The sequence below is a fragment of the Quercus lobata genome, chromosome 12, assembly GCF_001633185.2.
Source record: "Quercus lobata isolate SW786 chromosome 12, ValleyOak3.0 Primary Assembly, whole genome shotgun sequence".
NCBI lineage: Eukaryota > Viridiplantae > Streptophyta > Magnoliopsida > Fagales > Fagaceae > Quercus > Quercus lobata.
Genome location: NC_044915.1, coordinates 16,653,491 through 16,797,669, shown reverse-complemented (window position 1 = coordinate 16,797,669; position 144,179 = coordinate 16,653,491). Strand labels below are relative to the sequence as shown.

The following is a 144,179-nucleotide window of genomic DNA, read 5'->3' as shown; positions in this document are numbered from 1 at the left end:
TTTTTCAATTTTTTAAATTTTTCTTCAAATTTTTTTAATTAAAAAAATTCAATTAATGATTAAAAAATATTTTCCATTTTTTTTTCAAAAATTTTTTACAAAAATTAATAGAAAGGCCTTAATTGAATAAATCTGAAACTTAGAGGACTGAAATGAACAAAAGCAAAGTTAAAGAACTGAAATGAAATCTAAAAAAAGTTAAAGGGTCAGTTTTGAATTTTAGCCAAATATATAAAGTAAATTTTTTATGTGTCAAAATAACATTTTTAGAATATGTGATGTTATTGCTCTTATACTTTGAAAATTAAATACGAAAATGCTAAAAGTATTATAAATTTTAGAGTTTAACGTTACTTGGAGAAGCACGTGGTGATATGTTTATAAGGAGCGATCTCCTTTTAATGTAACAGCGCATTTTCCCTACTAATGTGTGTTTTGGAGAAAAATAAATCCTCGTGATCTAATGAAGTCAAAGATAACTATATTTACACACATTTCTACCACTTACAACTCACTATATGGGCGAGTTGTGACACAAATTGTGTCATTTTATATGTCCCAAATTATAAGCTTGCTACATGCCGACTTGACTCGTCGTTGTCATTTTTTGTTTCTTGGAAGATCTGTCGTTGCCATTCTGATAGATGTGTTTAGTTATAATGCCCTATCAAAAAAATGAGATCTAGTGTGCATTTGGATTTGAATGAAAATTATAAATTATTTTACTATTCAGCTTATTTTTGCTACTATTTATGTGTTTCACTACACTTTTTGGTACTATTTATGGGTTATATTGTACTATTTCAACTAACTTTTATCTTTATCTATAGTACTTTCAGTAATAAGTTTTTAGTTTCAGCAAAATAAGTGGTATCCAAACAAATTCCTACTATCTGTTAGTCATGATGGCTGTCAACATTTTTTTTTCTCAATCTCATTGCCACCATTTAATATTGATTTTTTTTTTTTTTGAGAATCCATTTAACATTGATATGGTATATTTGTCCTTATATATATAGACTATAGTCATTCGTGAGTCATGACACCACCAAACTTGAAATTAGTCGATTATTAATAAAAATGTTTAATTTTTTTTTAGAAGAATAAAAATGTTTAAATTTATATCTATATAACATAATTATTTGTGAGATTTGTTTTTTGGAATTTTGATTAATATGGGAATAATATAAAGTGAAGTTTTGGCTTTAAAAGGTAATGTGTATTTTGAATCAAACAAAAGAGAAAATGTTTTTTTTTTTCCTTAAAAAAAATATAATAAGTCAAGCCTGGTAACCCCGTATGAGTTCAGAGACACTACCCCACAAAGTAGACCCTGATGAGGAAGTTGGAGATTTAAGTGGAGGAGATTGTGATGTCCCATATTGATTGGATATTGATTGAGTTTGTGATAAGTCCCACAATTGGCAAATACTTGGTCAATATGGACTTTGTTAATAACTATAAGGAGTCTTAATTGTAACTAGATTAGTTCTTTTAAGGTATAACGTATATGTGACTAGCGTTTTTTTCTTGGGCCATTACACTTAGGGGTGTTCATGAGTCGGGTTGGGCAGATGGAGGAAAATGTTATTAACCAATTCACTAGTGGCGGATTGAGAAAATTCCAATCCGCCACCAACCCATCAATCTATAAATACAACGGCTTGGTTGAAAATCTTAACAGTTTCAACTCAACAGGTTGAGCAGGTTAGGCGAGTTCCCAAATTCCATTGACTAAATGAATTTATTTCAATTAAATTGGATAATTGTTTTCTCTCTAAAATAAAATAAGAAAATAAATAATTGCAATTTTCATTAAAAAAAATAATTACAAATACTACATAATTTTTTTAGAATGACTGAAATTTTATCACAATGAAAAAAAAAATCTCAAAATCTAAAATTAAATGTGCATACAGAGTAAGAATAGTAACAAAATTTTAGAGAGAACAACTGTAGTTATTTATTTATTTATTGAGCAGAAACGATAGTAGACTTTATTTATGAAAGATCACGTTGTACAATCGGGAGGAGAAAAGATGGGCATTCTTCTAGTCAAACAATGGCCTCTTCTTCCTCTTTTGCAGCACTAGCCAAAGCTAAGGCAACACTCAGTTTATTAGGGAAGAGAAATGTGAAAATTAAAAATTAAAAAGAAAGAGAAAGAGATAAGAGAAATAAAGTGGGTGGGTCTGGTTGTGGCGGGTTAGAAATATTTTAATCCCTTATTCATCCCGATCTGCTAAATTATCCATCCAACCTGCCCAACCTGACCTGCATCACTTAATGGACCCGCATAAGTTAGGTTGGGTTAGACAGATTGGTGGGTTAAGCAGTTTTTTTTTTTTTTTTTTTTGCACAGCCCTAATTACACTCTCCACTAATTGGAACATTTTATTTGTCAAACAAAACAAAAGAATGACCCATTTGGAAGCAAAAATTGGTCTTAGTTGCTACCTCACTTCTTTCTCTCATCATTTCTCATAAAGTGGGGGAAAAAACCCTAGCTTTCTATATTGGGTTAGTGTGATGTTGTTATACCAATTTTTATTTTATTTTTTTTATTTTTGGCTTATTGTTGTTTGAATTAGAAGATAATGGACATGATTCCCATCGTTGGGCAATGGTAGATCTTTATCTTCCTGTAGCATCGTTCATTCTTCTTCCCCTTGTTATCATTTTTTTTTCTTTTGTAGATAATGAATGAATTGATCTACCAAAATCTACCATATTTTTGGATGCCCCTTTTTGTTCCCAATTGCTTAATCAATTACTTAGGGTTGTAAATGATTATGTTGTTTATGAACAACCAAGTTCAGTTTGGGAAAAAAAAAAAAAACTTGTTGTGTTTGTTTGTTTATGAAACAAACCAAGCTTAAGTCCAAATTTAGACTTGACTATCAAACAAGTCAAGCTCAAACATGATAGCATGTTTGTGAATAAACTCATGAACATAATGCTCGATTTAACCATATATGATATTATGTTTTTATATGTATACTTGTATAAAAATATACTTATATAGACTTAAGATTTGATTGTATAGGTTTGTAAATAAGTTCATATGATATCAAATTATTATTTGTAGTTTATCGATAATATAAACAATTCATTTGTAAAAAAAATTGATAAATTTGTGAAGAAGTAACAAAATTTAGCCATTGTATTATATATGGGAAAAGAATAAGTTTATCTAGTAGCTTGAGCTTGTTCAACAAGAAAATAAACCAAACTTGAATATGTAATTTTTTTTGATGATGAATAAACTCGACTCATATTTGAAATAGAATTAATTAAATAAGCTTGAACTTTTAATACTTGGTTTGACTTGGCTTGTTTATGGTCATACAATCACTAAACATCTTTTTGTGTCTATGAGAATTTGGGTATTTTTTTCCCCTTTTGTTTTCCTTTTTTTTTTTCTTTTTTTTTTTCTTGTGTTCATATAACATCCTCTCTCTCGTTAACGCTTTACCATCATTAGATTTGGTGAGATGACACATTCTAAACATTTTAAACCAGGTGGCATATCATAAGCCATATATTTATTTGGGTAGATCCTAGCCCTGAAATGGACCCTCTCTATTGCACAAAAAATAAATAAATATATATATATATATATATATGAGAATCCAAATTTTCCAATTTCCACATAAGGCTTAAACTCCAAAAATCATATGCAACCAAGCATAATTTTTTTTTTTTTTGAAGGAATAAAGAGTAAATACTAGCATCTCCAAACGAAAGGCATTAAAGATTCATTAGTCTACCTAGCAATAAAATTATATTCTCATTTTTTTCAACAAGCACTTTGGTTAGAATTTTAAGACCAAAAAATGCCCTGCTTTACCTGACTCGTCTTGCCCCGCATAATCTCGAAGAGGTGAGATAGGGTTTTGCTCTCCCCCATCCTGAATTTATATATAAATAATATATTTAAATTATTTATACATATAATTTAATTTGCAAAAAAAAACCTAGTAATAATTTGGTTGCTTTTTCCCTTTGTTGTTTTATCTTAATCTCATTAATGATCCAACCCTACCCCGTTGTCATCCATGCCTTTAATGAATTTAGTTAAAAAGGATTAAAAAAAAAGGGCAATTGTATAATAATAATTGTACGGACCCGATTTGCAGTCCAAGCCCAAGATGTATGATCTTGGCCCAATGTGTCCAGTACAATGAATTTGTAAAGAGTGAGTCAAAGAACTAGGCCTTAGTGAGTTGGACAACAGCTAGTACTGAATTAAATGACAATCAAACACAAATAAGAGATTCTGATATCAATGGATTTATGGTCCAAAGAGGTCTGGCTTTTATATATTGATCACAATTGGGTACAAATACAATTTAGATTACTATAGTATTCTCTCTTTATTTTTCCAATCCCTTCCTCATGCAAGGTCTCTTACATTATATAGATCATCTTGAGCCATCTTGATCCTACACTTGTTGATCATTTGAGTCCTTACTTGAGTACCTGTTCCATTAGACACCCTCTCTGACTTTCTGTGAGTTGTAGTAGCCAAGGTAGCACTATTCAGGGGTATTCTCAAAATAAATGCGGCCAGAAAAGAAGTTGCAATGCATTCAATGTGTTGGTAGCAGCTTTCCCTTAAATATTTTTGAGTTCCCATCTCCTTTGTATGCTTACGATGCACGTCCTTATCACTGGAGCTTCCTGGAAGGTCACCCTAATTAGTGAAATGCATATTTGAACCGGATTTATCATGTTTGAGGAGAAAATTCCTCCTCAGACCATCTTCAACTCATTTTTTGCCTACAATATTCTAAATTTGTATCACCCATAGTTATTTATTCTTCCTCGGACAATTCATGTCCTCGGTCAAAGCCAAAGGCCCAATGGATGATTTAGGCCTTCAACCCCACAATAATGATAATAAAATCCAACCTACACACCCAACTTAGTGAGAATACAGGTTCTAAACCAATCTTTGCCAGCAACCCCAAACCCATCACCACTAACAACCCTTTACCCATACTTACCATCCACATCACTCATTGCCTGAAACCCATTACAGACCCACAAACCAAGACTTACCACAGATGAAGCCACCGTTTGTGTGAGAGAGATTTTCAAGAGAGTGATCGAATAAAAAAACAAAAAATAACTTAGGGTCTATTTGGTGAGAGGATTTTTATTTTTATTTTCAAAATAGTATGAAAACAATTTTCAAAAATTGAAATTGAAATTGAAACTAGTTTTTAGATAATATTTTTTACATTATAAGTGTTTGGCTAAAAGAACAATTTTCAAAATACTGAAAATAAAAGATAAATTTTTGGAAGATCATTTTTACTTTTGAGATTTTTTTTTTTAATAAAATTTTTACAAAAGGTAATGTAGATTACTTTTTAATTTTTTTTTAATAATGATTAGGGAATAGAGCTCATGCACCTTCTTTTATTATTATTATTATTATATTATTTGATGATAATAAGCTTCAAATTCGAAACATCATAATTTTTTTTGTGATAATGTTAAGCTCCTTAATTTAAGAGATAAAACCATTGCGCACCCTTAGTACGGTGGTCACTCCACAAGTATAAATGCTTATTAGGTGTAGGGGGTAAGGGCAGGGAGTTCAAATCTCTAAGAGAGAGTTTTACACACATATACACTTAAATTAAGTTAGAGTAGAAATTTTATCTTGGATTAGAAAAATAAAAAATAAAAAATTTTGGACAAATATGTGGGGCTTACTATTTTTAGTTTACTTACAACTATGCCATTAAAAACATTTTTTATATATTGAAAACATCTTATTAGCTTATTTGAATAGGAACTTATTTGAATAGGAAAAATAGAAATCTATTTTTTGACAGCTGTATTTAGAGAATATGAGGCAAGCAATATATTTAAGTCAGAGACCCAGGTTTTCAAAAAAATAAATTGAGTTTAAATCCTCTAACCAAACATAGTATCATTTTGGGAAAAAATTGAATTAATAATAAAGAACGATTTTTGTGTATTTGGTAAATTTGGTTCTCTATTTTGGATTTTTGTGTATTTTGAATAACCGGTGGCTCCACGCTCTAACACATGACAGCACAAAGTCAAGTTTCAGAATTATTGTTATTACTCACTACTTTCCATTATTCAATTTGTTGCCAACAAACAACCGATTGTTAGTTTTTGAAATCAAAAGCATCCGTTACAAACAATGACGACAACCGGTTGTCGTTTTAGCTACACCTACAAACACCCACAAAAAAAAAAAAAAAAAAAACGGGTGGATTCCCAATTTCAAACCCATATGAAATGTAATGGCACCCTCTGTAAATAAACGGAACACAGAGGTGAAAAAAGGAGTTTGAGCAAAGAGAGTCGTATGTTTCAAACCCATAATTTTTCACTCGTGGCGTGGGCTGTGAGTCTGAGAGAGAGAGAGAGAGAGAGAGAGGCAGAGAGTTCCTATATAAACCCAGAGCAGCTTCATGTTAGCCTCACCCTCCCATTTTCTCTGCGATTTAAAAGCTCTTCCTTTTTCTCTCTCTTCTAACCTCTTCCTCTTCCTCTTCCCTTTTGTAACGAATCTAGCGAGAGAAGAGAGAGGCGAATTTGTTGTTCGGATCTTCTTTTTTTTTTTTTTTTGAGAAGTCAAATCGTTTCAAAGTTTGCTTCTGTGAAGTGAAAGGCAAATATGGCAAAGAATGTTGGAATTCTCGCCATGGATATCTACTTCCCTCTTACCTGTATTCAGCAGGTGACTCACTCTCTCTCTCTTTCTATAATTTCTGTGTTTGGATGCTGAGAAAATGTCGCTGATTTTCTGATCCTCAAGTTTGGTAAAAATCACATAAATTGACCTCAGCTAATCGAATAGTTCAATAATAAGTTCGGCTTTCTTTATTAATTTTTTTTAGGTATTATTATTACTACTTTACTTTCCCGAGAATCAAACAGAATCTTGTTTTCCTCTATGTGAAGCTTTTATTTCAGATATATGCTGTCATTTTTGTGTATATTGCTTTCAAAGTTGGCTCAAGATGCGTGATATTATTATTATTATTATTATATATATTTATATACATAAGCATGTGATTTATTATTGTGATTTAAAATTAGTGGTCTAAATTTTAATCTTGCTTCCTTTTATGGTGTTCTGATTTCTGAAGTGTGTGTAAATTCACAATAAGGTTTGGTGATTTGGTCAAAATTGTGTCTTATTAGAATTAAAAAAAAGTTGGTCAAAATTGTGATCTAATGGTGGCGGTCAACCACAGCCACAGCATGCTTAGGAAGATAGTGTTGACTGTCAAATCTCAATTCTTTTGAGAGTGGCTATTTGTCATGGATTACATGGCCGATAATTTGAACCTGGGATGTCTCTGTTCGAAACACCAGGAAGTGTTGGGTGAGCTAAAAGCGTCTTTGGCTACATGGCCTATTATGGGGTGTCATGATTTTGGAACTTTTTGCTAATTGTAGAATGGTAATAGTTATAGTAATGGTAGTTTTTTTTTTTTTTTTTTTTTGAAATGGATTTAGAGATTGACTGGTACCCATTAGTAGATAATCTGGAAATCTTTTTCAAGGGGGCTGAGGATTCCAGAATTGTTAGGTTTTTTGATCTATTTCTCCTTCTTTGACACACTCTCTCAATGAAAACTAATAGCTTGTTAATTCATATTATTACTTAAAAATATTAATACCTTTTGGCATTTGTTTTTTAAAATATTTTTAATCTAAAAATGAGCATAACATGTACTTAAAAAATATTTATTTAAATATTAATGAATTAAAGTCTCCATGTCATATTTTATAGTATAATTTCAAGAAATTTCCCATCACTCCTTATCATATTGATAAATATATCCTGTGTGTGTATTAGTGCTTCCTAGCCTATCTTAATTTTTTTTCTTTCCCTTTTTATAATTTATAGTTGATTTTCAAAATCAATGATAGAAATGGGGATTGTGAATACAAAGTTTAAAAAATTAATATAAATTTTAATGCAAGATATATATGATTGCAAATTCTGCATATTATTAATATTAATTAATAGAGAATTTCAGAAGTAAAATATAACTGAGAAACTCTAATTAACTTAAAATAGAGCTTTAATATAAAAAGGGCAATCTTTGAATTATAAAGAGCTAATAAACAATTAGTTGAGATAAGGATGAAAATAGAGCTTTAATATAAAAAGGGCAATCTTTGAATTATAAAGAGCTAATAAACAATTAGTTGAGATAAGGATGACAAACTATCCAATAACAATGAAGAATTTTATACATGGCTGTACTGGGTACCATAATTTGAGATGGGATTTGAGGCAGGTAGAATTCTTATGTAAACAGGTAGAATTCATGATTTTTTAATGATTTTTTTTTCAAGATGAAAGGAATAACCAACAATAAAATAATTAAAAGTGCCCTGGGAATAACCAAGAAAGTACTAGGCTACTAGCATAGCATGCCCATTGAAATCAGTAATTACATGGTTCCTAAAAAAATATTGATTTTTCAGGTAATAAGGGTGGTCCCATGGTTTTTTTCTGGAATAAGTTATGTAGTCGAGTTAGCATTTTTCAAGTGAACACAATTCTTGCTGGCATTTTATTAACCTGTATGTGTGTTATTGTAAAAAAACTATTAGAATTGTATCACCTGCTGAATGTATCTTTTCTTTCTATATGGGAAATAGGAAGTATTGGAGGCTCATGATGGTGCAAGTAAAGGGAAATACACTATCGGACTCGGGCAAGATTGCATGGCATTTTGTACTGAGGTGGAAGATGTCATCTCAATGAGGTTGCGACTCTACATTCAACCATCACAGTTTTTCTGCACCTAATGTTACTTTTCATGTTGTCATTGCTTTGAGTCAGAATTAAGTTAAAACACAATCATGATCTAGTGGTGTTCTAGGAAGTTTAAAGAACACCATGACAATTGAAAGGGAGCCTCATACAAATATAGGAAAGTTCTTAGTCCAAAATGAAAGCCTACATTGAGAACTGAATCCTGTTAGTTCAATTTCAATTGAGGAATGAAAAGACTATTAAATTGGTGAGGAATCATACCAAGTGGATCTTCTATTGGATTGCTATTGACAACCCTTCAGAGGGGAAAAAAAGAATAGAAAAAGAAATCGAATGAATTGCAGTATGGCATGATGTACTGTCCTTTTCATTAAAAAAAAAAAAATCATTTATCTATTTACATGTGTGTTAGCCCTGTATTAGTTTATGTTTAATACTTATCCTGGTAGACGTGACCATTAGGAGGGCCCATATTGATTTCTTCTTTTTACATTGACTGTTACTTTGGTATGTCCATGCTTTAAACACTCCGTTGAGCTTCAACTTTAAATTTAATAACAATAATAATCATTCTGATAGCATCTTCAGGAAGTTTTACATTTGTTGGCTCTTCGATTTTCAGCTTGACAGTGGTTACCTCCCTCCTTGAGAAATATGGAGTTGATCCCAAACAAATTGGTCGTCTGGAAGTAGGCAGTGAGACTGTAATAGACAAGAGCAAGTCCATTAAGACCTTCCTGATGGGAATCTTTGAGGTAGACCTCTGAACCATTTAAATACAACATGCTCTTCTGATTTGAATTGATTGCTTATTTATGGTGATGAAATATGTGACCATATGTTGGTTCTTTGGAATCTAATCCAATTAGAGTAAATGTAGTGAATATACCTATCAAAAAAAGAAGAGTAAATATTGTGGATGCTAAAACCTCAGTTGAGGTAGAACCATAGAAGTTATACAAGTGATTCATACAATTAATATGGGCTCAGAATTATGTTGCATTGGTTCTGGAATTGCTTATTTGTTTGTAAATAGTTTGAACAAAGCCTGGTTCCAACCCACTTACTAATTGGCTAATCAAGTGGATTGAAGTAGAATCACACTTACCTTGTTGCAACCCTCTTCAAATTTTTAAAAGCCTAGATTTTACTTGTTGACTCACTACTGGTTTTCATGTAGAGCAACAGGTTAAAGTTGCCTCTAGCTAGACTGGGTTCTTTTGTATTTGGTTTGGATTCCAAATCATGATTCTTATCTTCTTCCTTTTTAAGCAATGAATTTTTTTTGGGTTTTTCTTTCTATTTAGATCCCTGATATTGCTCTGCTGTGATTGTTCTTATGATAGGATTCATTTAGTTAGTATTTCAAATCCTATCAATTCTTATGAAACCTTTCTTCAAAGAATATAATTGACTGCTCTCCTTGGAATGAACAGAAATGTGGAAATACCGACATTGAAGGCGTTGACTCAACTAATGCATGCTATGGGGGAACTGCAGCTTTATTCAACTGTGTCAATTGGGTTGAGAGCAGTTCATGGGATGGACGCTATGGACTTGTTGTGTGCACTGACAGTGCGGTATGACAATTTCCTTTGGATATTATATTATGCCTTTGAGTATGGTCCAGGCCTCCAGGGACAGATTTGCTTTATTTCTCACATGAAATAAATTATGTATTATGAATACACAAAATTGAAGAATTTCTGAATTTGGAGATGTATTCCTGTTCTTTATTTCACTACTTGAAATCAGTCTAATTCACATAAAATGATTTTTTTGGGGGGATAAATTAGGAATTATCATTTTATGAAGTCTATCATACACCATTTACTGATTGTAGTTTCCTCTATCAGGTCTATGCAGAAGGACCAGCCCGACCTACTGGAGGAGCAGCAGCTATCGCCATCCTAATAGGACCTGATGCTCCTATTTCTTTTGAAAGCAAAGTTAGGGGGTCTCATATGGCTCATGTCTATGATTTTTACAAGCCAAACCTTGCTAGTGAATATCCGGTACTTTTTCCCAAATTCCATTTTCTTGATTGAACTGTTTCTTTAGCTTTTGGTTGTGAATTTGTCCTGTCATTTGCATGGTATTCAATCAAGAAAATTCATTATCTGTTGAATCAAGTTTCTTGTGGAATGACTCCCATTGATTAATATTATTGCAGGTTGTTGATGGCAAGCTTTCTCAAACATGCTATCTCATGGCTCTTGATTCTTGCTACAAACAAATGTGTAACAAGTAAGATTCTATGGAAGTCTTGAAAGCTTTTAACTATGTTCTAATAGAGTTCTAGAGAAAAATAACTATGTTCTAATAGAGCTTTTGGTGATAAATGTGTGCCATGTAAATGTCTTACCATTTTGCATTCTGTAGGTATGAGAAACTGGAAGGGAAACAATTTTCTCTTTCTGATGCTGACTATTTTGTTTTTCACTCTCCATATAACAAGGTATATTATGTTGTCGATTATAATTCTGCAGCCAATTTAGTTTTTGGAATCATAATTGAAATTCTAAAATGATTAAAGCAATAGCTTATTTATTTAATTCAATTTTTTGCTTTGAACAACTGCAGCTTGTACAAAAAAGTTTTGCTCGTTTGTTGTATGATGACTTCTTGAGAAATGCCAGGTTATTGTTTGTTTTCTTCATCCCTCTAGGAATTATGACATCTAGTTTTCAGAAGTTTTATCTACATTGTGCATGTACTTGGGGATTAATAATATCTGCTTCTATTTGCAGCTCCATTGATGAGGCTGCCAAAGAAAAGTTGGGACCATTTTCGACCTTATCTGGTGACGAAAGCTACAAGAGCCGGGATCTTGAAAAGGTACTCTAGAATTTTGAGAGTGATTATTATTAAGAGTGTTTTCTATTCATTTACTTCCTTAAGATAATTTTGGATTATATTGTTCTTAAGATTGGACACTCTTCCTAATGATCATGTTGATCTACAGGTAACCCAGCAACTTGCGAAGTCCCTATACGATGCAAAGGTGCAGCCAACCACTTTGCTACCAAAGCAAGTTGGCAACATGTACACTGCATCTCTCTATGCAGCTTTTGCATCCCTTATTCACAATAAGAATAGTGCATTGGTAATTTTCTAACTGCTTACTAAACTAACAAATTGGTTTCTTCCCTTCAAATGTTCATACTTCATGGTTATTATTAATGTTATATTATCTCATGGCTTGCAGGCGGGCAAGCGAGTGATACTGTTCTCATATGGGAGTGGCTCAAGTGCTACAATGTTTTCATTGCAACTCCGTGAAGGTCAACATCCCTTTAGCTTGTCAAACATTGCCAATGTGATGGATGTTGCAAGGAAGTTGAAGTCAAGGCACGAGGTATTTCTCGTATTCTTCTTTTCTGATGCTATTAATTTCCAGGTGTCTTTGTTTGATGTTTTGTTATTTTAGAGATTTATATTTAAGTGTGCTAAACGTTTGACTTGCTTTATTCATTTGCCTATGATTAAAAGGCCATACAGTTTAATACTAAAATTTCATGTCTCTACAGGGGAAATAATTTTGTGCAAAGAATAATTGGTGGATAGTTAGCCCATAACAGGGGGAAAAAAAAAAAAAAAAAAAAAACCTAGGAATTCTTTAGTAATGAATAATTCCTTTTCCTTTCTAAATTAGTTGGGATTGGTGGTTTTTGTGTATTTTAACGTTGGTGTGGTTTTCATGCAGTTCCCACCAGACAAATTTGTCGAAACAATGCACCTCATGGAGCACAGGTACGGAGCTAAGGACTTTGTGACAAGCAAGGACATTAGCCTTTTATCTCCAGGCACATACTATCTTACTGAAGTTGACTCCATGTATCGGAGATTCTATGCAAAGAAGGACGGGGATAGTACAACTGGCACCCCCTGTGAGAATGGTTCTCTTGTTAATGGTCAGTGAGATGAACATAATACAGCATGTAGCCAAGAAGTTGGCTTTTGTGTTCTTAATTCTTAGTTGTTACGTGTTCTTTACTTCTTAGTTGTTAGAAGTAAGAACATCGTTCCGTAAGTTTGTATTCTAAAGAAATTAGTGTGTTGAGTAGCAAGTGTTGTAAGGTTAATTTATTTTTCCTCTTCCTTTTCCCCATTTTCATTGAAGGTTATCTCAATAATCATTACCTTCATTCAAACCAAAATGTCTACTCCCTGGATAATGAAAATGTAACAAATGCTGAAGATGATAATCATCTTTTCACCTTCTCAAATTGGTGTACCTATATGTGCTGCTTGCTTGTGTTGTTTTCACGACTCTTATGAAGAGAAAATGTTGCAAGTGCAATCAATTATAACAGGTTTATGCAAAATAGGGGAAAAGGGAAGCTGTTAAAGCAGGTCTTAACAGTGCATCTCACAATCTGCCAATCTGGTCCACTGGGCTTTCTTTTACAACAAGTTGGGTCCTATTCCCTTTTTTGACCTCCCGAACTTGGTTTGTCTCGCAAATGGTAGAAAAGATAAAGGCCCATCCCTATTTTGCTTCCTTTTTGTGTGAAATAAAATAATTATTTAGCCAAGAAAAAAGGGGAGCACAATTACGATGGTCAGGTGGTACAAAAGTTCAATAATATTTATATTCAAAAGAGTCTTTTATCATATATACTATATAAAACAAAAAAAGAAAAAAAGCACAAAACATGGAATATGGAGATTTTTCCCTTCCACCTTTCTTTTCTTCTGGTGTTTGAAAACTAGATCATACATATTTTAGGAGCAGATTACCTAAAAATAATTGGCTAATACTTCCAACTCCAAACAAAGGTGGATTACTCTTCTACTTTTTTGAATAAAGGTTAATAATTTGTATTTATTATAATTTAGAAATATATATATTTTTATTTTTCAAACAAATAAAAATGATAAACTTTAGAGGTAAGCAGTTGTAATTTCTCTTTTCAACGTGAAGGGAAAAAAATCCTAAATTTTAGGAATTTTCTTTTTGAATTCAAAATGAAATTTGTTATTTGACATTTATGACTCTATTTCTAAATAAAGTTACATTTCATTAATGATGATATTTTTGAACCACATAAAAACCCAGTTGAAAGAGGAGAATTCTCTTTATATATATATAATTCATTCATCATATATTCATATTGTACCTAGACACTTATAAAAGAATAGAATCATAAAAGCACTTTAGGTAGATTCTTAATCAATCGGTGTCAAATTGTTTACAAGATTTAAATCCTTATCTCTCTGTGGCTTCAATTGGGCCCCCACCCATGACCCATTATTGAATTCCTTTTGAATCGCCCATCATTGAATTTGAATTCTAGTAGTAGCATTAAGGAATTTGCCAAATTACCGAGTTTCTTTGTTAATTGATAATAAAGGTTTTGGATTTGGAAACCCTAATTATGCTTTTTAACATTTAAGACTCTAAACCCTTTATTGTTGGTCCACTTTGGTTTGACGTAGGAATCTTGTCCTCGTGTGTTGCAGGAATGTAGGGCTATAAACGAATCAATCCGTTTATGAATAACTCGAGCTTGACTCGATAAAAAGCTCGTTTATGTTTGTTTGTTTACAAATAAGCCAAGTTTAAGCTTTAGTTTTAGGCTTGTTTGATAAATAAGCTGAGCTCAAGCAAAAAAAAAATGTTCATGAACAAGCTCGTGAACAATAGGACTCGATATAAAACATGCCGAGCTTAAGCTCGTTTATAGCTTGATATATGTTTACTAAATAAACTCATTATTATGACATTACACATGTTTTGGAATATTAATTTATAGCTTGTTTATTCATATATGTTTTGGAATGTTAATTTATTTAGATTTGTGAAGATTATAGTTGCACGAATGACAAATGTAGAAGTAAAAATTGTATTTTGAACAATTACTCAAGCTGTAGACAATGAATGATGATGGATGGATTTAATTATGTAAAGTTGTAATTTAAACAATTTCTAATCACGAGTGTTAGAAGCATGATAAAATGAGTATATTATATATATATATATATATATATATTTATATATATTTTGTTTACTTGATTTTTGGTGGTATAAGCATTTAATGGTGCAATTTTTTTGGATCCTAAGTTAAAAAGCTTGACTTGAGCTCGAGTTTGAGCTTGATATTAAACTCGAGCTTGGCTTGACTAATTAATCAAGCCAAGCCAAGTTGAGCTCAAGTTTTTTGGTACTCTCATGAGCTCGAGTTCAAATATTGTTTTTAGGCTTGTTTCAAGCTCAAGCCAAGCTTGAGCATTTGATTTTTATTAACGAGTCAAGCTCAAACACACACTACTCAATAAAGCTTGGCTCATTTACGGCCCTAGTTAAGTTGGAGAAAGCTTGCATATGCCAAATTGATCCAAATTCTGCATGAATTATTAGTACTGGATTTAAATCCAGTTTGTGGATCAGTATCATGGTCAAATATCACTCTCTCCAAATATCCCAACACTAGTTTTAGGATTTTAACTTTAAGCTAATTGGAACTTTTAAAAAAAAATTATTATTATTATTACTATTTATAAATGAAAAGTTTCTTAAGAATTTCATTGAATAAAATCAGGGCATCACATCACGTTGGATAACGGCCGATAAAGCAACAGGAGCCTCTCTAACCAAACAGTTTACATGCTCAAAATTATATGCCATCTTGGCTAACATATGAACTTTTGGGCTTTACATTCTAAGCCTTTCATTAACTTCTCCATCTCAATTAATTAATTAAATAGCACAAAAAGGTATAGGATTTAACTGTTCATCTTTATCCAGTTTTATTTTTTATTTATTTTTTGTTTGAGAAAGAACTGTTCATCCAAGTTAAGCAGTAATACGTAAATTATTCCACCAACCTTTAAACATTTCAGCATTTTCTTTTTGCTAAATAACATACCTACATAGAGTTGAGTTGATGGTAATTCTATCTTACAACTTACGGGTCTTGAAGTCTTTGCCATTTAGGCCATGTGTCATACTATCCTTACCCTAAATTGTTGATCTTGTTCAGAAAATCCAATTTTTTAAGAGAGCATCATTTATTGTCTCATCTTTTAATTAAATAAAAAATAGAAGTTTTCAAAGTTACTCAACAACGTTCTCAAAAATTTTTATCGTTTAAAGTATTTGTATTTGGTAAGGCATAATAGGAAGCTCAATAAGTTAATGATTTTTAATTTTAGAAATTGGACAAAATTTTGGGACATTTCAAAATAGAATACAGGACCAATAATTTGGGACGAAGGGAGTAAGATCTAAAATAACTAAGATTTATTATTACTTTCTAGTTTTTTCTTTTTAATTAAATTAAAGGAGGAGAATTTGAATTCTAGACTCCTTCATTGAAATATGAGTTGAGTTATAAAAAAAAAGTAGTTTGGCATTGAAGGAATTTTACATATTTATTATAGGTAAGTTTTCTAGCTGTGGGTTTTAGTTAACTCAACTGGTAAAGATGGTTGTATAAGAGATTTGGGGTTCAATTTCTATTTACACTAAAAACTGATTGGTGTCTTGGTCTGATGATAAAAAATTATCATCACGAGTGGACGCTATATGTTAAAACTCTCTTAAAAAAATAAAAAGGTAAGTCTTCTAGCTAATGCATAGTGTAAGAAGATCATTTTAGTCAAAAGTCTAGGCAACATTTTATTATATATATATATATATTAAAAATTTTTGGCTATTCATTTTTCAAATATTTCTACTACTTTCCTATTCTATTAAAATATATTTTTAAATAAGTTGTTGTTGTTATTTTAACTACAGAAGTATCAAAAGGTTAAATTATTCCTAAGATGATTTCGAAGATGAATTTTGTTGATTTAGCTATCCATCAAATTAATTGGAGATTCAAATAAGAATTCAATCAATACAAATGTGAGAGGAAACATCATAGATAAATTCTTTTTTGAAAGAGTTCCAGTGAAATTTGTAGGGGAAAAATGCCCATACACCCCCTAAACTTTGGATCAGTGGCTAAAACACCCCTTAAACTTTTTTATTAGCCGATTTACTCCTTAAACTATACGCACTTGCCAAATTAATTCTTCAGTTAGTTCCACGTTAAAACACTAACGGAATAGGATGTGAAGTTTAAAAACTAATTAATTCACACGATGGAAATAAGAGAGGAAAGACCTTGGTCTGACCGGCAAAGAAGAGAGAGAAAGAGGCGGTAGAACTAGAGCCACCGTGGAGTGGCGCTGAGTTCTTCATCCGGCGGTTGTCTCGCTCCCTGTAGGCCGTATCTTCAGGCCCTGGTACGTGCAAGTTTCTATCGGGGTTGAGTCCAGGATCCAAATAATCACAAATCCTTTCAAGCAATGAATAGGGTGAGTCCAGGTTTTTCTTTATTTTTATCTTTGAAAATGAAATTTTTAGATGTTTTGGCCCATGGAATTTTTGGCTGTGTAAAATTCTTTCCACTTTTTTTGGTTTTTTTTTTTTTTTAGTTCCTTTGATACTCGTGGATTTTTGTGATGATTATGGTTAGATATTGATCACATGATGTAGATTTAATGAATTTTGTGTTGGGTCTTTAGGATTCCATGGTTGATTGAGTTCTCAACTTAGGTTCATTATTTGTGCATTCCAATTGTTTGGTAAATTGTCCCAATGATTATGTGATATGTGCTTTCTGTTCAATCTGGTGGGGTTGTTGCTGGTAGATGCCGGAGTCTATGCTAATCCTTTTTTTTTAAATCCAATTTGGCTTTAAATGACTTGGTTTTGTATTATTAGTCTTGCTGTTATGTAAGCTAGCAATATTTGTTTCAGGTGAGAAATAAAAGGCATAAACATCGAACTCAACTTGTACCTTGTTTTAATGACCTTCATTTTAATTAAGTCTAGGATTATTGTGAGCTTCACTGGGCTGAGGAAATATTCAAAACATAGTTTATAGATTGAACATTTTATACACATATTTAGATTTTTTATTATGAACAAGAATAGGCAAATAAAAATAGTTTAATTATTGGGCTCTCCTTTTTTTTAGGATCAAAATGTTAGACCTGATGAAAAATTGAGTGAAATCTAGATGCTTGCTAATGACTTCTCTCATTGTATTTCTAATGACTTTATGGCCTTCACATGAATCACATCTAGTTTTATCTAATTTCTTTTTTAATTTTCTCAAACAGATGTAAGGGATCAAAAATGTGTTACAAGTTGTAAGTTGCAACCTTGACATCCGATTGGAAATGTAAGACTTCAATATACTCTAAAATAATTGGAGTTGCAAAGAAAGATGGAAAAGACCTGGGACTTGAGGAGAAATGCCAACCAATGTGTACTCAAAATTGTATCTTGCTTAGTTAAGTGTTCAATGTCAATGATGTAACAATTATGTGATGATAATTAAGTGTTAAAATGTATTATGAGAGGTGCAAGGATATGTAATAGCTTTCATATATGTAATGACTAGTTGTTTGTAATATAATTATGTTTATATATATATATAACTAACTCAAATTTGCATATGAATTGAAGGATACGCAATGCGGACCTTGTTTGTGATCATTTGTCCACAAACTATTTCGTTTTTCTTTTTTTGAGAAGCTATTTACTGTGTACAATTTTTGTTTTTTTTTTTTTTTTTTTTTTTTTCATTGATGTTAACAAAACACAAATTTACAAAAATAAATTACACATAGGTGCACATGTTTCTTTAATGATAAAACGAGAATTATAATTTGTATAAATTGCACATAGGTGCAGAATTTTTTTTTTTATTAATAACAAAATGAGGATCATAATCTGCTCATGAATACATCTCACACAAGTCACTAGTACATTATTGCCAAACTAATTGGCATATGAACAATCATTAGAGCACTTAGCCAAAGTTTCAAAAACATGATTCTAAACTAAAAAAATTGCTTGATGTTGTGGACCACCCATTCTCTCCACTTGCAACACTTCTTTGAGTTGAGGATCTCTTGCACCATCAATTTTTGTGGCGGGAGCTTGCAATACTTGATCTCCTCTCTTGAGGAGATGATAATGCAACACTTGCAAATGATCCTTCCTGACCTAATGCATTACTTGTACAGGACATCTACCAGAAAGCAATTACACATAACACAAATGTAAAAAAACAAATGTAATGTTTGAAAGAAATAATCAATGAATCATTTCTAATATTTTTGAAAGAAATAATCAAGGAAAAAAAAATGTAAAACATCAATAAATCATATAGCAAGCTTAGTATTAGATGTACTAAATTATCCTATTGTGCATTTAAATTATGGCTAAAACCTCTAGTGTATTTCTGCCAAACCTGAAAAGTTTTACATAATCAAATAAGATTTTTTAATCAAATCTCAATTCATCATTAGTCAAAGGCGTAAAAAATACCAAGGTTAACTTCATAGTCTCTACTCACATATCTTCATTCCACCTTACATAACTAATGTTTTACTGAGTGTGTGCGTATATATGGGAAGCCAGTATGCTGGTGTATTAAGTGGTTTTCACAGTTTTAACATTCTATTCCTTTAGCCATACACATAGGCAAGGTTCTTCATTTGGACAAATTAAGTCTTTTGGTAACATATTATCAGAAATTTCACTTGACAAGGTTCTTCTACTGCCTATTACCACTTTCTATCTAGAAATTTTTGTGTATAATTCATCCAAATGGCACAAAAGAGTATGTTTACAAGAATTGTTTTGGTTATTCAGATATTTTACTGATGAAAAAACATATTACATCTAGCAGAGTAAAGCTACTTTGAAACTCACAGTCCTTCAAGGATAACCTAACAAAGATTGCTAGCTTACTTAACAACAAGACTAATAATACAAAACAAAGTCATTTAAAGCCAAACTGGGTCAGAGACAAGGATTAGCATAGACTCCGGCATCTACTAGCAACAACCCCACCAGATTGAATAGAAAGCACATATCACACAATCATTAGGACAATTTATCAAACAATTGGAATGCACAAATAATGAACCTAAGTTGAGAACTCAATCGACCACGGAATCCTAAAGACCCAACACAAAATTCATTAAATCTACATCATTTGATCAATATCTAACCATAATCATCACAAAAATCCACGAGTATCAAAGAAACTAAAAAACAAACCAAAAAAAAAAAAAAGTGGAAACTGGAAAGAATTTTACACAGCCAAAAATTCCATGGGACAAAACATCTTAAAATTTCATCTTCAAAGATTAAAATAAAGAAAAAAGTGGACTCACCCTATTCATTGCTTGAAAGGATTTGTGATTATTTGGATCTTAGAGTAAATAAACCCCAACCTCGACAGAAACTCGCACATACCAGGGCTTGAAGATACAGCCTACGGACGGCGAGATAGCCGTTGGATGAAGAACTTAGCCACGCTTTACGGTGGCTCTGGTTCTACTGCCTCTTTCTCTCTCCTCTTTGCCGGTCAAAACTAGGTCTCTCCTCTCTCTTTTCTTTCTTTTGTGTAAATTAGTCAATTTTTAAATTTCACGTGATTCTCACATGCTATTCCGTGAGTTTTTTAACAGGAAGCTAACTGAAGTATTAATTTGGCAGGAGTGTATAGTTTGGGGAGTAAATTGGCCAATAAAAAAGTTTAGGGGGTGTTTTGGCCACTAGTCCAAAGTTTAGGGGGGTGTATGAACATTTTTCCCAATTTGTAGATGTAAAAGTTTTATAGTCAGTTTTTGATGGTTTAGTCATTTATTTATTAGGAAATTGAAATGAGAAATGTCACCAAAAAGATGTGAGATTCTGCACCTTGAAAGTCCTTCACAAACTCATGATTGCTAAACTTTCTCTCACACATGAAAAATCTTTTCATTTACCATGAGCTCCAGCTCATTTACTCCTCCTAATAATTGAGGGAATGTCAGTCAACATGAAGAAATTTGGAGTTCATGTGTTCGGTAAGAGGAATCAAATTCTTTACTTCCTCATGTCCACAAATTCCTAGAGTTAAAAAAGAAACATTAAAGCAAATTTATGTTAAAAAAAAAAAAGCAAGCAATAAGGAGAAGAAGAAGTAGAAGGAGAAGAAGAAGAATAGGAAGGTATTCCTTTTGGGTTAGTGGGTGGACCACCATAGATAGGTGGTGGGAACCAATGAAATCCATTTATTAAGCCAGAAAGACAAACCCTTTTCCAGCCTAATTCTGACACTACACTGTCACCCTATTGGTTGAGACTTGATCCCCACCTGTGGTCCACACTGATTGGGACCGATCACAATCCCTATGGGTCATCAAGTAGGTCCCAACACGTGGCACCCCCATTACTTCTCTGATCTTCAAATCTCCACCGTCCAAATATTTCTCCCAAAGTTCATATCATAATAAATAAATTAAATTATTCAACCAAGTCTTCATAGTTTTTGTAACTCATTCATTCTTATCGTTCTTCAATTTTGTTTCCCTTCTGTTATATCTTACCGTTTCAATAAACACTCACTCACTCAAAGGCTTCTGAATTCTCAAAATGACGTCGTATCAAGAACACGACGACGACGACGGAGGAGGAGGCACTTCCGATCTCAGCTCCGGCAGCGGGCCCCACCAGGAAAACAACCCTAACATCTACGAAACGCCGGCGTTGAAAGAGGAGCCTTTCGACTCGGACCCACCGTCCGACCCGGACCAAAATTCCCTCCCGGTCTCTTCTCAACCACTCGGGATGGTCCCCATGGCTATGCCGATTCCGCTTTCCACGGCGGCTAGACGTTCTTCTACCAAAGACCGTCACACGAAGGTTGAGGGACGTGGCCGGAGGATCCGAATACCCGCCACATGCGCCGCTCGGATCTTCCAACTAACCCGAGAACTCGGCCATAAATCCGACGGCGAAACCGTCCGGTGGCTCTTAGAACACGCCGAGAACGCAATCATCGAAGCGACCGGCACCGGAACAGTCCCCGCCATCGCCGTCTCCGTCGGAGGGACCCTGAAAATCCCAACAACCTCTCGCGCCTCCTCCACGACGGCCACGGCCACCGCCACCGCCACCACAACAACCACGGCCGCGAAGAAACGTAAACGACCGTCGAATAGCGAATTCGTGGACGTAGTAAACGACGGCGTGGTTTCGAATCTTTCAACTCTCGCACCAGTTCAACCCGCCACACCAACGGTCCCACCACAAGGCTTAGTCCCAGTTTGGGCCGTTGGAAATACCGGTATGATGGTCCCCGCCAATGCTTTCTGGATGATCCCACAACCCGGACCCGTACCCGGAACCAGCTCCACCTCCAATCCGAACCCGCAAATATGGACCTTTTCACCCACCGTGACGCCAGTATTCAACGTGTCCACCGCAAGGCCAATTTCGTCATTTATAGCAAATAATTGTAGTCAGAATCAGAACAATAATGTGAACGTGAATATGAATATGAATATTGCAAGTGGGGTTGAGATTCGAGCTCCGTCTCCTGCGGTTTGTAACAGCACAGTGAGTACAAGTATGGTCGGGGCTAAGGTGGCGAAAAAGTCGTCGTCGACTATGGCGGCGAGTGTGACCAGTAAAGCTCAGATGCTTAGGGATTTTTCGTTGGAGATTTATGATAAGCAAGAGTTACAGTTGTTGGGTCGACCTGGGAATCACCAAACTCAAGCTTCTGCTTCTTCTTCAAAGCCATGAAAAAAGAGTCAAAATTTTGGGTGCTATTCCCACTGCAACATATTAATAAAAGAATCAATGAATGAAACAGATTTTTAGCGTTTATGATTTCCTGTGATTTTCGTCCAATTTTTACACTTTCGCCATCACCAACTTTTCTTTCAGCTTTCTATTTTTGTTTTAGGTTAGAGAACATGTACTAACAACCACGTCGTACAAGTTGTACCGTGGTTATTGTTCAACGTTTGATATAAAAGTCCACGTTTATGGTTTTTCTTTGTGTTCGCCAACCTTGAACATTTTTTTTCCAATTCAAAATAATAAAAGTAGTAAAAAAAATTTGTGGCTCTGACATTGTTGGAAATTTTTATTGTTAACCATTGGTTCTGGAATGTGAACTCGAAGTTGGGCTTCTCATGTTAATGAAAGTTGCATCGTGAGGGGTGGGTAGTTTTACAACTTAGTGGGTGTTTTATACTAGGAAAAATCATAAATTTTTTGGTGAACGGAAAAATCATAAATTTACTACTAATTTATCGTAGACACTTACACAGTGAAGGCTTGGTTTGAATTAAAATTTTTTTTTAGAGTGGCTTTCATCTTATGGTATTCGTTCTTTATTATAACTCTTTATCATCAGACTAAGACAGTAATCGATTTTTAATGTAAGCAAAGATTGATCTTCAGGTTTCTTATTCAACTATCAGAGACTCTACTATTTGAATTTGATTAGTACGTCTTCAACAACATAAATAAATAATTGTCTAATTTTTTGTCTTTTGTTCTGTTTTATTTATTTTTAGTTGTTGGCACACTAGTTTATAAGGTTTAAATCATGAGATTTGTCTTATCCATGTATATTAGTTTTCTTTTATGGTTTCATCATCGGAAGTATAGTACTAAGAAGCCCTACTACGTTTGATTGTTTTTGTTTTTATTTTCATAAGTTTTTTCAGAGAAGAATCCTCTCAACTAACATATGATTTGGAGGGGAAAAAGAATGATCATAATGAAATTAATTTAAATGGAATTTTATGATTTTAAATGGGATGGCTCAAAAAATAATGATAATGTTTATCCTATTTCATTTCTTCTATCTTCCTAAAAATGGGAGTAGCATGCATTCCTTATCTAGAAAAGAGAATAGCACAAATTTTCCCATTCCATTACTTATTTTACAAACTCCAAAAAACACACTTAAAAAAGTCCATCATATTCTTTTGAAAACATGGTGTAGGGGTGTTTTACTCATGACAAATTTTAATACATGAATGGCATAATAAATTTAGTTGCTCACCAAGTAAGCCTTGTGGCGCACAAGGGGATTATTGAATGGCTAGAGGAATTCACAAGTCTACCACTAGGTTTTTTTTTTTTTAAAAAAAAAAAAAAAAATTTTAAAAACCCTCTGTTTTTCTAAAAAATATAAGTACTAATGTACTATATCTTAAAAAAAAAAAAAAATTTAAACAGAATAAACCTAAAAAAATGCTACCTTTCTAATATATAAAAAACCCAAAAAAAAAAAAAAAAAAGCTATGAATATCCCATCCCAAAGGCGTAGTGATTTACTTAACTATAAGTGAAGTCAAGCACTCACGTTGTTAGTGGAGATGGGGACCGTACAGAAAGGCTTGGCCGTACGCACGTGTGATAAAAGGTACACGTAGGAGTTCGTTGGGGGTTGGGACTGGGGAGGGTCCACCTCCAAATGGTGGGTCAACAAGAACCCCAATGGAAGTTGCGACGATCGGGTAGACTCACCTTCCCTACGCACTTTGATAGGATCTGAGCAACCCACGTCCTCTGTCACTGTCACCCTACAAAACCCTCTCAGCTTTTCGAAGAACAAATTTTACTTCAAAGCTATTTCTAGGGTCCTCTGTCTATATGATATTGATGGGAATGAATGCACCGGTGACGGTGAGTTAGAGCGCGTGGCTAGGCAAGAGGTGGGGTCCATGATCCGTGGAGTGTGGGGGCCACAGTCGAAGCTGTCATGGATGATAGGTAACGCGTGCACCGAGGGGTTCGTGGGGGGTGGGGTCCAATCTAATCAAATTCAATCCTAATCCAAACCAGTTGCGTTTGTTTGGGGGGCTCGATATTTGTGTGGACCCAGACTTGCACTGCTTGTTTGGTTTTAAATGGTGGGTCCACCGCCTTGGGTTTTGGTTTTGGTTTTGGACGATTGAGATGAAAAGCACAAGAATTGGGGCTCCACCATACCACACCACACCCCATACCCCCACACCCCCTGATCGTGAACTACATTTTTAGACGGCCCCTCCTCGCGTCATATCATTTATTATTGAAGAAATTATTCCATTTTATGATAAACTATGTTATTTGTTCACTATTTTATTAAAAAATTTATATTTATTTAAAATTATTGAGTCAGTAATCAATTAGAGCACACACGACTGTTCTTTAATGTGGTCCATCTGTTGGGGTCACTGTAGTCCACCTCATTGTATCGGGGTATGGGACCATGTTTTCTCATACAAAAATCACAATTCTCTTCCTCAATCCTAACCGTTCATCCTTTTTTTTTTGAAAGTATTTAAGTTAAGATAAAAAGGAAAAGACTAAAGGAAGATTAAAAATAATATTATTATAATTAGTAAAAAAAAGAGTCATTTAAGAAAGTGATATAAAAGCACCAGATAGAATAGAATAACAAAAAAAAGAAAAAAGAAAGTGATTCATTGATTTCATTCCAAAATTTAGGATTAAGACTTAGTTGTTATTGTTATCTCCTTCATCATTGATTGTGTAACCCTTTTGTAACTGAAGCTTTATAATCTTTTGTTATTGACTTAGATTTAGGATTTAATTTTCAGGATATGTCTTGTAAAATATGAATGCTTGAAATATGATACTGTAGTGAAAGTTCTTTTATTTTTATTTTTATTTATTTTTTTTAATGTTAATTGAATAGAGGATTTAATGATGAATTTTTATTTTTTTTAAAGATGAAAGATCCCTTTCCAATTTTTTGTAATTGGCCCTAGATTGGTTGAGTTTCAATTAATGATTGAACAATTAAGAAAATGGATTCAGAAAAAAAGAAAGAAAAAGAAATTGGGTAAATTGTAATTTTAATTCCTAAAATATGTATAAGACTATAACACTGTTTGGTAAAACAAAGGGGGAGGGATGGGAAGGGAAAGAGGGGAAGAGAGGGGAGAGGAGAAGGAAGAGAAAGGACAAATTTTTTCATTTCCTTTGTTTGGTTTGTAAGGGAAAAATGGAGGGAAACACATGTTACTGGTGGGTCCCATCATAAGTATTTTCTCTTATCTCTCATTTTCCTCCCAATTTAGGAGGAAAGAATATGATGGGCCATAGAGGAATTTGTTTCCTTTATTTTCCTTTCCTTCACACCAATCCCTCCTAACCAAACAAAGGAATTTATTTCTTTTCCTTCCCTTTCTCTTCTTTTCTTTCCAAATCCCTCTTAACTAAACAAAGGGTAAGAGTTCAATTCTGTCCCTAAAATATCAATTACGTTAGTTTACAACAAAAATAAAGCTTTAGTAAGATTGATTTGATCAATTTAATTCTTTAAATTTTGAAAATGGTTCAATATTATCCTCATTTCCACTCCCCTTCCCAAAATCAAAGAATTATTGTGAAATTGCTTTATATCGTTTAGGTTTAGCTTGCGGTTGTTTTAAAAAAAAAAAAAAAAAAGTTTAGCTTGTCGTTAATATTTTTTTTGGATGGAGAATAAGAGTACAATTAAATGTTTTCAAAATTTTAGGGACTAAACAAAATAGACATAATCGATTGTTTATAAATGAAATTTAAGTCTTACATATAGTTCATGGATCATAATTACTATTCCATGATCAATTCTTGACCTTTTCATCGCGATGAAATGGTTCTAGACGTTGTCCAATCAACATGAGGCATAGGTGGCTCACCTTAGTTAAATTTGATAGGTTTTACTATTTAAAAGGTGATTTATTATTTCATGTAATAGTTGCTTGTAACAGCTCTCTCGCATAGAGATGAAGAGCGAATAACTTATCACCACACAAAGAATATGTTGCATGTAACAATTGCACATAATAGCACCTCAATACGAAGTTATAATAAGAAAATACAATTAGAAAGTTGTCCTAATAACTTTTTTTTTTTTTTTTTTTTTGAGAGAGTTTTAGTCTATGGTGTCTGCTTCTGATGATAGTTTTTTATAATCAGACCAAGACACCAATCAGATTTTGGTGTATGTGGAGATTGAACTCCAGATCTCTTATTCAACCATCAGAGACTTTACCAGTTGAGTTAACTGGAACCCACAACTAATTATTCAGGGACGGACGTATCATTGGACTAGGGGGCAATGGCCCCCCAATTTTTTTTTAAAAAATATTATTATATATATGTGTACTAATTTTAGCAATTTTGTTCTATAAAATTATATTTTGTTTTCCTTAAACAATATCATTGATTCTTTTAAGCGTAATGTTATACTCACAAGTTTTTTTACAATATCTTTATAAACTATTTTATAGCAAAATTTTATTGGTTTGCATAATGGGCCTATCACTCACATCATTTTTTTACCTACCAGTAACCACTTATTATATTAGTAATTTATAAAAATGCTTGTAAAACTAAAAATAGCTCAACAACAAAAATTACCAATAGTAAAACTAAAAAATATTAAGCTCAACTAACCAATTTTATCCAAAATAAATAATCTTGCCTTTAAAAAATTCTAAACAAAAATAATTTTGTTCTTACCCACAAAAAAAAAAAAAAAAAAAAAAAAAATCTCAACAACTAAGCCTAAGTAGAAGAAAAGTCAAAAGTTGAAATTGCCGCACACAGTCAACAATAAAACCGCTTCTCTAATTCAAAGTTCTGGCTCCATCCCTGTATTTATTTATTTTTATATATACCCACACTCCAACATTTAACTTGTCACCGCATGAATCCCTTTGGTTACATACTTTTTGTCTACCTTGAAAAGCAAATAAAATTGTTGCATTTAAATGAAGGCGACAAATTTTGATTGGAGGGCATTAGGTTGATATGGACATGCATATCTTTAGTGTAAATGCCACTTAGTGTTGTTGAACTTTTAACAAGTTGATGTGCTCTTCAGAAAGTTGGAACGGAAACTTGGGATTAAATTTCACTTTCACTCTGTCGGGGAAGGTTATATCTACTATCTACTCTCTAGTATTCAATTGTGAAGCCTAAGCGTTTGACAAATAAAAGACAAGAACGGACCACATTCATTAATTAAGAAAATTTCCAAAGCTTCATCCATGGGTTGGGAATAAGCTATACGTTAAAAAAGGCAAATTTGGATAGGGACGGGTTTGCATAAGTATTATTGGGTATATATACAACTTATTGTTGATAAATGGAAGAGAGGGGAAAGTCATTTTGGTCTCTTGTGACTAAAAAATTTTTACATATTACCACCGTGCACCTTTGGTGCGGTGGTCACTCCACAAATATAAGTATTTTGTGGGGTGTGAGGGGCAAGACTAGGATTCAAGTCTCCATGAGGGAACTTTACACACATATACACTTAGATTAAGATAGAGTAGAATTTCTATATTGTAAAAAAAAAAAAAAAAAAAAAAAAAAAAACTTACATATTGCACAAAGTGAACAAACAGTCTTACCACTAATTTTCAAAGAGACTAATTCTACACTCAAATTCTTAACAAACCGCTTGGATGGAGAGCAATGACTTTGAGTAATCTAGTTTTTCTATCAAATTTCACTTTTGTATTTCATAACTCCACTATATATATATATATATATATATATATATATATATGGGAAGGTAAACTATGATGTGTGATAGCGTCTTTTAGGAACATAGGCATGTAAATGCCCAAGGACGGAGTTAGGACTTGAAGTTAGGGGGTAGTTTTGCTGTTGGGTTGCGTGCGACAGTTTTAACTTTCGGCTCGGTTGCTTAATAGCTAATGGGTTTTTTTTTTTTTTTTTTTGTGTTTTTTATGTTTGTATTATGTTTGTATCCAGGTATGGACAAAATTATTTTGTTTAAAATTTTTTAAAGGATCAAGTTGTTTGTTTTGAGTAAAATTGGTTGATTGAGTTTAATTGTTTTTAGCTTTACTATTGGTAATTTTTGTTATTGAATAATTTTTTTTGGGCTTGTTTGTTTTGCTTTAGATTTTAGATCTGACCTTTAAAAGGAGAAAAATGCTAGAATTACAATTTTTTTTTTTTACAAATTATTAATGTGGTGAGTGGTTATTAGTAAGTGAAAATGTGATGTAAGTGATGGACCTAGATGCAAACCAATAAAATTTTACTATCAAAACGGTTTGTAAAATATATTATAGAAAAGTTTGTGGCTAGAGTAGTACTCTTAAAAGAATCAATGATAATATTAGGTAGGGCAAAGTGTAATTTTATAGAACAAAATAACTAAAATTGGTGCATATATATATTAATTAAAATTAAATAAATTAGGGGGGCAATGTAAATGCCTGAAGAACATCCTTAGTTGATATATAAAATGACTTAATAACCACGTGGAATTGTCATTCTTAAGGAAATGAGAAAGGCGAAAACTACATTTTCATCCTTACATTTTCATGCGATTCCACTTTAGTCCCAAACTTTTATTTCCATCGCTTTTAGTCCTTATCCTGAAAAACGTATCTTGTTTTTGTCCCTGTCGTTACATTAGAAACGGAAAATGCACACGTGGCAAACAAAGTGTATTGTTGGCACACTAAAAGCTGACGTAGCCATTAAAATAATAATAAAAAATGTTATTTGCCATTAAAAAATGCCACGTCAGCATCTAAATTAAAAAAAAAAATTTAATTTATTAATTTTAACTAAAAAAAAATCAAAACAAAAATAAAAATAAAAATTCGCATGAATTAAGATCTAAAAGTATCTTGAACAAGAACACCAAGAGCACTAACCCCAGACTTAAGATCTCAAAATTGAAAACCAAAAATCATAGATTGCACAAAAACCACTGCCACTGCCACTGCCACTACCACAAAATCTCTGCCAAACATCCACCAAAACTTCTGCCAAACTCCACAGATTGCACAATTTCTCCGACCCACTCAAATTCTTCACACGAATTCAACCCTCATCAAAATCAAATTCTAGAAATCCATTAAACCACATTCAGTGAGAAACCCATAAATTCATTACAAAAAAAGAAAAAGAAAAAAGGAACCCATAGACCAAAATCAAACCCCAAAAATCCATCAAAGTAATCAAACCCTCATCAAAATCAAATCTTAAAAACCAGTAAGCCCCATTCGATCAGCGAGAGTGAATTTTTTTTTTTTTTTTTTGGGGTGTATTTATGAAATGGCGAGTGGCGGAGGAGACGAAGAAGTCGATGTGGTACTTAGTGACGTGGAGAAGGGAGATGAGTCGGTGCCGATTTCAATAGAGCTCGAGCACGGAGGATGTATCGGTGGAGAGGTTTCGGGAGCTTCTTGCCGAGCTCAATCGGGAGTAAGTGCGTGAGGCAGCGGAGAGTACGAAATCAGAGTTGCAGGTTTCGTTCAACAGGCTGAAGGGCTGGCTCATGAGGCGATCAAGAAGCGCGACGAGTGGGGGAGGCAGAGGGACAAGGCTCTACGCAAGAAGGACGAGGGTCGGATTTGGGTTTGTGTAGGATTTAGGTTTTTTGGGTTTTCCGAAAATGGATTGCAGGTATTCTGAAGATGGATTGTTGGGTTTGTGTTTGTTGTTTTTGTATTTGGTTGACAAGAAAAATTAGTTGTTGGGTTTATGTTTGTTGCTTTTGTGTTTGGTTTGGTTGATTTGTTGTTAGGTTTGTGTTTGTGTTTCTGGGTTTGTGATTTTTGGATTTTAATTTTTTGTTCTTAAATCTAGGTTTGTGTTCTTGTTGTTCTTGTTCAGGACACACTTAGATCTCAATTAATGTAATTTTTGGTTTTTATTTTTGTTTTTAATTTTTTTTATTTAGTTAAAATTAATAATAATTTTTTTTTTAAATTTAGATGTTGATGTGGCATTTTTTAATGCCAAATAACATTTTTTATTATTATTTTAATGGTCATGTCAACTTTTAGTGTGCCAACAGTGCACTCCATTTGCTATGTGTGCATTTTTCGTCTCTGATGTAATGACAGGGACAAAAACGAGACACGTTTTTCAGGATAGGAACTAAAAGCAGTGGAAATAAAAGTTAGGGACCAAAGTGGGAATTGCGTGAAAATGTAGGGACGAAAACGTGGTTTTTGCCAATTAGAAATTCATACATAAACCCATTTGTGTTTTCTTTCGTTTTTTCGTGAATAAATTTCTTCATTAACTGACAATGGGTAGAATTAAAAAAAAGGCAAAAATGCGAAACTGACCTTCTAACTTTATCTTTTTTTCATTTCAGTCTTTTAACTTTCATTTTTTTTAATTCAGTCTTCTAATTTTCAATTTTTATCAATGCAAGATTTTGTTACAACTCAGTTAGTGGCTGCCGTAAATGTCACTGAAATGACACTGTTTTGCATGTTTTTTAATTTTTTAATTCAGAATTAAAAGCAAATAAGAAAAATCTGAAAAAAAGAAAAAGAAAAAGAAAAAGAAAACATTAAGGAGGAACGACGTTGTCGTTTCCCTTACTTGAAATCAAAATTGAGGAATCAAGAACTCGATACTCAAAATAACACATTTCCGTTCAAAATTACAGCAATTGAACACAATGCACATAGTAAAGCAATGAAATCACACAAAACCTAAGAAGCTGGCGATGACGGGCAAGAGCATAGCCTTGTTGAGGAAGTTAGGATTATTAAGCAACCTACAGATCCTAGGGTAGAGATTAATGCAAAGACGAGCGGCTCGACGACACACTCCACCATCTTCGCCATACACATTGTCGCACCGGACTGCACCACCTTGTTCTGCTCCCCTATTGCCTCAAACAGCGGCCTCATGAGCAGCCCCACCATGCTCTCATTATTATCGTTACCGCTACTGGCAGGGGGCTTGAGGTAGAGGTTGGAGAGCGTGGCAATGGCGTCGCGACAAGCGTCGTGGATGGCGAAGTCGGAGTCGTTGTGGCGCTTGATGACGTGGCCAATGATTTTGGTGAGGTGGGCGAAGGAGCAGTCGGGGTGGGCGGCCCAAGTGAAGGCGAGGAAGCAGAGGGAGTCCTTGCGAGCAGAGGGTTTTGGGTCAAAGGAAACGGCGTTGTAGAGGGAGTTGAGGAGCATTAGGAGAGTTGCAGGGCAGAGGTTTTGGATTGTGGTTTGGAGATCTTCGATGGTGATTTGGTGATTCCTCGGAATTTTGAACTGAAATGTGTTATTTTGAGTATTGAGTTCGTTCCCCTTAATGGTTTTTATTTTTATTTTTATTATTTTATTATTATTTTTTCCAGATTTTTCTTATTTTCTTTTAATTTCGAATTAAAAATAAAAATGCAAAATGGCGTCGTTTTAGTGACATTAATGGCAGCCACTACTTGAGTTGTAACGGAGTCCTGCATTGACAAAAATTGAGAGTTAGAGAACTGAAATGAAAAAAATGGGAAAGTTAGAGGGTCAGTTTTGCATTTTTGCCTAAAAAAAAAAACAAAATCAAAATCAAAATTCTAACCTATATTTTTTGAATCCAAACATTATAATTCTAAGCACCAAACAATAAAATAAATAAATTCTAGAGGCTTAAAAGTTAAAAGCATGATTTTCAAACCCGGACCATTTAAAGAATCGGGAAAGGAAGAGGTTCAAGATTTTTAAGGTCGGACCAAGGTTCAACTGAGGTCGAATCGTGATAGTATTAAAATGGTAATCATTAACAAAATTTTACTAAAAATATTTCTAAACAAAAAAAAAAAAATTAAACATTTGTATAAGGTTGTACAGTAGACACATTAGTGAATATAAGCACAAGGATTCATCAACTGAAGATAGCATCCTGGCCCTCCACGTGGATGTCATTGAGCTACAACAGAAAAAACTTTAGTAAAGGAAGCCATGCCTTTGGCTTGTGCCAACAGCGTGAGTGCCATTGGAGGAGAAAGGGTATGTAGTCTGGCATGGACACCAAGAGGAGAACGTTGTTGAGCATAGAGAGATCAGAAAATCTGGGTAGGAAAGTAGGGTAGAAAAAGGGTATTAGTGAGAAAAAGTGAGGTTGTGCAAGAACACTTTGTAACATCTTGTTTTTCCTCAGAAATATTACATAATTTCTTAGGGATAAGGACACCAAGTCCTTCGTCCTGCAATAGTTTTTCACCTTTAGGGTTTTCGACGTACATGCTTTGTCTCTCTTTGCTCACTTTATCTTGTTGGGTTTTTTTTTTTATTTTTTTATTTTTTTTTTATTTTATTTTAATTTTTTTATCTTTGTTATAAAAATGTCATCTACATTCTACAAGAATGACATTTTTGTCATATTTTTTAACTCATCATAAGAATGACATCCAAATTTATAGTTAGGGAGATCACAAACATCTACATTCTTCTTAGACTTAACTTGCACGTGCAAAGGTTAATAGAAAATAATAAATCATAAATAAGTGTAAAAAAAATTGTGTTTAGTAATCTTTCAACTTAAAAAAAAAAAAATCTAAAATAAAATCATTTTAACATAAATTTATAAATTGTATATTCACATGTGAAAAGCATAATTCTTGAACCACTAATAAAATTATCAAATAATAATAGATTAAGAGGGAGGTAATATGATAAATTGAAAAACTATAATCTAAACTCGAAATAAATAAAATATGGAATCCAACATGGACACATCAAAAGAGCTTAGCATAGTGGTTAGCGTGTAAGTACAGTCTCCTTAAAAGGAGGGGATCCCGACATGATAGTATGAATTGTAATTTTTAGTTAAAAACTCAGATTTTTACTTGGTTCAAGGTTAACCTGGTTGGACCTGTTGGTCACATTGGTATCTTTTTGTGGTGGGCCTTTTTTTTTACAACTGTGGGCTGGACTGTCTTCTGCCACGTTATGGCCCAATGATTCTGGGTAGGAGAGTCAGAATTTGCTTGATTGAAACACACCCCAAGTCAGCTTGTGCACAAGCTAGAACCCCTTTGCTAAGACCTAGGACACGTGCTCACGGCGGAGGAAATTGTTACAAAAAAGTTATAGTAGGTAGGTGTAATATTACAATAATGAGAAGAATATGTTTACTGTCAGCTAGAAGAAAATAGAAAAGCTGAATCATTAGTAAAGGAGGAGATAATGTAGTGATATAAATGCAGCAAAAATGAGTTGATAATAATGATAAAAAGAAAAGGAAATAATATTAATGCTTGATCAATAAAATAAAAGGGAAGATGGTTATTCTACTGTGCTTGATTTCTCAACGGAGTCAAGTCTAGGAAGGGAAACACCCTTCAATGTGGGCAATCTCACTAGGACGTCCTGTCACAGAAATTGCCCATTTTTAGAGAATGGGCCTAGATGGCTTTTCCTCTAATTCCTTAATTCTCTTTAGAGAGTAGGCTTTTAGAGGGAGAGAAAGGGACAGCCTATTGGTGCATGCCTACTATCACACTCTTGCTCACTCTCTGTTCTCCCTCTTTGGTTCCTTTTTTTCTTTCCAAGTTTTCTCTCTCTCTCTCTCTCTCTCTCTTTTAAATTTATTTATCTCTTGTGCTTTTCTTCCCTTTTTTCTCTGTTCTCCTTTGTTCTCTCTTGTTCTTCCTCTGTTTTGCCTCTACTATGCACAATTAAGACCTTCTTTTATAGCGCCTGCTGTGATGGGTTTCTATTGTTTTGCCCCTTAACCGCTTTTGTCCTGGTATAGGTGTCCTTCCCAGACCACCCATTGGTTTTTCGGTTGTCCAGCCATCACCACTTACCTGTACTAGCCATGCCATATCCCATTCCCAAACAAAAGAGTTTTATTTTATTTTCTTACTTACTGTGGCATTCCCATCTAGATAAGGGTGGACATTCTCTTTTACTATCCCCTATGACATGCACCTTGTGATTCTAGCTCATGTTCCCTATTTTGGGTGGTATGTCATCCTAACAGGACATTTCCCCCCAAAATAGCTAAAGCGGGAACCCCAGAATAAGCTTTCCCTTTCTCCCCACCGCCAGATCATACTCTCTCTTATCTCTGACCCGTGACCCACCACTCTTGTATTGGCTAGGTACAAGTGGGTGGTGCCTGAGCCTTGTGCATGCTCCACTTCCATGTGTGTCCGTGGCTTGTCTGCTGTTCATGTGTTTGCTTTGACCTGAGGGCTTATCTGCACGTTTTGCTACTTGTTCTTGACCTTTTGTGGCATGGATGATTTTCTGGACTTTCATTCTTTATGTCTTACTTCTTTCCTGGGCTGGGTCTTTCTTGGTCGTGGGCCTTTCCTTCTTCAATCCAACCCTTAAGCTCTTTGCGGGCTGATTGACACTCCTGCCATGTTATTATTTGACTTGTGCTTGCTGGGCCCCTTTTGGGCCTGCTGTATGCTTTCCTTTTGCTCAATTCCAATAGCCTAGTACTATCATTGGGCTTGTACTCATGCTGTTTTGGGCTTCCTTAGCCCATTTCATTGCTTTCGGGCTCCCTTGGCCCATTTTATTCTTTTGGGCATTCTTAGCCCATTTCATTCCTTGGGCATCCCCGGCCCATTTCAATCCTTCATTCCCATGGGCTTTTTCTAAGTCTTTTGGGCTTCCCCGGATCAAGTTAACATATTCTTTACTTTTGGGGTTTATAGGCTTTTCCACCAACCCCTATTTACTTAATTCCTTCATTTGGGCTCTTTCGGCCCATTCTTGCTTGCTTTCCATTTCTCATAATGCCTATGAGTTTACTACTTCTTTCTTCGGGCTTCTTTGGGCCTGCTTGCTTTCTTTGAGGCCCTTTTGCTATTTTATAGGCCTATGGTCCATTATTCCTGCCATTTGGGTTTAATAGTTTTCTTCTCAATTTGCTAATTCTTCTTCTTTATTCTCTCCCATATTGTTGGGCTTCTTCCTATTATTGGGCCTCCTTGCCAAAGTGGGCATCAACACTTTTCTAATGGCAAAGAGAAATTATCATATAATAGACACCATTAAATTCAAATTTTATCTATATATTTATCTAGTAGTGAAGCCAATTATGAGTGATGGAGAAAATGTAATGGTTCATTTGAAAGTGAATTTTTAGTTGTTTATTATTCATAATTGAACACTTCATTACTTTTTTTTTTTTTTGAGAAGAAAAGGAACCACTTTATTAATGTATGGAAAAATTATGAAGTTACATCAACATAAACTAGATAGGTAATGTCGGCTGGAACAGATTCCATCCAAACAGATAAAGGAAATGACATTCTAGCTCTCCTAGCTAATGCATGTGCAACACCGTTGCCCTGCCGCCTAACATGAGAGAAAGAACAAGTTTGAAACACACCCCTTAAAGACTTACAATCTTTTATAAGATGACCAATACTAGACTAGTCTGGGTAGAGGCCTACTAGTGCTTTTACCACAATCTCGGAGTCTCCCTCAAATACTGCATGTCTCAAGCCCAACTCTTCCATGAATATCATTGCTCTCCTCGCTGCCATTGCCTCAAGGACTTCCACAGTCGGCGGCATTTCAATTTTCTCTGCTAAAGATCCCATAACTTGACCCCGATCGTTCCGCACCACAACACCAATACCTGCTTTCTCTTCATCCACAAAACAAGCCCCGTCATAATTCACCTTGTACATTCCTGCAGCTGGTGGTACCCAACGTTGTGTCTGGGTCAATTTTCTCTCAGACCTGCCAACAGAATTTTCGTGGAACTTAGTTAGCAGTGCAGTTTCCGCTTCAAGGATCTTCTCCGGGGGTAGCTGCTGCTCGTTGAAGTGCCTCTTGTTACGCCTAGTCCATATCATCCATGCGACCACCATAAACAACTCCATGTTTTTGTCCTGCTGCCTTGCTGAGAACACCAAGTCTGCAAATGAGCCCATACTCTGTTCTGGGCTTCTAAGTTTCTTGAACCTGTGCCCCCAGCAACCTAGCACATGATCACATTCCCAAAGAGCATGATGGACCGTTTCCCTTGCTTTGTTACAATTGCTGCATAACGGTGACTGCAACACTTTCCGCCGATGCAAATTTGCCATCGTTGGGAGTGATTCGGTGCATGCTCGCCAGCCAAAGTGTTTTATCTTGTTTGGGATTTGCAAACTCCACATCCCCTTCCAAAATTTCCTTGAATCATCAGTGTTTGACCCCGACGCAACCTCCCTATTTTCCAGCTCACCTAATAGTTGATATCCTGTCTTTACCGAATAATTTCCATCCCGGCTTCGTCGCCAAACGGTGCAATCTTCCTGTGGCGTTCTGTAAAGTGGGATAGCCTTAATTCTTTGAGCCAGATATGGAGAAATCTTCTGGTCAATCAACTAGCCATTCCATTCCATTGTTGTCAGGTCTATTAGTGAGCTAACCGTGGAGTCATCCTTACATTCTAGCGTGCGTGGTACTGCTTTGGTTGGAAGGTAGCCCGGAATCCAGCTATCCTCGAACACCCTAATCTGTGATCCATCACCAACCCTCCATAACATCCCCTTCTCAATGACATGCCTTGCTTTAAGGATACTTTGCCAAGCATAGGAGCCTTTCTTGCTTTTTGCCTCCAATACCGAACCCGTGGGAAAGTATTTTGTGCTGAAAACCTTAAACAGAAGTGAATTTCTATTTGTTTGTAGTCTCCATATCTGTTTAGCAAGCATAGCCTCATTGAATCTCAACAAATCTTTGAACCCCATACCTCCCTCCTCTTTCGGTTTACATAAAACCTCCTAGCTCTTCCAATGAATTTTTCTTTGACTACCACGTTCACCCCACCAAAATTTTCTGATTTGCATTTCAATCTCCTTGCACAAACCCACCGGCAACTTGAAACAACTCATTGCAAATGTGGGGATAGCTTGCACCACCGCCTTGAGCAAGATCTCTCTCCCCACTTGAGATAGGAGCTTTTCCTTCCAACCTTGAAGCTTTGCCCACACCCTTTCTTTGATATAAGCGAGACTTGTCCTTTTATTTCTACCAACTACAGTGGGCAAACCAAGGTATTTTTCATATTCCTTGATTTCTGGAATTCCTAGGAAACTTATAATGTCTCTCTTCGTTTCTTCAGGCACTGCTTTGCTAAAGAAAAGGGTTGTCTTCTCCCGATTTATTTGTTGACCGGATGCCCCTTCATATAGCGATAGGATGTGTTGAATGGCTTGCAACTCCTCCATCCTTGCTTGGCAAAACAACAAAGTATCATCTGCAAAAAATAGGTTAGTAATTTTTAGGCCATTTTTACATAAGGAGAAACCCCGAATAACATTATCCCTTGCAGCATGTTGGATCAATCTATTCAACCCCTCCGAGCACAACAAAAAAAGGTATGGTGATAATGGGTCCCCCTGACGAATTCCCCTAGTTGGAGAGATTTCGCCTTTGGGTTCCCCATTAACTAAGATTGAATAAGACACCGTGATACATTCATAAATGAGATTCACCCAAGCATCACAAAAACCCATTTTTTTCATAATTTCAATCAAAAATCTCCACTCCACTCTATCATATGCTTTACTCATGTCTAACTTTAAGGTCATGAAATCTACTTTCTTTGACTTCTGTGTCTTCATATGATGTAACACTTCATTACTTCGTAAAAAGAAAAAAAATTGTATCAAAAGTTATGGTAGTAAAAGAACTATTGAAACATGTACATAGATCTCAAAATGCGGTTTCCCATCACATCAAATAATAGATAATTGGCATCCACATTGGGTTTTCAACCATAATGTAAGAAGGAACAATCTTATTAATCTAGTAAACGCTAGCTGGTTCTTACTCTAGCAATATTGCCAAACATAGGCACACCTAGGGTTGATACAACTATACATCCATTTAATTGGGCAGGAATCACCACCGATGGCACAAGGAATTTTGGGACCTAGGGCGATGTTTAAATTAAGGTCTTCTATATATTCAAATTTAATTAAATAATGTTTATTTTACTCTAAATCTATTATTCTAATTTGTTTAGATGCAAAAAATTTTAGTTTTTAAAAAAAAAAAAAAAAACTTATTTCTTGTTCATATGTGAGTTGTTCATCTAAATTTTTTTATAATTTTTTTAATTCGTTTCTAAGATTTTCACATTTTTTATTAAATTATTATATTGTATTCATTGCTAGTAATAAATTATTTGGGGAATCCTTTTGAGAATTGATTAATTTTTCACAAAACATTTTTTGTGTGTGTGTGTGTGTGTGTGTTAACAACTAGTGTCTGTATGTATATAAAGCTACAAAGAACATGCGAATTGGCATGTTAATTTAAGAATATTATGAAATTATTATAACATTTTGTTTTGTTTATTTCTTTACTATTTTTTTATTGGCTAATATTTAGGGCCTAATTAATACTCTTGCAGGTATAGAAATATCACTATTGATTAAAATTTGGGAGTCTTGTTCTACGTGGGGGCCTTAGGTGATTGCCTAATTGGCCTAAAGGTAGGGCCAGAACCACATCTATTTATTTAAAACTACATAACTTTTGATCACAACAACAGCAACAACAATAATACTAAGGTGCATAACATGTGCTTTTCATTAGATCATGGCAAACAATTAACCAGTTCTTCGAAAATGATTCGTTTTGATTAAGGAGTAATTGTCTGAAAGCTGTTTTATCAGCCTTACAAATATGGCAGGCAGAGTATTCAGCACCACTTTGATAATGACAATAATCGTGTTACAATGTTTGGTAATGACAATCTAGCGGTGTTACAATATTCTAGAGTACTCTCTGCAGCAAAAGAAGGGAAAAAAGAGTTCATAAACCAAAAAATTGTAAAATTTGCATGACAAGCTAGTGTGTCTTCGGAGAAACACGATTCACTTCTCTTTAGTTACCTATCATCCCAACTATAATTGTGAAGGGCCATTAGTCCAAAAGGTAAAAGCTATTACACACTGTTGGTACACAATTAATTTTAAACTGAAATCGGGAGTTGGAGATACAGTTTCAAGTAGAGATGTGTGTGTAATCATAACTACACTTAGGCTGCGTTTGAATCGACTTCAAAGTGATTCTGGAAATGATTTTCCGGAAAATGCATGCGTTTGGCTGTCACGGAAAACATTATTTTCCGGAAAATGATTTCCGGTTGACCACGAATTTTCCCTTTGACCACGGAAATCCATTTCTGCCTTCATTTTCACTTCAATTCACTTCCGGAGAGAGAGAGAGAGAGAGAGAGAGAGAGAGAGAGAGAGAAGAGAGAGCCCAGATCAGAGAGAGAGAGAGAAGAGAGAGCCCAGATCAGAGAGAGAGAGGGACGATCGCGCCGCTCGTCCGACGATCGCACCGCGCGGACGAGCGGCGCGGTGCACGATCGCGATCGTCGATCGAGTGGCGCGATCGACGATCGCGATTGATGAGCGCCCTCGTCTCTCGTCGATCGACGAGCGTCGCTCGTCGGACGAGCGTTTCGCCGGATTTGATGCATTTTCTGGTAAAATGATTAAATGAACCAAACACCAAAATTAATTTTCCGTAAAATGAATTTTGTGACAGCCAAACACATGAAAACGTTTTCCTTTCCGGAAAATAGCATTTCCGAAAAATAGAATATTTTCCGGAAATGATTTTACGCGAACCAAACACAGCCTTACATGCACTTAATTTTGAACTGAAATCGGAAATTAGAGACACAATTTCAAGTAGGAATATGTGTGTAATAATAACTACACTTAGTACCAAATTATGGCAACATGTTTGTGGATAATGCTCATACTAGTATTGAGTAGTGACCAGATCCAAGGAATGTCATAATTAGCAGACTAAGCAAAATCATCCCAGTAGTTGCGAGTTCATCACGAGAATATCTATTTTTTTTGTGTGCTTTTGTTTTTTCCAGGCAATTTGTGAAGATAAGTGGAACATCACTTGTATATTATCTACCAAAAATATCACATTTATTGTATACCAATTGCAACATATCATTGCTATCTTCTCAAGGCACCAAAAAAAAAAAAAAAAAAAAAAAAAATTCATTGCTACTAAGTTGTGAAAAATGCATGTCACAATATTTATATTGAAAAACACTAGATTTACAAACTATTTTATAACATTTTTTACTAATTGTCGGTGTGGTGAGTAGTAATTGATAAGTAAAAAGTAATGGTAGTGATAGGTTCAGATGATTTGTAAATTGTAAAGATGTTGCAAAATAGTTTGTATAGGTAGGATTACTCATTTATACTATTTATTAAACGATAAAAGGTGAAAAAAAATGTAAAAATTGGGTTACACCAATTAAGAAAATAACAATTCTCATTTAGCTATTCTATCCTTTTTTAAAAATATATATATATATATATATATTTTAAAAAAGGTAAATTATTATTATTTTTTTAAATTCTTGGAGTTTTGGATATGTTTCATTTAAATATTAAAATTTCAAAATATTTATTTTTAACCTCAAAGTTTCAAAAAACATTTCGTTTAAACCTTCTTAGAGTTTTGGATAAATTAAATGTAAATCTCAAAATTTGAAGTGAATTTCATTTAAACCAACAAATCATGTGATGTTTAAGGGCATTAACATAATAAATGTGATACAATCATACAAGGGTTAAATGAAACCTTTTTAAAATTTTTGAGAGTTGAACGAAATATTTTGAAAGTTCAAGGTTTTTAAAAGAGACATTTCCAAAAACCGTAAGATTTAAAAAGTAATTTATCCTAAAAAATCTCAATTAGCCTAGTGTTTTCTTAAATTTGATTAGATTTACAGGGACGCTTTTTATGCTTTCACCACAAACTATTTCAATTTTTTTTTTTTTTTTTTGGTTACAACTTTGACATATCCGATTGTGATTGATTGCTAATAATTTATCAATAGATTCACAATTTTTTCTCCACTATTTACACTCGGTCACATTTCAATTATGACAAAGAAATTGCTAAATAGTTCGTGGTCATAAATTTTTACATAACAAACCAAGTAGGAAAATCAGTTGTAATTTGCTTAAATACGTTTACTCAGAATCTTCTCTTTTTGAACCAATACTTAACTGCAAAAACTCTCCAGCCACTATAAATAGCTGATAGTCCCTTTTAACACACAGCAAGACAGTTACGAATATTTGTTTTAAAGAGAAAAGAGTAAAAGAAAAACAATGGAGGTTGATCTATCTCCAAAGTTGGCAAAGAAGGTGTACGGAGACAATGGAGGGTCATACCATGCTTGGTCTCCATCTGAGCTTCCCATGCTTCGTGAAGGGAATATTGGTGCTGCTAAGTTGGCCCTTGAGAAGAATGGTTTTGCTCTTCCTTGTTATTCTGATTCTTCCAAGGTTGCTTTTGTACTCCAAGGTTGCTTATATATATATAATCGTTTTCTGTTTTTATAATTTTTTGCTTCTTTGCTTGTCTACATTTGTGGGTTTTAAGTTCTATTGTTTGATCAATTTTACGTTGCATACTTGCATGTTCTATTGTTGTTACGGTTAGATACATAGGTTTATTGATGTGCTGAATTAAATTTATTTAATAAATGGGTTCTTTGTTGGGTATAGAATTTGTAGAATAAAATTTGAATGTAATTTATTTATTTATTTTTTAAGTTTTCTTTATTTTTTCTTAATTGAGAAGGTTTTGATTTGTGGATTTTCTAGGTATCTTTTAGCGCATCATGAGAAATTTTGGATTGTGTTAAATGAATCGATTAAACTAAAATTTGGGGTATTTATTTTGATAGTAGAAAGCCCAAAATTGTTCTGGTATTAACGTATTGTGTTAAGTTACAACTCACTACCATCATGGGCTAGGTGGACTCAAATCATATCATGGCAATTTTGGTCAGTCTTTTGATGGAAGATTGCTTGTTTTTATTTTATTATGATTTTCTGTTTTCATTATGCTCTTGATTGCTCCATTTTTTGTCATGTTCTGAATTTTTATTCTAAACTTTCACCCAACTTTTTGGGTGCTTTTACTTGAGATTGGTTTTATAATTGGGTTAAAAGGAAAACAAAATATCTAAGTAATCCAGTTGTTTGAATTATTATGGAAGAATAAATTTTTAGGCATTTAAATGTTGGTAAGAACAATGACTTTTGGATAGGAATGATTTGATGGCCTGACCTTTTAAAAGAGTAGTATTGTGCTATTGTCCATATGCAACAGAAGAGTAAGCATTAAACATATTGTCTACAATTTGTTTTACAGAGTAATGATAGAGTATGATCCAAATTCTGTCAACCATTCATTGTGTAGTATGTGTAATATGTTAACTTAGTCCTCATTGGTTTTCTGTAGGAAATGGTGTAGCTGGAATTGTGCTTCCTGAATCAGAAGAGAAAGTTCTTGCAATTAAGAAGGGTGATGCCATTGCCCTTCCTTTTGGTGCGGTTACATGGTGGTACAACAAAGAGGACACTGAGTTAGTCGTTCTTTTCTTGGGAGACACTTCAAAAGCACACAGAGCTGGTGAGTTTACTGATTTTTTCCTGACGGGTTCCAATGGGATCTTCACTGGGTTCTCTACTGAAGTTGTGAGCCGAGCGTGTGACTTAGATGAGAATGCTGTGAAGGCCTTTGTTGGAAACCAATCAGGCAATGGAATTGTCAAGCTTGATGAGAACTTTGAAATGCCTGAGCCAAAGAAGGAACATCGATTTGGTATGGCATTCAATTGTGAGGAGGCTCCATTAGACGTGGACATTAAGAAAGGTGGAAGGGTTGTGCTATTGAACACTAATGTTCTTCCTATGCTTGGTGAAGCTGGGCTTGGGGGTGACCTTATTAGGTTGGATGGAAGTGCCATGTGCTCTCCTGGATATTCTTGTGACTCGGCATTGCAGGTGACTTATATTGTTAGGGGTAGTGGCCGTGTTCAGGTTGTCGGCGTTGATGGCCGTAGGGTCTTGGAATCAACTCTTAAGGCGGGTAATTTGTTCATCGTGCCAAGGTTTTTTGTTGTATCAAAGATTGCCTCTCCTGAGGGTATGGATTGGTTCACTGTCATCACCAGCCCCAAGTAAGACTATTTCCACACTCTTAGGCACATTGTCACATTTGTGTTAAGCTACTGCTTGTTTTTATCCTTAGACCTCCTGGTTGTTTAATTTGCTAGTGTTGGAGTCAATCAATTCTGTGTAAAGAACTCAGCACAGGTCCGGGTCTATAGCTCAATAGTATAGGCAAATGGGACGGTCGTCTAAGGCCTCAAGTAAAAAACAAAGGGGACGGTCACCTAAGGCCTAAGTAAAAAAAAAAGGCCCAAAATTTTAACTAATAGGGTTTTATTTATTTATTTTAATAGTATTAATTATACCCAAATACTAGCTAATAAATAAAATATTATTTTTATCAAAGAAAAAACAAGAAAAAGATAGAGAAATAAATGTTATGTCTACAGTATTTTTCATAACACTTTCACAACAAATTTTAAGTGATAGGTTATTACTGGTTGTTATTTGTGTGTAAAAAAGTAACTTCAGTGGTGAGTTTAAATTAGAATCAGTAATAAATTAACATCTAGGATTTGTAGTGAAAGTATTGTAAATATAACACTTCTAAAAAAAGAAAAAAAAGAGAGCAATACACAAAAAATTTCACAATAGGTAAGTTGTTAAACTTTTACTAGTTTTCATCTAGATCCACTACTAACAGAATTTTTTTTTTTACCATTATCAATCTACCATATTAACTGGTATGAAAAATTTTATCAAATTTTTTGTGTTGATAGACTTTCTAAATTTTTTTTTTTATATGGTTCATGTTAATTAGTAATTTTGCATATAAAAATAGAGAAAAAGACCTCAATTCAATTTTTGCCGTAGGCCCCAAATACATCAGGTCGCATTCTGCTAAGCAGTAGAAGAAATTTAATATTAAATCGTGTATAATTATTTCTAGTGAAAGTTTTTATGACTCATGACTTTGTTTCTCTGTAGGAGTCCGACATTCACCCAATTAGCTGGAAGGACTTCTGTATGGAAGGCTCTATCTCCTTCGGTGCTCCAGGTTTCATTCGATGTGGATGCCGATACAGAGAAGCTTTTCCGCTCAAAGAGGACTTCTGAGGCCATTTTCTTCCCTCCACCGAATTGATAAAAAAACTAGATTTGTCTTGCTATTTTCTTAGTCATCTCAATAAAAAAGCTTAGTTAGATTGTAATTTTTTATTATATTCTTCATGCTTGCAGAATTTTTTAAAAATTAAAGATCAATAATTATATCATTAGTCAAGTGTTTAAATTTCAAGTTTTTGTAGTTTTAAATTATGCATAAAAAATATGTTTATGAATCAAATAATTATTAATATCCAATTTAAATAAAATTTGACATGTATGTTAAGAATATAAAAAAAATATGCAATCTAATGTTTAGATTTTCAAAATATATCTTAATTTTTTAATGGAAGTATGAAGGGATTCTCTAATTTGTCCTTTCATTTCACTCTAGTCACCAAATAATTTTCGCATATAGCGTTGAGCTACCAAATTTTTAATTGTGAATTAAGCTTTCCCATTTGACTTGAAATGAATTGATGAATATACTTTTGAGGGTGTGAAAGTCATCATGTGAGTGATAATTTTATTTATTTATTTATTTATTATTATTATCATTATTTTGTCTTGAATAAACCAAAAGAGGATCAACCACCATCTCTGATTCTCTATGTTATTGAGCTAAAACAGTCTCAAGTACAAAGGAGGTGCGGATTTTCTAGATAGACTACAACTAAACACCCATGAAGCCAACTCATGGGCAAAGGAGTTAGATTCTCTAGTGATAACTGAGAAGTACTCCAAAAGGAGAATGGTCACAAAAGAGACAACAGTTCATCACAAATTACTAGTGAAGCTTGGTCAAAGAGGAGAGAAGATGATTTATAACATGCAGGGCATCTCATTCAAGAATAACTTTGGTGAAACCTTCATCTAACAAGCCATGGAGGGGTCAATAACAAGCAATGCTATTTGGTTAGTAATTACTGTAATTTTTAAATATGCATTATTAAAGCCAAAAAGCCCAACATTGGACACATCATTACATCTTTTTTAGATTTGTAGCAAAACCATGAAAGGAATCCATTTCAATTATGGATATTCTCCACATCTGCTACATGGAGTGGTTCACAATCACCTTAATCTTCTATATATTTAGGGGACTAATGTTAAAGATTATTAGCGTGCATTTTCAACCTCTTTTTTTAAAACCTACCTACTTGTCTGTTTAATACAATTTAAGTCAGATAATTTTTGTTGCTAAATTATATATTAATTTAAATTTGTTCTTTAAAAATTATAATGATATATTTCCATTACACAAAAGATTTTTTTTGTTTTTGTTTTTGTTTAAATAACTACATCTCCTTTTCATATTAGGTGAATCTCACAAGTGAGGAACCCAAAGGTCACAACCCATGTGAGATATCCATATTACACCAAATACCACCTCTTAGACTAGCGGGATTTGATGAGGCCGTTGTCTCTCTCTTTAGAAAATAAAAAATATAATATATACATATATATATATTTAAAAGTTGAAGCGTAGTATTTATTGTTGCTATACTTTTGTTGAGCCATATTAACGGTTATGTCATTATTTTCTTTCCATTAATAAACAAAATTCTTTTATTTCCATTATTTTTCAATTATTTTTTTTAATGATTTCATTGTTTTCACTTCAGCTTCCATAACACCCATGACTCCTTCTATCCACTGTTTTCAACTTTCCATGTAAGCTCTTTAATGTGTCAAACTCTCCCTCTCCTCATTTCTTGCCTCTTCATCTCCTCATTGAACCCAACCAATTCATACCTGTTTAGTTGTCACTATTCCTAAAAAATCAAAGGGATGATATATGAACTGCTAGACGTCCTTTGTCACTCTTAACCAGAGGAGGAATGGTACCGTTAGACATCCTCTGCCGCTCTTAACTAGAAGAGGAATGGTTTTGGATTTAGCTCCTGCCTAAAAAAAGAGCTTATTTCAAAGCATCAAGTTTATCTTCTTCAATGGGGATATTGCTCTGTTCCATAAAACCATATGGTATGTCAAGTGTGTTTTATACATTGGAGTATTGTATGTTTTTATTTTAGGGCAAAGTTTAGTTATAAAATCGGTTGTAACTTAAGGCTACAATTTCCTTTTAAAAAAATTAACATTACTATATATTTTGAAAATCTAATCGTTGAATTGCATGTTCTTTATGCTCTTAATACACATGTCAAATTTTATGCCCATCGGATATTATTTGCTATATGATTTATAAGTTTATATTTTATGCATAATTTTAAACTACAAAAACTTGTAATTTAAACAATTTATTGATGACATAGCTATTGATATTTAATTTTCTAGAAATCTTGTGAGCTTGGAGGATATAAGAAAAAAAAAAAATGTAATCCATTGGTGGATTTGTCACAATTCACATTCAATAAAAAGATATTGAGTTGTAGCCTTAGTCTACAACCAATTTTGTTACTAAATTTCGTCCATTAATTTATATTTTTGACTCTTTTACAATGAATTTTTACCAAGCAAAATGATTTGCTCTCTATTTTGATGCTAAAGATAATCCCAATATTTACAGTTCTATATTTTTACTCAAGTGTTTGATAAAATGACTACAAGAAGGATTAAAAAAATAAATAAAACAAAGATTTTCATGTTCATTTAGAAGAAAAAATGTTGAAGAATACTATTTTATTAGTAAACTTCATTCATAAATGGCTTTTAAACACTCAAAAAAATTCCTAAGGTGTGTTTCATTGGATTTATTGCAATAATGAAGATAGTAAAAAGAATATTAGGTAACAATAATTTTGATTTACTATCCTCTTCTCTTTTAACATGTTCTAGCAGTTGTAGGTTTATTTATTTTTATTTTTTTACCACCCAAATTTCAAAATTTGAAATAAAGAACAAAGATTTGCTTCACATATACTTCTTCTTGAGATGCATCGCACAAAAAATGATAAGACATGTAATATACTTATATTTTGAATATATAATCTTTATTTCATTATCCACATCATTTTTGCCAAAATAGAATAAAATATCTATAAATTTTGTGACTCTAATGAATAATAATTAATAATTAAATAAAGTCATTTCTAAAACAGTTCACCAAATATAAAAATCATCAGAGACTATAAGAATGACTCTTTGTTTACCTAGGTAATACAAACATATGACTATATGAGTATGTTTTATATTATTTTAATTACTTTTAATGACAGTCAATTGCCTTCTCCTCCATTATATTAGAAAAAAAACATTTTAGGTTTTAATTATTATTTTTATTAATTATTATCAATAAATCACAATAATCATTCAAATAATAGTTGCATCCTTACTCATATATATATATATATATATATATATATATACCATAACAGGGAGTCCACAAGCATAAGAGTAATATTCAACCGTACAAAAATTTACAAGAAGATTTTCCTCTTATCATTTTTCTTTTTCTTTTTCTTTTTTTATTCTTAGTATGTCAATTTAAATCTATTATTTTGTAAAAGCCATGTTTACTCAACACTATATTTAATTGTGAAGTTTCTAGGGTATGCCATATATTTGATGGTTGATTTAAATGATTTCTTGACAAAATTTTGTTTGAATAATTTAATAAGTTTTTTTTTTTTTTTTAGTTTATATTAACTTATGTAGTAAGAATTTTATTTTGGCGATTCACAAAATGATCCTTTATGTAATAATTTATATTCTCCCACATAAAAATGTGTGTAAAAACTATAATATAGGCAATATAATTTTGGGGATAATTACCAAATAATATAAATTTATGTAAGTTATACATGATGTCCATCTAACTATTAAAAATCATTTCAATTATAAGTGTGATTTTTAATTATTTAACAATAGAATTTATAAACAAAATTTTGGACTTTGAAAAAAATAAAAAAGAAGTAAAAACGGCTTATTCATGTAAAAAAAAAAAAAAAAATCACATAAACAAAATATAATAGATAGTTTAGAAATTGAATTGGAATCTAATACATAGTTAGGGATAACGATTGTGTTTTGACATACAATATACTCATGTTTTCTGCAACTCGTTAAGTTTGCAATTGAATCATAGTTGGGGGTATTTGCAGTGCGGTGTGGTATGGTTTAGTCAAAGTCGTAACCGCACCGCACCTAAATTTTGCGGTTACATGTGCGGTGCAGTACAGTGTAATGCGGTTTAGAGTTTAACTAAAATCATAACCGCATTGCACCTCATTTTGCAGTCACATGTATGGTACGGTGTATAAGATCCGATTTGAATCCGGTATATTTTTCAAATTTTAAGTTTTTCCTACCTTGCCAAAAACTGATTTTTTCTTTATTTTGAGCCAAATTTAAAACTATTGAGTTAGTTTTTCTTTATTTTAGACAGACTTTTCTAATCAACACTTACGAGGGTTATTAAACTATTTTAATATTAAAAAATAAATATATTAATATGTAGAGAGGGTGTGGTGTGATGTGGTGCAGTGCAGTACGGTACGGTGCGATTATGTCATTTTACGAGTGGTTTTGATGCGGTTTTTGGTGTTTGGTAAACACCCATAATCACAGTACATGGGGAGAGGACAACATACACTAACACAGAGTTGCCGTATCTTATTCTGCTTGACACATGCAAGTCTTTGATTCCATTTAAAAGAAAAAAATTTAAGTTAAACAAAGCGAAACATTTCCATTACTTGACGGAACCCACAAAGAAAAGTGTGCCGGATTTCCCAGATGATAATCAGGTTATTATTATACCCCAAAAAAAAAAAAAAAAAAAAAAAAAAACTAGTGATTATTGGACAATAATCTTGACCGACTTGACGGCACGCCTAAATAATAAGTGTGCATAGTTTCTGAGCTAGTGACGACTAAAACAATAATATAACCTGTTTATTTATTTGGTCATTTTTAAATCGGAAATAATAAGCTCTTCATATAATGTTTTTTTAAACATAATTTGGTGATAAAAACAACAAAAGAGCGTGACAAATGATGGTAGAAACAGCAAGCGGATATTTCAAGTTTTCATTTCTTGTATAAATACCTTAGAGTTTTATCTCGTAATTAAGGCATCAACTTAACACTGTTACAGTTGAACCAAGTTCAATCCCAATGGCCACGGCAGTGCTACATATTCTTTTGCACACATTATTGCTTGCAGCTCTTCTATTGAGTTGCCATGGCCAGGAAAGGAAGGTACATTGGTTTTCATAGTTTAAATTTAGTCTTTTTAATGTCCAAAGTAATTCAACATGGTTTCTTTATTAAGAAGTTTGTGCTGCATATAGGTTCACATTGTATACATGGGAGACAAGATTCAAGGAGATTTTTCTGCCGCATCATCGCACCATTCCATGCTAGAGAGTGTACTTGGAAGGTGTTACAACTTTTAGCCTGTCACTACTTATATAATGTCATAGTTTTGCACTAGTCTTCTAGTTAACACCCTATAATTAGTGTTAGGAGTTCTAATAGTTCAGAACTATGGCAATTAAAAGCAATGTACAGTTAATGTAATAACTAAAAACCATGCTAGGGTCTCTAGAAGCTGATATGTGGTAATGCAAAGGCAACTTATATCTATCAAGGTATTATGGTGCATGCTAACGTTATGTAGAGTGAACGAGTAGTTATTTTGAGATGTGTCAACAGGAACCAAATAGTGATCTTGGACATGTTTGGAGAAAATTTTAGATTGGGCTGCAAAGTGTGACCAATGTGACATTTTTAGCTTGTATAATAATCAAGAGAGTTCCAGTCTACACTCCAAAACAGAATCACACTTCAATGTCATCACTTTTATAACTGGAAACCACCTGAAGGCTTTACTATATTCATAGTGTAGTGTGTCATTCCAAATATAAATCCCTTCCCATAACAGCTTTAACTTTTGAATTATCTCAAGCATATTCCTTTTTTTTTTTTTTTCAATTGCAGTGCTTCGACAGCAAAAGAGTCACTACTCTATAGTTATGGGAAGAGTTTTAATGGATTTGCAGCTAAATTAACTGATGAAGAAGTTGAAAAATTCTCAGGTGAGTGTCAAACTAGTGGCAAGGAATGAAATTTTACTACCGTTTGTGTGTTAAAAGCAGTTGAAATGTATTGCAGAAATGGAAGGTGTGATTTCAGTACTTCCAAACCACAGACTAAATCTTCACACTACAAGGTCATGGGACTTCATGGGTTTCCCATCCAAAGGCAAAGTTGGAAGCCCTCAAGAAGGAGATGTCATTATTGGGCTTCTTGACACAGGTTATTATATTAAGCACACAATTGTCACCATTTTGCTTTGAGTAAATAACGAAGCAAATGCTCAAATTTGAAGTTTTTCCACATCTGTTGTGTTGCAGGAATCTGGCCAGAATCTGATAGCTTCAACGATGAAGGGCTCGGCTCTCCACCTAGTAAATGGAAGGGTAAATGCCAAGGAGCCAACTTCACCTGCAACAAGTGAGCTCTCCTTTTGCCTTGTACTTATGTGTGCATTGCCATGGGTACAAACATATTACTCATTAGATGAATAAGAACTAATGTGATTGAGAAAATTTCAAAGAAAAAATAAATTGGACATGCTGGTGTTTGTATGAAGGCAATGATTATTAGGCAGAGATACTATTGTGGAGTTTGTTTTCTTAATGGAAGATAACCAACAACTAAAAAAAGGTTTCAATCCTAATTGACAGAAATAAAGATGAGTCACTACATTTTGAAGATTTTCTATACTAGGGACACAAAATCCTAAGTGATTGTCTTAGAAACTTTTTGGACAGGGGGCACATGTAACTATTACATAACTTGAGGCACAAACTAAAGACATAATAAATTAACATTCATCTTTTAGGCATTCATCTCAGATAGCTACTTACAGAAATTTTAAAATCACAGCAAAATCATTGGAGCCCGTTACTACAACAGTGAAGGAGACTATGACATAATAGACATCAAATCCCCAAGGAATTCCGAGGATCATGGAACCCATACATCCTCAACAGCTGCAGGGAGGGAGGTAGCTGGAGCCAGCTACTTTGGGCTAGCTGAAGGAACTGCAAGAGGTGGAGTTCCTGGTGCAAGGACTGCAATGTACAAAGTCTGCTGGTCATCTGGATGTTACTCAGCAGACGTCCTAGCAGCATTTGACGATGCAATAGCAGATGGAGTTGACATTATTTCCGTTTCCATTGGTTTTGGCGGGTTTTCACCATACTTTGAAGACCCATTGGCTATTGGGTCTTTCCATGCCATGAAAAATGGCATCTTGACCTCAGCTTCTGCTGGAAACTCAGGACCTTTCCCATTATCCATTGCTAATCATGCACCTTGGATATTAACTGTTGCTGCAAGCACCATTGACAGAAAATTTGTTGCTCAAGTTGTGCTTGGCAGTGGACAAGCCTTTACTGTGAGTTTTTGGTTGAAGTTAATGTATTCAAAAGATAGCATTCCCATAGAGTAATCTTTACCAATTCTTTGAATGATCTAATGAAGGGTCTCTCCATTAATAGCTTCAACCTCAATGGAACATCATTTCCCTTGATTAGTGTTGAAGATGGCCTTAAAATTTTAAACTACATCAGATCAACAAAGTAAATAAATTGCTATACTAATTATCTTTAAATAAATCATTGATGGCATAAATTGCTTACTTTCTTCAACACCCTAATGAAATACTTTGAACCCTTGATAGATTTCCGATTGCCACTATTCTGGTTGGTGAGACATGGAAGGATGTCATGGCACCTTATGTTGTATCATTTTCATCTAGGGGACCCAACCCTATCGCCCCAGACATTCTCAAGGTGATTAGAAAATGAGTACATAGTTTACAAAATTGTTTTCATCTATAATTTTAGTTTTAGTTTTAGAACATGGCTTAATATGTTAAAATTATGTTTGGATGATATATATGCAGCCTGATCTCACAGCCCCTGGAGTAGATATTCTTGCTGCTTGGTCTCCTGTGGCTCCACCTTCCGTGGACCAGGACGACACTAGGAGTGTCAAATTCAACATAATTTCTGGGACATCAATGTCTTGCCCTCACACAAGTGGTGCAGCTAACTATGTTAAGGCTGCCCATCCGAACTGGTCACCTGCTGCCATTAAATCTGCCCTTATGACCACAGGTGAAATAACAAACTTGACTTCTAGAACATGATTATGTTCAAGACTATTGCCTTATAGAAAATGTTAAATTCCCCTAATTTTACTATAAAAGGTTTATAAACTGACATGACAAAACTCAAGAAAATGGCAGAAAGATTAAACATGCCTTGCTATCTGTTGGAAGCATAGAACCTTATATAGACTATGAAAGAAATTAACCACACTGATAAGGAAAAACATTATAAATCATCGTTTACTCTCTCTCAATGACCTAACTTTTGTAATGAATAGTTTATATTGTGGACCCCAAGAAGCATGAAGACCTTGAATTTGCTTATGGATCCGGTCACATCAACCCATTGCAAGCAGTAGACCCTGGGCTCGTCTATGATGCATATGAGGCAGACTACATAAACTTTCTGTGCATGCAAGGCTACAATACCACCACGTTAAGACTCGTCAACGGAGACAAGAGCAGCTTTTGCAATACCTCAAAGCCTGGAAGAGCATGGAACCTTCGCATTGTTGATCTATAACTATGTCTATCTCACACAAAACAGAAAATGTGAAAAACCTAAATATCGTTCTAGCTAGGACTATATAATCTACTATAAATAAAAATTTCATTTTTATTGAAAGCGAATTGTTGTTTTTGTTTTGCATATTACAAGCCTATTTAAAGGATCCATAAACCTTATCTTTCAAATGAATGTATTCTTAAACGTATCCTAAATAATACGCTTAATTTTTATTTAAAAAAAAAAACCTAAAAATACATTTATATTCAAATTAATAAAACTGAACTCCTAGAAACATTCTTGCGAAAATAACCCCATATTTGGATGGAGGTACATTCAACATAATATCTGGCACATGTTGTCCAAACAGGTGAAGAAACAAACTTCTAGAACAAGACTACATCATATCAACAGAGTATATACATTTCTAAACTAATTATACGTAATTCAATCATTGATGGCATAAATTGCTTACTTTCTTCAATATCCTATTAACCTAATGAAATACTTCAAATTCTCCCTATAAAACCGATTGCCACTGTTCTGGTTAGTGAGACATGGAAGGATGTCATGGCACCTTAAGTTGTATCATTTTTTTTTCTAGGGGATCCAACTCTATCGCCCTAGACATTCTCAAGGTGATCTAGAAATTGAATAATTAGTATACAGATTGCTTTCAACTATAAATTTTGTTTTAGAACATGGCTTGATATGTTAAAATCATGTTTGGATGATATATATTGTTTTAGAACCCACTGTTGATAAAGGGAAGAGAAAGGGGAAAGCCATTTTGGTCTCTTGTGACTAAAAAAGCTCACATAGTGCACAAAGTGATTAATAGGCTTACCCCTAATTTTCAAAGAGACTAATTCAATACTCAAATTCTCAACAAATCGCTTGGATGGAGAGCAATGACTTTAGTAATCTAGTTTTTCTCTCAAATTTCACTTTTGTATTTAATAACTCCACTATATACTTAAGACAAGTTAAACTATGATGTGTGATAAAGCTCGTTTGTTTTGAATTCAAATATTTTCAAACCTAAAATATTTTACAGGGGTTTGATATAACAAGTAAAATTTTTCAAGTAAACCACCAAAATTGGTAGCTCAAGTGACTGTTGCCAAAGCAGTGTCTCTAGTGATCAGACCGCCATCACTGCTAAAGTAGTGTCTCCAGTGATCGGACCGCCATCACTAGAAGCCAAAACGGTGTCTCCTATCATTGGAATTACAACTTTGGTTATTGAATCTCCAACATTGATCGCAAAACGGTGTCTCTGGTGATTGAAATGCAAGCACCCATCGTTAGAGTGGCTACTTCAGTGGTTGAACCCTCAATACTGATCACTAAAGTGATGGCTTTGGTGATCATCAAAGTAGTTGCTCTAGTCACTAGCCCACTAGACTAGTGACTTAACCCCCAGATGCAGTGAGGCAAGTCACTATGTATTTTTGTAAAAACTTTTACCAATTTTTTAATGCTAAAAATATTTTACAACTTTTTATAAAGGATTTTACGTTCAATGGAAAATCTTTTATAAATTTGACTACATTTTACTTGCAAATTTATATATATCCAAAAGCTATGCATAGCATTTATTGCTGCTAAGCTTCTGTTGCACCATCTTATTGCCACATCATTAACCACATAATTATTATTTTTCTTATTTATTTTTTAGTCCTATTTTTTTTTACAAAAAAATATAAATAGATTATTGACTTTACACATTCATCTTGAGCGGTTTTACATTACATATAATTTTTCCTTTTCATATTTATCTACTTTAATTTAGAATTTACTTTTATTTTTTATTTTTAACAAAAAAAAAAAAAAGATTATTGATTTTATACATTCATCTTGGGTGGTTTTAACATTATATAAATAGATTATTGACTTTACACATCCATCTTGGGTGGTTTTAACATTATATATAATTTTGCCTTTACATATTTATCTATTTTAATTTAGATGTTTATAACTAAATAATGAAATCAATGAAGAATAAAAAAACAAAAATAATGTCTACACATATCTATACTATATATAATAATGAAAGTGTTGTAATAAATTTTATAAAGTTCTTTATGCACTACATCTTAAGCATCTTTCTTAATTTTCTTTTTATTATTATTATTATTATTATTATTATTATTTTTTTTTTTGCAATTCTTATTTTGTTCAACTTTTCATTTGTTTCAACCATTGTCTTTTTAGTTCAATCTTTCATCCCTCCAATAATTTTTTTTTTTTTTTTGCAATTATCATTTGATTTTCTTTAGATTTTAAATTGTTTTTCCTTTATATCTTCTGAAATTCTATTATTTCACTTTGTCCAGCCTTTCATCTACTTCCACCCTTCCTCTTCCATCTTAATTTTCATATAAATTTCTTTTTCATTTCCACCTCTCTTCCCTATTCCTTCTAAATTATCCATGACAAAAAGGTCAGTACTCTCTCTCTTTCTCCAATTTTGTTTTTGTTTTGGTGGAGTTTTTTAAAATTGTTTCAACCACTTTTTTTTTTCCCACTAATGGTTCTTTTTGTTATTGTTGATTTAATTGTCACATCACATTTGTTTATCTTTTTGGTAAATTTGTATAAACTTTTATACATATTTAGATAGTTTGGTATTCCAATTTCCGATCCTAAGTTCTTTTTTCTTTAATTATCCCATTGGTTTGATTTGATTTGGTTAATAAGTAATTGTTTTACAAGTTAGAATTTGATTTTTATCTTTTTTTATTTCTTTTATAGTTATCAATTTAGATATTAAATTATGAGACTTTACTAATTTTTATTTATTTTTTAATCCTTTGGGGGTGGACAAAGTATTCTTAAAAGTTGTATTAGAAGTACTCTATATTGCCATTTATTCAGAGAAAAGCAAAGCTTAATCAAACGAAAATAATCGGATGGGCGACATATTTTAGCTTTTGCAATTGTATTTTAATCACTATTATTATTATTATTATTATTATTTTATAACAATGTGCGCGTGCACACACACACACACAGACACACACACACAGATATATATATATATATATATGTATATATAGAACTTTAATTCTTAGATTTTGCTAATAATTTTTTATTTCATAATATGTTTTGGGTGGACAAAATTGCAATTTCTATAAAGAAAATAACATTAATAGATTATTAACAACAAATTATTTTCTTAATTGGTCCAATTAATCATTGTTATTTTTTTAGTTACGTTTTTTAGTGTTTTGGATAGTTGGGTAGAAAAAACAAGGTTTGAGAAAATTTATTTAAAACTTAAAGAATAATTTCCAAATTTTATATGCTTTTTAATGATTCACAAAATGTTATTAGTAACTTTTATTAAAAAATGAATATTTTCATTAACTTGCCTTTTGAATTTCTAAGAAAAATTATATTGTTTTGATTTTGGTACGACAAAATTTATATTTATGATTTATGATTTATGATTTTTCTTATAATAAATAAAAATATGAATTTTCAAATTAATATTTATGATTTATGATTGTTCTTATATTATATTTATGATTATGAAATACATTACTCTTTATTAAATTAGTCCAAATTGTAAAAATTAAATTTAATGAGACCACTCTAAAAAATTATCACGTGCAAAGTGCGGATTCGCGGCTAATAAACCCCTAAAAATGAGAAAATATATTTTTTAAAAATATTTTACTTCAAAACAAAGGAATCAATTAGGAATATAGGCATATAAATGACTTATAAATGTAGGTTCCAGTTAGCTCAACTGGTAAAGTCTCTGATGGTTGTATAAGAGATTTGGGGTTCAATTCCCGCCTACACCAAAAACTGATTGGTGTCTTGGTCTGATGATAAAGAACAATCATTAGGAGCGGACGCCATAGGTTGAAACTCTCTTGAAACTCTCTCAAAAAAAAAAAAAAAAAGACTTATAAATATTGAAGAGCATCCTTAGTTGATATATACAATGCCTTATAACCACATGGAATTAGTCATTGTTAAGGCAATGGCTGAAATTCATACATTAACTTATGAGTTGTCTTTCTTTTTTCGTGAATAAATTTCTTCACTAACTGACAATGGGTAGAATAAAAAAAAAAAATCAAAATTCTAACCTGTACTTTTTTAATCCAAACATTTATAATTCTAATCATCAAATAATAAATTAAATAAATTCTAGAGGGTTAAAAGTTTTTTTTTTTTTTTGGAGAAACTAGTGGCTTAAAAGTTAAATGTTCATGTTATTTTGAATATTTTCTCCATTGTACTTTTAATTTTAAGGAAGAAAAAACACTTGAATTCTTATTCAACAATATGCAAATTTGGGTGACATGCACATTAGATAAAATATTGGTATCATGTAGTAGACACCATTAATTCAAAATTTATCTATATATTTATCCAGTAGGTAATTAATAGTGAGCAGTGAGAAAATATGATGAGTCTATCTGAAATTGAATGTCTACCGTTCAAAGTTAACCACTTCATTACTTTTTTTTATTTTATATTTTTTTATTTATTGAGAGGAACCACTTCATTACTTTATAACAAAAATTGTGTTAAAAGTTATGGTAGTATAGAAGAACTATAGAAACATACTATATGCACACTAAACTCATCGCACGCGCTTTACGCGTGCAATAATTCTCTTATTTATTTATTTGTTTTTTTAGTTTAATGATGCATTTTTCTTAGCTCAATTGGTATTTACAAATGAAACATTTGGCGTTCTAATCTCCCACTTTTAACTATCAAATTATTAAGAAATAAAATAAAATGAAGAAGTCATTATTTTGTGTGGTTGGTCTATTTTTTTATTTTATTTTTTTATGTTAGGTTGCGTCACAAATCGATGAGTAACAAAGCATAAATATAATCAAATAAATACTTAAATATTGAATTAGGGTGAATGAAAATTTTTCCATTTAAAAAAAGGCCTATTGACATTTAATCTATCATTTCAACCTGTTAAGAAATCAAAAAGTGGGCCAGTTAACACTAATTGATTATTAATTAAAATAATAATTATTCCCGAAACCATTTACCCAAACTATTTCAATTTTTCCATATATTTTTCATGATTCTTAAGAACCATGAATAGCATAAAATAAAATAAAAACAAAAAGTGAATGAAAAAAAGTGAATATGAAATTATGAAGAAAAAATGGTAAAGCAATGAGGTGAGCAATTGAACAAAAGTGAAATGATAGGATAAAAAATGAAATGTAAAAAGTGGGGAGAAAATGACCATACCTTTATTCAGCGCCTGTTTGAATCAAATTTTGCTTTGGATTTTTTTCCTACTACAAATTATATATCCAGTGTGCGTTTGGGATGAGCTAAATTTTTCAGTTTATCTCTACTTTCAGTTTATTTTTGCTACTATTTATAAGTCCTACTACACTTTTTGTTACTATTCATAGGTCTTATTATACTATTCAGCTTATTTTTTGCTTTGGATTTTTTTCCTACTTCAAATTATATATCCAGTGTGCATTTGAGATGAGCTAAATTTTTCAGCTTATCTCCACTTTCAGTTTATTTTTACTATTATTCATGAGTCTCACTGCACTTTTTGTTACTATTCATAGGTCTCATTGTACTATTCAGCTTATTTTTTTTAACTATTTTTTTTTTTTTTTACACTTTCAACAAAAAGTTTTCAGTTTCAGCTAAATAAGCTGTTCCAAATAGACACCCAATATAAAATAAATTTGTATTCTAGAACCTGAAACTACGAAAAAAAGGGTAAAGGAAGGAGATGAACAATATTCAAAATTAAATGATAGAATTACAATAAATTAAAAAAAAAAAAAAACCATACCTTAATCCCACAAATGTAAAGGCATACTAATTCCATCGTATACTATTCCAAAATCTTTTTTTTTTTTTTTTTTTTTTGGAGATTCAAATACTATTCCAAAATCAGAATAGCTAAGCACATAAAAAAAAAAGGGTCAAATATGCTCATTCTTTTTTTCAAATAAAAAATCAAATACTTATGCACTTTCAAAAGGTAAATATGAATGAAAATTTGGACTGATAAGAGACATCTAATAAAGTAAGAAACCATTATCAACCAACATGAAAAATATAGAAAAACCCACTGAGCATCAAGATCATAGGCACAAAATGAAGGAATTGGAGATACAGTGCAATGAAGAGGGAAAATATTGTGTGCTGGGTATGGTAGTTTTCTTATTTTAAAAGTGATCATATCTTATCCAATTGTGATGGTAATAGTTTTAAATGTGAAGTTTATTTTATTTTATTTTATTTTATTTATATAAATAAAGTTTTAAATGTGATTTTAACTTTTAAATTTGGCATGAGAAAAGAAAAGTTGGAGGGATGGAGATTAGTGATTGTAGGGGTAAGGGCCCAAGATCGCATATTGGGCCTTGGGCTTTGTCCGAGGGGATGGACAGATCCGAAGAGAAACTACTAATGATGAGACATTCTCAGACCGAGACCTATAAGTGGAGAGCAAATGAGTGATATATAACCCAACAATTAAAGTGGCCTGCCGAGAAGGTTCAATGATAGAGACATGTTTCATGGGCATGAGAGAAGGAAGAGAACCTAAAAATATCTAAGAGAAGGCTAACACCACCGCATTAAATGCACAACAACTACTTTACTGGCCGCATTTATGAGGAGAAGACCTTTGAACAATACCACATTGGCTACCGCAACTCACAGAGTGCCAGGGAAGGTGGCTGATGGGACAAGCACTCAAATGGGGGTTCAGATAATCAACAAGTGGAGGGTAAAGATGACACCAAAGAAGATATATAAGGTAGAAGACTCTTTATGGAGAAGGGATCGAAAAAGGGAAATTGAGAGAGAACATTGTAGCAATCTAAACTGCCTTAGTATCCAACGGTGATCAATATACTATAATTTAGCCTTCTCGAATTGAAAGTCCATTGACATCAACATCTTTTATTTATGTTTGATTGTCGTTTAGCTCAATACTAGCCATTGTCCAATTCACTGGGACCTAGTTCTTTGACTTCATCTCTATAAATTCATTGTTTTGGGCTCATTGGACCAAGACTCCATACTTTTTGGGCTTGGGCCCTAAATCGTGTCCCTACAATTGGCGTCGTCTGTGGGAAGAACTTGTGCCTCAGCAGGTGCAACGGCTAAACATGGTGGGATCAGGTCCACACCAGACAGGTCCACATTGAACAAAGCTACCAGGTTCTGAATGACAGGACAACTTTCTTAACCTTGAATGGGAGAGAGATCAAGAAAGAGGGTAGTGTACATACTACCCATACAAGCAAAGGCCACTCTAAGGGGAGAAGTCACGTATCCCAAAAGCAGGATGGTAACTAGGCCCTACAATAGGAGATCGACAACTTGAAAAGGAAACTACGTCGTGCACAACGGAAGCGTCCCCTTTCCAGCTCAGACACAAGCGACGAAGAAGACCACAATTATTGGCAAAGGTTAAGAACTCCACCAAGTGAGACCTTCTCCTATGAGGATGAACACCATCATAAACGCAGTCACAGAAGTTCGTCCCATAAAGGCCTAGTGAATGACGCCATGAGTAAGGCCCTGGATTGAATCTCCAAGTCACCCTTCACACGCAAGATAGAAGGGGTTGAGCTTCCTCGACGATTCCATCAACCTACTTTCACTATGTACAACGGACGAACAGACCCCGTGGAGCACGTGAGCCAGTTTAACCAAATGATGGCCGTCTATTCCAAAGATGAGGCTTTGATGTGCAAAGTGTTCCTGTCGAGCCTAGGACTGGTGGCAATGAGGTGGTTTGATGGCCTCAGGCCAAACTCCATAGACTCCTTTAAGCAATTGACCCAAGCCTTTGGCTTTCATTTCATCACGAGCAACAGGGTTCCTCGACCTTTGGATTCCCTCCTGTCTTTGTCCATGCGAGAAGGGGAGACCCTAAAGGCCAACTCGGATAGGTATTGGGAGATGTACAATGAGATAAAAGGAAACTATGATGATGTCGCCATTAGTACCTTCAAAAGCAGCCTCCCAACTAAGCACGGTTTAAGAAAATCCCTAACAGGGAAGCCTATCACCAGCCAACGCCAACTCATGGACCGAATCGACAAATATAAAAGGGTTGAAGAGGACTAACAATTGGGTAAGGGTAAAGCGAAGGTTGTCCTTTAGGAGAGGAGGGACTTTAGGTCGGATTGATTTAACAACAACAACCGACCGAGGAGAGACTATACAGAGCAATCCGGATCTGCCGACGCGCAAGCAGTTCACGCTGTGTTCCAAGATCCGATACATCAAGTTATGGAGAAAATCAAGAATGAGTTGTTCATCAAACGGCCAAATAAAATGGCAGGAGATCCCATGAAGCGCAACCAAAACCTATATTGCCAATACCATCAAGAACCAGGGCATACAACCGAGGATTGCCGAAACTTGAAGAACCACTTGGACCAGCTAGTCTGAGAGGGAAAATTAAGTCACCTCCTACATCACTCCAGTGGCCGACAAGGACAGGCGAACATTGAGACACGGAGGGACATCTCCTTGAAACCGCCTATAGGCACGATAAATATCATTCTTGCCGCCCTGGGAAGGACCGGCTATTGTCCTTCCAGAGTAATGTTTGTATCTTGGCCTCCCACCGAGCATGGCGATCGGGAGTTTAAAAAGGCCAAGAAGATAGCATCACCCATGCTGGGTTTCTCGGATGAAGATAAGGTCAGAACCATCCAACCCCACGATGATGCTCTGGTCGTCACGCTTAGGATTGAAGGATATGATGTGAGAAGAGTGCTAGTAGATCAAGGCAGTGCTGTGGAAGTAATGTACCCCAACCTATACAAGGGGCTGAACTTAAAATCCGAGGACTTAACGGCGTACGATTCCCCTCTGGTAAGCTTTGAAGGGAAGATGGTTACTCTAAGGGGCCAGATCAGACTACCCATACAAACAGGTTCGGACGTGGTGGATGTGAACTTTATCATAGTTGATGCTTATTCACCCTACACGGCCATCGTAGCCAGGCCTTGGCTTCATGCCCTAGGGGCTGTCTCTTCTACCCTGTACCAAAAAGTGAAGTACTCATCGGAGGGCCAAGTCAAGGAGATTATAGAGGACCAGACCATGGCCAGGCAGTACATGGTGTCCGCCATTTCACGCCAACACAACGTTGAGCCCTCGGCCTTTACTGAAAGTGGTTTATAGCAATCAACAACCCCGACATTGCCCGGTGATAGATCAGCCGAGGAGGCAAAATGCGAGGATCTAGAAAAGGTTTCTGTGGGCATTGATCCGGAAAAATTCTTTCAGGTCAACTTGGAACTACCCCCCCGAGAGAAAGAAGAATTAATTGATTTTCTTAGAGAAAAAGAAGACGTGTTTGCATGGGATGCCTATGAGGCCCCAGAGGTTGATCCGGACTTCATTTGCCACCACCTAAACGTTAATCCATCCGTTACCCCCAAGAAGCAACTCCCTCGGTGTCCGTCGAAGGAGCATGCTAACGCTGTTAGGGACGAGATGTTAAAGCTTAATAAAGTAGGGGCTATCAAAGAAGTTTTTTACCCTGAGTGGCTAGCCAATACTGTAGTGGTAAAGAAGAAAAGCGGAAAATGGCGAGTATGTGTAGACTTCACGGATCTGAATAAAGCTTGCCTAAAAGATCCATTCTCTATGTCCCGGATAGATCGGTTGGTAGACGCGACCGCTGGTCACCCTCGAATGAGCTTCTTAGATGCCTTTCAAGGATACCATCAAATACCCCTGGCCGTAGACGGCCAAGAAAAGACAGCTTTTGTCACCCCCATTGGAAACTACCATTACAAGGTTATGCCTTTTGGTTTGAAGAACGCAGGGTCCACCTACCAGAGAATGATGACCAGAATGTTTGAGCCACAGCTGGGTAAAAGTATTGAGGTCTATATAGATGACATGGTGGTAAATAGCAAAGTAGTGTCCGAACACGTGAGGGACCTTAGTGGCACCTTTGAAATTCTGAGGAGACACAAGCTGTGTCTCAATGCGTCCAAATGTTCATTTGGGATAGGATTGGGAAAATTCTTGGGCTATATGGTGACTCACAGGGGCATCGAGGTCAGTCCCGATCAAATCAGGGCTATCCACAGCATGCATCTTCCTTGGAACCCCAAGGAGGTCTAAAAGCTTACGGGCATGATTGCTGTTTTAAACCGTTTTATTTCTCGGTCGACGGATAGGTGTAGGCCTTTTTTCCTCTTGCTAAATAAGTGAAAGGGATTTGAATGGACTGAAGAATGTGCTTCAACCTTCCAACAAATTAAGGAGTATCTGTTTTAGCCACCAATTATGTCAAGTCCCGAGGTTGACAAGGTCTTGTTCGCCTACATTACTGTGGCCCCTCATGCAGTAAGCCTAGTGCTGATACGAACGGACAACGGCGTACAACGCCCAATCTATTACGTAAGCAAATCATTGCATGAAGCTGAGACTTGCTACCTTCCACTAGAAAAAGTCATCTTGGCGGTGGTTCAGGCTACATGAAAGCTTCCCTATTACATCCAGGCACACACAGTCATTGTTCTAACTCAACTCCCGCTCAAGTCCATACTCCGGAGTGCTAATTATACGGGGCGAATTGCTAAGTGGGGCACGATTTTAGGGGCCTTTGACATTATGTACATGCCTCGCACCTCCGTGAAAGGTCAGGTCCTTGTGAATTTGGTGGCTGAGTTTGCTGAACCCTCGTTAGAAGAAGAAGTATGGGCGCAAGGCATGGATGAAAAATCAGTTGGCGCAATCTCTTTACTAGGGCCTTTTTGTTGGAAGGTATATGTTGATGGTGTGGCGAACCAAAGGGGCTTTGGTGTAGGGCTAGTCCTGATTTCCTCTGAAAGGATTACCATTGAAAAATCACTAAGACTGGGCTTCTCAGTCAAGAATAATGAGGCTGAATATGAAGCCTTGCTGGAAGGAATGTCCATGGTCCAAAAACTGGGCGGAAAAGCTATAAACATGTTCTCGAACTCAAGACTTGTTGTAGGCCAAGTGAATGAGGAGTTAGAAGCAAGAGATGAAAGAATGCAAGAATACCTAGACCAAGCTAAACTCCTGAGATCACATTTCGATTCTTTTAGCTTACGGCACATCCCCAGAAGTGGAAACACACATGCTGACTCTCTGGCCACACGAGACACCTCCTCGGCTCAATGTTTACCTTGAGTCATCCTTGTGGAAGATTTATACAAACCCTCGGTGACAAAAAGAGAAATGATCTATGTCCACAACGTCAGAGTGGGACCTAGCTGGATGGACCCTTTGGTACTATTTCTGAAAGATGACATCTTACCCGAAGAAAAGAACGAAGCCAACAAGATACGAAGAAAAGCTTCTTGGTTTTGGCTATCCGAGGACTAGAAGCTATATAAGCGCTATTTTTTTGGACCATACTTGCTCTGCATACACCCTGAGGCCTCGGAACTCATCCTAGAGGAATTGCATGAAGGAATTTGCGGAAACCATACAGGAGGCAGGTCCTTATCCCATAGGGCCATCACCCAAGGCTACTGGTGGCCAAACATGCAGAAAGAAGCGCATGAATACGTGAAGAAGTGCGACCAGTGTTAGAGGTTCGTACCAAACATACATCAGCCAAGAGGGATCCTCGATCCTCAATCCACTGTCCAACCTGTGGCCATTCGCTCAGTGGGGCTTGGATATCGTCGGGCCATTTCCCAGGGCAGTAGGGAACAAAAGATATCTGCTCGTCGGCACTGACTACTTTACCAAATGGGTTAAAGTTGAACCTCTAGCAAATAACAGAGATGTGGACGTTAAAAAGTTTGTCCGGAAAAACATTGTCACCCGGTTTGGGGTCCCTCACTCCCTCATCTCGGACAATGGTCTTCAGTTTGATAGTAAGGCCTTCAGGAGGTACTATTGCGAATTGGAGATCACGAATAGATATTCTACCCCAACCTACCCCTAGGGGAATGGGCAGGCCGAGGCTGTTAACAAGGTCATAGTGAATGGACTTAAGAAGAGGTTGGATGACAAGAAGGGAAGGTGGGTGGAAGAGCTGCCACATGTCTTGTGGACATATCGGACCACGCCCCGCAGGTCAATTGGAGAAACCCCCTTCTCGATGACTTACGGAGCCGAGGCCGTTATTCCTCTAGAAACGAGTTTTCCAACACTAAAAACCAGCTTATTCTGTCCGAGCAACAATGATGGGTTGATAGAAAAAAGCTTAGACCTTATTGAAGAAAGAAGGGAAAAAGTGATGGTCCAACTAGCGTACTATTAGCACAAGCTCAAGTAAGGTTATGATGCCAAAGTAAAGCTGAGGCCATTAGTGCCTGGGGACTTAGTATTGAGGAAAGTACTGGGCAATGCTAAAAATCCCGCATGGAGAAAGCTCGGGCCAAATTGGGAAGGACTGTATCGTATCACTTCAGTGGCTGGCATTGGGGCATATTTTCTAGAAGATTTAGATGAGCATGTAGTACCACGCCCTTGGAATGTAAACAACCTGAAAATGAACTATTATTAATGAGAGTATCCATTGTCGGTAAATCTTTCTATTGCACAAAGCCCTTGCGCTTCTTATTTCTCATTTATCAATTCAAGTATTAAATAGAACTTTAAGTCCTGGATGGCCCCTCGGACCACAGGCTTAAGGGAAGTTAACTACTTCGAACATTCTTTCATATATTTAAACAGAACCTAAGTCCTGGATGGCTCCTCGAACCAAAGGTTTAGGGGAAATTAACTACTCTGTCCTCATTACAAGTTTTTAAACAGAACCTAAGTCATGGATGACCCCTCGGACCACAGGTTTAGGAGAAATTAATTACTTCGGACATCCTTTCATGTATTTAAACAGAACCTAAGTCCTGGATGGCTCCTCAGATAATAGGTTTAGGGAAAATTAACTACTCTATCCTCATTACAAGTTTTTAAACAAAACCTAAGTCATGGATGGCCCCTCGAACCACAGACTTAGGAGAAATTAACTACTTCGAACATCCTTTCATGTATTTAAACAGAACCTAAGTCCTGGATGGCTCCTCGAACCACAGGTTTAGGGGAAATTAACTACTTTGTCCTCATTACAAGTTTTTAAACAGAACCTAAGTCCTGGATGGCCCCTCGGACCACAGGTTTAGGGGAAATTAACTACTTCGGACATCCTTTCATGTATTTAAACAAAACCTAAGTCTTGGATGGCTCCTCGGACCACAGGTTTAGGGTAAATTAACTACTTTGTCCTCATTACAAGTTTTTAAACAGAACTTAAGTCCTAGATGGCTCCTCGGACTATAGGCTTAGGGGAAATCAACTACTTTTGACACACGAAAGCACTCCCATAAGTGATAAACAGAACTCAAAACACGAGGTACGTCCCTCGTAAATGAAGTGCTCATTGTATGTGGGTTAGTCCTTGATATAAGCAGATAGCAACTCTTTATTGCTAGATATATCATCAAGCTCATCTACAACAATAACAACGAATTCTAAGAAAAAAGAGTAATAACGAAAAATACAGATTCGGAGAATAAAAGGAAAGGTTCATGCATTAACTTCAAAGTTATATTACACGCTACAAAATCACCCAAAAAAAAGGGAAAAAAAAAAAAAGAAAGAAAGGAAAAGTAAAACCCTACAACTACTTTTTCTTTGGATGGGGATCCTCCTTGGTAGTTGTAGTCTTGGATCGGGCATCCCCACTTTTAGGCTTCTCAGCTTCCTTAGCCTGAGAGATCACGTCCTCAATGGTTAGGGTATCCTCGAATGAAGCGCCACTGGTTGAAGGAAGGCCCTCTTTACCCATACCCGATCCAGTAGAAGTCCCGACGTCAGCGGTAAGATCTTGAGCGTTGGGAACATGCTCAGGAGGAGGTAAGGGTAAAGCGGCTGAGGAAGGATCGGTTGGGATCTCTCTAATGGGCTCTGGAAAATACACCCTATTCGCCCTCCTCAGCTCAGAGTCTACTGGAACCCTTGCACTGTTAAGAGCTTCATTTCAGGTCATGGTGCAGTAGTCCTGGCATACTTCGGCTACCTCTTCAGCCAGCCTCTGCACTGTCTCGAGCATTCCCCATTCATAGGCTGCTGTCTACGTGGCTTGAGCAGCGTCCTTAACCGCCTGGGCCTCTGCCTTAGCCTTTTCCAGCTCGGCCTTCAAGCTTAGAATTGTAGCCTTCTCCGTGTCTAAGTTTAGCTCCGTGGTGAAGAGAAGCTAGCGTTGGTCCTCGGCCTGAGACTCGGTGTTCTTAAGCCGTGCCGAGGCTCTTTGATGTTCATGCTCAGATGTTTTGAGCTTCTTGGCCAGCTGATTCTTCTCCTCCTTGGCAAACCCAAGCGCCCTCTCCACCTTGCGCCAGAAGTTCGACTCGGCCTCGAATTTATTGTGGGCGCTCCTAATGCATTCTTTGGCCACGAAGACTTGCTGAGTGACTTACACAAAACAACAAGAGGATTACACCTAAAGAGTCATGTAAATGAAAAAAAGGGAATGAGTTGAGACGCAAATGAAACTGCATTCACCATCGCGAGGTCTCTTTTTAGAAACATAAAAAGATCGAGCTGCCTCATCTGCCGAAGGGCATCCATGTCCTTTGGTAGGAGGAGGGGCTGCTCTAAGGCTTGGGCCAGGTACATGGAGTGCCCTTTGCTAGACTCCGTTATCGTGGACTTATAAGGGATAAAGGCCCCGTCCATCTCTATCACTGGAGCCCACGTGCGTTGCTGACGACGTGTCTCAAGATCGTCTCTGCTCTTCATAGACTTTAACCTCTTGTCTCTAGGGTCTTTTGTTTTTTGTTGTTACGTGCCCTTCTGTGGAGGCATCTCCTCCTCTTCCAACTCCTGAAGAGGCCTTTTTTTCTTCGGGTTCGGATTAGCGCGCGGACCTTGGTCAACGGGAGGAAGAGAAGGAGGAGGAGGAAGGTTGGCAGAAGCTTCGGTCTTAGGAGCTTCAAGAGGAGTCGCTTCCTTACCCCTGTTAGCCATCAGACCCCTTAAGCTCGGCCTCTTTTTAAGGTCCATAACCTTAGCTTCCTCGGAGCTTGTTTTAAAGAAAGTAGCGGCCTACCTTGGCCGATGAGCTGTAGAAAGCCTGTCAGATTCTATCTCGGAGCCCAAAATCTCCACAAGCATCTCGGGAGTTCTCTCCTTCTCAGCAAACTGAAATTTGTCTATCTCCTCCTCAAGTGACAAATGTGAGGAGGAGGCTATCCCTTCCGCTACTTGTACGGCTATAGGTGGAACTTGTTGCAGCGGTATTGCAAATGGCGAAGGGTTCGGTTGGGCAGGCAATACCACAGGAAGTAGATCCCGCCTTGCAAGGAACCCTGGCTTTGAAACGTTTATCCGAGCAAGACGGGGTTACCTGTTCTCAGCGCTTGGCCTGCGCCTAGGTAGATGTGCGACAAAGGCTCGTAACCTAAGATATGGTGAGCGGCCCGCAGCTGATTGTCCTCACTCACGAATATCTTCGATCTCAACAGAAAGTTGAGCCCGGGAATGTTGATTAAGCTGAGCTTTGGAGAAACGTGCCCTTTATCTGCAAAACATCCGAGGAGGTAAACATGGTTAAACCAATGATAAATATTATCCGAGGAGGCGAACTATTAAAAGTAAATAGATAAAGCTTAGAAAACTAAGGTCTCGGCCGAGAGACCTGGTCCTAGGGCACCCCACCTGGTGTTCCTGCCCTAACTGGGTAGTGAAGACCGTCATGCCATTCCTTGGAGACAACTAGGTAATCGTTCTTCATGCCTTTGTTGGACTTTGGAAGGGAGGATATTAGTCTCACCTTATCAGACTGAGATTTGAGGTAATATCCTCTTGAAAGGGCATGACACTCGTACAGATGGGCAACATCGTGCCATGTGAGACCGAGGTTCATTTGGTCGTTTAGTACATCCACACAACCTAAGACCCTAAACATATTGGGGGCACATTAATGTGGACACAATCTATGATTAAGTAGATAGTCCCTAGTTATTCTGCCCATAAGAAGTATCATTCCTCCTTCTATAAAGGCAATCATTGGAATGACAACCTCACTCTCGTTTCTATCCAAAAGTACACCTTCTGGGGGACAGTACTGTAGACCTACTCCTGGGGGGATGTAGTGCCTAGCCCTAAAGCTCTCTATGCTAGCCAGAGAATCTACCAAATACTTAAATCTACCCATTTGAATGATCGAAAATACCTCAGAAAGAAGTTTCTAAAAGAAAAGAAGGCCGAGAAGGATGGCTGAGATTAAAAGGGAGAATATAAAAGAATAAGAACTTACGGGAATAAGTGTGTTTATCTCTTTTGTTTTTAAAGAAGACCTACGGAGAAATCTTGAAGAAAAGGTTTCAAAAGTTTTGTAGTTTAGAAAATTCTGCAAGTTAGAGCCCTGGAGATCACTAGGAAGCTTGAAGATTGGTAAAGTAAAAGAGAATGCATATCCTCAAGGCTTTATATAGGAGAGGGAAATGAGAGGGATTTATCCTGCTCAAATTTCCAGGAAGAGTCCTAGCCGTTGGATTTGAGTTTTGCCACTAGATCTGGGAGACAACATGCCACCTGGAGTAATTAATGATGCTTCGTGGGCAGCGAAACGTTAAAGGTAAACCATGACGCATAGAAAACTGAATTTCCACACGTGTGGGCAACAAAATCAAATGTCACTAATTCTTAAAAGTCAAAACCTCGCTCTTCTTCTCGGATAAAAGAAATCCGAGGTTTTGAGGGGCTATTGTAGGGATAAAGGCCCAAGATTGCATATTGGGCCTTAGGCTTTGTCCGAGGGGATGGATAGGTCCGAAGAGAAACTACTAATGATGAGACATTCTCAAACTGAGACCTATAAGTGGAGAGCAAACGAGTGTTGTCCGAGGAGTACATACTCCTCGGACTTGTGAATATGGTTCAAAATATATAACCCAACAATTAAAGTGGCCTGTCGAGAAGGTTCAATGATAGAGACGTGTTTCTTGGGCATGAGAGAAGGAAGAGAATCTAAAAATATCTAAGAGAAAGCTGACACCACCGCATTAAATGCACAATAGCTACTTTACTAGCCGCATTTATGAGGAGAAGACATTTGAACAGTGCCACATTGGCTATCGCAACTCACAGAGCACCAGGGAAGGTGGCTGATGGGATAAGCACTCAAGTGGGGATTCAGATAATCAACAAGTGGAGGGTAAAGATGACACCAAAGAAGATATATAAGGTAGAAGACTCTTCATGGAGAGGGGGTCAAAAAAGGGAAATTGAGAGAGAACATTGTAGCAATCTAAACTGCCTTAGTATCCAACGGTGATCAATATACTATAATTTAGCCTCCTTGGACTGAAAGTCCATTGACATCAACATCTTTTATTTGTATTTGATTGTCGTTTAGCTCAATACTAGCCGTTGTCCAATTCACTGGGACCTAATTCTTTGACTTCATCTCTATAAATTCATTGTTTTGGGCTCATTGGACCAAGACTCCATACTTTTTGGGCTTGGGCCCCAAATCGTGTCCCTACAGTGATAATTGTTAAATAGATGAGAAACTTAATTAAAACTCAAATAGATGAGAAGTTTCAAACGGTTTTAATTTTTGAAGTAGATATACCCAAAATTTTAGTTGTGATAGACTTAAAAGAGATTTGAATTTTTGTAGTGGGAGGTTAGAGGTTTATCTAAACTCAAGGATTTTAAAAATCGGTAATATGACTTATTTTCCCTTAATAATTACAATTTGTTAACTTTTTAACTCTTACGTTTGTTTGTAAGGGTAATTTAGTTTGTAAGTAGTAAAGATTAGTAGTATAGATTTGTTTGAAATTAAAATTAAAAAAGAAAAAAAAAACGTGCTTGATTATTATTATTTTGGATAGAACCATTTTTTTTTTCCTTCTTTAAAGTAACCAAGAGTTTTTTTTAAAGGATAATTCAGAGTATTTGAATTCAAATAGGAAACAAACTTATCAAATAGAAAATAGATGGATTTGAATTCTAATATGTAGTTAGATGAACGTGATTATACGGTCTTGGATGGTTTGAATAATGTCAAATTACACTTTTAACATTTTTGTTGTCTTTATAGCAAATGAATTTAAACTAAAGGATATGTTATTTTATAATTTGTATGAGAATATTTGGTACGTCAAAAATTAAAAGACAAAATAGGATAATCCTCTTATTAGTAGTATAGAAAGATGATAAAGATGAGTTTCCTAATTAAATTGAGGTTTTGTGCAGAACAAATGTGAATAGTAATTCAAAATAGTAAGTTAGGAATGGTTTGAAGGATTTAAGAAAAGTAACATCTCGAGTTTTAGAAACTCGAGATCCATATTAGAACTCGAGTCCAAAAGACTCGTTCTGCGAGTGTGAAAATACTACATAGATCTCGAGTCTTTAAGACTCGAGTTTTATGCAAAAAAAATTTCATCTATAGTGGCGTTTTTAAGCCTTACAGTGACGTTTTAAATCCCTATAGCGGCATTTTCCTGCAAATTTTTTTTTATAAGTACCAAGTTTAGTGAGCCCTATAGTGGCGTTTTTAAGCCCTATAGTGACGTTTTAAAACCCTATAGCGGCGTTTTTCGTAATTTATGGAAATCAAGTCTTTAAGACTCGATTTTCACGTCGATTTTTTTCTCACTTTAAACTAATCCTCTTACAAATCGAGACTTAAAAACTTGAGTTTTATCTTAGAACTCGAGTTTTAGACACTCGAGATGCTAGTTTTCAACATTATTTTGAAACATGACAACTAACTAAATTTTTTAATATTTATTGTTATTTAGAAAAAAAATTCTAATTAAATTAGCCTAATGTTTTCCTAATTAAAATTCAAAAACGTCCCTACCTACTATTTTGTTTTAGATTTTATAAATAAATAAAAAAAGAAAATTTATCTGTAATCCAATAAATGTAAAAATCAGAATGGATAAAATCTGTAATCCACTGGTCAGGTAGCGTTCCCTATGCGTCGAATTCAGAAACTGATTGTACTCACAGTCACAGTCACAGCCACAACGAGGTTTTCCATGCTTTTTCAACTTTTGTAACAGCTTGCCTGCGTGGCATGCTGTTTGTTTAAATCCGTATACTCTCCCTCTCCGTCTTTATCTCAGAATCTTTCTCTTTTTGAAGCAATACTTATCTACAACAATAATTACTCTCCCGCTGGCTGCTACTATAAATATCTAATACTCTCTTTTCAGTTTTCACGCACAGCATAGACTGTTGGGTATTCTATTCTTTTTTGGGTTTCAAAGAGTAAAAGAGTAAAAGAAAATCGATGGAGCTTGATCTCTCTCCAAAGTTGGCTAAGAAGGTGTACGGTGGCAATGGAGGGTCGTACCATGCTTGGTCTCCATCTGAGCTTCCCATGCTTCGTGAAGGGAATATTGGTGCTGCCAAGTTGGCCCTTGACAAGAATGGTTTTGCTCTTCCTCGTTACTCTGATTCTGCCAAGGTTGCTTATGTACTCCAAGGTATATAGATATATCTAATCGGTTTCTGTTTTTATAATTTTTTCGCTTGTTTGCTTGTCTATGTTTGTGGGTTTAAGTTTTATTGTCTGATCAATATTATGTTGTATGTTCTATTGCTGTTGTGGTTATATACTTAGATTTATTGATGTACTGGTATGCTCTTTTTTTTTTTTTTTTAATAATATAATTTTTATTCGATGATTAATTTGTTTAATAGATGGGTTCTTTGTTGGGTAAACAATTTGTAGAATAAAATTTGAATGGAATTTACTTTTTAGTTTTTTCTTAATTGGGCTGGTTTTTGATTTGTGGATTTTCTAGGTATCTTTTAGTGCATCGTGTGAAATTTTGTTCTGGTATTGTGTTTAGTTACAACTCACTACCATCGGGCTAGGTGGACTCAAATCATATCCTGGCAATTTTTATTATGCTCTTGATTGCTCCATCTTTTGTCATGTTCTGAATTTTTATTCTAAACTTCACCAAACTTTTTAGGTGATTGATTTTTTAATTGAATTAAAAGGAAAACAAACAATCAAAGTAATCTGGTTGTTTGAATTATTATGTAGGAATAAATAAATGTTGGAAAGAACAAAGACTTTTGGATAGGAATGATTTGATGACTTGATCTTTGAAAAATTGAAAAAGAGTAGTAATGTAGTACTCTGCTATTGTCCATACGTAGCAGAAGAGTAAGCAATCATTAATTTTCTTTAATGATGTAATTAGTAATTTTGCTGAACATATTGTCTACAAAACTTTTTACAGTGTAATGATAAAAGTATGATCCAAACTCTTTCAGCCATTCATTGTGTAGTACTATGCAATATGTTAACTTACTCATCATTGATATTTTTTTTTTCCCATAGGAAATGGTGTATCTGGAATTGTGCTTCCTGAATCAGAAGAGAAGGTCCTCGCAATTAAGAAGGGTGATGCCATTGCCCTTCCTTTTGGCGTGGTTACATGGTGGTACAACAAAGAGGACACTGAGTTAATTGTTCTTTTCTTGGGAGATACTTCAAAAGCTCACAAAGCTGGTGAGTTTACTGAGTTTTTCCTGACAGGTTCCAATCGGATCTTCAGTGGGTTCTCTACTGAGTTTGTGAGCCGAGCATGGGACTTGGATGAGAATGTTGTGAAAACCCTTGTTGGAAAGCAATCAGGCAATGGAATTGTCAAGATTGATGGGAACTTTAAAATGCCTGAGCCAAAGAAGGAACATCGATTGGGTATGGCATTGAATTGTGAGGAGGCTCCATTAGACGTGGACATTAAGAAAGGTGGAAGGGTTGTGGTCTTGAACACTAATAACCTTCCTTTGGTTGGTGAAGTTGGGCTTGGGGCTGACCTTGTTAGATTGGATGGAAGTGCCATGTGCTCTCCTGGATTTTCTTGTGACTCGGCATTGCAGGTGACTTATATTGTTAGGGGTAGTGGCCGTGTTCAGGTTGTCGGTGTTGATGGCCGTAGGGTCTTGGAAACAACTCTTAAGGCAGGAAATTTGTTCATCGTGCCAAGGTTTTTTGTTGTTTCAAAGATTGCCTCTCCTGAGGGTATGGAGTGGTTCTCTATCATCACCACCCCCAAGTAAGACTTTTTCCACAACACATTGTCACATTTGTGCTAAGCTACTGCTTTTTTTTAGTACTTAGGCGTTCTGGTTATTTAATATGCTAGTGTGGGAGACGATTTTTCATAAATAACTCAGCAGGATAGGCAATTTAATATTAAATTGTGTATGATTGTTTCTTGTGAAGTTTTTATGAATCATATGACTTTGTTTTTTCTGTGGCAGTCCAATATTCACTCATTTAGCTGGAAGGACTTCTGTTTGGAAGGCTCTATCTCCTTCGGTTCTCCAGGCTTCATTCGATGTGGATGCTGATACTGAGAAGCTTTTCTCCTCAAAGAGGACTTCTGATGCCATTTTCTTCCCTCCACCAAATTGATCAAAAAACTAGCTTAGTCTTGCTAGTTTCTTAGTCACCTCAATAAAAAAGCTTAGAGTGCTCTAGCCCTGTATGGCCTTCTATATATTTTATGTTTGGGTTTGTGATTGTAGACCTGTTGACATGGTCTTATGATAGATGTTCATTTGGTGTTTTGGTGTTAGTAGGAGTTGGTCCTCATGTGTACGATAATGGTGGCTTTTTTTTTTTTTTTGGTCCTGAATAAGAAATTTTATTAATAAACCAAAAGGGAATCAACCAACATCTGAGAAGCAGTCCAAAAGGAGAAGGTTTGCAAAAGAAACAACAGGTTCAGGTCATCAGAAATTACCAGTGAAGCTTGGTCAAGGAGGAGAGAAGAGGAAGAGAATCAATAACAAACAGGACATCTCCTTCAAGAATAACTCGGGCAGTTCTATTTGGTTAAATAATTTTTAAAATATGTATTATTAAGTAAAATACCCAACACTGGATTAGATCATTAGTTTGAACTTTGAAGTACGAAAGGAATACATTTCAATTATGGATATTCTTCACATTTGCTACATGAAGTGGTCCACTGATGTTAAAGATATTATTGGTTTGTAGAACAATTTACAATTTTGGATAATAACTGTTACCTTTGAACAGGTAATATATATATATGAGATGAATTTAAGTTACACTTGGTGTAACTTCTTAAGAGTTACACCTGGTGTAACTCTTTTATACCATAGATTTTTAATAGATCCAATGGTTGAAAAAGTAGCATTAAATGATTAAGGATTTCCACCTTATTTACTTAATTAATAATAGATTTTCTCTATCTTCATTTATTATTTTCCATAGACCTGCTTAAGTGTTGTTTAACTGTGCCCCTTTCTTCCTTAAAAATAAAAAATAAAAAACATTGTACCATTGAGTCACACCAACTTCTTTCTTCTTTTTCCCGCTCAGGATGGAATTAGGCCAAATCTATTTCAATTAGCAGAATATTGTAGACATTATACATGATAAATATTTCATTTATAATTAGAAGGTGTTGTAATGAAAATATCCCTTGCCTGTAACTCTTGTATCAAGGAGTATATATATGGTTCAAATATTTCTTAACCACAAAAACGAATTCAACATGGTGACAGTAAAACAGGCCAAATTTATCATGTTAGATGTTAACTACTTGAATCAAGCAAGCCCATTCATTACCAATCTGATTATTACAAGCTTTTCATAATTGTATGAACATCGATCTGCCAATTTTTTCAATTAACCAAATGGATACTTCTTTGTAGATTCTGGTCATCATTTATTTTCAACATTATAATAATAATAATAATATATATATATATATATGTTCACTTCTTTATTTTATTTTGTGATCTCATATCCGCCCTATCTTCAATAGATTTGAGTTTTGTCATGTGTTTTTGGTATAATGTGTTGAAACTGGAAACCACAAGGCTCTTGCTCATTTTGTGAATTGTTTAGGGGTAGTTCTGGCAGACTAAGTGTACTTATAAAATCACAAATTATAGTATATCTTTAGATCTTACTCACCGGCACCTAAGGATTTGAGAGAAGAAAAATTTGAACTTTTTTAGTCCTTGTTTTTTGCCTAGATTCATATATATCCAGCAATTTTAGGAAGAAAGAGACACAATTAAAGACCCAATGAAGTTTATGGAAAGTAATAAATGAGGATAGAGAAAATCTGTTATTAATTAAGTAAGTAAGGTGAAAATCCTTAATAATTTAATGCTACTTTTTCAACCGTTGGATCTATTAGAAATCTACGGTACAAAAAAGATGTAACTCTTAAGGAGTTACACTTGGCATAACTTGAACCTATATATATATATATATATATATCTTAATATATAAAAAGCGGCTATGTGCTATAGTGCTTCGATACTGTGCACCTAACGTATTTTACTGTGCAGCACTATAGTTGCAACAGTGTTTTGGTTTCGTGATTCTTTTTATTTTTATTTTTTTTAACCCTTTTGTTTAAGTTTTGCACAGTAGCTACAGTAGTTGCATTTTTTTAGTCTTTTATATATATTGTTATCCTAATACAACAAATTTCACAATATTTTCACAATTATTGAGGTGTTAATTTCTTATAAGTCAAAATAAAATAATAAAATATGAAACTATGACCAACCACAACTGAAAATAAATGTTTTGTGAAAATGTTATGACACTTGCTAGTACAATATTTTTGCACTGTAGTTACAGTACCAAGCGACACTGTAGCTACAGTGCCTAATTTTTTTTAGTAATCTGTTTGTGTTTTTTTTTTTTTTTTTTTTTTTTTTTTTTTTTTTTTTTTTTTTTCCTTTTAAATATTGATGTAAGTTGGTATATATATTGTTATACTGACACAATAAATTTTACAATATTTTCACAATTATTGACATGTCAATTTCTTACAAATCAAAATAAAATAATAAAATATGAAACTATGATCAATGACAACTAAAAATAAATGTTTATAATAAAAGTGCGAATGCGCACACAGTATCTTGGCACTGTACATCCGGTGTTTTTGCACTGTGCAGCACTGTAGCTACGACAGTGCTTTGGTTTATTTTATTTTTTTTTTTCTTTTAAATATTGATGTAAGCTGACATTTATATTGTTATACTGATATAACAAATTTCACAATATTTTCACAATTATTGACATGTCAATTTCTTACAAGTCGAAATAAAATAATAAAATATGAGGCTATAGCCAATCACAACTGAAAATAAATATTTAAAAAAAATGTTACAACACTTATTGTTATCACAATATTTTCACAATTGTTGAAATCTCAGTTTCTTATATATCAAATAAAAATATGATAAATCCACAACATTTTAACATTAATTTCACAACAAATCATAGGTTATTATTAATGGATAGCATTGGAGCTACAGTGCTTTTGGTTTATTCAACTGGCACTGTAATTATAATGCCTAAAGTTTTCTGTGACCAACCACAACTGAAAATAAATGTTTTGAAAATAACAATAACAATTGTAGGGGCGGTTTTTGGGGCCCAGACCCAGCAAGTAAGTGGTTCTGGCCCTAAAGTCCTCAGACAATGAATTTGTAGAGAGCGGGTTACAGAACTAAGGCTAGACGAAGTAAAAGTCAGTTAAATGTATGCCATGCAGCATATTGAACGTGAGAATATTCCATTTTAGTTCACAGGGTATCGATCCGAGAAGACGTATAAGTGCACCTCTTGCTCTTTGTTACAGACTACAGAATCCCTTCAGTTTTCTCTCTCTATCTCTCTTTCTTTTTCCTCAATTCTCCGATCCCCTCTTCATGGGGATCTCCTTCTCTTATATTGCACCCTCAAATTGATAAGAGCCTTACACTTGTTAACCATCTGGACTTTCATTTGAGTGTCGTCCCATCGGACATCCACCTTATCTTTCTGTGAGTTGCACTGGCCAAGATAACACTATTCACCTGTCTTCTCTACATTAATGCGGCTGGAAAAGTAGCTTCTTTGCATTTAATGCGGCAACTGTGGTTGCCTCCTGGACATCTAACATTTTCCTCTTGCTTGAGATGGTTTCTCACTGTGTGCAGGGTATACGTTGGACTCCCATTTGGTGTGTCCGAGGAGGCACTCCTCCTCGGACGCCCCTTAAATAATTCCGGCCCAACAGGATTGGGCTGGGAATCTTCTGGCCCTATTTCCCTTCTTGTCAAGGCTAGACTTCGCGCGGGGCCCAAACCCCACCGTTGACTTGTAAATTTCACCCCTACAAAAATGTTATTAGTTTAAAACCAATAATAACTTGTCATTTATAATTTGTTCTAAAAATGTTCCGAATGTAGCATTTCTCTCAAATAAAATAAAAAAAATATCTATTTAGATCCTAAAAATGAAGATATTGTGAAAATATTGTGATATTTTGTTGTATTTTTAAACTTCTTTTTTAATATAATCAAATTAGGTGAGCCAAAATTCACGATTTCACATACAAAATTTATATTAATTTTCTCACTACTGGGACAGCACGTGCAGCCAATGCTAGTGTATATATATATATATAAACTATTAGGCCTCACATCCTTTATATGTAATAATTAATTCATCTTCTTTCATAAAAATTTGTGTGTAACTATAGTCAATGAAATTTTAATATAAATTTATGTAAGTCATACGTACATGATATCTATCTAACCATTAAAAACCATTTTTTTTTTTTGAAGTCCTAGGCTCCATGTCGAGTTTGTGTAATCTGTTCTGCTTCTCCTGTAGCTGGTTGGTAATCTCCCCCAAAATCTCTTACTCCACTCCTCTTGATGCATGGAGTGGCTGAATTTGTTAACTCTGCAATACTTGTGCTTTGACATACAATATACTCATGTTTTCTACTACTCTTTAAGTTTGCAATAGAATCATAACTCATGGGTGAGGACTGCAACTATTTAAGTTTGCGATAGAATCGTAGCTCATGGGTGAGGAAAACATAGACCAACATAGAGTGGCCGTATATTATTCTGCTCGAAAAATATAAGTCTTTGATTCAATTTAAAATATAAAATAAAAATGAATTAGTAGTTTACTGTACTATATATTTTCCCGTTAAACAAAGCTAAACATTTCCAATACTCAAGACAGAATCATCAAAGAGAAGTGTACCGAATTTCCCATATGCAGGCGAGGGCCAGCCATTGCCTCCAGGACACATACGTGTAAAAAATAAGACAAAGATGATAATAAATTGTTATTACAAAAAGAAATGGTAAAACTCTAACTAGGGAGACTCGGACAATTATCATGACGGCATGCCTAAATAATTGTACATATTTTTTGAGCTAGTGGCAAAAGAAAATTGAAGTGCAAAGCCGACCAAAACAATAATATAATCAGCTTATTAATTTGGTCAATTGAAATTGGCAATAGCAATCTCTTCATATATATAATGTTTTTTTAACATATTTTGGTGACAATAATTTGGGGATTATAACAAAACAGAAATAAGTGAAGCTTGATAAATGATGGTAGAAACAGCAAGCGGATATTTCAAGTTTTCATTTCTTGTATAAATACCATAGAGTTTTATCTCGTAAGGCATCGACTTAAGACTCTTACAGTTGAACCAAGTTCAATACCAATGGCCAAGGCAGTGCTACATATTCTTTTGCACACATTATTACTTGCAGCTCTTCTGATGAGTTGCCATGGCCAGGAAAGGGAGGTACATTGGTTTTCATAGTTTAAATTTAGTCTATTTAATGTCCAAAAGTAATTCAACATGGTTTCTTTATTAAGGAGCTTGTGTTACGTACAGGTTCACATTGTATACATGGGAGAGAAGCCTCAACGAGATTTTTCTGTCGAATCAACGCATCATTCCATGCTAGAGAGAGTACTTGGAAGGTGTTATAACTTTTAGCCTGTCACTACATAATGTCATAATTTATCACAAGTCTTCTAGTTAAGTTAGCACCCTATAATTAGTGTTAGGAGTTCAAAACTACGGCAATTAAAAGCTATGTACAGTTACTGTAATTACTAATAACCATGCTATAGCCTCGAAGCTGATATGTGATAATGCAGATGGAACTCATATCTATCAAGGTATTATGGTGCATGCTAACGTTATGTAGAGCGAATGAGTAGTTATTTTCGGATGTGTCAACAGGAACCAAATAGTGATCTTGGACATGATAGAGATAGACACATGAAAACAGTGACAGACAACCTAAACAATTGCTGGGAGAAAATTTTAGATTGAGCTGCGAAGTGTGAGCAATGTGACATTTTTAGATTATATAATAATCAAGAGACTTCTAGTTTACACTCCAAAACAGAATTACACTTCAAGGTCATCACTTTTATAACTGGAAACCACCCAAAAGGCTTAACTTGTTCATAGTGTAACATGCTTCATTCCTAATATAATTCCTTCCCATAGCAGCTTTAACTTTTGAATTATCTCAAGCATATACCCTGTGGGGACCAGAGATGAGGCTGTTGGGCTTGAACTCACTTGGGCTCACAATTTATTTGTAGAGTGGGCTTCACGATTTCCTACTCTGGGTCGTTCTCGACAGAGAGACTCAAAGCAATATTCGTTCTTTCTTCCTCCTTGACTGTTTCTCCTTTTTTTTTTTTTTTTTTTTTTTTTTTTTTTTTTTTTTTTTTTTTTTTTTCTGAACCCCTTCCTCTTCCCAAACTTCTGCTATTTATAGTCAAGGTTAGTGGGAAGATTATGATTACAGCCACCGCTAGTGCTATTGAAGGTCCAATATTATCTGCTTTAAGTGGGTGTTTAGGTGAGAGTGAGATGCAACAATTATGGCCTTAGAACTTGGTTCCAGCTTAGTCAATTGTGCTCGGTAATGCAGTTTCCCGAGCATTTCATGATTTTCCCGGATACGGTTCATATGCTTGTTCGGGAAAGCTTATGCCGAACACTTCTCAGGATTCAAGGCCCAAAACTTGTTTTTACATGAAGGCAGTTTCAAGAAGGGCTTAGGGCAATGGGGCCGTTCCATTGGACCTAGGCCCAGGGCCCATATGGGTTTTGGGATCTCGGTGCCGTACATACCCTTTTTTTCCCAATTGCAGTACTTCAACCGCCAAAGAGTCACTAATCTATAGTTATGGGAAGAGTTTTAATGGATTTGCAGCTAAATTAACTGATGAAGAAGCTGCAAAATTCTCACGTGAGTGTCAAACTAGTGGCAAGGAATGAAATTTTACTACCGTTTGTGTGCTAAAAGCAGTTGAAATGTGTTGCAGAAATGGAAGGTGTAATTTCAGTGCTTCCAAACCAAATACTAGAGCTTCACACTACGAGGTCATGGGACTTCATGGGTTTCCCCTCCAAAGGCAAAGTTGGAAGCCCTCATGAAGGAGATGTCATTATTGGGCTTCTTGACACAGGTCATTATATTAAGCACACAATTGTCATCATCTTGCTTCGCAAAAATACAAAGCAAATGCTAAAATTTGCAGTTTTTTTGCATCTGTTGAGTTGCAGGAATATGGCCAGATCCGATAGCTTCAATGATGAAGGACTCAGCTCTCCACCTAGTAGATGGAAGGGTAAATGCCAAGGTGCCAACCTCACCTGTAACAAGTGAGCTCTCTTTCTGCCTTATAATTATGTGAGGATTGCCATGGGTATAAACACCATTAGTCATTACTCATTACTCATTAGATGAATAAGAATTAATGAAACTGAGAAAATTTCAAAGAAAAAATAAACTGGCCATGTTTGTGACTCTGAAGACATTGACTATTAAGAGAGATACCATTGTGGAGTTTTTGGTATTAATGGAAAATAACCACCAACTTAAAAAAGGTTGCAATCCTAATTGAAACAAATAAAGATGAGTCACTACATTTTGAAGATTTTTCCATACTTGGGACTCAAATCATAAGTGATTGTCAAAGATCCTTTTGGGACAGGGGACACAGGTTACTATTACATAACTTGAGGCACAAACTTAAGACATAATAAATTACATTAATCTTTTAGGCATTCATCTCAGATAACTACTTACATAAATTTTAAAATCACAGCAAGATCATTGGAGCCCGTTACTACAACAGTGAAGGCTTCTATGACATAACAGACATCAAATCCCCAAGGGACTCCGAGGGTCATGGAACCCATACATCTTCAACAGCTGCAGGAAGGGAGGTAGTTGGAGCAAGCTACTTTGGGCTAGCAGAAGGAATTGCAAGAGGTGGAGTTCCTGGTGCAAGGATTGCAATGTACAAAGTTTGCTGGTCATCTGGATGCTACTCAGCAGTCGTCCTAGTGGCATTTGACTATGCAAGAGTAGATGGAGTTGACATTATTTCAGTGTCCCTTTGTTGGGCTTTGTAAAGTCTAGTTTTGTTTGATCCGGTTCGATGACCTGACCCGACCCGAATAATATTGCGTGGTTTTTAATGGAAGATTTACTAAGGCTTAGTTCATGGAGCGAACGTAGGCAAATCGCCGAACCACATAAATATTGTCTTGTGCGTGTAATTGTTTTCTTTGGCATATGTTTTTCTTTATTGTTGGTTCTCACAGGTTGGGAATTTTGGTTAAATTCCCTATACCCTTGGTTTCATTGGGTTTAGTCCATATATACTTCAAAGACCCAATTTCTTTCCATGCCATGAAAAAAGGCATCTTGACCTCATGTTCTGCTGGAAACTCTGGGCCTTACCCACAAAGCCTGGCCAATCATGCACCTTGGATATTACTGTTGCTGCGAGAACCATTGACCGAAAATTTGTTGCTCAAGTTGTGCTTGGCAATGGACAAGTCTATACTGTGAGTTTTCGATTGAACCGATTCTATTCAAAAGATAGCATTTCAATAGAGTAATCTTCACTAATACCACACTAATTCTTTGAATGATCTAATGAAGGGTATCGCCATTAATAGCTTCAACCTCAATGGAACATCACTTCCCTTGATTTGGGGTGGAGATGCTGCAAACTACTCTGCAGGTGCTTACCCGGATATTTCAAAATATTGCTATAATGGTGACCTGAGTTCGTACAAAGTACAAGGAAAGATTGTTTTCTGCGAAGGAGCCGTCGTGGCCGACTCGTCCATTACTGATGTTGGTTACAGCTTACCTTTGCCAGCAACAATAATTAGTGTAGAAGATGGTCTCACAATTTTAAACTACATCAGATCAAAAGAGTAAATAAATTTCTCTACCGATTATCTTTAAATTAATCATTATGGATTGCTTACTTTCTTCAATATCCTAATGAAATACTTTGAACCCTTGCTAGAACTCCGATTGCCACTGAAGATAGTAAAATTTAGTCTGATGGGCTTATCTTAATGGGCCTGACGGATGGGCACTGTTTGGACCTTTGTAAAGATGGGCCCACGCGCTCTGAAGGCCCATCGCACAGACATGGTAAGGGCCCATGATCCGAAATCTCTATTTGCCTAGAAAAGCCCTAAGATCCAATAAGGGAAATTGTATCAAAGTCCCACATTGGAAAGATCTGGAGGTTAAGAAGAAAAGCAACTCTCTACCACTATAAAAAGGAGTAATATTCACGCAAATCAAGGTAAGATTAATTGACCCTCTCTAACGCCTTTAAAAAATAACTCAAGGGACAAATTCTGACTTGACCTTCGGAGAACTTTTGGCCGGCACCACACCGGTGCTCTCTAAGGGTTTTTCTCCCGTTCGTTCTTGTTATGCAGGTTCGTTGACTCGCGAGTACAGTGCGACTCATTGGTGACAATTCTCAACGTCATCAGTTGGCGCCGTCTGTGGGAAAGAACGAGAGACGTATAGTACTTCGTAGATTCCCAGACAAAAGAGTTACATGGTACTCACTCGCTCAATGGCAACCACGAATGACGTTCAGGAAGAAGCCCCTACGACGGCCCTTGAGAGACAGGTCAGGACGCTCGCCGCAGCCGTAGAGCGCCTCACCAAGCAAAACCACGACCTACAAGAGCAGCTGAACCAAAAGAACGCCGTGGTCAGTAACCAAGGAGCGGATCAAGAGGGGAACAGCGCCGAAAGGAGAAATCAGGACGGACCACAGGGGAGTAACGCCCCGAGCAAACCAGTAAGACGGGACATAAGCATCCCTTCCCCGACGGACACTGCTCCACAATCCATCATCGCGGAGATGCAGGCGATGAAGGAGCAGATGGATGTGATGATGAGCGCTCTCAAGGGGCGAGTGTCAAGTGATCTTGACGACCTTGTCAACCGGACTGACTCACCATTCACAGCAGCTGTTAACTCCTTCCCCCTGCCAAATAAGTTCCGTATGCCAAGTATGGATAGTTACGACGGAGTCAAGGACCCTCTAGATCACCTAGAGACCTTCAAGACCCTGATGCACCTTCAGGGAGTGGCAGACGCGATTATGTGCAGGGCCTTTCCTACAACCCTGAAGGGCGCAGCAAGGATTTGGTTCAGCCGGATAGCGCCCAACTCCATCAGCACCTTCAAGGAGCTAAGCGCTCAATTTACTACGCATTTCATCGGAGGACATCGGTACAAGAAATCCACGGCTTGTTTGATGAATATCAAGCAACGGGAAGAGGAGACGTTAAGGGCCTACATATCACGCTTCAACAAAGAAGCACTCTCGATCGACGAAGCCGACGACAAGATATTGGTAGCAGCATTCACAAACGGACTAAAGGGGGGTAAGTTTTTGTTCTCCCTATACAAAAACGACCCCAAGACCATGTCGGAGGTCCTTTACAGGGCCACCAAATATATGAACGCTGAAGACGCACTATTATCGCTAGAAGATAGGCCCAAGAAAAGAGACCGACAGGAGGATTCTCGACAAGACCAGGGGCGGAAGAAAGGAAGGATGGGAGACCGAAGGGAGGACAGACGTCCAAAACCCATGGGCGGAAGGTTCGCGAGTTTCACCCCTCTAAACGCGCCGATTGACCAAGTCCTAATGCAGATTAAGGACGAAGGGTCCCTGACGTTCCCAGGAAAGCTGAAGAGTGACCCCAGCAAAGGGCCTAGAGACAAATATTGCCGCTTTCATCGTGACCACGGCCACGACACGGCCGATTGCTACGACTTGAAGCAGCAAATCGAAGCACTTATCCGACAAGGGAAGCTGCAGAAGTTCGTCAACAAGGGGAGAACGGATCAACCCCCACAGGAACAACACCTCCGCCGAGAAAACGAGCGACCAAGACCCCCAATTGGAGACATAAGAATGATAGTCGGAGGGACTGCTGCGGCCGGATCGTCAAAGAAGGCTCGCAAAACATACCTTCGGACGGTACAGAATGTCCAGTTGACGAGCAGAATGCCAAGGATAGCAAACGGAGAAGAACCTATTGTTGGGTTCACGGAAGAGGATGCACGGCGCCTACACCATCCACACGACGATGCCCTCGTCGTCAGCGTGCGGACCGGAGACTACAACGTCCACCGAGTGTTGATCGACAACGGCAGTTCGGCCGACATATTGTACTATCCGGCATTCCAGCAGATGAGGATTGACAGGTACCTGCTAATACCGACAGACGCCCCACTCGTTGGTTTTGGAGGGAGTAAGGTATTCCCTCTGGGCTCAGTAACGTTACGGGTGACAGTAGGAGATTACCCCCAACAAATCACCAGGAACGTGACATTCTTGGTGGTCGATTGCTCGTCCGCCTACAATGCCATTCTTGGACGACCTACGCTCAACACGTGGAAGGCGTCAACATCAACTTACGCCCTAATGGTCAGGTTCCCAACGGAGTATGGGGTAGGAGAGCTACGCGGAAGCCAAGTTGCCGCACGAGAATGCTACGTCGCTATGATGGAGATGCAAGACCAAATCCAGGCCTTGAACATAGAAGAGCACCGAACGGTGGCGGAACCGACAGAGAAGCTGGAGGAGATAACTCTTGACAGTTCCAATCCGGACAGAACAACCAAGATCGGAACGCTTGCCAAACCCGGAATCCGTCAAGAGCTAGTAGCTTTCCTGAGGAGCAATAAGGATGTGTTCGCCTGGAGCCATGACGATATGCCGGGAATCGATCCCTCCGTCATGGTACACAAATTGAATGTATTACCCTCGTTTCCACCCGTCCGACAAAAGAAGAGAGTGTTCGCAACGGAACGGGACCAAGCAATAGCGGAGGAGGTCCGCAAACTCCAAGAGGCAAGCCTCATCAGGGAAGTCTACTATCCCGATTGGCTGGCGAATGTGGTAATGGTAAAGAAAGCGAGCGGCAAGTGGCGCATGTGCGTGGATTTCACCGATCTTAACAAAGCGTGCCCTAAAGATAGCTATCCCCTTCCAAGAGTCGACGTCCTAGTAGACTCGACGGCTCAACACCAGTTACTAAGCTTCATGGACGCTTTCTCGGGTTACAATCAGATCCGCATGCACGAGGCCGATCAGGAAAAGACTTCGTTCGTAACCAGCCAAGGACTATTCTGCTACAAAGTAATGCCATTCGGCCTGAAGAATGCGGGGGCAACATACCAAAGGCTAATGAACAAGATGTTCGCGCAGCAGATCGGGAGGAATGTTCAAGTCTATGTCGACGACATGCTTGTGAAGAGCCGGAAGGAGGAAGACCACCTCGAAGATCTTAAGGAAACGTTCGGTACGCTACGATCCTACAACATGAAACTCAATCCGGGAAAATGCGCATTCGGCGTAACGGCAGGCAAATTCCTAGGCTTCATGGTATCCCAGAGAGGGATTGAGGCTAACCCGGACAAAATCCGAGCCATATTAGAAATGGCACCCCCGCGAAATGTGAAGGAGATACAAAGCCTTAACGGCAAGATAGCGGCGTTAAATAGATTCGTGTCGAGAGCCACGGACAAGTGCCTGCCCTTTTTTCGCACATTAAAGAAATCCTTCGAGTGGACGGATGAGTGTCAGCGAGCGTTCGAGGAGTTAAAGGCATACCTATCTTCACCACCCCTATTGAGTCCCTCGCAACCTGGCGAAGAACTTTTCCTCTACTTGGCAGTCTCATCTGTCGCCGTCAGCGCTGCTTTAATTAGAGAAGAGGATAATGCACAGAAGCCTGTATACTACGCCAGCCGGGTGCTCCGCGGCGCCGAAGATAGTAAAATTTAGTCTGATGGGCTTATCTTAATGGGCCTGACGGATGGGCACTGTTTGGACCTTTGTAAAGATGGGCCCACGCGCTCTGAAGGCCCATCGCACAGACATGGTAAGGGCCCATGATCCGAAATCTCTATTTGCCTAGAAAAGCCCTAAGATCCAATAAGGGAAATTGTATCAAAGTCCCACATTGGAAAGATCTGGAGGTTAAGAAGAAAAGCAACTCTCTACCACTATAAAAAGGAGTAATATTCACGCAAATCAAGGTAAGATGATTTGACCCTCTCAAACGCCTCAAAATAACTCAAGGGACGAATTCTGACTTGACCTTCGGAGGGCTTTTGGCCGGCGCCACACCGGTGCTCTCTAAGGGTTTTTCTTCCGTTTGTTCTTGTTGTGCAGGTTCGTTGACTCGCGAGTACGGTGTGACTTATTGGTGACAATTCTCAACGTCATCAGTTGGCGCCGTCTGTGGGAAACAGAGACGTATAGTACTCCCTAGATTCCCAGACAAAAGAGTTACATGGTACTCACTCGCTCAATGGCAACCACGAATGACGTTCAGGAAGAAGCCCCTACGACGGCCCTTGAGAGACAGGTCAGGACGCTCGCCGCAGCCGTGGAGCGCCTCACCAAGCAAAACCACGACCTACAAGAGCAGCTGAACCAAAAGAATGCCGCGGTCAATAACCAAGGAGCGGATCAAGAGGGGAACAGCGCCGAAAGGAGAAATCAGGACGGACCACAGGGGAGTAACGCCCCGAGCAAACCAGTACGACGGGACGTAAGCATCCCTTCCCCGACGGACACTGCTCCACAATCCATCATCGCGGAGATGCAGGCGATGAAGGAGCAGATGGATGTGATGATGAGCGCTCTCAAGGGGCGAGTGTCAAGTGATCTTGACGACCTTGTCAACCGGACTGACTCGCCATTCACGGCAGCCGTCAACTCCTTCCCCCTGCCAAGTAAGTTCCGTATGCCAAGTATGGATAGCTACGACGGAGTCAAGGACCCTCTAGATCACTTAGAGACCTTCAAGACCCTGATGCACCTTCAGGGAGTGGCAGACGCGATCATGTGCAGGGCCTTTCCTACAACCCTGAAGGGCGCAGCAAGGATTTGGTTCAGCCGGATAGCACCCAACTCCATCAGCACCTTCAAGGAGCTAAGCGCTCAATTTACTACGCATTTCATCGGAGGACATCGGTATAAGAAATCCACGGCTTGTTTAATGAATATCAAGCAACGGGAAGAGGAGACGTTAAGGGCCTACATATCACGCTTCAACAAAGAAGCACTCTCGATCGACGAAGCCGACGACAAGATATTGGTAGCAGCATTCACAAACGGGCTGAAGGGGGGTAAGTTTTTGTTCTCACTATACAAAAACGACCCCAAGACCATGTCGGAGGTCCTTTACAGGGCCACCAAATATATGAACGCTGAAGACGCACTGCTATCGCGAGAAGATAGACCCAAGAAAAGAGACAGACCGGAGGATTCCCGACAGGACCAGGGGCGGAAGAAAGGAAGGATGGGAGACCGAAGGGAGGACAGACGTCCAAAACCAATGAGCGGAAGGTTCGCAAATTTCACCCCGCTCAACGCACCAATTGATCAAGTCCTAATGCAGATTAAGGACGAAGGGTCCCTGACGTTCCCAGGAAAGCTGAAGAGTGACCCCAGCAAAAGGTCCAGAGACAAATATTGCCACTTTCATCGTGACCACGGCCACGATACGGCCGATTGCTACGACTTGAAGCAGCAAATCGAAGCACTTATCCGACAAGGGAAGCTGCAGAAGTTCGTCAACAAGGGGAGAACGGATCAACCCCCACAAGAACAACACCTCCGCCGAGAAAACGAGCGACCAAGACCCCCAATTGGAGACATAAGAATGATAGTCGGAGGGACTACTGCGGCCGGATCGTCAAAGAAGGCTCGCAAAACATACCTTCGGATGGTACAGAATGTCCAGTTGACGAGCAGAGTGCCAAGGATAGCAAACGGAGAAGAACCTATTGTTGGGTTCACGGAAGAGGATGCACGGCGCCTACACCATCCACACGACGATGCCCTCGTTGTCAGCGTGCGGACGGGAGACTACAACGTGCACCGAGTGTTGATCGACAACGGCAGCTCGGCCGACATATTGTACTATCCGGCATTCCAGCAGATGAGGATTGACAGGGATCTGCTAATACCGACAGACGCCCCGCTCGTTGGTTTCGGGGGGAGTAAGGTATTCCCTCTGGGTTCGGTAACGTTACGGGTGACAGTAGGAGATTACCCCCAACAAATCACCAGGAACGTGACATTCTTGGTGGTCGATTGCTCGTCCGCCTACAATGCTATTCTTGGACGACCTACGCTCAACTCGTGGAAGGCGTCAACATCAACTTACGCCCTAATGGTCAGGTTCCCAACGGAGTATGGGATAGGAGAGCTACGCGGAAGCCAAGTTGCCGCACGAGAATGCTATGTCGCTATGATGGAGATGCAAGACCAAATCCAGGCCTTGAACATAGAAGAGCACCGAACGGTGGCGGAACCAACAGAGAAGCTGGAGGAGATAACTCTTGACAGTTCCAATCCGGACAGAACTACCAAGATCGGAACGCTTGCCAAACCAGAAATCCGTCAAGAGCTCGTAGCTTTTCTGAGGAGCAATAAGGATGTGTTCGCCTGGAGCCATGACGATATGCCGGGAATCGATCCCTCCGTCATGGTACACAAATTGAACGTATTACCCTCATTTCCACCCGTCCGACAAAAGAAGAGAGTGTTCGCAACGGAACGAGACCAAGCGATAGCGGAGGAAGTCCGCAAACTCCAAGAGGCAAGCTTTATCAGGGAAGTCTACTATCCCGATTGGCTGGCGAATGTGGTAATGGTAAAGAAAGCGAGCGGCAAGTGGCGCATGTGCGTGGATTTCACCGATCTTAACAAAGCGTGCCCTAAAGATAGCTATCCCCTTCCAAGAGTCGACGTCCTAGTAGACTCGACGGCTCACCACCAGTTATTAAGCTTCATGGACGCTTTCTCGGGTTACAATCAGATCCGCATGCACGAGGCCGATCAGGAAAAGACTTCGTTCGTAACCAGCCAAGGACTATTCTGCTACAAAGTAATGCCATTCGGCCTGAAGAATGCGGGGGCAACATACCAAAGGCTAATGAACAAGATGTTCGCGCAGCAGATCGGGAGGAATGTTCAAGTCTATGTCGACGACATGCTGGTGAAGAGCCAGAAGGAGGAAGACCACCTCGAAGATCTTAAGGAGACGTTCGGTACGCTACGATCCTACAACATGAAACTCAATCCGGGAAAATGCGCATTCGGCGTAACGGCAGGCAAATTCCTAGGCTTCATGGTATCCCAGAGAGGGATTGAGGCTAACCCGGACAAAATCCGAGCCATACTAGAAATGGCACCCCCGCGAAATGTGAAGGAGATACAAAGCCTTAACGGCAAGATAGCGGCGTTAAATAGATTCGTGTCGAGAGCCACGGACAAGTGCCTGCCCTTTTTCCGCACATTAAAGAAATCATTCGAGTGGACGGACGAGTGTCAGCGAGCGTTCGAGGAACTAAAGGCATACCTATCCTCACCACCCCTATTGAGTCCCTCGCAACCTGGCGAAGAACTTTTCCTCTACTTGGCTGTCTCCTCTGTCGCCGTCAGCGCTGCTTTAATTAGAGAAGAGGATAATGCACAGAAGCCTGTATACTACGCCAGCCGGGTGCTCCGCGGCGCCGAAGATAGTAAAATTTAGTCTGATGGGCTTATCTTAATGGGCCTGACGGATGGGCACTGTTTGGACCTTTGTAAAGATGGGCCCACGCGCTCTGAAGGCCCATCGCACAGACATGGTAAGGGCCCATGATCCGAAATCTCTATTTGCCTAGAAAAGCCCTAAGATCCAATAAGGGAAATTGTATCAAAGTCCCACATTGGAAAGATCTGGAGGTTAAGAAGAAAAGCAACTCTCTACCACTATAAAAAGGAGTAATATTCACGCAAATCAAGGTAAGATGATTTGACCCTCTCAAACGCCTCAAAATAACTCAAGGGACGAATTCTGACTTGACCTTCGGAGGGCTTTTGGCCGGCGCCACACCGGTGCTCTCTAAGGGTTTTTCTTCCGTTTGTTCTTGTTGTGCAGGTTCGTTGACTCGCGAGTACGGTGTGACTTATTGGTGACAATTCTCAACGTCATCAGTTGGCGCCGTCTGTGGGAAACAGAGACGTATAGTACTCCCTAGATTCCCAGACAAAAGAGTTACATGGTACTCACTCGCTCAATGGCAACCACGAATGACGTTCAGGAAGAAGCCCCTACGACGGCCCTTGAGAGACAGGTCAGGACGCTCGCCGCAGCCGTGGAGCGCCTCACCAAGCAAAACCACGACCTACAAGAGCAGCTGAACCAAAAGAATGCCGCGGTCAATAACCAAGGAGCGGATCAAGAGGGGAACAGCGCCGAAAGGAGAAATCAGGACGGACCACAGGGGAGTAACGCCCCGAGCAAACCAGTACGACGGGACGTAAGCATCCCTTCCCCGACGGACACTGCTCCACAATCCATCATCGCGGAGATGCAGGCGATGAAGGAGCAGATGGATGTGATGATGAGCGCTCTCAAGGGGCGAGTGTCAAGTGATCTCGACGACCTTGTCAACCGGACTGACTCGCCATTCACGGCAGCCGTCAACTCCTTCCCCCTGCCAAGTAAGTTCCGTATGCCAAGTATGGATAGCTACGACGGAGTCAAGGACCCTCTAGATCACTTAGAGACCTTCAAGACCCTGATGCACCTTCAGGGAGTGGCAGACGCGATCATGTGCAGGGCCTTTCCTACAACCCTGAAGGGCGCAGCAAGGATTTGGTTCAGCCGGATAGCACCCAACTCCATCAGCACCTTCAAGGAGCTAAGCGCTCAATTTACTACGCATTTCATCGGAGGACATCGGTATAAGAAATCCACGGCTTGTTTAATGAATATCAAGCAACGGGAAGAGGAGACGTTAAGGGCCTACATATCACGCTTCAACAAAGAAGCACTCTCGATCGACGAAGCCGACGACAAGATATTGGTAGCAGCATTCACAAACGGGCTGAAGGGGGGTAAGTTTTTGTTCTCACTATACAAAAACGACCCCAAGACCATGTCGGAGGTCCTTTACAGGGCCACCAAATATATGAACGCTGAAGACGCACTGCTATCGCGAGAAGATAGACCCAAGAAAAGAGACAGACCGGAGGATTCCCGACAGGACCAGGGGCGGAAGAAAGGAAGGATGGGAGACCGAAGGGAGGACAGACGTCCAAAACCAATGAGCGGAAGGTTCGCAAATTTCACCCCGCTCAACGCACCAATTGATCAAGTCCTAATGCAGATTAAGGACGAAGGGTCCCTGACGTTCCCAGGAAAGCTGAAGAGTGACCCCAGCAAAAGGTCCAGAGACAAATATTGCCGCTTTCATCGTGACCACGGCCACGATACGGCCGATTGCTACGACTTGAAGCAGCAAATCGAAGCACTTATCCGACAAGGGAAGCTGCAGAAGTTCGTCAACAAGGGGAGAACGGATCAACCCCCACAAGAACAACACCTCCGCCGAGAAAACGAGCGACCAAGACCCCCAATTGGAGACATAAGAATGATAGTCGGAGGGACTACTGCGGCCGGATCGTCAAAGAAGGCTCGCAAAACATACCTTCGGATGGTACAGAATGTCCAGTTGACGAGCAGAGTGCCAAGGATAGCAAACGGAGAAGAACCTATTGTTGGGTTCACGGAAGAGGATGCACGGCGCCTACACCATCCACACGACGATGCCCTCGTTGTCAGCGTGCGGACGGGAGACTACAACGTGCACCGAGTGTTGATCGACAACGGCAGCTCGGCCGACATATTGTACTATCCGGCATTCCAGCAGATGAGGATTGACAGGGATCTGCTAATACCGACAGACGCCCCGCTCGTTGGTTTCGGGGGGAGTAAGGTATTCCCTCTGGGTTCGGTAACGTTACGGGTGACAGTAGGAGATTACCCCCAACAAATCACCAGGAACGTGACATTCTTGGTGGTCGATTGCTCGTCCGCCTACAATGCTATTCTTGGACGACCTACGCTCAACTCGTGGAAGGCGTCAACATCAACTTACGCCCTAATGGTCAGGTTCCCAACGGAGTATGGGATAGGAGAGCTACGCGGAAGCCAAGTTGCCGCACGAGAATGCTATGTCGCTATGATGGAGATGCAAGACCAAATCCAGGCCTTGAACATAGAAGAGCACCGAACGGTGGCGGAACCAACAGAGAAGCTGGAGGAGATAACTCTTGACAGTTCCAATCCGGACAGAACTACCAAGATCGGAACGCTTGCCAAACCAGAAATCCGTCAAGAGCTCGTAGCTTTTCTGAGGAGCAATAAGGATGTGTTCGCCTGGAGCCATGACGATATGCCGGGAATCGATCCCTCCGTCATGGTACACAAATTGAACGTATTACCCTCATTTCCACCCGTCCGACAAAAGAAGAGAGTGTTCGCAACGGAACGAGACCAAGCGATAGCGGAGGAAGTCCGCAAACTCCAAGAGGCAAGCTTTATCAGGGAAGTCTACTATCCCGATTGGCTGGCGAATGTGGTAATGGTAAAGAAAGCGAGCGGCAAGTGGCGCATGTGCGTGGATTTCACCGATCTTAACAAAGCGTGCCCTAAAGATAGCTATCCCCTTCCAAGAGTCGACGTCCTAGTAGACTCGACGGCTCACCACCAGTTATTAAGCTTCATGGACGCTTTCTCGGGTTACAATCAGATCCGCATGCACGAGGCCGATCAGGAAAAGACTTCGTTCGTAACCAGCCAAGGACTATTCTGCTACAAAGTAATGCCATTCGGCCTGAAGAATGCGGGGGCAACATACCAAAGGCTAATGAACAAGATGTTCGCGCAGCAGATCGGGAGGAATGTTCAAGTCTATGTCGACGACATGCTGGTGAAGAGCCAGAAGGAGGAAGACCACCTCGAAGATCTTAAGGAGACGTTCGGTACGCTACGATCCTACAACATGAAACTCAATCCGGGAAAATGCGCATTCGGCGTAACGGCAGGCAAATTCCTAGGCTTCATGGTATCCCAGAGAGGGATTGAGGCTAACCCGGACAAAATCCGAGCCATACTAGAAATGGCACCCCCGCGAAATGTGAAGGAGATACAAAGCCTTAACGGCAAGATAGCGGCGTTAAATAGATTCGTGTCGAGAGCCACGGACAAGTGCCTGCCCTTTTTTCGCACATTAAAGAAATCCTTCGAGTGGACGGATGAGTGTCAGCGAGCGTTCGAGGAGTTAAAGGCATACCTATCTTCACCACCCCTATTGAGTCCCTCGCAACCTGGCGAAGAACTTTTCCTCTACTTGGCAGTCTCATCTGTCGCCGTCAGCGCTGCTTTAATTAGAGAAGAGGATAATGCACAGAAGCCTGTATACTACGCCAGCCGGGTGCTCCGCGGCGCCGAAGATAGTAAAATTTAGTCTGATGGGCTTATCTTAATGGGCCTGACGGATGGGCACTGTTTGGACCTTTGTAAAGATGGGCCCACGCGCTCTGAAGGCCCATCGCACAGACATGGTAAGGGCCCATGATCCGAAATCTCTATTTGCCTAGAAAAGCCCTAAGATCCAATAAGGGAAATTGTATCAAAGTCCCACATTGGAAAGATCTGGAGGTTAAGAAGAAAAGCAACTCTCTACCACTATAAAAAGGAGTAATATTCACGCAAATCAAGGTAAGATGATTTGACCCTCTCAAACGCCTCAAAATAACTCAAGGGACGAATTCTGACTTGACCTTCGGAGGGCTTTTGGCCGGCGCCACACCGGTGCTCTCTAAGGGTTTTTCTTCCGTTTGTTCTTGTTGTGCAGGTTCGTTGACTCGCGAGTACGGTGTGACTTATTGGTGACAATTCTCAACGTCATCAGTTGGCGCCGTCTGTGGGAAACAGAGACGTATAGTACTCCCTAGATTCCCAGACAAAAGAGTTACATGGTACTCACTCGCTCAATGGCAACCACGAATGACGTTCAGGAAGAAGCCCCTACGACGGCCCTTGAGAGACAGGTCAGGACGCTCGCCGCAGCCGTGGAGCGCCTCACCAAGCAAAACCACGACCTGCAAGAGCAGCTGAACCAAAAGAATGCCGCGGTCAATAACCAAGGAGCGGATCAAGAGGGGAACAGCGCCGAAAGGAGAAATCAGGACGGACCACAGGAGAGTAACGCCCCGAGCAAACCAGTACGACGGGACGTAAGCATCCCTTCCCCGACGGACACTGCTCCACAATCCATCATCGCGGAGATGCAGGCGATGAAGGAGCAGATGGATGTGATGATGAGCGCTCTCAAGGGGAGAGTGTCAAGTGATCTCGACGACCTTGTCAACCGGACTGACTCGCCATTCACGGCAGCCGTCAACTCCTTCCCCCTGCCAAGTAAGTTCCGTATGCCAAGTATGGATAGCTACGACAGAGTCAAGGACCCTCTAGATCACTTAGAGACCTTCAAGACCCTGATGCACCTTCAGGGAGTGGCAGACGCGATCATGTGCAGGGCCTTTCCTACAACCCTGAAGGGCGCAGCAAGGATTTGGTTCAGCCGGATAGCACCCAACTCCATCAGCACCTTCAAGGAGCTAAGCGCTCAATTTACTACGCATTTCATCGGAGGACATCGGTATAAGAAATCCACGGCTTGTTTAATGAATATCAAGCAACGGGAAGAGGAGACGTTAAGGGCCTACATATCACGCTTCAACAAAGAAGCACTCTCGATCGACGAAGCCGACGACAAGATATTGGTAGCAGCATTCACAAACGGGCTGAAGGGGGGTAAGTTTTTGTTCTCACTATACAAAAACGACCCCAAGACCATGTCGGAGGTCCTTTACAGGGCCACCAAATATATGAACGCTGAAGACGCACTGCTATCGCGAGAAGATAGACCCAAGAAAAGAGACAGACCGGAGGATTCCCGACAGGACCAGGGGCGGAAGAAAGGAAGGATGGGAGACCGAAGGGAGGACAGACGTCCAAAACCAATGAGCGGAAGGTTCGCAAATTTCACCCCGCTCAACGCACCAATTGATCAAGTCCTAATGCAGATTAAGGACGAAGGGTCCCTGACGTTCCCAGGAAAGCTGAAGAGTGACCCCAGCAAAAGGTCCAGAGACAAATATTGCCACTTTCATCGTGACCACGGCCACGATACGGCCGATTGCTACGACTTGAAGCAGCAAATCGAAGCACTTATCCGACAAGGGAAGCTGCAGAAGTTCGTCAACAAGGGGAGAACGGATCAACCCCCACAAGAACAACACCTCCGCCGAGAAAACGAGCGACCAAGACCCCCAATTGGAGACATAAGAATGATAGTCGGAGGGACTACTGCGGCCGGATCGTCAAAGAAGGCTCGCAAAACATACCTTCGGATGGTACAGAATGTCCAGTTGACGAGCAGAGTGCCAAGGATAGCAAACGGAGAAGAACCTATTGTTGGGTTCACGGAAGAGGATGCACGGCGCCTACACCATCCACACGACGATGCCCTCGTTGTCAGCGTGCGGACGGGAGACTACAACGTGCACCGAGTGTTGATCGACAACGGCAGCTCGGCCGACATATTGTACTATCCGGCATTCCAGCAGATGAGGATTGACAGGGATCTGCTAATACCGACAGACGCCCCGCTCGTTGGTTTCGGGGGGAGTAAGGTATTCCCTCTGGGTTCGGTAACGTTACGGGTGACAGTAGGAGATTACCCCCAACAAATCACCAGGAACGTGACATTCTTGGTGGTCGATTGCTCGTCCGCCTACAATGCTATTCTTGGACGACCTACGCTCAACTCGTGGAAGGCGTCAACATCAACTTACGCCCTAATGGTCAGGTTCCCAACGGAGTATGGGATAGGAGAGCTACGCGGAAGCCAAGTTGCCGCACGAGAATGCTATGTCGCTATGATGGAGATGCAAGACCAAATCCAGGCCTTGAACATAGAAGAGCACCGAACGGTGGCGGAACCAACAGAGAAGCTGGAGGAGATAACTCTTGACAGTTCCAATCCGGACAGAACTACCAAGATCGGAACGCTTGCCAAACCAGAAATCCGTCAAGAGCTCGTAGCTTTTCTGAGGAGCAATAAGGATGTGTTCGCCTGGAGCCATGACGATATGCCGGGAATCGATCCCTCCGTCATGGTACACAAATTGAACGTATTACCCTCATTTCCACCCGTCCGACAAAAGAAGAGAGTGTTCGCAACGGAACGAGACCAAGCGATAGCGGAGGAAGTCCGCAAACTCCAAGAGGCAAGCTTTATCAGGGAAGTCTACTATCCCGATTGGCTGGCGAATGTGGTAATGGTAAAGAAAGCGAGCGGTAAATGGCGTATGTGCGTGGATTTCACGGATCTTAACAAAGCGTGCCCTAAAGATAGCTATCCCCTTCCAAGAGTCGACGTCCTAGTAGACTCGACGGCTCAACACCAATTATTAAGCTTCATGGACGCTTTCTCGGGTTATAATCAGATCCGCATGCTCAAGGCCGATCAGGAAAAGACTTCGTTCGTAACCAGCCAAGGACTATTCTGCTACAAAGTAATGCCATTCGGCCTGAAGAATGCGGGGGCAACATACCAAAGGCTAATGAACAAGATGTTCGCGAAGCAGATCGGGAGGAATGTTCAAGTTTATGTCGACGACATGCTGGTGAAGAGCCAGAAGGAGGAAGACCACCTCGAAGATCTTAAGGAGACGTTCGGTACGCTACGATCCTACAACATGAAACTTAATCCGGGAAAATGCGCATTCGGCGTAACGGCAGGCAAATTCCTAGGCTTCATGGTATCCCAGAGAGGGATTGAGGCTAACCCGGACAAAATCCGAGCCATACTAGAAATGGCACCCCCCGCGAAATGTGAAGGAGATACAAAGCCTTAACGGCAAGGTAGCGGCGTTAAATAGATTCGTGTCGAGAGCCACGGACAAGTGCCTGCCCTTTTTCCGCACATTAAAGAAATCATTCGAGTGGACGGACGAGTGTCAGCGAGCGTTCGAGGAACTAAAGGCATACCTATCCTTACCACCCCTATTGAGTCCCTCGCAACCTGGCGAAGAACTTTTCCTCTACTTGGCTGTCTCCTCTGTCGCCGTCAGCGCTGCTTTGATTAGAGAAGAAGATAATGCACAGAAACCTGTATACTACACCAGCCGGGCGCTCCGCGGCGCCGAAGAAAGATACCAACCTATGGAGAAACTCGCTTTCGCATTGATAACGGCTGCTCGCAAGCTCAAACATTACTTTCAAGCCCACACCGTGAACGTAATGACCGACAAGCCCTTGCGAAGGGCACTGAGTAATCCTGAAGCCGCAGGTCGGCTGACACTGTGGGCAATAGAATTGAGTGAGTTTGATATCAAGTACCGTCCGCGTGTGGCCATTAAAGGACAAGCCGTAGCCGACTTCATAGCGGAGTTTACGCGTGACGAGGACAAGGGGGCAGAAGAACCACTCAAGTGGAGCATCTTCACCGACGGGTCATCCAATCGGCTAATTGGAGGAGCCGGCATAGTGTTGCTGTCGCCCGAAGGGGACAAGATCGAATGTATGGTCCGTCTCGACTTTCCCATTACCAACAATGAAGCAGAGTACGAAGCAGTGGCGGCAGGACTCGACCTGGCCAAAGCCGCCGGAGCGGAAAGTGTAGCCGTTCATTGCGACTCTCAGGTCGTGACCAATCAAGTAAACGGAGAGTATGAATGTAAGGGGGAAAGGCTGAAGAGATATCTTGATCAAGTGAAAGCGAGAATCAACGGGCTAAAAGCAACGGTCGTACAAATCCCCAGAGGAGAGAATGAGCTCGCCGATCGCCTAGCCAAAGCCGCTTCAGCAGAACATGTGACGACACCGGGTAATGTACTTTCCTTTGTTCAAGTCTTCCCACTAATAGACCCCGACAATATGCAGGAGATACGCTCCGAAAGAAACTGGACTACGCAGATAACTTCATACTTGAAGGACGGGTTACTGCCACAAGAGAAGGAGGCAGCGAGGAAGCTGAAAGTCCAAGCGGCGAGATTCGTCCTGATAAAAGACGTTCTTTACAAGAGAGGATTCTCCCGCCCTTATCTAAGATGCCTCGGGGTTGAAGAGGCAGACTACGTAATGAGGGAAGTGCACGAAGGGATATGCGGGAATCACTCTGGGTCGCGGTCGTTGGTGCACAAACTGGTACGAGCTGGGTATTACTGGCCAACCATGCAGAAGGATGCCGAGTCGTACGTTAAGAGCTGCGACAAATGCCAGAGGTTCAGCAATGTTATCGGACAGCCAGCTGAGGAACTGACCCCTATGACGGCTCCATGGCCGTTCGCACAATGGGGACTGGATATCATGGGACCCTTCCCAACTGCGGTAAGGCAGCTCAAGTTCTTGGTAGTGGGTATTGACTACTTCACAAAATGGGTAGAAGCGGAAGCCTTGGCCACCATTACAGAAAAGAACGTTAGAAGTTTTGTTTGGCGGTCCATCGTTTGCAGGTTTGGTATTCCTAGAGTCCTTGTCTCGGATAACGGGAGGCAGTTCGACAACAGCCACTTCCGGGATTTTTGCACACAGCTGGGAATAAAAAACCACTACTCATCACCCGCCCATCCTCAGGCCAATGGCCAGGTTGAAGTCACGAACCGATCCCTGCTAAAGATTATCAAGACTCGGCTCGAGGGGGCAAAGGGAATATGGCCCGAAGAATTACTGAGCATACTGTGGGCGTACAGGACAACGGCGAGGACTCCGACAGGTGAGACGCCATTTCGACTGACATACGGGAATGAGGCGGTCATCCCCGCAGAAGTTGGCCTCACAAGTTACAGGGTTCACAACCATGACGAAGGCAGGAACGACGAATCAATGAGGCTACAGCTGGACCTGATAGATGAGGTAAGGTCGGCAGCGGAGCAAAGGATCGCAAGATACCAGGAACGCATGGCCAGACATTACAACTCCCGAGTCCGACACAGAGACTTCCAAGTAGGAGACCTCGTACTCAGGAGGGTCATAGGTGCAGCTAGAGACCCTACACAGGGAAAGCTCGGCCCCAACTGGGAAGGACCTTACCGAGTCACGGCATGGAAAAGGAAAGGAACATACCACTTGGAGACTACGGAGGGGGAGAAGCTACCGCATCCATGGAATGCGGAGCATTTGAGGAAATACTACCAGTGATAGTAACACGGCGAACGGCAACCAATTTTCCATTTGGCTTTTTATTAACTATTTAAGTTTTTTCTTTAACATGTGTTTCTCTTGCTACAATCCCGTCGTGCCTTTTTTAAGCCCAAGGGGGCAGGCACTTTTCCTTTACGCAATTAGATACCATTATAATCTTCTTCTACTTTGATGTCACTACAATTGTCCCCGAACTTAACGAATGCTAGTTTAAAGTCCAAAAATTGGACGGATCACCAAAACGGTGAGAGTAATACAAGTCCAAAAGTGGACGGATCACCAAAACGGTGAGAATTCTACATGTCCACAAAGTCACCAAAACGGTGAGAACAGTACAAGTCCAAAAGTGGACGGATCACCAAAACGGTGAGAAATTCTAAAAGTCCAAAAGTGGACGGATCACCAAAACGGTGAGAGTAATACAAGTCCAAAAGTGGACAGATCACCAAAACGGTGAGAATTCTACATGTCCACAAAGTCACCAAAACGGTGAGAACAGTACAAGTCCAAAAGTGGACGGATCACCCAAAACGGTGAGTAAATTCTACAAGTCCGTAAAGTGGACGGTATATGCGCCATAATGTGGACGGGTAACCAAAACGGCGAATAAAATTATCCATAAAGTGGACGGATCACCAAAACGGTGAGTAGTTATGCAAGTCCACAAATTGGACGGTGTTGAGTCCACAGAGTGGACGGATCACCTAAAGCGGTGAATAATTCCTCGTCCATAAAGTGGACGGACCACCAAAACGGTGAGTAGTTACACAATTCCACAAATTGGACGGTGAACTCCTCAAAGTGGACGGATCACCCAAAACGGTGAATAATTCTACATGTCTGAAAAGCGGACGGACCAACAAAACGTTTAGTAATACTACGTGTTTGTAAAATGAACGGCATAGCAAAAACGGTGAATAAATTACGAACATACACAAAGCAGACGGCTCTAAAACGCCCACAAGGTGGACGGACAACATGACGATATAAGTTAGCTTCAATAGTTTAGCTTATATGTGGACGGATCAACATAAAAATTAAAATTCAAAATAAAAATAGACGGAGAAGATCCTTAACGGATACAGATCACGAAAAGACAATTAATGAAAAGCATTGTTCAGTACAAATGAAACTTCAACGAAACCGTCTGCAAGTTATTAACAATACATAAAAAGGAAGACGGATCCTCATCAACAATTATATGGTTCACTCTGCTTTATTGGGGTCGACAACAGCGACCTCATTCGGCATAGCGGACTCTCCGTCACCCTGAGCTGCCTCTTCTCCAAAGAGATCCTCCGTATTTTCGGAGGCGGCGGGTAGAGCAGACGTCTGACCTTGATCAGTTAGTGTTATCATGGACAAGTCCAGATCTGGGTAGGCCTTCTTCACCTGACGGAGCGAATCGTCGAAGCCTTGAAGGAACGATCCTGCCAGCTCCTTCAACAAAGACTCGGAGTTGCGATATTCGCTGACGGCGTCATCCCTCGCATGACGGAGTTTTTTCTTCAGATCCTTCACCTCGTCTGCTCTAACCTTCAAGGCCTTCCCAGCCTCCTCCGTCCTCTGTTCAAGCTCTTCTCTCGTCTTCTCAGAGAGTGCAAACTTCTGCTCCATCGTGGCCTTCCACTTGTGCAGCTGGCCAAGCTCCTCTTCCGTCTGCCCAAGTTTTGACCGTACCCGTTCCAGAGCCGCTTCACGGTTGAGGCAGCGGTCCATCAAGCCCTTCATCATAACCAAGGACTGAAATAGACAAAATTAGAAGTGTCAAAAATGAAACTAGGGAGTGGACGGACATAAACTGAAGGATAAGGAAAGTTACCTGTCCATCGTGGCCTTCCACTTGTGCAGCTGGCCAAGCTCCTCTTCCGTCTGCCCAAGTTTTGACCGTACCCGTTCCAGAGCCGCTTCACGGTTGAGGCAGCGGTCCATCAAGCCCTTCATCATAACCAAGGACTGAAATAGACAAAATTAGAAGTGTCAAAAATGAAACTAGGGAGTGGACGGACATAAACTGAAGGATAAGGAAAGTTACCTGTCCGACGGCAAATAACCCCGTCTCCCCCATCACCTCCGTCGAGTGATTCCCAAGATCCTCATAGTCCTCTGCAGAAAGTATGGACGTGAGTTTCTCCAAAGCGAACTTCGAGTCCTCACGGAGAAGGGGAGGGGGCTTCTCCTCGCTGACGGGTGGAGCATGCATTAGGCCCTTACCGGCCCCTTGTTTAACTTGGGTGACGGCCTTAGGGCCCTCAGCCATCAAGCCCACCACGGGCTCCATTGACACCTTTGGCTGCTTGAGTGGACGGTCGGACTTGGGTGGCTGCTTCCTCTTACCCGATGACCCCGGCACACTGGGAACAACGATCTCACCCGTCTTCTTTTGCTCGACGGCTAGAGATTTTATCATTGCCCTTCTCTTGGCGTCGTCCATTTCTGCAATACAGGACGGATGATGATATTTTCTCAAAAATAAAATTTAAATTTCAAGGGTAAAAGTAGACGGACTCACGTTTGTGTATTCTTTCGTCGTATGCAATGGCCTCACGGGTGGGTTCTGGACCGTCACAATACCAGTGTATTGTCTTTGGATTCACTAACTTAGCCCAGGTCCTTTCCTCCGGCCTAGTTTTTCTGCAAATCTCTTCAAGGAAACTAAATTCCTCGAGGCTAATCTGCGGACGCTGTCTACCTGCAAAGACAGACGGTCAAAATACGCACATAAAAGTGTACGGATATGTAAAAAAGGACAAGTAAGACGGGTGTATACGTATTTGGTTTATTATTCCCCAAGTTGTATCGACGGGCATGTACTCCGTCTCTCCTGGACGGTTCATCCATCTGTCACCCTCCAGGAAGAAGTAGCGACTCTTCCAGTCTCTATTTGAGTCTGGGGTCTCAAAGATAATCTTCAACAGGGGACTTCGACTAGCAAAACGGTACAACCCCCTTGATCTGTCAATCTCATCTGGACGGTAACAGTGAAGAAATTCACGGACCGTCAATCTCCTTTCTCCGTCTGACCATGCACCATAAAGAATCTCCATTGCTATGAAGACCCTCCAGGCGTTCGGAGAGATCTGGGTGACGGACAGTCCCAGGTAATGTAAGAGTTCTCTATGGAGTGTAGAGAGCGGGAACCGAAGTCTAGCCTTCAACACCTGCTCGTACACTCCAACGCCCTCTACCCCGTCATAATAACATTTCTCCGACACGTAGGGGAGACGGATTGGAATGTAATCTGGTATCTGAAAATTGGTTCTAAAGGTACTGAAGTGTCTCTCCCGGATGACGGACGTGAACCTATGCACTGTCCACTCTGGTAACATGATGAACTGCCTTAGTCCATCAGCACCCACAACGGACTCCGGTGCTTTATTCCCGTCGTCAGCAGGACCCCCTATTCCAATTATCTCCACATCCTCACTTGTTGAGGACGAAGAGGATGCAGACGGACTCCTATCTTCGCCTGGACTATCTTGGTCTTTATGACCGGACGGGTATACACTCTCGTATTCCGTCACGTCACGAACCACCGATTGGTTACTTGACGCACTAGACATTTCCTACAATTAATGATGAAACCTAAGACTTGACGGGTTTAAAAACATTGACGGGTATAGTAAGCCTAACAACAATGCTTGGACGAAAATGTAACTTTAAGAAATTGAAGTAAATACTTACCACACCTGGCGCAGAACGGGTGACGGTTGTGGTAATTGGTGGTTACCGGTACTCGACGGATTGCTCTGACAAGGTTGACGGTTCTCTCCGACAGACGTTTTCTGTTTGGAAATGCGAAAATGAGAGATTGAGACGCCTCATATATATAGGAGATGCACGGAAGACGAAGCGACGCTTCGATCCTATACAACGGCCATTCAGAGATTGACACGTGGCATGCTAATAAATGCTGACAACCTGTCTGCTCGCATCAGCAGTTTGTAACCGTCGACTCGATTAAACCGTCTGAAATAGCAAGATACCCGTCATCATGTCTGACGGTTAAATCCATATGAAACCGTCGTCCTATCTGACGGTTGGATCCGTCAAACATTTTCAACCTTCTGTTTCGCGAATCCCACTCCGTCATCAAAATACCCGTCACGCCCATACATTAGAATCGTCACCCCATTGGTCCTTTGACCTAAAAGCAGACGGACCATTGGGGTGAAGGGGGCAACTGAAGATAGTAAAATTTAGTCTGATGGGCTTATCTTAATGGGCCTGACGGATGGGCACTGTTTGGACCTTTGTAAAGATGGGCCCACGCGCTCTGAAGGCCCATCGCACAGACATGGTAAGGGCCCATGATCCGAAATCTCTATTTGCCTAGAAAAGCCCTAAGATCCAATAAGGGAAATTGTATCAAAGTCCCACATTGGAAAGATCTGGAGGTTAAGAAGAAAAGCAACTCTCTACCACTATAAAAAGGAGTAATATTCACGCAAATCAAGGTAAGATTAATTGACCCTCTCTAACGCCTTTAAAAAATAACTCAAGGGACGAATTCTGACTTGACCTTCGGAGAACTTTTGGCCGGCACCACACCGGTGCTCTCTAAGGGTTTTTCTCCCGTTCGTTCTTGTTGTGCAGGTTCGTTGACTCGCGAGTACAGTGCGACTCATTGGTGACAATTCTCAACGTCATCAGCCACTATTCTGGTTGGTGAGACATGGAAGGATGTCATGGCACCTAATGTTGTATCATTTTCATCTAGGGGACCCAACCCTATCGCCCCAGACATTCTCAAGGTGATATAGAAAATGAGTACTTTGTTTACAAAATTGTTTTCTTCTATAATTTTAGTTTTAGTTTTAGTTTTAGAACATGGCTTAACATGTTAAAATTATGTTTGGATGATATATATGCAGCCTGGTCTCACAGCCCCTGGAGTAGATATTCTTGCTGCTTGGTCTACTGTGGCCCCACCTTCCGTGGACCCGGCCGGACGACACTAGGAGTGTCAAATTCAACATAATTTCTGGGACATCTATGTCTTGCCCTCACACTAGTGGTGCAGCTGCCTATGTTAAGGCTGCCCATCCGAATTGGTCACCTGCTGCCATTAAATCTGCCCTTATGACCACAGGTGAAGTAACAAACTTGACTTCTAGAACATGATTACGTTCATGACTATTGCCTTATAGAAAATGTTAAATTCCCCTCATTTTACTATAAATGGTTTATAAACTGACATGACAAAACCCAAGAAAATGGAAGAAAGATTAAACATGCCTTTCTATCTACTGTTTTGTTGGAAGAATTGAACCTTATAGATTATGAAATAAATTAGCCACACTGATATGGAAAAACATTATAAACCATCGTTTACTCTCTCTCAATGACCTATCTTTTGTCATGAATAGCTTATATTGTGGACCCAAAGAAACATGAAGACCTTGAATTTGCTTATGGATCCGGTCACATCAACCCATTGCAAGCAGTAGACCCTGGGCTCGTCTATGATGCATATGAGGCAGACTACATAAACTTCCTGTGCATGCAAGGATACAATACCACCACGTTAAGACTCATCACCGGAGACAACAGCAGCTTTTGCAATACCTCAAAGCCTGGAAGAGCATGGAACCTTAACTATCCTTCATTCTCTGTTGCCGTGGAAGATGGCTATGGCTGTATTCACTAGGACAGTCACCAATGTTGGCCCACCAAACTCAACCAACACTCTTAGTACATACATACCAGCCTCTATTGATGTTACTCTGGAACCGTCTGGGTTGTCATTCTCTGCCATTGGAGAGAAAAAATCGTTTACAATGCAGGTCTATGGTCCAAAGATTGCACAACAGCCAATCATATCTGGAGCTATCATTTGGAAATATGGGCATTATACGGTCAGAAGCCCGCTTGTAGTATACACAAGTCTCCCTGGTACTATAGACCCTTCTGCCTCAATGTCAGAAGAAAGCAAATTTCAAAGGTTCTTCCATGTATCACAAGAATGGGATCCTTAAACACAAATATTGACTAAGTCTGGGGGCCCAAATTTTCATACAAATTTTTTTTTTTTTCACAACTGCTTGAGGTCATAAAATTACATGGCCAAATTGTGACCCGTTAGCCTATAAGTACTGTGACGAAGCAGCTCTTGCTCACCCAACACGATCGTGGTTGTGTAAGTGGTGGACTTAAGAAATAACAACTTTTCAATGCGACAATTGTGAAATATGTTGCGAAAGAAATTGTTTTAACATCACTAGTATTGAGATTTGTATGTGCATTTGGGATGGCATGTCAAATTTGTATTGTCTTTACAAGTTGAACTAGAATTGAAATTAATAATAAAACTTAATGTCAGGCACCTCTCTTAGTCTCTATGCCCTTCTCTTGTCCCTATCATTGGCATTGTTGATCTATATATCTCTAAATATTTATATCTATCTCACACAAAATGGAAAACATGAAAAGTTTAAATATCATTCTAGCATAACTTTACAATCTACTAAAAATAAAGAAAATTTCAATTTTATTAAAAGTGAAATGTTGTTTTCGACACAGATTACAAATTACAAGCCAATTTTGTTGACATGATCATGTTTGTTGCTACCCAATGTTCAAAGGTCACCTAGGCCTAGAGTAAATGATAAGCCCAATAGATATGGGTCACTTGAACAAGTGCAAGAACCCAAAAGCGTGCAAAGAAACCCACAAAAGAGTACAAAAGGGCCCATGAATGGATACAAAAGCCCAGTAGTGGGTGAAAAAGGCTATAAATGAAAAGGCCCACAAAGGAGCTCAAGAATGGATCCAAAAGGAACCCATGAGTAGGTATTAAAAAGATGCATTGGACAAAGACCTCTTCTTCTCTCCAAGAGGGAATTTCAATACCAGAGAAGAGGGGCATGAATGTGATATACACATCCCCACCAAAGGTACAATAAAAGGAGGAAACCATGCAAAGCAAAGGCAAGGATCCAACACCCAAAAGCTAATTATCAATATCTCATTCTCTTAGCATAAGAAAAGCATCTTGCCACAGAATAGGCGTCACCCATACACTATACTCATTCGTAAATCCCACATTTTATAGGCATCAAGGTAAAAATTATAAGATTGTGGATGCTTAGGCCTAAGACTTTGTGACCCATCCCTTGCAGATAATCTGTAATTATTTTGGCTAAATATAACTAAGTATTATTGTTGTTTCTCTTGGTGGTTCTTTTGGATTTTTTGTTGTGTACATGTTAGTTCAGTAAAATAAAACAGACTCATTTTTGGTGGAGGAACCAAACCTAACTCCCCTCAAAACCCTCTAGGCTTTGAAAGCTCAAGATTTTTAGAGGGCCTATATCTAGCCATTGGAATTGGTGCTGACAAGTCACAAAAAAAAGGCCCCACAATGTTTTAGGGCTTATTTGGTACAAAGATTTTTATTTTTGTTTTCAAATCAGTATAAAACAATTTTCAAAAATTGAAATTGAAACTAGTTTTCATATAATAATTTTTCTATTATGCGTGTTTGGCTCCTACTTTTAAGAACAACTAGTAAGATATCCGTGCGATGCATGGATAATATTGTGATATTTTATGTAAGACAATTTTAGATAATGTTGTATATATATTATAAAGGAAAAGTACACTAAATTAGAGTAAAGAAGCATATACATTTTGAGATATTAAAAATTAGTTTAGTAGTTTCACATATTTGTAGCATTCTTAAGGTAAGATTATTATTATTTTTTTTTTAAATCATGAAACCAAAAATAAATGCAAAAAAGGAACGGGACAATGAAAATCAACTAATTTGTGTTATAGTCACATATTTCGTACCATGAAATGAAATTATGTCCAACTTTCTATCGTCTTCTACTCATCGATAGTGCGACATTAAGACATGGTGTGGGCAAATGTGTATGCATGTGTCTTATAGATGATTTAAAATTAAACTATGGTAGAATATGACTTTACATTGTGTACTAAATATTCTCTCTATATATATACCCAAAACAAAAACTATCCAAAAAAAATTACTTAATCGTAAATAATATTTAAGCCCCTAATTTAAAAATAAAAAAAGAAGAAAAAAAAATACCCGTAGGGGTTTCGGCGTCATGATGGTGGTGGGAGGCCAGTATAATGGAGGTCGTGATTCTTCAGATTCCTTTTTTTTTCTCTTTCAAATGTTTTATTAGTCTCAAGTCTTTTATTTTGGTAATATATAGTGAAATAATGTGTTTTATTTAATAATTCACAACATTTTTGTGTCTCTCTATCTCTCTCCAGGGCCTTATTCGATTAGTTACTACTATTAGTCCTTATTTATTTTATTTTATTTTTGCTTTTTAAAAAATACTTAAACAGTGGATATGCTAAAAGACATAAAGAGAAATGTGTGATGTAAGTTTAGGCAATTATAATGAGATATTAATGAGATAACAATAAAATAAGTTAATGTAAACTTTTGGATAACAATAAAAAATACTTAATGAAAGAGGTAAAAAAAAACTAAATGTAAAATTATAGCGCCAGTTGATAGGATCTAATGCACTCTCATATGAGGTCTATGTTTATATATATATATATATATATATAATTTTTTTTTCCAAAATACTTTAAAAAAAAAATTTGTTAGGTAGACCATTTCTATTTTTGAGATTTTTTTAATAAAAAAATTTACAAAAAGTAACCTTTAGAATATGTAGATTACTTTTCTTTTTTTTTTGGTAGATAATGATAAAAGAATGGAGTTCATGTTACTTTCTTTTTTATAATAATAATTTTCAAATTTGAAATGTGAGAATTCTTTTTGTGACAGGGATAAACTCCTTAATTTAAGATATTGAAGAGTTTGAACAAATATGTGGGATCCACTGATTTCAATTTATTTACAATTATGCCATTAAAAACATTTTTTTTAACTTGAAAACATCCTCTTAACCGTATTCAAAATTCTATTTTGAATAAGGAAAATAGGACACAATTTTCTGAAAACTGTATTTAGAAAATATCAATCAAACAATAGATTTAAGTGTTAGGACCCACCATTTTATGGATTGCAAAACAAAAAAAACTATATTTAAATATTCTTACCAAACAAGCTCTTAAAATCTTTAAGCATAAAATAAAAATAATCGATAGTCTAGAAATGGAATTGGAATCTAATACATAGATTAGGGATAAAAAATTTAAAATTTTGTTTTGACTGACCGTTTACTCATGTTTAGTGCATCTCCCCGTAAAGTTTGCAATGAAATCAAATCAAAGGAAAGTGTTCCGGTCCCATATGCAGGCGAGGGATATTCATTGATTCCAAGACACATACGTGCAAAAAATAAGACAGATAATAATATATTGTTATTACAAAAAGAAATAGTAAGGTTCTAACCAGTGAGAATCGGACAATTATCTTGATGGCACGCCTGAATAATTTTACATAATTTTTGAGCCAGTGACAAAATAAATTTGAAGTGATTAGACGACTAAACCAATAATATAACCAGCTTATTTATTTGGTCATTTTGAAATTGGCAATAGCATGCTCTTCATATAATGTTTTTTTTAAAACATAACTTGGTGACAATAATTTTGTGACAATTACAAAACAGAAACAACAAAAGATGCCATTTTGCCGGTGAAGATTGACAAATCATGGTGCAAACAGTGATTATTTCAAGTTTTAATTTCTTGTATAAATGCCTTACACTTTTATCTCATAAGACATTAACTTATGACCTGTTTGGATGGAAGAGAGAATGAGAGAAAGTAGAGGAAAGTAGAGTAAAATTGGTTAAAAATAAACTAATTTTATGCTAAATCTACTCTACTCTACTCTACTCTACTCTACACTTTTTTTTTTTTTTTTTAAGTCCAGCGCCTCTTGCACTGTTCATGGGACATGAACAGTGCAAACAGGCAAATGCACAGTGATTTCATTAATGAATAGTAATCGAAATATATATATATATATATATATTTTTTTTTTCAGTTTTCAGCAAAATAAGCAGTATCTAAATGCACACTAAAGTTTAATACTAACGGCCAAGGCAGTGCTACATATTCTTTTGCACGCATTATTGCTTGCAGATTTTTCTGCCGCATCAATGCATCATTCCATGCTAGAGAGAGCACTTGGAAGCTGTCATAACTTTTAGCCTGTCACTACTTAATGTCATAATTTATCATGTTAACGTGTATTAGGGTATGTGTGTTTTAGGTCCACCTTGTTTATTTGTATAACACACTTACTTGTATTGCACACTCTGCCTCCTATATAAAGGCACTCATGTATATTCTATTACTTGAAAAATACAATACACTTATTCAGTATTTCTAACATGGTATCAGAGCCATTGCTCTAATTTTCTTGTGTCTTGCAGTTTTGTCTTTGTCGGTATTTTCAACTGCCTCAACTTCTGCGGTCAGTAAGCCCTTTCAGTGCTTTCTCTCGACTGCTCTGCCGTTATCAGAGGTCCTCAGGGTTGAATCTCCACTGCCAGAAGCTTCTTCTCTGCCACCAAGACCATTGCCAATGTCGGATTTGTCACCTCTAACCTTCGATTACAACACAGGATATAGCATCGTGTAGACCGTCAACTGATCTACTCAATGCCGCTAGAAACTTCCACATCGAAGCCTCCACACACTCTCATGCACTGCTCAAAGTTTTCTGCGAGACGATCCACATGCCCCATGCGCCTCCACACACCGGCTATCTTCTTCATCACTGCCACATCATCAGCTGACGTCATCCTGAAGTTAGCTGCTTACGTCATCTTTCACCTAACACCGTTGACCTTGACCATCGTTGACTTTGACCTGCATTGGTCGTTGACTTTTTGCAGTCCAAGTGTTTCTTACCCAGTTTTTTGCGTAGATTTCATTTTTGCATATGTTGCTTCTAAATGAAGAATAAGGACAGGTCTTCTTTTTATTGCAATAATCGTCACCGACATTCCAGCAAACGTTTTTGTAATTTTTGCAAACATTTTGGCCACAATATTGAGACTTGCTATCATCACAACAAATCAGCTGTCTTAATTTCCGCTGCTACTGTTGTTAACATTGAGAGTGTCCAATCAATGGCTCTCATCTCTGCACAGTCTAAATCTTCAGGACGCACTTTCACCATTTCCACAGATGACCTTAAAAACATCATCGTTAATGGCATTTGTATGGTTGGTAATACATCTTATTCCTCTTCTCTCTCAACTTTATCTAGTATGTCTCCTTTCTCTTGGCTTATGGATTCTGCTTGTTGCAATCACATGACACCTCACTTATCTTTATTTTCTAACCTTAAACCTGCACCACACCCTCTTAATATTCGCACAACAAATGATTCCATAATGTCTGGTAATAATATAGGTTCTGTTTCGACCTCTAACCTCTCGGTTCCTGAGGTCTTTAATGTTCCTGACCTTTCTTACAATTTATTTTCTGTGGGACAATTAGCTAAGTTGGGTTATCGCATTATCTTTAATTATTCTGGGTGTATTGTGTAGGATTCGAGGACGAGACAGGAGCTTGGGACTGGTACCAAAGTTGGGCATATGTTTCTCGTGGATAACCTTTGTCTTCCACTTGTTGCTCTTGTTTCTAGTGCTGCAGCTATTGTAGTTTCTTCTATTCCTCCCCTTACACTTTGGCATGCCCGACTTGGTCATGTGTTTTCCTTTCGGGTACAACACTTGGCTTCTAGAGGTTTGTTAGGTTCAATGTCCACAAAAAATTTTAATTGTATTTCATGTTTGTTAGGAAACCAACCAGCTTTGCCTTTCAACACTAATGAATCAATGTCCACTGATATCTTTGACATGATTCATTCTGATGTCTGGGGGCCTTCCTCTGTCTTTAGTATTGGTGGATCTCGATATTTTGTTGTCTTTATTGATGATTATTAATGCTATACTTGGATTTTTCATATGAAATATTGTTCTGAATTATTGCAAGTATATTCTAATTTTGCAAAAATGGTTGAAACTCAATTTTCCAAACGTATCAAAATTTTTCGATCTGATAATGCTCTTGAGTACACTCAACATGTTTTCCAAGCTATTTTGCATTCCTATGACACTGTTCATCAACTAACTTGTCCAGGTACCTCTTAGCAAAATGGTAGAACTGAATGAAAACTTCATCATATTCTTGACACTGTTCATGCTCTCATTCTCTCTGCCAAAGTTCCTACTCCTTTTTGGGGCGAAGCTGCTCTTTATACTGTTAATGCTATTAATCACATTCCAAGCCTTGTTATCCAAAATCAAACTCCATATGAGCGCCTTTTTGGGTCACCTCTAGACTATCACTACCTTTGCTTCTTCGGTTCTACTTGTTTCGTTCTTCTTCAGCCACATGAGCATAACAAACTTAAGCCTCGATCAAGGCTTTGTTGTTTTCTTGGCTATGGCGAAACTCAAAAGGAGTATCGGTGTTATGATCCTATCTCTCATCGTCAAACTAAACACATTGAGATTGATTGTCATTTTATCTGTTATCATCTTGTCCATGGTGCTCTCAAGCTGATCTTAGTCTCCTCTAAAGATCAACTTGCAAATATTTTCACCAAGTCACATCCTAAGCGATGCCTTTGTACTTTGGTTGACAACCTCAAGTTGGTCTCACATCCACCTTGAGTTTGAGGGGGGCTGTTAATGTGTATTAGGTATGTGGGCTTTAGGCCCACATTGTTTACTTGTGTAGCATACTTACTTGTACTGCATACTCTACTTCCTATATAAAAGCACTCATGTATATTATATTATTTGAGAAATACAATATACTTATTGGCATTAGTTTCAGCTTTTAATTTTTATGTACAGTTTTTTAATATCTCACTTTTTCTTGCATTTTCTTACTTTTTCAAATTTTTTCAAAGTGCAATTATATTTTAACACACTTTCAATAAAAAACTAGATAAACTATCCTCAGACATTTTAGTATTAGGAGTTCTTTTTTGAGATGGTTCTAATAGTTCAGAAATATGGCAATTAAAAGCAACCTACAGTTAGTGCAATCATGTGACAAACTTTTTGAAAAAAAAAATTGAGTATTTCAATTTTTTTGAATTTAAATTTATAAATTTCAAATTTCAAAATCATTTAATGAATTTAAAAAATAAAGTTTACAAATAATATAATATATTAGCCTCTGACAAATGTCAAAAATCTTGATTGTTCCAGTTTCAAAATTTTAGATTTGTAGAGCAATTCCACTTAATATTTGGAAACCAGTTCTATGACAATTATACATATATATATATATATATATATATTAAAAACAAGACTGATAAAGTGATTCTTGATTTGCCTTTTATAAATGCTTTGTATCCTTTTTTTGTTGAACATGATGGAATTACTACTGATCCTTTTGGACAGAAAGTAATGTTCAAATTTGCTTCAAAATTTGAAATTGACATTGATGCTACTTCAAACATAATTCATGCTAAAATTAAACATCTCAACTTCCTTCAGCAAGAAGTTAGATACAAGAAAATTGCTGAACAAATTTTTGATAAATTGTTGCAATCCATAATTATTAACATGTTGATTGATGATGTTTGCTATGATGCTCTTAATGCTTTTTGGCATGAGAAAATACCCATTGATGATTTGTCTGAACAAGAAATCATTAATAAAATGGGTCATATGTCTATGGTTGGAATTGCTTATATTAATAACCATAATCTTGATCACCTTGAAATTGTTGACCTTCTTGCTACTGATTTTTCTGGTACTCTTTGCCGATGATGGGATTCATATCTCACAGAAGATTCCAGAGAATCTATTAAACATGCTGTTAAAAAGAATGATGAAGGTTTGCCTATTTTTGACGAAAGTATTGGTCGAGGTATTCCTGATGGTGTTAATACCTTGATTTATACTATTATCAAACATTTTGTTGGTACTCCATCTAATATTTCATCTCGAATTTCTGACTTACTAAATAATTTGAGATGTCCTACTATGTTTGATTACAGATGGTACCAAGATGTTTTCATTTCCAGAGTAATGCATCAGAAAGACTGTTTCAAGCCTTATTGGAAAGAAAAGTTTATTGACAGTCTGCCTCCTATCTTTGCTCATAAGGTAAAACAAGAGTTAATTGGTAAAAATGATTCTATTGATTATGATAATTTGACTTATGGTGATATTTTAAGTACTATTAAAAAACTTGGCATTAATATGTGCAATGATGAAAAACTGTTAAAACACCAATTAAAAAATAAAAGAAAAGCTAAATATGAAATGGGTAATTTTTGTGAACAATATGGTTTGCTCCCTATTGCTCCTTCCAGGAAAAAATGGAAAAAACATGATAAAAGTCACAAAAATTACAGCCATAAAAAACATAAAAGATACAGAACCAATTTTGTTAAACCTAATGATTTTTATGCTAAAAAGAAACATGTTAAACAAAGATCAGGAAAAGGTAAATGTTTTAACTGTGGAAAACCTGGACATTTTAGTAAAGATTGTAAACAAAAACCTAGTAAGTTAAAAAATAAGTTCAACATGTTAAACATTGATGATAAAGAGCAAGAATAGTTTAGCAAATTATTCTCTAGAAAGGAAAACATCTCGGTACCATCTGTAATCAGACATAGTAGGACATCTCAAATTATTTAGCAAGTCAGAAATTCGAGATGAAATACTAGATGGAGTACCAACAAAATGTTTGATAATAGTATAAATCAAGGTATTAACACCATTAGGAATACCTCGAACAATACTTTCATCAAAAATAGGCAAACCTTCATCATTCTTTTTAACAACATGTTTAATAGATTCTCTGGAATCTTCTGTGAGATATGAATCCCATCATCCGCGAAGAGTACCAGAAAAACCAGTAGCAAGAAGGTCAACAATTTCAGGGTGATCAAGATTATAGTTATTAACATAAGCAATTCTAACCATAGACATATGACTCATTTTATTAATGATTTCTTGCTTAGACAAACCATCAATATTCCATTCATAAATCTTATCAGCAAAAACAGAAAACTGAGTTTGAAAATGTCTTTCTTCAAATTGCATATCAGGGGGAGTAGGTTTTGAATAACAATTTTTTGTAAGAAACATAGGTTTGGAATTTCCAATAAATCTTTTAATTTTTGGTAAATCATCATCAAAAATCTTTTTTGTAGAAATAGAAGATATAGTATCAGAATCTGTACTTTCATTAGAAACAATTTATTTTCCATTTCTTGAAATAGTGCATGTTGTACTTCGAGAAGTACTCTCAGTTTTAATTTTCAAATTAGAAAGCATTTTTTCAACAATTTTAAGAGTTTTAGATTGGGAGGTTTTGAAGTTGAAATTTTTATCATGACTGAGTAAATTAATCAAAGGTTCTTTAGTCTTAACAGAAACATGTTTTTCAGAAACAGATTTTTCAACAGAAGCAGTCTTGTCAATAATTTTTTCTTCAATACGGTCAAGCTGTTGACCAATAACATGTAAAGATTCATTAGTAAAATTGTTTTGTTCAATAAGACTAACAATGAGAGTTTTATCATCAACAATTTTGAAAGGAGAGGCCTTCATTTCCTCTTTTGTCACTTCATCCTTCTTAGTAGTTATCAAAATTGGCTCAAGAGGAGAATGACTAGACCTAATAATGGTTTTATCTATTTTAACAAAATTTGATTTTTTTGTCACATTTAAATGTTGTTTTGAAACCTCATCTTTTGAAACATGATGGTTTTCAAGAAAATCAAAAAACAAAATATGTTTTTTCCATTGATTCATCTTTTCCAACCATTTTCTCTTAACACGGTCTTTTTCAGACTGAGCAAAATTATTTTAGAAATATTTTCTTTTAGGTCTGTTTTTTGAAAGCATAAACTCATTGTACAAAGAATCCCAATCAATTTCAAAATCATCGTTTAAAATAGTCAAAACTCTTAATTGATTTTGGTAAATAGGAGGATTTTCAATAGGAGAAAAATCAGAATCTGATGGAGTAACAGATACAGAGTCTTCTTCATCATCAATAGCAACATTGCCATGAGGAAAGGAAGATTCAGCTTTAGTAGAATAGAAAGGAGTGCTAACTTGTGAGTTACCGCTGGAAACTCCTTTTAGCCTTAAACCAGTGGATTTTTCAAGACCTTTTTTTGCAAAAAATCATTGAGGTCTTGATCTCTTTTTGAAATATTTTCAGATCCAGCAAAGGAATGCCTTCCTTCGTTGATCCTTAATGGTTGGTTATTTTGAAAACTTATTTTAACAATACCATCAAGATATTGTTGAATATGACTGAGATCAAGTTCATCAAAAACAGGTTTAACAAGAGGAGATTCTTGTTCCAACAACCATTCAGTGGGAAGCTTAACGTCTTGCCATTGAATCATTTTTGGAACTTGAACTTTAGCATCAGGAGTTGAACATTGAATTAACATAGTTTTACCAGAAGGTTCTCTATGATTTATAGCACTAGGATTTAATTGAGTACCCAACAATCTATAATAAATGCGGTAAATCAAAGCAAAAGGCTTACTACCTTCTTCCATGACATAACCAAATGAAGCAATATTTAAAGTTAAAGCTTTAACAATATTAGGATCATCCAAAGCAAGAGTAAGATCAGGATAACAGTTAAAATAAACAGGATCATTATACAAAGAAGCAGTAATCATACCAAGAATGCTATCTTTAAAATTTTTAAATCTAGCATCACGTAAACACATGAGAACAGAAGCATTAATACCCTTTTGGGTGAGTGGTTTAATAGCAACCTGAACCATACCAATATGCAAATAACTGAGTTTTTTAGCAATGAACTCATTAATATTTCTTTTAGAAAACAAGCAACATTTTTCATGAACTCTAGAAATAGAAAATGTTTGTTTAACAATTCTCACTTTGTGAATGGGATAGAAAGTAGTTTCAACAAAGCTAGTCTTATAAACAGATTTAGTACCAACTTTAGGAATATTCCATTTCCGGAAATCAGGGATCTCATGTTCTTCAATAGTGTGATCTTCTTCATTTACGATAACAGGAGAACAACCGGTCCTAGAGCTAACAGAGGAGTTGGATCTCCACAACTTATCCATACTATCCTAGGTTCAACACTCATTTATCATGTTTTTCTCACAACCGTTGCATTTCGTAACACACACCCTAACCAACCGTATATCTCTCATGCCCTACACGCTCTCCCTTGGCTCAAACAAGCCTTACAGTTCGGTTCTGGGAATTCATTTTACGACTAGGATGGCGCTAACAACAGTAAGAAGAGAACACAACAACAGAGTACCAAAGGTTCGGGTAGACACGGACAAGAAATAAAGACACAATAACACTATCATCAGCTAGAAAAGAGTGGCTCTGATACCATAAAGGGGGAAGGGGATGCACAACTGAAGGGAAGAGACAGAAGCACAGTGTAATATAGTGAAAGTAATGTAAGTAAATAAGTTAGAACAATAATAAGGTGGTAGAACCAGCCAAGTAGTATATATGAAAATAATAAAGTAAATGAAAGCAATTTAGAACCGTCCGTTATGGTGGTAATCCGTCCAAGGTGGCAATATCAACAAGTAGAATAATGAATAGAAAACTGAAAATACTTGTTATTGAAAATAGAATAAACACTTATAGTAGTAGTGAATAAAGGATCTCAACAGTACAAGTTAACAATTACAAAGCTTGAACTAGTCCTAGTTATAAGGATTTGTAAGGAAATAGTGGTAGCAGAAACAAGGTAATAGGAGCAAGGAATTCTCTCTAGAGAAGGGCTTCTAAGGGGAAGAAGTTCCAAAGAGAAAAACCTAAGTAGAATTATGAATATAAAAGCTTAAGGGAAGTAGAATTCCGTGTTAGACTTAAGGGACAACCCCCCTTAAATAGGCAAAATTTAGGGTGAACAGTGTTATGAATAGTAAAAGGTGAACAGTGTCAGTGAACAGTAATCCGTGAATAGTAATCTGTGAACAATAATCCGTGAACAGTATTTTTTCACAATAATCCGTGAACAGTATTTTTTCACTTTTTGACTTAAAATCAGCTGAAATTTTTTTGTCTTTTTCTTGGTTCAAACTTTGTCAGAAGAAGCATGACAAGACCAAAGTATAGCAAGACCAAAGCATGAAAACATGACAAGACGTAGATTCCTTCTTTTCCTTAATATAAATATATATATATATATATATTACATAGTAAAATGAATATTACAAATAGGTATTAAAAAATATAAAAATTATTTCAAATGAATTTACAAGGTAGCGGGAAAGTATCTAGTAGCTAATAACCATGCTAGAGCCTAGAATGTGACATTTTTAGCTAATCCTAATGTTATGCAGAGTGAATGAGTAGTTACTTAAAGACGTGTCAACAGGAACCAAATAGTGATCTTGGACTTGATTGAGATTGACACACGAAAACAATGACGGACAATCTACAGAATAGTTTGGAGAAAATTTTAGATTGAGAGGCGAAATGTGAGCAATATGACAGTTTTAGCTTGTATGATAATCAAGAGACTTCTAGTAAGTTTACACTCAAAAACAGAATTACACTTCAAGGTCATCACTTTTATAACTGGAACTACCCGAAAGGCTAACTATGGAAGTTGTTCTTATTGTAATATGCTTCATTCCTAATATAAATCCCTTCCCATAACAGCTTTAACTTTTGAATTATTTCGAAGTTTTTTTTTTTTTTTTTTACCAATTGCAGTACTTCAACAGCCAATTAGCCAAAGACTCGCTAATCTATAGTTACGGGAAGAGTTTTAATGGATTTGCAGCTAAATTAACTGATGAAGAAGTTGCGAAATTCTCAGGTGAGTGCAAACTAGTGTGAAGGAATGAATTTTTACTACCATTTGTGTGCTAAAAGCAGTTGAAATGTGTCGCAGAAATGGAAGGTGTAATTCAGTGCTTCCAAACCACATATTAAAGCTTCAGACTAATTTAAAATTTTGTTATAGAAAATGTTAAAATTTCCACTAATTTAACTATAAAAGGTTTACAAATTAGCGTGACAAAACCTGAGAAAATGGCAAAATGATGCAACATGCCTTACTTTCTACTGTTTTGATGGAAAAATTGAATTCATAGACTAAAGTCACTCTGATATGGACACACATTATAAAGCTTAGTTTACTCTCTCACTCTGATATGGACCCAAAGAAGCATGAAGACCTTGAATTTGCTTATGGATCTGGGCACAACAACCCATTGCAAGCAGTAGACCCTGGGCTCGTCTATGATGCATATGAGGCAGATTACACAGACTTCCTCTGCATGCAAGGCTACAATACCACCTCGTTAAGACTCATCATCGGAGACAACAGTAGCTTTTGCAATACCTCAAAGTCTGGAAGAGCATGGAACCTTTACTGTCCCTCATTCTCTGTTGCCGTGGAAGATGGCCATCAGATTAAAGCTGTATTCACTGGGACAGTCACCAACGTTGGCCCACCAAACTCAACCTACACTCTTAGTACATACATGCCAGCATCTATTATTGTTACTGTGGAACCGTCTGTGTTGTCATTCTCTACCATTGGAGAGAACAAATCGTTTACTGTGCAGGTCTATGGTCCAATGATTGCACAGCAGCCAATTATATCTGGTGCAATCATGTGGAAATATAGAGATTATATGGTAAGAAGCCCACTTGTGGTTTACACAAATCTCCCAGGTTCTCAATACGGATACCCTTCCTTCTCAACGTCTCGGGAAAAACCAGACTCCAAAGTTTCTTCCATGTATCACAAGAACGGGATCCTCAAACACAAATATTGACAATAAGTCTTATCACACAAATTTTCTTACAACTTTTTGAGGTTGCAAGTTATTAATAATAAACAATAAAGTTACTTGGCCAAAGTTTGGGGCTCTTACTCTCTCAACATGATCATGGTTGTCAGTGGTGTACTTACATCAAAATCAATAACAACTTTTCAACTTAGGAGTTGTAAAAAATAAATAAATAAATAAAAATTAATTGTGTTTTAGTATTACTAGCATTGAGGTTTGTACGTGCATTTGAGATGACGTCAAATTTGTACCCTTTTGGCCTTTTTCTAAATTGAGATGTCGGAAGCACCTCTGTGTCTTTACGCCCTTCTCTTGTCTCTCCCTATCATCTCATAAAATGGAAAACGTGAAAAACCTAGATATCATTCTAGCTAGAACTCTACAATTTTCTATAAATAAAATTTTCAATTTTATTGAAAGCGAATTGTTGCTTTCATTTTACAGATTACAAGCCTATTTAAAGGCTCCGAAAAACCTTATTTTTCAACAAAAAAAAAAAAAAAAAAAAATTTCTTAAACATATCCTAAATAATACAACTTAATTTTGATTTTTAAAAAAGCATAGAAATTCACTTAGAAGTTAGAATCAAGTTAACAAAAACGGAACTCCTAAAATTACGAAAATTACATAAAAATATATTTAAAAAAACAACGAACATAAAAGTTGACCCTCAATACCACCAGGGTAATGCAAACTACATAGACTTCCTCTGCAAGCAAGGCTACAATACCACCAGGCAAAGACTCATCAGTCATCACTAGAGACAACAGCAGCTTTTGCAACACCTTGAAGCCTGGAAGAGCATAGGACCTTAACTATCCCTCATTCATTTCTGCCTAGCCATGGAAGATGACCACCGAATCAAAGTTGTATTCAATAGAACATTCGCCAACGTTGGCTCACCAAACTCAACCGACACTCTCAGTATGCACATGCCCACCTCTATTGCTGTCACCATAAAGCCACCATTCTCGTCGTTCTCTGTCCTTGGAGAGAAAAAATCGTTTACAGTGAAGGACTATGGCCCAAATATTACACAGCAGCCAATTATATCTGGAACAATCTTGTGGAGTGTGTTGAGACGGTTTACACATTTGTCCCTGGTTCTCTACACTCTTCCTTCTCCATGTCTCAGATTTTAAAGATTCCTCCATGTATCACACAAGGATGGAGGATACACAAGAATGGAATCGTCGGACACTGACATTGAGGTCTTTGTGCATTTGAGATGGCATGTCAATTACTGCTATTGTTGTCTTCTCATTTGAAGGAGACCATAAATGATGACAATTTTGAGCCAACCTATGTCTTCTAATATTTTTTCAATGACTTTCAAATACAAAGTTCGGAAAAGCTTGGAATCAGGAATGGTTTACTACTGATTCACATGCCTATCTACCTCTCTCAAGGTAGACACCCCTGGATTTCCAATATAACATTCTCATGCCTTGGAAAGATGAAATCTTTCAAAGACCAGACTGCAGTGGTAAAGAAACCAGTATTTTTAGAATCAATAAGATTTTAACGTTATTAGTCCTACCACCAAGCTCCAGCAATCTTGTCTATAAGTAACAATCTAATCCCATTTTACAACTGATCTTAGACCCAAAGAGAGGAAAATATTACGAATTCAAAGGCTACTAATTCATGCAGGATCCTTGGCCCTGGGCAGCTAACTTATGTTGCTTGCCCGTGCTGCATGTCTCAAGAACTTTTTTGGTTTAAATGTATCTTTACCCCCATAACAAACCAAAACATGATACCTTTGTCTTGTCCAATTAAAATCCTATAGTATTGTGATTAATTGATTATTACAAAAGGCTACAAAATTAGGGAAGAAAAAGGCAACTACTTACACTAAGAATTAGAAATTGTATGACAGAAATTGAAAATCTAATACTTAAGCAATTAAGCTCAACCAAAAAGCAGCTGCCATACATCATAAACAAAAACAGGTCACCAATGAAGTATTTAATCTACCACATTCCCAATTAAATTGCAAATGCCAAACATCAGAAAAATCCCAACTCTCAAATATAAAGCAGTTTTAGCCATACAATACAGAGAAATAAATAAATAAACATTATAAGAATGTAGAACTCGAAATATCACTTCCAATCAATTTATTCATCACCAGTTGGATACAAATATGACATTCAAATACAAATAGGGCAATCAAGAGTGTTGTGTGGGGGAAGAGGGGGAACTCATATGATGGGAGCTCTTATCAAACCCCACAAAAACAAAATAAAATAAATAGCAGGGAAAGTGAAAAATTCGAACCTAAAAGTATTAAGCTCCATCAGTCTTCTTATTTGGTTGAAATACATGCTTAATGAGTGATTCCTTGATGGACAAGAGTTCAGGGAATTCCTGCTTCAATTTTGTGGCATCAAGCTCATTGTTGCTTCTTGGGGCAACGATCACCTTAGCTTGCTCCTCAAGAGTAAAGTTCTTCCATGTGAAGTTGGGATCAATATATTCCCTGTACATCTCTAGTATCTCATTGTGGCTGACCACTCCGGGGTTCGTGAAGTTCCAGATTCCAGTGAGATTTCTCTTTGCCATTTCAATCGAGATTGGGAGTAGTTCATCTAAGATCGTCATTGAGTTTGGAATGTTAACTACCTTCTCATATCGAGTTATCTTTGTGATGAAGTTGCGAGGGTTGGATAAATCAGATGAGATAGGCATTCTAACACGCAAGGTACAGACATTTTCATAATTCTTGAGCAGATCTTCAACCTTTCAAATATCAAATAAGGAGCCAGAGTCAGAGTACAATACAATCTATACATTGGAACAGCCATCAGCTATTCATCTTGCTCTATTTTACCACATATGAATGTGAATGCAAGAGGATGAATGTGTGTATGGTTAATGTGTATTAAAGTAAAATAGTCACAAAAGATGAACCACATCAGAAAATTATGACCAGGCAACCATCAACTTCTTATTCAACTCATTCTCAAAAAAAAAAACTTCTTATTCAACTATTCAATCAAAACCAAAAGCCTAGTAGCATCTAAAATTGAGAAGGATTTTAGATGAAAATTTTGGATCTAAAATTCCAACTTTACTACTCAGATAATTGCTGATCCAATTGGCCAATGAGATTTAAGCTCAAAAATGACACCACCTCCCCACTTATTAAGACTAAGGTGGATAATGAGATCGTGGAATTCACGACCTAGCTACGATCTACTATTACATGAGTAACTTACAAATAAAATAAAATTGTTGATCTAATTGTCTAAAGATCATGTAACCTTACTCCAATATATTCTTTTAAAAAATAAAGTTTCGTTTTTTTATGAAAATAAACATACTAAGAATTTTAAGATCCATGTTTTCGTTACCATTTTATTTTTCCACATTTTTTTAATGATAGGTTCGATTACAAACTTTAATTTATAGAACAACTACAACGCACCATAAAACAACAATCTACACAAGCAAATGCAACATTTCTTGGTATCATTTCAATATATGCTTTTTTTTCTTTCTTTTTTTTAATTTCAATATATGCAATCATGCAAAATGCAACATTTCAGCTCAATTTCATGTAGTAAAAAATGTACCACTTAGAAACATCATGCTTACGTAACTGCTACAAATCCAATCAAATCAAAAATGTACCACTTAGAAAAATCATGCTTACGTAACTGCTACAAATCCAATCAAAATGTCAGATCGTTGTGTCAGATCAAGACAGGAAAAAAATCTTAAAAATCAAAATGTCAGATCTAGACAGGAAAAAAATCTTAGGAATCAAAATGTCAGATCTAAACATGTTTAAGAAGGCCCTAGTTACCTAAAACGTTACATCTACAATGACATTTCATTTCTAGCCAACCACAAAAAAATAATTAAAATTATAAAATAAAAAAAATAAAAAAAAGAAGAAGTTTAAAGTTTAAACCCAGAATACCATGGCCTTGGTCTTGGAATAAAAAGATCCGATGAAATTAGGGGTGTCCTCCTCCTTGTACCCGATACCGGATCCAAGTGGATGATCCGAATCATACTCAAAGATACATCCAGTGGCGTAGTTGATCAAGACAATACCCTTATCTCTGCACACGTCAGCCAAAGTGAGTGTCCCAGCAACGTTGGTTCGAATGGTCTCGACTTTGTGTGACTCGCACCAATCGACGTTGGGGCGGCCCGTGACGCCGGCGGCGTTGAACACGTGGGTTGGCTTGGTGGCCGCGATGTCGGCTTCGAGTGACGAGCGATTCTCGAGGCGACCAGAGCCATAGACGAAGTCGATGCCTTGAGCTTGGCAAAGCTTGCCCAGGAAACCGCCAATCCAACCGGTGCGACCATAGATCAGGAATTTGTAAGGCTTGTCGGTTGCTGAATCTCCATTTACTGGAAAACCCATCTGAGATAGATAGAGATGATGATGATATTGTGTAAGAAATGTGAGAATGTGAGAGATTTGGATCTGGTGGGAGTATATATATATATATATATTAGTGAATAACAATATTTGGGAAGATATATGGGATCTTTGTAATATAGACAGTTGTATTTTTTTAGGACAGCGGGACCTAGGCGTTGCTTTAATTTAATGTAAAGAGTTTGAGGAATTATCAGAAGTGGGGACCTCACTCGTTTTAATCATAGTTTTTTTTTTTTTTGGGGTTAATGTTGTGAGGAAATAAATTTTTTCGATAAAATAAAAAACTTGCCTGAGATTTGGACTAATAAAGGGAAATATAAATCCGGTCTCACACTTTTTGTTTTTTAATTTACTGATGGTAAACGTCTTATTTGATTCTTATTTTTTATATTATATCTTAATTTAGTCTTTAATTTTTTAGTTTTGTATTAATTTAATTATATTATATTTTAATTTGGTTTTTATCCTTTCAATTTTATATTAATTTAGCCAATATTATTATTATTTGAATGAAAGTTAGTGATGTAAAAATTGTTTACGTAACTAAAGGCAAAAAAAATAATAATAATAAAAAGAAGAAGCTTCTATTGATGTGGCAATAACCTGAGATCTATCTTTTCAAGACAAGTTTTTGAAAAGAAATCGAGGGAGTAGGAAACTTTCAAAAGCACAAACAAACATAATAATTTTCACAACAATTGTGTTGACAAACTTTTGCTAGTTCTATTAACTCATTATTGACATCATTTTTTTTAAAAATAACTCATTTTCTAAAAAATATCATTATTGAAACAAATAGAGCATTAAAGGAAAACTATCTTTTCTTTCCCGTATTTAACTTAGTGTAAGATAGAGTTAATTTCCACTAAAACTTTCTAGAAAACAACCTTATCTCATGCAAAGCTGAATAAAAAAACCAACTCTATCTCATGCAAAACTAAATATGGAAAGTCAAGAGATAGTTTTTCAACTTATTTTAAGATCACTATCAAACATAAGAAAATGAGATAATTTTCTAAAATTGCTTTTTGAAGAAGGAATTCATTTTCCAGAAAATAAAGCTTTAATTTTAAAACTTTAAAGTTAGTAATTAATTTTTCATAGACTAATTGAAATAAATTGTTAAGAGCTTTCACATCATTGCTTGTATAATAAAAAAATGACCACATTTTAGCCAACCAAGTCCAAAATTCACTCACATTAGACTATGTAAAGTTATGTAACAATACATGGGTTGCTATAGTAATTGTGTAAATTTACACTAGCACTATTTATTTTGCATTTTATTTTTTATTTTTTCTTTGCATATCCTAAGGATAAAAAAATAAAATAAAATAAAAAAAAGTGGATGATGATTGTTATGTGTGAAGAAAGAAAAAAAATTAAAAAAAATCAAGAAATATTGATATTGTAAATGTAGAGTAAAATAGATAATTTGATGTGGGATGATTTGAAAAGTGAGTATGTTAAATAGAAAAAGTATGTTCTCATGTTTTAGTAGACATAAATTTTTGCATGAGTTGAGAGCATTTGCATAAGCTTTTAATTATCTATTTTATGCTACACTAGTATTATTCCTGTATGATACACAACTTAATGAAGAATCATACGTAAGCTCAAAAAGTTTAAAATAATTAAAACTAAATTATTAAATAAATAGTAATAATAAATTATAAAATAAGTAAATAATTTTAATAAAAAAAATGTACTTTAAGTTCTGATTGTTTAGAATTTAAACTTTATCGGTGTTTACTTATTTTCATATTTTAAAATTCTCTTTGTACTTTATGTTAATTTCTTAATATGACATATGGAATGAGTTTGATTATTCCTATTTGGGTTATGTTTAATTTATGCCCTAACCAGCACATAAACAAAACAGTTCGTTAATACTAATTTTCTCCTAGTGGTAGTCTAATTGTCAACACACTCACAAATTAAATACAATAACCAAAACCAAAAATCAAAACATACACGAAAGAGTTCAAAATTTGAGAATATAAAAAATTAAATAAAAACTTACATAAGAGAACCAAGAACTTAAATGGGTGTCCATTGTTTTGCTTCTTTATAGTAAAACTTCATTTAGCATAATATCTTGCACAGAAGTAAAGAACAATAAGTAAGATGAATTTATTAGATTAAAACATAAATGTAAGTTGCATTTTGAAGAAAAAAAAAAATACAACAATGTGGGGTTTATTGTGTGGGATTTAATTATAGGGATGATTTATTGGTTAAGTGGGATTGTATCGAAAAATCATGACTAAATATATATAAGTTCTAAAAATGATAATAGATTTTTAGTTGGAGTAGAATTTAAATTTTAAAACTTAGATGATAAAGCTTTATTTAAATTGAATTATTGTTAAATTTTATCCCTTAGTCAAAAACTTTGTAGCTTAATATCCTAAAAAAAATATTAATTTAATAAGATGCAACTTGAGGAAAAAAAAATGTGTGTTGTGTGGGATTTAAGTTGATAAATTTTTATAATAAACTTTTAGTTTGAATAGAATATAAATTTGTTTTAAATTATTGTTAAATCATGCAACTTGAGGGGAAAAAAAAACATGGGTTGTGTGGGATTTAAGTTTAGAAATTTTTGATAATTGACTTTTAGTTTAAATAGAATTTAAATTTGTTTTAAATTATTTTTAAATCTTATCCCTTAATCAAAACATGGGTTTTATATATATATATATATATATATATATATATATATAAAGAAAACATGGGTTGTTGTGTGGGATTTAAGTTTATAATTTTTTTTTTTATAATAAACTATTATTTTGAATAGAATTTAAATTCAAATGATAAAGTTTAACCTAAATTAAACAATTATTAAATATATCTTAGAGGAAATATATCCTAACAAAAATATATAATTAATTTACTAATTAGTGAGAGTAGTCACTTGGTGCAACCACAACTCTTAAGCCCAAGTTTTATTATATATTCCAATAATTAATAAAAAATTAATTTAATAACTAATAAGAGTAGTTGTTTATTAGGAAAAAAATTGTTCCAAAGAGAGAGAGAGAGTATCATATAAATTTAACAACTCCTATGAATCTATATAACAAGTATATCATTCTAATACAAAAATATATGCATAAATTGTAACTCGAAAAAAAAAAACAAAAACACAAAAATGTGGGGTGCAAGAGAGATTCTATGGAAAGACCATTTATATTGGTGAATATATATATATATATATATATATTTATATATGTAGGGTCACGATTCGTGGCGGACCGTAACAGTGTCGGGTTCGCACGTAAAACGGCCCTAACAATATCATTTGTAGAGCGTGGGTTTGAAAGGCTAGGCCTTGATCGATAGGCGGTGGGTTGTTCAAGGGGTTCATACAAGGTTAAATGATCGTCACCCCTAGAGTACTTCTCATGGAGGTGGGCTGGGAGGCTCTCGTTTCTTGGCCACTTTTTCCCAGCCCCCTCTTTTTTGGCGCACCTTCCTTTTTATTATATAGTCCGGCCTGGTTGATCCTGACCCTTCACTTGTAGGTCAGGCGGGAGCTTATCTCTGTGTCCGTCCCGTCAGCCATCCCATCTAACTTTCTATTAGTTGCATGGATCAAGGTTCACACTGTCCAAACGTCTTTTCTTTTCAACCATCTCTGGGTATTGGCAGGTGCATTTACTGAAGAAAGGACGCGTTTTCTTTAGTCCAACTTTCACACCCTGCTTCCCTATGGGCCCCATTTCGTTCACATCCCCTGGAGGGGGGTTGTTTGGGGGTTGCCTACACCGCAGTGTGGGTCCTTCTATTACAGCTCCGGAATACCGAGGACAGGGTAAGTCCTCAGCCATTCCCTTCGCCACGTCGGCCATTGACCATTCGTCCTCGGCAGGATACCCCTTCGGCACGGGTTCTGGGCCCAGGTAGAGTTTGGGCTGGGTTGCAGACCTCTCGGGCCCACAATATATATATATATATATATATATATATATATATAAGTTTTGAAATTTTGATAATAAATTTTTAGTTAGAGTAAAATTTAAATTTCTAAAATTTAGATGCATGTTACATGTTAATTTTGTTAAAACACTTATTGCTACTTTGTCTAAAGAAATTGATAAGAATAAATAAGTTATTGTCTCTATCAACTAAAACTTCGATGCATGTTTCATAAGTTGTTGTCTCTATCAATTGAAACTTAGATGCATGTTGCATATTTTGTTAAAACACTTATTGTTATTTTATCTAAAATGCATGTTGCATGTTTTGTTAAAACACTTATTGTTACTTTATTTAAAGAATTTGATAAGAACAAATAAGTTGTTGTTTCTATTAATTGAAACTTAAATGCATGTTGCATATTTTGTTAAAACACTTATTGTTATTTTAACTAAATAAATTGATAAAAATAAATAAGATGTTTTCTCCATCTAAAAAATTGTTTTTATCCAAAATATTGTTATAATTTGGTGAAACCACTTGGCGTAATCACGGTTTCTAAATCCGACTTTTATTATATAGTATTTGATTTTATTAAAGAGTGTGAATTTGGTAAGGATAGAGTGTAAAACTCATATTTTTCACCATCCAATAAAAGATTGTCACATCAGTCTTTTACTTAAAACTCAATGCATCCTATCACACCTAATAACACCACATCAGATATTGCTTAAAACCTGGAATATAATGCTTATTGAGATGTTATCATGTACGATTATATGTATTTATGTTTTAGTAATATGATGATGTGACATATCTTTATTGGAGGATGTAAACCCTTTGGTTTACACCAAGTCTGGATAGAATTTAATCTCTTTATTAAGATATCAAATTTTCTATATTTTTTTAATTGTTTCTCTTTTTTTCATACACAACAACTATCATTTACTTTTTTTTTTTTTATTCTGGGGATACGGAAAATAAAAATAAAAAAGCTAAATGCAAAATAAAAATTGTTAGTGTAAATTTACAAGATTATGGTAGCAATCATATATTTTTACACAATTCTATGTGACTTAATGTTAGTAAATTTTGGATTTTTTATTTTTATTTTTAAGGAATGGTGAATTTTAGATTTAATTGACTAAAATGTTATCATTATTATGAAAGCACAAATAAGAGTGCTAACCATAATATTTTTAAAATGTTGACATGGAAAAGTTTATATTTTATGTCAAAAGGTATTTGGTCAAATTGGGAATGTATATTTGAGATTCTTTTTAGTAGCCGAAAGAAATAATCATTACAGCAAGAAAACAACAAAAATTTAGAAAGTTTTGGGGGTAGTGTCTCTTTTCATTAGGACCACGAGTTCTGTAATGACTAAGTGTTATGGTGAAAATAAGTACATATAATGACTTTTACGTCAATGGGAAAAAAAATTGTGTACATAAATAAGAAGACCAAAGCCAAAATCATGAGAAAAAGAACTGTTTTATTTGTATTTTATTTCCAGTATCACTTTTAGTTGTTGAAAAAATTGTTAATATTTATGAGTAAGGCTTAGCTCAGTGCAATTGACTTGACGTGTCCAAAATTTATAACACATTCTTGAATAGAGTTAGGAGGATAACAACCAAAAACATTTTTTAAAAAGCAAACAAGCAAAAGCATTTAATCAAACTGAATTGCATAATTTGTTGGATCACTTCAAGATAATCGCTTATTGGGAAGTTTTATTTGTTTGATTCTAACCTTCTGAAAATTGCCTCTCTTTTTTCTTTTTTATAATAAACAATAATCAATTTACAACAGACTAGGAGATATTTAATCTTTAGACATTTTCATTGAAAATACAAAAATATAAATCAGTTAAGTTATGAGACTTTTAGCATTTTTTAGCTCTTATGATTTTTTGGATACATAAATGGCAACAAAATTAAAAAGGGTCATGTTAACGAATGTTTTTAAGATATTTGTTAATAATTTTGATAGAGAAGTGGAAAATAATCCATCTCCAGATCGTCCAAATGGATCGTCCAGAGCCTAACAGCGCAGGTTGATTCAAGAGTTTATCCAGAAGAAGGAGAAACGTCCATGAATAATAGCACCACTCCATAAGTTAAGTCTCCCATGGACGACATGATCGTCCATTAGGTTCGTCCATGAGAAATCGTTAGATATCCTTGGACGACTAAACCGTCCTACACTAGACGGACGAAAGCTCAACACTTAGACTTTCGACAACTCGCAACTATCTCAACAAATCCTTTGAATAAGTTAACTTCCATGAGCGGTTACCGTTTTATATCCGTTGAGGTAGTTAACTCCGGAGTTGTTGGTTTCCACAAATCCTAGGGAGGTTATTGGACAAATAACCGTCCCAGGCTCCCTATATAAGGGACCGGTCTGAACCCGACAGCGGTAAGATTTTCTCTCAGACAATCTTCCAAAATACTTGGAACTTCTTTCTCTACGAATCTAACTTCTCCATCGGAGGGGGTTCGACCGGTCTTCTCCGGTCTCCTCTTTGATCGCGCTTTCTTCCTTGCAGGCCATCAACCATTTCGATAGCCCACCGAAGCCAGGCCATCCACCTCACTGATTCGGAGCGATATCAGTTGGCGCCGTCTGTGGGAAGCGAAGGTTGTTTTGCGACTTTCTTTTCCGCGACAAAGGGTTAGGATGGTCAGGACCAGGTCAAGGGCTACTAGCCCTGGCCGTCAGGGAAGCAGAGGCGCTTCAAGTGATCCCCAACGTGATCGCCAATTTGCACCAGTCATGCAGACGTCATCCGTTCAGAATATGCAATCCATGGTGGTTGCAATGGCGGAATTGACTTGCCAAAACCAGGAGTTAAGGATGGAGATCAGTCAGAGAAGACAGACACGTGAGGAACACGCAGGACAGACACAAGGCCATGGTGACAGAGAGAATACTGAAGTTGGAAGCCAGTTTAGAGGCACCACTTCACGGACAGTGCCACACTTGAAAGAGGAGATGGACCAAATGAAGAAAGTCATGGAGGAGATGAAGGAGAACATGAGGAGAACGAATCCTATAGAGGATTTGGTCCACAGGACTGACTCTCCTTTTACGGCTTCCATCAATGGCCACCCTCTGCCATCAAAATTCAAACTACCTTCCCTGGACTCATATGATGGGACGCGTGACCCCTTTGATCACATTGCAACATTCAAGACAACAATGCACCTTCAAGGGGTCCCTGATGAAATCATGTGTCGAGCCTTCCCTACTACCCTTAAAGGCCCGGCACGAGTTTGGTTCAGTAAAATCCCCCCAAGTTCCGTAAGTTCTTTCGAAGAGTTAAGCAAATTGTTTGTTAACAATTTCATCAGGGGACAGAGGCACAAGCGCTCTTCGTCCAGCTTACTGACCATAGAACAAGGGGAGAACGAAAGCCTGCGGTCATTCATCACTCGCTTCAACAGAGAAGCCCTTAGTGTGGACGAGGTGGACGACAAGCTTCTACTGGCAACCTTCCACAACGGGATTAATTCGGATTTATTTATCCACAAGCTATATGAGAAGGAGCCTTAAACCATGGCCGAGCTCGTCCATTCGGCTCAGAACTTCATGAATGCAGAAGATGCAATCATAGCCAAGAAGAGGAAAAGAGCTGAGAGGATGGAAGTGCACCCAGCTCGACACTCAGAACAAGCCCCTCGTCCAAAGAAGGGACGGATGGAAGATAGGAAGGAACGAGATAGCAGGAAGACAGGTCCCTTTGGGAAGAAGCCAGAACTATACGCCCCTGAACGCTCCACTTAATCAGGTGCTCATGCAAATCAAAGACGATCCTTCTTTAAAATGGCCAGAGAAGATGAAAGGGGATCCCAACAAACGCAATAAGAACAAATATTGTCGCTTTCATAGGGACCATGGGCATGACACGGATGAGTGTTATGACCTAAAACAGCAAATTGAGAACCTTATCAGACAAGGAAAGTTGAAGCACTTCGTTGGAAGGGATCGTACAGATGAGAAGCTGAAAGGCAAAATAGAGGAATCATCCCGGCCCCCACTAGGAGAGATAAGGATTATCGTTGGAGGGAACTCAATGGGGCAATCTTCCAAGTCAAAGAAGACGTATCTCAAAGCGGTACAAAACGTCCAGCTCTCTGGACGATCACCAAGGACGAGATCAATGGACGAGCCAACCATTTCCTTCACCGACGAAGATGATGAGAGGATCCATCACCCGCATGATGATGCGATCGTCATTACACTGCTCATTGCAGATTATACAACCAGGAGAGTGTTAGTTGACAATGGAAGTTCAGCAGACATATTGTACTACCCCGCCTTCCAACAGATGAGGCTTGGACGAGATCAACTTCGTCCAGTATGCTCGCCACTGATAGGATTTGGAGGAATGAAGGTGCAGCCCGTGGGTACCATTACATTACCAGTTATGGTAGGGTCATACCCGCAACAGATAACCAAGGAAGTCAATTTCCTCGTGGTAGACTGTACCTCTTCATACAATGCCATTATTGGAAGACCCACTCTTAATAGTTGGAAGGCGATAACCTCAACCTACCATCTATCAGTCAAATTCCCTACGGAGTACGGGATAGGACAAGCACAAGGAGATCAGTTGGCAGCTAGAGAATGCTACTTAGCCATGATGGCTTTGGACGAACAGGTGCAGACAATGAGCATCGAGGAAAGAAGAGTTATTGCAGAGCCCACGGAAGTGTTGGAAGATGTTCTTTTGCAAGAAGATGATCCTGAGAAATTTACCAGAATTGGAATAGGTATGAAGGAGAAGGCACGAGAAGACCTCATCCAATTCCTGAGAAAAAGTATCGACGTTTTTGCATGGAGTCATGACGACATGCCAGGAATTGACCCAAGTGTGATCACTCATCTATTGAATGTATACCCCTTTTTTAAGCCTATCCGTCAGAAGAAGAGGGTATTCGCTCCCGAGAGGGACAAGGCAATCAAGGAAGAGGTTCAAAAACTGACCACGGCAAAGTTCATTAAGGAAGTCTATTACCCGGATTGGTTAGCCAATGTGGTGATGGTGAAGAAAGCTAATGGAAAGTGGAGAATGTGCGTAGACTTCACTGACTTGAACAAAGCATGTCCCAAGGATAGTTATCCTCTGCCACGCATTGATCAATTGGTGGACTCTACTGCTGGCCATCAGTTGCTGAGCTTCATGGATGTCTTCTCAGGATATAATCAGATCAAGATGGATGAAGCTGATCAGGAAAAAACTTCCTTCATTACCAGCCAAGGCTTGTTTTGCTACAAGGTGATGCCCTTCGGCTTGAAGAACGCAGGGGCAACTTATCAAAGGTTAGTGAATCACATGTTTCGTCCACAAATAGGACGGAATGTGGAGGTTTATGTCGACGACATGCTTGTGAAGAGCATAGACGAGGGAAGCCATCTAGACGACCTACAGGAAACCTTTGAAACACTTCGGCGATATAAGATGAAGTTGAACCCAAGCAAGTGTGCATTCGGAGTATCGTCGGGAAAGTTTTGGGGTTCATGGTCTCGCAAAGAGGAATTGAGGCAAATCCGGACAAGATCCAGGCTATATTGAACATAGAGCCACCGAAGAGTATCAAGGAAGTCCAATCCCTCACAGGACGAGTTGCCGCTTTGAACAGGTTTGTTTCGAAAGCCACAAATAAGTGTTTACCTTTCTATAAAGTCCTCAGGAAGGCATTTGAGTGGACGGACGAATGCCAAAGGGCATTCCAAGACCTGAAGGACTATCTCACAACTGCCCCATTATTAAGTCCATCCGTGCAAGGAGAAGAACTGTACCTATACTTAGCGGTGTCCCCACACGCTGTAAGTTCAGCTTTAATCAGAGAAGAGGGGAAAATACAAAAACCGGTGTACTACACTAGCCGGGCACTCAGAGGAGCAGAGGGAAGATATCCGCTTATGGAGAAATTGGCTTTTGCACTGATAACGGCTTCTAGGAAGTTAAGACATTACTTCCAAGTTCATGTCATCACTGTCATGACGGACCATCCGCTTAAGAAGGCAATGAACAAGCTGGAAGCTGCAGGACGACTGATTCAGTGGGCAGTTGAACTTAGTGAATTCGACATTCGGTACCAACCGAGAAATGCAATAAAGGCTCAAGCCCTAGCAGATTTCATCGCAGAGTTCACTCCAAGTTACGAAGACCTGGGGGAAGGAGAGTACAACAACAAATGGGTCGTCCATGTAGATGGATCGTCTACATTATATGCTGGAGGAATAGGAGTTGTTTTGCAGTCGCCAGAAGGGGACAAATTGAAATACAAGGCCCGTCTGCAATACCAAACTACTAACAATGAAGTGGAGTATGAAGCCCTTTTAAAGGGGTTGGAACTGGCCAAATCCGTAGAAGCAGACTCAATACTTGTCCTGGGAGACTCTCAATTGGTCATAGGCCAAGTCAATGGGACATGTGAAGCCAAGGAAGACAGAATGAAGAAATATCTAAGGAAGGTAGTACGCCTTGTGAAGAAATTCAAAAAAGTAGATTTTGTTCAAATCCCAAGGGAAGAGAATGTGGAGGCAGATACTCTGGCGAAGGAAGCATCCGCGAATGAGGCGTTGGACGAAATGGATGATGTACACTACATGCCAAGTATAGACCTTCCAGAACTGATGCAGATAGAGGGAGAAGGAAATTGGATGACCCCAATAGTGTCCTACTTAAAGGACGGAAGGCTTCCAGAAGAGAAGGACGAAGCTAGGAAGCTCAGGGTCAAGTCAGCCAGGTATGTGCTTATGGACGAGGTGTTATACAAGAGAGGTTTTTCCCAGCCTCTCTTAAGATGTTTGGCTCCGGACGAGGCAAATTACATGTTGAGGGAGGTTCACGAAGGAGCATGCGGGAACCATTCGAGAGCCAGATCACTCGTCCATAAAGTCATCCGTAGCGGATTCTATTGGCCAACCATCCAAGCTGATGCTAAAGCATATGTCAAAGTATGTGATCAATGTCAACGCTTCAGCAACATTCCCAGACAGCCAGCAGAATATCTCATGCCAATGATGGCCCCTTGGCCTTTTGCGCAATGGGGACTAGACATTTTGGGGTCCTTTCCGACTGGAACTCGGCAAATGAAGTTTCTGGTGGTGGAAATAGATTACTTCACAAAATGGGTGGAAGCCGAACCCTTAGCCAAAATTACGCAGCAGAATGTCAAGAACTTCGTCTGGAAGAACATTGTATGCAGATTCGGAGTACCTAGAGTACTAGTGTCTAACAATGGACGACAGTTTGACAACACACCTTTTAGGGATTTTTGTGAACAGCTTGGAATGAAAAACCATTACTCCTCACCCTCCCACCCACAGGCCAATGGCCAGGCAGAAGTAGCGAACCGATCATTGCTGAAGATCATCAAGACTCGGCTCGAAAGGGCAAAGGGAATATGGCCGGATGAATTACCAGGTGTTTTATGGGCTTATAGAACGACAGCGAGAACTCCAACAGGAGAAACTCCTTTTAAACTAGCCTACGGAAGTGAGGCAGTTATACCAGCAGAAGTACACATGACGAGCCACAGGGTGAGGAAGTATCAAATTGAAGAAAACGAGGAACAGCTCCGTCTTAACCTTGACCTTATGGACGAGGTCAGGATGGATGCAGAACAGAGGACAGCGAGGTACAAAAATCTCATGGCAAGACAATATGACGCTATGGTGAAGCCTAGGCGTTTCAACATCGGGGATCTCGTCTTGAAGAGGGTTACCTTGGCAACAAGAAACCCGGCCTACGGGAAACTTGGCCCAAATTGGGAAGGACCTTATAGGGTTATCAACTGCAAAAGGTAAGGATCCTACTATTTGGAAGCTTTGGATGGGCGAAGGCTGGAACACCCTTGGAATGTTGAGCACCTCAGGAAGTACCATCAATAAGTGCTGACTCTTCACCAATGTCCTTGGACGAGATATCTGGACGAGCAGAAGCGTGTACTACTATCAAGTGTTTTTAAGTATTTTAATAATCCCCTAGAAAGTACATTAGTGTTTTCACTTTTGTGCTATTCATGGATGAGTTGGTTTGTATTTTTAATTCAATAAGGCACTAGCTCATGAACATGTGCCATGCCTGTGGACGAATGTTTACATAAGTTTGGATTTTCAAATATATATATATATATATATATATAGATATTGTTTTCAAGTATATTATTGGAATCCTTATATGTTCATTCAGATTGATCCGCAAAAAAGAAAGCAAGCATGGATGAATGAAATCCTTGGACGCAAGGATATATCGTCCATAAGCCTTCCTCCAAAGGAAAGATGAAAAGGTACATCCGTCCAAAGCAAGAGACGAGATGAAACCTAAATTGAAAATGAAACTAAGGTCCATCCATCCAGAACACAGGACGAGATCAAACCTAACCTGAAAATGAAACTGAGGTCCATCCGTCCAGAACATAGGACGAGATGAAACCCAAGCTAAAAATAAAGCGAAGTTTCATCCGTCCAGAACATGGGACGAGATGAAAAGGGCATACTCGTCTAGACCTCAAGACGAGATGAATTCCCAAAAGTGTTCGTCCGAGACGCGGACGAGCAAAGACTTCAAAACTAGCTTAACAATCCATTACATTGGACGAGAAATCGCTAAAAAGTCTAATCATCAAGGACGACAAAATGATCGTCCATAATTTTGGAATAATGAAAAATCTAGCCAAAAGGAATCAATTTACTTTATCTTGGTGATGTAATAAAATTCACCCCCATGCCCAAGACGAGGTGAACTGAATTCCTAGATGGACGAACCACACTGCTGATATGAAAATAAAAATTTCATACATAAAGCTGGAAACGTATATATTCAAACACAATGGAAGTAAAAATAGAAGTATTCATTTCTTTCATGAAATTCAAAGGGTGGACGACCAATGTCCAAAAACCCCTTTAGTTTTGAATATGAAAATGTATATAAAACTCGTCCATAATCCTGGACGAGATGATTGTACTTGCATGAGCTTTAAAATAAAAGAAAAAGAAGTAAAAGGCCCAAAACAACGGGCACTTCCATGAAAAGGCAAATAAAAGTAAATTTTCTAAGGAAATAGATTTCACTTGGGCAAGCTCGTCTTGGGGTCGTCCTGAGTGACTTCAGTGTTAGCGTCGTCCATGATGTTGACGTCCTCGGAACTCGTCTGCAACACGAAACTCTCTGTAGCAAGAGGAAGCTTGAAGGAGTTGAAGTCCAAATCAGGATATGCCTCTTTGGCATCAGCACGGAAGTCTTCATAGCCAGCTGCATAATGACTGTCTAGACGATTCTTATACTCGTCAGACTTCTTAAAGGCAGCAATTGCCTCTTCACGTGCCTTCTCCAAAGACGAGGTAAGCTCTGAAACTTGTCCTTCGAGATGGACGATGCGGGTATCCTTCTCTAAGTTGTCAGCTTTGAGCTCCTCCACGTCGTTCTTCAGCTTCGTCTCGCTTCCCAACAGACGATTAAAGTCCTCGATCAACCTAATGACCTCCCCCTTCTTGGATAAAATCTCATGGCTCAGCTCCTTAACCTTCTCCTTGGCCGTCTTAGCATCTGAAGCAAGCTCCTTGGCTTGACAGGTTGCTGTGTAAAACTTTGACATAGCCTGCATTTGGACGAAAAAGAGTTAGACATTTCATTCAAAGATAAAATGTTTATACACAAGGACGAGGAATAAACTTACCTTGAAAAGATCATGGATGCCAGAGCGTTCAAACTCCTTCACTGACATGTTGTAACATTCGTTAACTTCATGATCAGTGACGATTCCTTTGAACGTCCTCCATGCGTAACCCTCGTCCAGAACCAAATTAGGTGGACGATCAGAGGACTTTGAAGGGCTTGGCTTATGAGAAGCTTTGGGAGGAGGGGGAGGGTCAGACTGGACAGGATGAACTGTTTGGACGGGCTCCACGTCCACCACAGGTTCGTCCAAGTTCACCGTTGGTGGTACGAACTTAGGAACCTTGGGAATGGAAGTCTTACTTGACTTTTGCTTCTTGTGGCCACGACGACTGGGTTTGTCGTCCAGGTCCACAGTACTTAAGATTGGTTTAGACTTCCTCTTCCCAGCCTGGACGGAAGCCACTTTAACAGTAGGGGCAACAACATCCTCGTCCCTGCTAGCCACTGTTTTTTCTTTGTTTTCCCTCATCGTGCTTATCCCTATGACGAGGAAAATTAATTAAAAATATATATATATATATATATAAATAGATAAATAAAAAAGAAAGGAGAGCTGAAATAACAAAGTATAATGGACGACACTTACTTCGACGAGTGAGCTCTTCGTGACTTAAGTTCTCAGCAGTTGGGACTGGACCAAGTCCCCAAGTAGCTAGAAGACTAAGTGTAACTAGGTCGTGGAAAGTCCTTCCTGAAAAGGTACGAACCACTTCTATCCGGTCCAAGAAAAACTTATCCAAGTGTGGACGAACGACAGCTGCATCACCAAGATAAAGGGTTAGACGAGTGACAGATAAAAAATTTTAAAGGACAAACAGGATAAAATGGAAAGAAAAACATACCCTCAGGACGAAGACGACCTAGAGGGCTGGTAAAAGGTGGGAAGAGGGGAATACCCACATCAGCTAGGTCCCCAGCCCAATTTCCAGAAATAATAAAAAATTCTTTTTTCCAAAACCGGTCAGACGAACTACGGCCCGTTATTAAACTGTAATATGAACCTCTGGACGAGAATTGGTAGAACCCAGCAGATTTTTTGATCTCTGAGGGCTTATAGCAGTAAAGGAACTCGTCCACTATAATTGGACGGTCCCCTTCCAATGCCTCACGCCATAATACTTGCATGGCAACAATCGTCCTCCAACCATTGGGATTGAGCTGGTTAGGCCCAATACCCAACCTTTGGAAGAGGTCTCTACAGAAAGAGTTTAGGGGAAACCTAAGGCCAGCTAAAAGATAAGAAGCATATACCCCTAAGCCAGAGGAAGGGGAACAACACCATTCTCCAACCTTGGGTAGACGAGGGTTAAGCTCTTTAGGGATTTGATATCTATCTACAAGGGTTTTTAACTTAGCACCGTCTAAGGTGGATGCTACCTCTGGGGCACAACTATAGATTACATCTTCTTCGTCCTCTTCCTCGTCTTGAGGAGGACTAGATGGCTATCTGGACGAACTAGCCCCAGATCCAGAAGCCGCCCTACGTCGTTGTTCCTGAAATTCCTCTAAGGGAATGCCAGGAACCCCAGACGAGTAATGCTCGTCTGAGGAATCACTACAGGACGAACTATCTACACTACCCTCACTCTTAGAGCCGTCCTGGTAGTCGTCCATCTCTCTCTCTAAACTAGAAGATGAAGACATGTTTGAAATGTAGAGGACTTAAAATGAGAGCCTAAAAAGAAAAAAAGAAAAGAAAATAGGAAATACCTGATGAAACTAGGATGAGAGCTAGACGAGAATCTTGGACGAGTTGGCAGAAGAGAGAATGAGGAAAAAAGTGAGGGGCATGAAAGAGAATCCGCTATTTATAGGCCCCAGCAACAGGGTCAACGAAACGACACTCGCCACTCAGAGATTGACACGTGGCGATCCCTTTGGGAAACGAGACCGACATGACTGGCCAACCAACAGTTTCGCGACACGTGGGGTACGAAAAAGCGAAATTTTGTTAAAATCACGACAATGTCCTGGACGACCCTTTGAACAAAGGGGCAACTGATAGAGAAGTGGAAAATAATCCATCTCCAGATCGTCCAAATGGATCGTCCAGAGCCTAACAGCGCAGGTTGATTCAAGAGTTTATCCAGAAGAAGGAGAAACGTCCATGAATAATAGCACCACTCCATAAGTTAAGTCTCCCATGGACGACATGATCGTCCATTAGGTTCGTCCATGAGAAATCGTTAGATATCCTTGGACGACTAAACCGTCCTACACTAGATGGACGAAAGCTCAACACTTAGACTTTCGACAACCCGCAACTATCTCAACAAATCCTTCGAATAAGTTAACTTCCATGAGCGGTTACCGTTTTATATCCGTTGAGGTAGTTAACTTCGGAGTTGTTGGTTTCCATAAATCCTGGGGAGGTTATTGGACAAATAACCGTCCCAGGCTCCCTATATAAGGGACCGGTCTGAACCCGACAGCAGTAAGATTTTCTCTCAGACAATTTTCCAAAATACTTGGAACTTCTTTCTCTACGAATCTAACTTCTCCATCGGAGGGGGTTCGACCGGTCTTCTCCGGTCTCCTCTTTGATCGCGCTTTCTTCCTTGCAGGCCATCAACCATTTCGATAGCCCACCGAAGCCAGGCCATCCACCTCACTGATTCGGAGCGATATCAAAATTATTTTAAGAAAGTTTTAATACTACTTTTGTAGGAAATATAGAAAGTTGTAAAAAAAAAATTCATTACTTTTTTCTTTTCCCATAAAAAGTTTCTAAAAATACTTCATAAACCAATGCCCTTAGGGCATCTGTTAACATTTCTCAATTAAAAAATAGAAAGCATTTGACGTCACCAACATTTTATTTATTTTCTTGTATTTAGGATATCTTTGGCACATTTATTTTCTTGTTAATTTTTTTTATATATATAATTTTTTTTTTAACTTTTGTTTTGACCCACCTTAAAATAAAAATTTGAACACCTTGACCCTAAATTTTATTTAAACCCAACCAAAATAAATTTGAATATGATCATTTTTTTTTTTTTGAGAAAGTGAATATGATCATCTTAATGTTACTTTCACAATATTTTCACAATAAATGTTATATGAGAAGTTGTAATTGGTTTTTATTTGGACCCACAATTAACATTACTTTTTACCTACCATTAATAACTTGCCACCTAGATTTTTTTATAAAATTTTTGTGAAAGTATTGTGTATTGAATTTTATTTAAAAAATGTTTCAAATTTTTGCTCATTCGTTAAAATAAATAAATCTTTTCTCTTGGACTCTGGCTTACATTACTATTAACAACAAAATGAAGCTGTTTTTCCCTATACTTTTTTTTTTTCATAAGCAAAAAAATTACTCTACTTTTACAGCCAATAGATTTCTATCTACATATGTTATTCTTTCCCATTCTCCTTATCTCTCTTTCCCTCTTCTATATTTTCTTAGTTTCTCTCTTTATTTGATCAAATAGTTCGATAAATACTCTATAGATTTCCAAGTCCAAGAAGTCTTTTAGTGCTTTCCCTAGGGGGTGCAACCAACCCGCCAAAACCGACCCGACCCGACCCAACCCGTCGGGTTGGGTCGGTTTTTAGGACTTGGTGGGTTGGGTTGGGTTACAAAAAATTTTTTGATAACGAGTTGGGTTGGGTTTGGGTCATAAAATTCTAAACTCGCCAAACCCGACCCGACCCGACCCATATATTTAATATATATATATATATATATATTATATAATTAATAATTTTTTTAAAATACCTAGCTCTTCCTATCTTATATAAAAACCAATTAGTTTACACAAACCCTAGGAAATTACTATTGTTGTTTGGTCATTAGTGTTGTTTGCCTTTAAGGAGTTACATTGATACTAATCTTTGGGTTTTTTTTTTAATATATTTATATTTATATTTTTTTCTACTCAATTTAATAATAATAATAAATAAATAAATAAATTTTTCCAACCCATGGGTTCAACCTGACCCATGTGAGTTGGGTTGGGTTGAATTTTTTTTGACCCATCATGGTGGGTTGGGTCAAAAAATCCCCTTAACCCAACCCATGCACACCCCTAGCTTGCTCAAATTCCAAGAGAGCGACCACGTGTATGATTAAAAAGCCATATACTTTAAAAGCAAAAACTTATATTAGTTACTATTTTTTTTTCTTAGTTTCACATTTACTCCTAGAGTCCTAATTCTACTCCTAGGTGTGTTACTATTCTTCTTTATCATTTTTTTTTATTTAATTGATAATACATATAAATATAATAAGTTGTTATTAATTTGACAAAAATGTATGGTTAATTATTTAATTATATTTGTTAATTGTTGATGCCAATTTTTGCAAATCCATATCCAAAAGCCCATGAGTAAGAAAGCCCAATGAAAAGCAAGGCCCAAAGGCCCACCAAGAAGACCAAAGAACAAGAGAGGTCCAAAGAAAGAAATGTAAGGGAAAGCGATCTGCAGCAGAATACAAATCTGCCACAGAATACAGCTTTGCTGCAGAATACAGTTCTCTGGCAGAATGGCTTTGGCAGATAAAGACAAATTGAGGCGAAGACCCTTTTGATCCAGTCAACATTATTTGGCCCACAAAGTCCTAAATTCTTTTGTATAAAAAATAGATGTGAAAACTAGTATGGAAAAGCACGGTGAAAGAAACAAGGAACAACAGGAAGTATTAGCAGCAGGAAACGCGTGAAGAAATAATACAGCCATATAGCATAACAAAACAAAACTAATCTGCTACGGCAGAAACGGTGTGGGAGACAAACACAAAAGGGCCGAGGCACCACTAACCTGTACCCAGCCAATACAAGGGAGGTGGGCCCATAGTCAAGGGGATTTAGAGGGTGTGGTTTGGTGGTGGGGGGAAAAGGGAGTCTATATTTGGTTTCCTGCCGTGATTTCTTTTGGGAATATATCTTGCTAAGATGGTATTTTATCCAAAAGAAGTAATAAATGGTTGGGATCATCTGATGCATGCCATAAAGCTAGGTAGTGAGGTAGCCCAATCCTTATTGGTTAGTCACCTAGAGGTAGAGGTATACAGCAAGAACAAACAAAATGGAATTTTGTCGTGAAATGAGTAGTGGTGCAGCAAACATGTACTGAGTAATGGCAGGAGCAACCAATGTGTGGGTGGGTAATCTTGAATGGACGCCCACAACAAACCAAAAACAGTTGGTGAAGCCCTAGGGGTAAAACAGAGAAATCCCACTAAATCAATTTGCTATAAAAGGAAGAGGTAACCATGGCAAAAGGAAGAAAGGAAAAACAGGGGAAGAGAGAAAAATACCGAAAGAGAGAGACTCAATGGAGGGAGGCACTTAAGGGAGAAAACTCATGGTAAGAGAGTAGTAAGCACCCAGAGAGAGGGACCTAGGAAAAGGATAGACCAAAAAGGGGGAACAACCCATGACAGGAGAGTAGTAAGAAACTAAAAGTAAAAAAAGAACGGAGAGAAAGAAAGAAAGTGGTAAAACAAAGAGAGAAAATATAGCAGAATTAGGGGCATGCATCAATAGACCATTTTTTCCCTCCCTCTTAGCAAATCCACTCTCTGATGTCCCCAAAAGTAATAGCTAGTAGCAATTTAGGCCTATTCTCCAAAATGCACAACTTTGATGGCAAAAGTTTATGATAAGGTTGTTCAAGTTAGGGTTTGGGTTATTTCTTAATTTACTTATCCTATGGGAAGATTCAATACTTGATTTTGATTACAAATATATTTGATTTCTCTCATTATAAATTATATCTACTGTATTTAGTCATTCTGCTGTAGTATGTTTTTATCACGTTTGCTGCATCAGTTGTCCTGCTGTGGTATCTTTACTTTTTGTACTAGTTATTCTGTTGTAGCACATTTTCACTATATTTACCGTGCTACCTATTATACTAGCTAAAGCTCTTCTGCTGAAACTTTCTTCTTTATTTGTTATTATGTGTTTTACTTTTGACACAAACTAATTATCATCCTGCCATAAGTACATATATACATATATCTTGTTTCTCACGTTCTGCAAAATATATTTTATATATGTGTATGTGAATACGTATAAATATATATACTCATATATGTATGTATATATTTGAGAATATGCTAACCCATTTAAACTAACATTTGTTTGATGGGTATTTTCTTTGAGCTTTAGATTTGTTTATGTGCAGGAAGTAGAAAAGTATTTCTGTAGTAAAAACAAAGAG

The 144,179-nt window shown here is 37.5% G+C and overlaps 12 protein-coding genes and 1 pseudogene across 13 annotated transcripts; 9 read left to right on the top strand and 4 right to left on the bottom strand.

Moving 5' to 3' along the window:
• The first annotated feature begins 6,381 nt into the window (after window positions 1–6,381).
• LOC115971599 (hydroxymethylglutaryl-CoA synthase) lies at window positions 6,382–13,020 on the top strand. The gene is made up of 12 exons (XM_031091600.1): window positions 6,382–6,730; window positions 8,674–8,780; window positions 9,414–9,546; window positions 10,228–10,371; window positions 10,648–10,806; window positions 10,965–11,038; window positions 11,174–11,249; window positions 11,375–11,430; window positions 11,542–11,629; window positions 11,757–11,897; window positions 12,000–12,149; window positions 12,498–13,020. Exons 1-12 carry the CDS (start codon window positions 6,668–6,670, stop codon window positions 12,711–12,713), a joined length of 1,407 nt encoding a protein of 468 aa, XP_030947460.1. The 5' UTR covers window positions 6,382–6,667; the 3' UTR covers window positions 12,714–13,020.
• A 7,771-nt stretch (window positions 13,021–20,791) lies between these two features.
• On the top strand, window positions 20,792–22,635 carry LOC115969765 (transcription factor TCP9-like). Its single transcript, XM_031089375.1, has one exon. The coding sequence runs from the start codon at window positions 21,228–21,230 to the stop codon at window positions 22,380–22,382; it is 1,155 nt and encodes a 384-aa protein (XP_030945235.1). The 5' UTR covers window positions 20,792–21,227; the 3' UTR covers window positions 22,383–22,635.
• Window positions 22,636–35,781: 13,146 nt separating this feature from the next.
• On the bottom strand, window positions 35,782–36,444 carry LOC115970304. Its single transcript, XM_031089956.1, has one exon. It carries the CDS (start codon window positions 36,442–36,444, stop codon window positions 35,782–35,784), a length of 663 nt encoding a protein of 220 aa, XP_030945816.1.
• Window positions 36,445–36,726: 282 nt separating this feature from the next.
• LOC115970303 lies at window positions 36,727–37,572 on the bottom strand. Its single transcript, XM_031089955.1, has 2 exons — window positions 37,216–37,572; window positions 36,727–37,041 (listed from the first exon to the last, which is right to left on the bottom strand). Exons 1-2 carry the CDS (start codon window positions 37,570–37,572, stop codon window positions 36,727–36,729), a joined length of 672 nt encoding a protein of 223 aa, XP_030945815.1.
• Window positions 37,573–41,483: 3,911 nt separating this feature from the next.
• Window positions 41,484–44,455, top strand: LOC115969764 (glutelin type-D 1-like). Its single transcript, XM_031089374.1, has 3 exons — window positions 41,484–41,713; window positions 42,659–43,379; window positions 44,299–44,455. Exons 1-3 carry the CDS (start codon window positions 41,518–41,520, stop codon window positions 44,453–44,455), a joined length of 1,074 nt encoding a protein of 357 aa, XP_030945234.1. The 5' UTR covers window positions 41,484–41,517.
• Window positions 44,456–49,494: 5,039 nt separating this feature from the next.
• On the top strand, window positions 49,495–53,024 carry LOC115970302 (cucumisin-like). Its single transcript, XM_031089954.1, has 10 exons — window positions 49,495–49,578; window positions 49,671–49,759; window positions 50,320–50,417; window positions 50,494–50,637; window positions 50,736–50,835; window positions 51,271–51,784; window positions 51,871–51,968; window positions 52,070–52,181; window positions 52,295–52,508; window positions 52,780–53,024. Exons 1-10 carry the CDS (start codon window positions 49,495–49,497, stop codon window positions 53,022–53,024), a joined length of 1,698 nt encoding a protein of 565 aa, XP_030945814.1.
• Window positions 53,025–60,650: 7,626 nt separating this feature from the next.
• Window positions 60,651–61,118, top strand: LOC115970301. The gene has a single exon (XM_031089953.1). The coding sequence runs from the start codon at window positions 60,651–60,653 to the stop codon at window positions 61,116–61,118; it is 468 nt and encodes a 155-aa protein (XP_030945813.1).
• Window positions 61,119–61,601: 483 nt separating this feature from the next.
• LOC115970299 lies at window positions 61,602–62,186 on the top strand. The gene has a single exon (XM_031089952.1). It carries the CDS (start codon window positions 61,602–61,604, stop codon window positions 62,184–62,186), a length of 585 nt encoding a protein of 194 aa, XP_030945812.1.
• Window positions 62,187–71,967: 9,781 nt separating this feature from the next.
• On the top strand, window positions 71,968–74,980 carry LOC115971213 (12S seed storage globulin 1-like). Its single transcript, XM_031090979.1, has 3 exons — window positions 71,968–72,454; window positions 73,324–74,044; window positions 74,253–74,980. Exons 1-3 carry the CDS (start codon window positions 72,259–72,261, stop codon window positions 74,404–74,406), a joined length of 1,071 nt encoding a protein of 356 aa, XP_030946839.1. The 5' UTR covers window positions 71,968–72,258; the 3' UTR covers window positions 74,407–74,980.
• Window positions 74,981–79,513: 4,533 nt separating this feature from the next.
• On the top strand, window positions 79,514–119,957 carry LOC115970298 (annotated as a pseudogene).
• LOC115971214 lies at window positions 101,752–104,596 on the bottom strand. 2 transcript variants are annotated; one of them, XR_004087258.1, is made up of 4 exons: window positions 103,925–104,596; window positions 102,753–102,932; window positions 102,276–102,676; window positions 102,078–102,196 (listed from the first exon to the last, which is right to left on the bottom strand). XR_004087258.1 is itself a non-coding variant. In XM_031090980.1 (3 exons), the coding sequence occupies exons 2-3, from the start codon at window positions 102,672–102,674 to the stop codon at window positions 101,937–101,939; spliced, it is 525 nt and encodes a 174-aa protein (XP_030946840.1). In that variant the 5' UTR covers window positions 102,675–102,676; window positions 102,753–103,370; the 3' UTR covers window positions 101,752–101,936. The 2 variants fall into 2 exon arrangements, 1 of the variants encoding a protein (XP_030946840.1); XM_031090980.1 differs by lacking the exons at window positions 102,078–102,196; window positions 103,925–104,596 and adding an exon at window positions 101,752–102,062 and having other exon boundaries at window positions 102,753–103,370.
• Window positions 119,958–122,050: 2,093 nt separating the features above from the next.
• On the bottom strand, window positions 122,051–124,461 carry LOC115972044 (bifunctional dTDP-4-dehydrorhamnose 3,5-epimerase/dTDP-4-dehydrorhamnose reductase). The gene is made up of 2 exons (XM_031092180.1): window positions 123,905–124,461; window positions 122,051–122,718 (listed from the first exon to the last, which is right to left on the bottom strand). The coding sequence occupies exons 1-2, from the start codon at window positions 124,358–124,360 to the stop codon at window positions 122,266–122,268; spliced, it is 909 nt and encodes a 302-aa protein (XP_030948040.1). The 5' UTR covers window positions 124,361–124,461; the 3' UTR covers window positions 122,051–122,265.
• A 6,526-nt stretch (window positions 124,462–130,987) lies between these two features.
• On the top strand, window positions 130,988–131,863 carry LOC115970297. Its single transcript, XM_031089951.1, has one exon. It carries the CDS (start codon window positions 130,988–130,990, stop codon window positions 131,861–131,863), a length of 876 nt encoding a protein of 291 aa, XP_030945811.1.
• The last annotated feature ends 12,316 nt before the right edge of the window (window positions 131,864–144,179 follow it).

What these genes read in the sequence shown, in the direction of transcription:
- LOC115971599 (XM_031091600.1), top strand. Translation starts at nt 6,668, where the DNA reads ATGGCAAAGAATGTTGGAATTCTCGCCATGGATATCTACTTCCCTCTT. An exon ending in TCCTGATGGGAATCTTTGAG is followed by an intron (nt 9,547 to 10,227) that starts GTAGACCTCTGA and finishes TGGAATGAACAG; the next exon opens with AAATGTGGAAATACCGACAT. An exon ending in AGAGCCGGGATCTTGAAAAG is followed by an intron (nt 11,630 to 11,756) that starts GTACTCTAGAAT and finishes GTTGATCTACAG; the next exon opens with GTAACCCAGCAACTTGCGAA.
- LOC115969765 (XM_031089375.1), top strand. Translation starts at nt 21,228, where the DNA reads ATGACGTCGTATCAAGAACACGACGACGACGACGGAGGAGGAGGCACT.
- LOC115970304 (XM_031089956.1), bottom strand. Translation starts at nt 36,444, where the DNA reads ATGGCAAATTTGCATCGGCGGAAAGTGTTGCAGTCACCGTTATGCAGC.
- LOC115970303 (XM_031089955.1), bottom strand. Translation starts at nt 37,572, where the DNA reads ATGGAGGAGTTGCAAGCCATTCAACACATCCTATCGCTATATGAAGGG. An exon ending in TGAGTTGTTTCAAGTTGCCG is followed by an intron (nt 37,042 to 37,215) that starts GTGGGTTTGTGC and finishes CTTGCTAAACAG; the next exon opens with ATATGGAGACTACAAACAAA.
- LOC115969764 (XM_031089374.1), top strand. Translation starts at nt 41,518, where the DNA reads ATGGAGGTTGATCTATCTCCAAAGTTGGCAAAGAAGGTGTACGGAGAC. An exon ending in GGTTGCTTTTGTACTCCAAG is followed by an intron (nt 41,714 to 42,658) that starts GTTGCTTATATA and finishes GGTTTTCTGTAG; the next exon opens with GAAATGGTGTAGCTGGAATT. An exon ending in ACTGTCATCACCAGCCCCAA is followed by an intron (nt 43,380 to 44,298) that starts GTAAGACTATTT and finishes GTTTCTCTGTAG; the next exon opens with GAGTCCGACATTCACCCAAT.
- LOC115970302 (XM_031089954.1), top strand. Translation starts at nt 49,495, where the DNA reads ATGGCCACGGCAGTGCTACATATTCTTTTGCACACATTATTGCTTGCA. An exon ending in GCCATGGCCAGGAAAGGAAG is followed by an intron (nt 49,579 to 49,670) that starts GTACATTGGTTT and finishes TGCTGCATATAG; the next exon opens with GTTCACATTGTATACATGGG. An exon ending in ATCTGCCCTTATGACCACAG is followed by an intron (nt 52,509 to 52,779) that starts GTGAAATAACAA and finishes TGTAATGAATAG; the next exon opens with TTTATATTGTGGACCCCAAG.
- LOC115970301 (XM_031089953.1), top strand. Translation starts at nt 60,651, where the DNA reads ATGTACAACGGACGAACAGACCCCGTGGAGCACGTGAGCCAGTTTAAC.
- LOC115970299 (XM_031089952.1), top strand. Translation starts at nt 61,602, where the DNA reads ATGTTTGTATCTTGGCCTCCCACCGAGCATGGCGATCGGGAGTTTAAA.
- LOC115971213 (XM_031090979.1), top strand. Translation starts at nt 72,259, where the DNA reads ATGGAGCTTGATCTCTCTCCAAAGTTGGCTAAGAAGGTGTACGGTGGC. An exon ending in GGTTGCTTATGTACTCCAAG is followed by an intron (nt 72,455 to 73,323) that starts GTATATAGATAT and finishes TTTTTCCCATAG; the next exon opens with GAAATGGTGTATCTGGAATT. An exon ending in TCTATCATCACCACCCCCAA is followed by an intron (nt 74,045 to 74,252) that starts GTAAGACTTTTT and finishes TTTCTGTGGCAG; the next exon opens with TCCAATATTCACTCATTTAG.
- LOC115971214 (XM_031090980.1), bottom strand. Translation starts at nt 102,674, where the DNA reads ATGGACGACGCCAAGAGAAGGGCAATGATAAAATCTCTAGCCGTCGAG. An exon ending in GGTTATTTGCCGTCGGACAG is followed by an intron (nt 102,063 to 102,275) that starts GTAACTTTCCTT and finishes CACGATGGACAG; the next exon opens with GTAACTTTCCTTATCCTTCA.
- LOC115972044 (XM_031092180.1), bottom strand. Translation starts at nt 124,360, where the DNA reads ATGGGTTTTCCAGTAAATGGAGATTCAGCAACCGACAAGCCTTACAAA. An exon ending in ATTCCAAGACCAAGGCCATG is followed by an intron (nt 122,719 to 123,904) that starts GTATTCTGGGTT and finishes GATATTTGAAAG; the next exon opens with GTTGAAGATCTGCTCAAGAA.
- LOC115970297 (XM_031089951.1), top strand. Translation starts at nt 130,988, where the DNA reads ATGGTCAGGACCAGGTCAAGGGCTACTAGCCCTGGCCGTCAGGGAAGC.